Source organism: Malaclemys terrapin, chromosome 15 (assembly GCF_027887155.1).
Source record: "Malaclemys terrapin pileata isolate rMalTer1 chromosome 15, rMalTer1.hap1, whole genome shotgun sequence".
NCBI lineage: Eukaryota > Metazoa > Chordata > Testudines > Emydidae > Malaclemys > Malaclemys terrapin.
Genome location: NC_071519.1, coordinates 28,752,000 through 28,890,332, shown reverse-complemented (window position 1 = coordinate 28,890,332; position 138,333 = coordinate 28,752,000). Strand labels below are relative to the sequence as shown.

The 138,333-nt window shown below is 55.9% G+C and overlaps 5 protein-coding genes and 1 long non-coding RNA gene across 14 annotated transcripts in view; 2 read left to right on the top strand and 4 right to left on the bottom strand.

Moving 5' to 3' along the window:
* RNF26 (ring finger protein 26) overlaps positions 1–1,964 on the top strand; it is a 6,076-nt gene extending 4,112 nt beyond the window's left edge. The window contains exon 2 of the mRNA XM_054005505.1: positions 1–1,964. This exon is cut by the window's left edge and continues 3,465 nt beyond it. The gene's annotated coding sequence lies outside the window, so the exon portion shown is untranslated.
* Positions 1,965–16,860: 14,896 nt separating this feature from the next.
* On the bottom strand, positions 16,861–22,527 carry C1QTNF5 (C1q and TNF related 5). Its single transcript, XM_054005729.1, has 3 exons — positions 22,373–22,527; positions 18,774–19,003; positions 16,861–18,409 (listed from the first exon to the last, which is right to left on the bottom strand). The coding sequence occupies exons 2-3, from the start codon at positions 18,994–18,996 to the stop codon at positions 17,892–17,894; spliced, it is 741 nt and encodes a 246-aa protein (XP_053861704.1). The 5' UTR covers positions 18,997–19,003; positions 22,373–22,527; the 3' UTR covers positions 16,861–17,891.
* A 136-nt stretch (positions 22,528–22,663) lies between these two features.
* Positions 22,664–33,329, top strand: LOC128823455 (uncharacterized). The gene is made up of 4 exons (XR_008441740.1): positions 22,664–22,764; positions 23,428–23,733; positions 24,502–24,773; positions 32,984–33,329. It is a non-coding gene; the product is annotated as an uncharacterized LOC128823455 (long non-coding RNA).
* On the bottom strand, positions 27,290–40,550 carry MFRP (membrane frizzled-related protein). Of its 3 annotated transcripts, XM_054005727.1 has the most exons (13): positions 40,253–40,550; positions 39,070–39,190; positions 38,376–38,516; positions 37,784–37,933; positions 37,092–37,326; positions 35,159–35,289; positions 34,610–34,735; positions 33,897–33,973; positions 32,631–32,779; positions 31,858–31,988; positions 29,146–29,280; positions 28,692–28,819; positions 27,290–28,458 (listed from the first exon to the last, which is right to left on the bottom strand). In XM_054005727.1, exons 1-13 carry the CDS (start codon positions 40,397–40,399, stop codon positions 28,234–28,236), a joined length of 1,896 nt encoding a protein of 631 aa, XP_053861702.1. In that variant the 5' UTR covers positions 40,400–40,550; the 3' UTR covers positions 27,290–28,233. The 3 variants fall into 3 exon arrangements, with proteins under 3 accessions (XP_053861702.1, XP_053861701.1, XP_053861703.1); XM_054005726.1 differs by having other exon boundaries at positions 28,367–28,819; XM_054005728.1 differs by lacking the exon at positions 37,784–37,933 and having other exon boundaries at positions 28,367–28,819.
* Positions 40,551–44,415: 3,865 nt separating this feature from the next.
* Positions 44,416–116,245, bottom strand: USP2 (ubiquitin specific peptidase 2). 7 transcript variants are annotated; one of them, XM_054005690.1, is made up of 16 exons: positions 116,160–116,245; positions 112,967–113,065; positions 112,608–112,695; positions 110,189–110,269; positions 102,653–103,434; positions 82,676–82,726; positions 72,375–72,498; positions 52,260–52,371; positions 52,061–52,171; positions 51,090–51,154; positions 50,729–50,832; positions 50,560–50,640; positions 50,069–50,147; positions 49,702–49,809; positions 48,612–48,732; positions 44,416–46,190 (listed from the first exon to the last, which is right to left on the bottom strand). In XM_054005690.1, exons 5-16 carry the CDS (start codon positions 103,391–103,393, stop codon positions 46,103–46,105), a joined length of 1,785 nt encoding a protein of 594 aa, XP_053861665.1. In that variant the 5' UTR covers positions 103,394–103,434; positions 110,189–110,269; positions 112,608–112,695; positions 112,967–113,065; positions 116,160–116,245; the 3' UTR covers positions 44,416–46,102. The 7 variants fall into 7 exon arrangements, with proteins under 7 accessions (XP_053861665.1, XP_053861666.1, XP_053861669.1 ...); XM_054005691.1 differs by lacking the exon at positions 112,608–112,695; XM_054005694.1 differs by lacking the exons at positions 110,189–110,269; positions 112,608–112,695.
* An 850-nt stretch (positions 116,246–117,095) lies between these two features.
* Positions 117,096–127,281, bottom strand: THY1 (Thy-1 cell surface antigen). Its single transcript, XM_054005426.1, has 4 exons — positions 127,174–127,281; positions 122,165–122,253; positions 120,966–121,301; positions 117,096–119,716 (listed from the first exon to the last, which is right to left on the bottom strand). The coding sequence occupies exons 2-4, from the start codon at positions 122,199–122,201 to the stop codon at positions 119,604–119,606; spliced, it is 486 nt and encodes a 161-aa protein (XP_053861401.1). The 5' UTR covers positions 122,202–122,253; positions 127,174–127,281; the 3' UTR covers positions 117,096–119,603.
* Positions 127,282–138,333: the final 11,052 nt, after the last annotated feature.

Here is a 138,333-nt window from a genome sequence, read left to right as displayed (position 1 = left end):
GGATGCTTGAGATGGGTTATAAGAGTGCCAGAATCAATTTAATCGTCAGTGCTTAAATTGGAAAGAGCCCCTGGACCACAAGACAAGAGGCTGAGGGATGTTTTTGTTCTCTCTCAAGCTAATAAATAATTGATAGTTGGTCTAACCCCAAATGAAGCCCTGTATTAAGGCCAGAGAGCACTTGGGGAGGATCGAATGAGTTTGTTTACACTGCAGAATTCTACTATGTCATAACGAGATGTGGGCTAGTCGGTGTGAATGTAACTGAATAGTTATAAGTACTTCGTGGGATGGTATTACAGCCTCAGGGTGAAATGCTGGCTGTACTGATGGCAATGGGAAAATTGACTTCTTTAGGTGCAGGATTTACCCCTGTTCTCTCTAAGGCATTAGTATATGGGGCAGTCCCTGCATGGAGGCCAGAACCAAACAGTTCTACCAAGGATAGGGCACAGCACGCCACACAACAGCCTGCAGGAAACCACCCATATTTGTGTGCTTAATGGTCTTGGGGAGGCTGATCCAGGCATTGGCGGAGAGTTGCCATGTTTCGGGCTGGAGCGTCACCTGGCAGACAAGCGTGAAGGGTGAGATGCAGAACCTGCGAGGTTAAGCTTCTAACCTCGAAAGCTGCAAGGGAGCAGTGCTGCTAGTGGGCCACTGAGACATAAAATGACACCGCTTTCACTTTCTGATCGATTAAAAAAAGAATCATAGACAAGCATTTGAATGGCTGCTGTGTGATGCTGCTGGCAAGGGGATGAAAATATATCCTTCTCCGCCCCTTCTGAGCACCTTACACTTGAAATCTAGGGTGGCAAAAGCAAGATGTCATCGAATCAAGTTCTGCCCTCACTTGTAACCCACGCAGCCAGCGGTACAATGTGGGCCCTGCCTTTTCTGACCCACAGCCAGGCTTGCAGTCCTTGTGTTTACAATCTTTTACTTTGCTATTTAAAAAAAAAAGGTTTCCCTCTTTCCCCAGCTGCAGTCTGTTTCAAATGTTGCTTTCCTCTCTGTCTGGCCAGTCCCTTTCATTTTCCACCTCGCCTGCATTTGCAAACACTGCTGGGGGATGTTGAAATCCGAACGGAGAATTGTTTATTTTCTGTGAATTCCCCTGGAAACGCTCTGATTGATTTGTAGAGTTTGTATAAACCCCCGCAATCACCACAAGAGTGTCTCGAAGTGCAGCAGAATGGTGGCTGCGGGGCTGGGCCAAAGCTCTCTCCCAGCGGTCCATTTGTTCTGTCCCTTCAGAAAGTGCTCCAGTGCCTTAGTGCTGACTGGCTGGGGCGGGGGGAGACCATACCAAATAAAAAGAAGGGAGAAGTAACTGCATCGCTAAAAGCCCAAGTAAATTTTATTCATGCCACAAGTGCATGGGCACAATCTAATACAATAGCACGGGTCAGCTGGTATAAATGGGCAGAGAGCTACGCCCATTTCAGCCTGAGGAGGATCTGGCCGAGGAGGCTTCTTAGGCTCTTGGGGAGGTGCAGCGTCCGTAACTGTGCGTAACGCTTTCCACCTGCCCCAGCACAGATGAGGCTATTCCACTTCTTCCTAACCAGCCGCCTTGGACGCTGGAGGCAGCCAGAGGCCTGCGCAGCGAACCCGGCCCCCTTTGTAAAGTTAGCCAGACCCTCCCGATTTGTGCCTATGTAAAAAGCTGGCTCCCTCACTGCTGCTTTCTGGCTTCGGGGGTTTATTTTGAGCGATTGTTTTTCTAATGCAGTCCCCGGAGGGCGAGAGTTTTGTATCAGGCTTTCTGGGGGACTTCTCTTCCCCGAGCTCACTGCCGCTTCCCTTCCTACCCAATCTTTTTTGATGTTTTAAAAGTCAGTCTCTTTGCCTTTTTAGGGGCTGTTATTTGCTGTCCAGAAAAGCCGTGTGTTTTAAGATTAACTCTTTGCACTACGAACCTGACTCTGCACATTAAAGTCTCCTTTGCAAAAACCAAACTGCCCACGGCCCCGTTCTTGAGAGTGCTCCAATTGGGGGAGGGCCGCCTCCCCACGGGGATACTGGTGTTGAACTTCATTTCCGCTCATCTCTGGCCCACTGGAAAAGGGGGAAAGCCCTGCAGCCAGAAATCCCAAGCTTTAATCAGCAGGGAACCTGTAGCTTTAGCAGGAGAGTTCTGAGCAGAAACGACAAAGGTGAAGAACAGGTGGGGGTAGGCAGAGAGGTGGCTGGGAGAAGCGTGTTCTGGTCGTGCACACAACCAGAGAGGGTGAGGAGGGGACACTCCAGGGGTGTGTTCAGGCCCTAGGCGGATCTGGGGATGGTGTGTCAAGGGTGTGCTTGGGTGTAACACACAGTTAACCTTTAACTGGGGAAGCTTTGGCTACTAGCATGCACAAATGCAGCCACTGCTGTCGTTTACGTTAGTGCCCCCCTGCGCTGTCCTTCCCCCCGCTTCCCGGTTGTGTGAAACAAAAGGAGCAGGCAATAAAAACCGGCCAAGTTCTCGGTCAATGTCCCTGCCCTCCAGCTTCTTTCAGAGCTATGTTCCCTCACTCACTGGTCTCTGTTATTTCTATATATGTTCTTGCAAACAGAGATCAGGCCTTGGGCAGCGGGGAGAACCCAGCCAACAGGAAAGCTTCAGCATTTACAAGTCAGCTGGGTTTTGAGTTATGCTGTACGGAAGGGAACAAAAAAAAAAAAATCGGAAATTAATTAATTGTTTTCCCAGCAGGAAAAAGCTTTCCCCTCACCCTCTTATAATAATAATAATTAATAATATAATAAAATAGTGGCTAGATTTTGCTCTAGCTTTCCAAAGAGAAATCTCCCTTTGAGCTCAGCCCAACATGGAAAAGTTCAAGCCCCACAGAAGGCTTTGCAGAAATTTCTGAGCATGCGGAGACATGTGGCTCGGCACAGACTTCACCTTATCTGATACTCTGGGCGGCCTTGGACAAGGTGCTTCCCTTCTCAGTGACTCAGCTTTTCCAGCTGTGAAATGGGGATGATGATCCAGACCTACTCTCCAAGGGTGGATGGGAGGCTAATTTATTCATGTCTGCAAAATGTGACACTCCAGGGTATGTCTAGAAGACACTATAAGTGGAGAGAGAGAAGACTCAGAAAGGAGGATGTTTCACTTATTATGTGTCTAGGTAACATTTCCTTGTGACAATATGGAAGCCATAACTATCCGGCTTCCTATCAATTATGCTTTGAGGTCTATGAAAGTGGCTGTTGGATGTGTTATCCTTCATGTCCTGTCCTGAGTTGTTGGACAGATATGCACGGGTAAGCACCCACTGCTTTTCAACCCAGAGGTGGCTGCATTTCACTAGTGGGTGAACTATTCTTGCATATAGTTTGGAGCCACGAAATGGGAAGGAGTTCTGGCTTCCAGTTCCCTGATCTAAACGCTTGACAACCCCAATCCCAGAGTAAGGAACGTAAGCCAGGAGCCCTAATGCTCAGCCTCCCCCACTCTAACCAATAGAAAACACCCCCGCCCAAAGCCAGGACTAGAACCAAGGAGTCCTGGCTCTCAGTGCCCGGTCTAGCCACTACAAAGGTCTGTGTTCCTTTGGGAGATGGATGTCTCTACTGCCGCCTCATCTGTCTGCAGCCCTTGTGTGGGCTAACTCCCACCCCCACCTCTCGGCACTTACGCAGCACTTCCTAACTCTGAATATTAGCTAACTTATCCCCCACCCTCTTCTTCGCTGGGGAAACTGAGGCATTGCAAGGTTAAGCCCCGCATTTTCCAGGGTGCCCACCATTAGTCCAACACACCTGATTTCCAGAGAGTGCCTAATGAATTCAGGTAGAACTGCAAGGTGTGGAGGTGCTCAGCACTTCTGCAAATTAGGCACCCCAAAATAGAGACCCCCACATTTAGCCCTGAGCCTAAAGGGCTTGCCCAAGGCTAATCCACAGCAGAGCAGGGATTACAGCGGCTTGGTGAGGGTCTGGTTTTCTGTGCAGATGCTATCAGTACTGACCTCCCGAGCCAGCCTAAGGCTTGTTGGACCTTGCTGGAACCTGGCGGGGCTCTCTCTACCCACCCACCCTGCAGCGGCTGCTGGCCTAGCAGAGGGAAGTTATTTTTTGGCTAATATTCCTGTAGCCCATTAAGACTCGTTATTACAAGCAGCAGAGAGCTGGATTTGGAAGGCCGGCTCTTCCCCTGGGACCCATCGGGCCTGTGGTTTGACTTACTCCCTGGCTGTTACAGCAGGCAATTAACAGAAAAATGCAACTGTACATTCCCCGCCGCCCTGCTCCCAGCAAGTCCAGGCAGATCGTGGGGTTATTGATACCTGCACTCAACGTTTTCCTGTAATAACTCACCCATTAAGTGGCAGCTCCTGGACTCGCTGTTCAGGCTGCTGTGAAAAATGTACCTTCCAGCCGGCTTCGTGTTAGCACAGGGCTAGTGAAATATTCATGGGCCGAGAGCTGGAACGCAGACCAGCCGAGGGGTGGGAAAGTGACCCTGCACTGTGATCCCTCAGCGCAAACAACGGTCCTGGTTTGAGCAAATACCAGGCAGCTCTCCTGTGCCCCTTTGGGACAGCGAGACCTAGGCTAGCCTGGGGGATTTGTCCCAGTTCTAGCCACCATTGCAAACCCCGGCATGGGCAGGCAAAGCTGCTATAGACTGCGATTTGCAGTGGTGCCGCTTAGCCCGGTTCCAATCATGCCTGAGCCTCCCTGGTGCAAATCCGGACTTTGTCTGTCTGCACTGCGTGTTTCCCTGCTGGAGCTGTACAAGAGCCTGGACTCTCCTGGAGAAGGCCTTGGTCTGGTGGCACGTGGGGGAGATCTGTTTACACCCTCAGGTCAGATTGCCATCCTACTCCAGCCAGGGCATGGGTTAGGGTTTAAGCGTCAGGCTTCACCGTCCCCACCCTGGAACAACAGCTGGGTTCTTCGTCCAGTGGAGGGGGAGGAATCGAATTCCAGGTAGCCTTGGGGAGTGTTTGGGTGGAACCCTTAACAATCCAGGCTCTGTGCAGGGGTTCACCAGCACGTGGCATTTATGGTAGGAGTTGGGGGCCTTGGCTAAAATCCACCCCCCTGCACTGTTTTGACGTGCACTGGCCACGGTGCAACTCCCCAGAGGCGGTTGCATTTCAGCAGGGCGTTGATGCCTACATGCATAGCTCGAAGACAAATGGGGCAGATTTGCAGGCAAGATGCCATTAATTCCTCCCAAAGGGCTTCCAAGCCTCTGGCACACTCCTGCACCTGGAGGTGGATCCAGAGCGGCCTGGAGACTCCTCTCGTCCTCTGGCCTGGCAGCTTCAGCCCCGCCAGGCTGTGGGGTCCCGAGCAGCCAGTGCTGGCTCTGTGGCTCAGAGGGAAGATGAAGCAGAAGGACGGGAGATGAGTTGAGAGGGGAGATGCCCTCCTGACTGGAACACAGGTGGAAGTTTGAGGCTGGGGAGCCGGACGCCTCAGCTGAGACCTGATGAGGCGGCGTTGAGGTACTAAGCAGGGGACTGGGTTGCTCCTTGGGATCAGGCTTGGGTCGCTGGCCCATCCCTGGCCCCAGTGGAGGGCCCCATGCAGGGACTGAGTTTGTCTGGTGTCAATCCAGCTTCTGGCTTGCACGTCACAGAACCGCCAACTGCTGGCACCAGCGGTCTCAGAAGGGCCAAGGAGTGACTGGGCTGGTCATGCAGCCTCTGCCACCGGGGCTTGGTCACAGGTCCCAAGGAGGGGATAGTAGCCACATCGATCGGCGGGATTACAGGCAAACTCTGCCTGGATGAGCCAGAGCTCATCTGGCTCCTATTCCCTGGACAGTAGCCCCTCTCTCTAGCAGCTGCTGCCTTGTGTGGGCAAGATGCCAGGGGGTCTAATCATGGCCCCAGCTTGAATGAGATGGTGATTTCCATGCTCCAGAGACAGCAGCAGTGTGGGGAGGACAGACAGATCCACCTGCTCTCACCCTCCTGCTGCCTTTCTCCACAAGGCAGGTTGTCTCGTGCCCAGCAGGGAGGCTGGCTAACGATGCTATGGGCAGCAGATGACAAATGGCAGCTGGACCACCGGGGACCTTTGCAGTGGTGGGCTTGAGGCAGGGAATGAGGCGGAGCAGGAATGTAGTTGTGTGCATGGAAGCTCTTTGATGGCACCGTCTGGCATCCCGGACAAGGCTTCTTCAGCTGTTGATGGGTCAGAACAGTGAGCCCAGGTCCAGCCTCCTTCAGCTCGGGACGTGGGAATCCAGATCTTACATCTGGCTCTGGCAAATGGCCTCATTGCTGCAAATAGCAAAACTAAACCCTTAGATGCAAACTTTGGGGTGTCCAGAATCCGGATCCAGCGCCTGCAGCTAAGGCCCATGTCTGCTTGGGGCTGTGAAGGGAGCTGCTGCTTTTCCACAGCGATGGGACCCAGGGCGGCTGCAAGTTGCCTGTTTTGAGGCGAGCTCTGAGCAGCTGAACCTCTAGGACAGGGGTCCCAACCTCGGGGTCTCAGGCAGATGTCAAGGGGTCACGGCCACCCGCCCCTCCCCATATTGCTAAGGGGAAGGGGGATTTCCAGTGAGTGGGGAAGGAAGTTTGGGGGGTCCCAGCATGGAAAAGATTGAGTACCACTGCTCCAGGGGCTTCCCCACCCTTCCTGTTTGCCCACCCTCATCCCCCCACCCCGCCAGGAAGCGAGGTTCCCTCCCCCTACATCATCCTCTGCAGCCCCCCCCCCCCCCAGCCCAACACAGCAGCTGAGCTCTGCTGCAAAAGAGGCTTGTCCATCTCCAAGAGCAAGCAGCTCCTGCCATCGATCCGTGGATCCATTTAGCCCCCCAGGCAGCTCCGCTTACGGAAACAGATCAGACCCAGGCAGACAGAAGTCGTAAGTCCCCTGCTGTCCTCAGGCTGCTTCCAGGAAGGAGGTGCTGCTGCCAGAGCATTCGGATACCCGGGGCTCTGGCTAACCAGCCCCAGCCTAGCTTCTAGGGGACCCAGGGCTCTGCAGTGAGCACCCAGCAGCCTCCTAACACTCTGCAACCATCCCCCATCCCAGCACCAACTATTGCGCTGCAGCCACAGGGCCGGTGGGAGAGAGGTGTGGACACCCGTGCTGGGGCACCTCTGTGGGCAGCACCCATAGAATCATAGAATCATAGAATATCAGAGTTGGAAGGCACCTCAAGAGGTCATCTAGTCCAACCCCCTGCTCAAAGCAGGACCAATTCCCAGCTAAATCATCCCAGCCAAGGCTTTGTCAAGCCGGGCCTTAAAAACCTCCAAGGAAGGAGACTCCACCACCTCCCTAGGTAACGCATTCCAGTGTTTCACCACCCTCCTAGTGAAATAGTTTTTCCTGATATCCAACCTGGACCTCCCCCACCGCAACTTGAGACCATTGCTCCTTGTTCTGTCATCTGCCACCACTGAGAACAGCCGAGCTCCATCCTCTTTGGAACCCCCCTTCAGGTAGTTGAAGGCTGCTATCAAATCCCCCCTCATTCTTCTCTTCTGGAGACTAAACAATCCCAGTTCTCTCAGCCTCTCCTCATAAGTCATGTGCTCCAGACCCCTAATCATTTTTGTTGCCCTCCGCTGGACTCTTTCCAATTTTTCCACATCCTTCTTGTAGTGTGGGGCCCAAAACTGGACACAGTATTCCAGATGAGGCCTCACCAATGTCGAATAAAGGGGAACGATCACGTTCCTCGATCTGCTGGCAATGCCCCTACTTATACAGCCCAAAATGCCGTTAGCCTTCTTGGCAACAAGAGCACACTGTTGACTCATATCCAGCTTCTCGTCCACTGTGACCCCTAGGTCCTTTTCAGCAGAACTGCTACCTAGCCATTCGGTCCCTAGTCTGTAGCAGTGCATGGGATTCTTCCGTCCTAAGTGCAGGACTCTGCACTTGTCCTTGTTGAACCTCATCAGGTTTTTTTCTGCCCAATCCTCTAATTTGTCTAGGTCCCTCTGTATCCGATCCCTACCCTCTAGTGTATCTACCACGCCTCCTAGTTTAGTGTCATCTGCAAACTTGCTGAGAGTGCAGTCCACACCATCCTCCAGATCATTAATAAAGATATTAAACAAAACCGGCCCCAGGACCGACCCTTGGGGCACTCCACTTGAAACCGGCTGCCAACTAGACATGGAGCCATTGATCACTACCCGTTGAGCCCGACGATCTAGCCAGCTTTCTATCCACCTTACAGTCCATTCATCCAGCCCATACTTCTTTAACTTGGTGGCAAGAATACTGTGGGAGACAGTATCAAAAGCTTTGCTAAAGTCAAGAAATAACACATCCACTGCTTTCCCCTCATCCACAGAGCCAGTTATCTCATCATAGAAGGCAATTAGGTTAGTCAGGCACGACTTCCCCTTCGTGAATCCATGCTGACTGTTCCTGATCATTTTCCTTTCCTCTAAATGTTTCATAATTGATTCCTTGAGGACCTGCTCCATAATTTTTCCAGGGACTGAGGTGAGGCTGACTGGCCTGTAGTTCCCCAGATCCTCCTTCTTCCCTTTTTTAAAGATGGGCACTACATTAGCCTTTTTCCAGTCATCTGGGACCTCCCCCGATCGCCATGAGTTTTCAAAAATAATGGCTAATGGCTCTGCAATCTCACCCGCCAACTCCTTTAGCACCCTCGGATGCAGCGCATCCGGCCCCATGGACTTGTGCACGTCCAGTTTTTCTAAATAGTCCCGAACCACTTCTTTCTCCACAGAGGGCTGGTCACCTTCTCCCCATGCTGTACTGCCCAGTGCAGCAATCTGGGAGCTGACCTTGTGCGTGAAGACAGAGGCAAAAAAATCATTGAGTACATTAGCTTTTTCCACATCCTCGGTCACTAGGTTGCCTCCCTCGTTCAGTAAGGGGCCCACACTTTCCTTGATTTTCTTCTTGTTGCTAACATACCTGAAGAAACCCTTCTTGTTACTCTTAACATCTCTTGCTAACTGCAACTCCAAGTGTGATTTGGCCTTCCTGATTTCACTCCTGCATGCCTGAGCAATATTTTTATACTCCTCCCTGGTCATTTGTCCAATCTTCCACTTCTTATAAGCCTCTTTTTTGCATTTAAGATCAGCAAGGATTTCACTGTTTAGCCAAGCTGGTCGCCTGCCATATTTACTATTCTTTCTACACATCGGGATGGTTTGTTCCTGCAACCTCAATAAGGATTCTTTAAAATACAGCCAGCTCTCCTGGACCCCTTTGCCCTTCATGTTATTCTCCCAGGGGATCCTGCCCATCTGTTCCCTGAGGGAATCAAAGTCTGCTTTTCTGAAGTCCAGGGTCCATATTCTGCTGCTCTCCTTTCTTCCTTGTGTCAGGATCCTGAACTCGACCATCTCATGGTCACTGCCTCCCAGGTTCCCATCCACTTTTGCTTCCCCTACTAGTTCTTCCCTGTTTGTGAGCAGCAGGTCAAGAAAAGCTTTGCCCCTAGTTGGTTCCTCCAGCACTTGCATCAGGAAATTGTCCCCTACGCTTTCCAAAAATTTCCTGGATTGCCATTGCTCGTCACATCTGGTACATACTCGCTCTTCTGTAGCACCCACCACCCTAGGCTCTCAAGGCACTGTGCATTAATCCGTCGAGTCCAGAGTGCCCCTTCCCTTCTCCTGCAGAGCATTATCCCCATTTTACACATGGGGAAACCGAGGCAGAGAGCAGTTAAGGCCAAGGTCGCATGGTGAGTCAGTGGGAGAACTGGGAATAGATCCCAGGAGTCCTGAACCTTAATCTCCAGCTCTAACCACTAGACCCCACTCTCTGCCAGAGCCAGGCCTCCCAGTGTCCACTCCACCCGCGATAACTACTAGACTGCCCTCCACCGCAATGACTTATGTCAGACACATCCATTGGGAGGAGTCCATGGCCCTTGGGAGCACTGAAAGCTCTGGGTTAGGGAGGGTACCTGGCTGCTTGCTCTGGGGGACCAGGAGCATCTTAAATGAACATGAAACTCAGAGCGGGTGAGCCCAAGGCTGGGGGGAGCTGTGAAATCTCATAGCCCATAGACTCTTGGATCTCTGGTTAGAGATCTCCCCAGTTGGTGCGTGACTCCCTCCCACGAAGGCAATTGGGGCTGAAGAGCTAGCCCTGGGGTCCAGCCTGGATTTTCAAGCATGGTCACTGATGGTGGGTGCCCACCAAGAGAGCCTAGAGCGGCTGGGCTCCCTTCTGTCAGCGGGAGCTGCAGGGCCCAGCTCTCGCTCAAGATCAGGCCCAGGGCATCTCAGCCTGGGCCCCCATCCGGAGGCAGCTGGAGACAGCCGCCACTTTGGCAGGTGCCTGCCATGCATGGCGACTAATTAGCCAGGGCAGCCCCAGGCAAGGCCTCTCCCAGGGGACCCAAGGGGCGCTCCATGCTGGGGTGGGCTCACCCGCTAGCGGGACGGGTGCCCGCTGAGGGGAATATCGGGCTAGAATTCCTTCAGCCATGTCTCTGGGGCCCCTCTTCGGGCTGGGCCTAGGAGACCAGCTGCAATCCCTAGCTCCTGAGCTTCCGGGCCAGGAGTCCACAGCTTCCCAGCCCCTCGCACAGGCCTTGATTGGAAGGAACCCCTCTGCTCGTTCGTGCCAGCCACAGCCCAGCGCGGGAGGAGACGCACCCCTGGGGAGAGAGGGGAGGTCCGTCTCCCTGGCCTGCTCAGTCCTTGGCCCCCTCCTGACTCAGGCCCAGTTAGCACCTGTGGTTCAACGGCTGCTAGGAACTGGACTGAGACCTGGCCAGCTCATTCCACAGGGGAGAACTTGGAGGAGAACGGTTCCCAGCCAGGCCTGGCCTCTGGCTCATTTCACACCAGCAGCCAGACGGAGCGGCTCCAGGCCCTTTTGCGGGGAGCAGCCGCTGAAGCCAGACTTGTTCTCACTAATGCAGTGAGCCCTTGGTCCTGCTCCCAGGGCCCCATTGCTGAGGCCTCTGCAGCAGCAGAGCTGCTCTGGTCCTGCGTTCCCTTTCTGGGGGCTTTGGTCAGGGGCAGCCCAGGGGTCCAATGTGGGACCCCCAAGACCTGCCATGCAGCCCACCAGCCCGTACCCACAGGTGTCGGCTGCAGGGACTCTAACAAGCAGCAATTTCTAGGTCTCAGGACAGACACGAGCCAAATGGAACCCTGAGTGACACCCGTTGCTGTAAGATCCTATGCAGCCCACGGGCCTGTGATGGGGTATCTACTCCACACAAGGCCTGGCCACGTGGGCCAGTTACCAGCCCAGGCTGCACCAAGGAGCAGAGCAGGGATTAATTAGGGACGAGGCTCAGCTGGATAGGAATGGGAGGGGCCTGTATAAAGCCCAGGATCTTGCTTGCACAAGGGGGCTGTAGTCTCTCAAGGTGAGGGAAGGGCTGGCTAGTTATGGTTTAGAGCTGTCCAGACCCTGGCTGCTTGTTGTAGAGTCTCTGGGCTGTTTCAGTGTAGAGGGCTGGGCTGGGTTCCCTGGCCTGCCACTGGGTGGTGGTGCTGTTAAGGGTCAGTGAAAGAGAAAACTGCCCAGGATGGTGGGTCCTGAGACACTTTGAGAACATGCCCCTCCTGGCAGGGGAAACTACAGTGACCTGGGAAGGGGCAAGCCATGAAGCGGGAGCAGTCGAGTCCTGAGAGCCAGACCCAGAGAAGTGATGGAGTGCCCCTGCTGGAAGGGGTTTTGACCCACAGAGTGCATCTGCAGATGTGGCCAGAAGGAGGCGCTCTGGCGGTGAGTCGAGCAGCCTGTGACAGGGCACCTACCAAGTCCTAACACAGCCCCCAGTCAGGTGCAGGTGGCCCTATTCTCTCTTGCTGTGGGTTGAGGTAGAAACCTGCTCCAAAGGGGTCTCTGGTCACCTAGCAGGAGATACTGTGCTCCCCAGCCAAGCCCCACAGCCTAGGCCTAACCTTCAGCTTAATCCGCAAACCCCTCTGGGACTCAGCTGGGTGGTAGGAAGGGGCTGTTCAGCCCATGGCAGCCCCCACTACGGGGCATCTGACAGGTCCCCAGAGAGAGCTCTCCCCCCTGGGATGGCTCCAGGCATGGCCCCCATTGCAGACAGAGGTGATCTGCCAGCTAGCATAGCAGAGGGATACAGACCCCTGGCGTTCATAGCTGGGATGGGGAAGGGAGAGATACCATTCCCTCCAGCGTCTCCTGCTGGGGGGCCCTGGGGGTGGAACAGCAGAGCGTTCCCCTATGGGCAATGCCCCAACGCCATTTCCTCCAGCGCCTCCTGCTGGGGGGCCCTGGGACTGCAGCGCTAGGAGCTCCCCAGCACTCGCTGGCAGGGTTCCCGCCAACCCTTTGGGGCGGTGTGTGCTGGCCTGGGGCCCTGGGGAGGATCAGGGGGAGGTAGGAGGAGCCCATACCCTGGATAATGATCTGAGCCCCTCTCCTCACAGGCAGCAGCCCTGGCTCCTTGCCCCACATCTCCTTGTCCTGCTTCCTAGCTCCCATCTGGGCAGGTAACCAGTGGAGGGGTGGCTTATTTACCTTGGGCTAATATTTCCTTGAGGTGTGTTCTGCCTCTTGGCTCATCACAGCCAGGGACTCTGGGAGGCTAAGAGGTGAGGCCAGTAGGGTGACCAGACAGCAAGTGTGAAAAATCGGGACAGGGGTGGGGGGGGAATAGAAGCCTATATAAGAAAAAGACCCCAAGATCGCGACTGTCCCTATAAAATCAGGACATCTGGTCACCCTAGAGGCCAGGGAGTACACCGTAAGGCTGGCCCCATAGGGGACCCTGGCCCAGGAGTGGGGGCTGCAGAACAGACCAGGCAGGGTGCAGAATATGGCTTTTCTGGTTAAGAGGTTAGGGAAAGGAGGGGGGATATAGGAGTCTTAGGGGTGGAGATAGAACCCAGCAGTCCTGGCTCACAGTCACCGCTCTCAGCACTAGCCCATGCTCCTTCCCAGACCCAGGGTATGCTCCCAGGCTGCTTTCAGAGCCTGCAGCTCAGGGGTGTGGGGGTGGTGCAGGGCATGGGCCATCTGTCTATGCCCACAGCCTCAGGACCTGCCTGTCCAGTGCTGGGTGTGGAGCAGCTGCCTCCTGTCACAGCTGACCAACACCCACCATGCCTAGCTTCTACCCTCAGCAGGGAGGCAGTGAGGAACAGGTCAGGTTTGGGGCTGCTCCCTGGCTTGAGAGCAGGGCCTCTGAGCTGGACCCCTGGGATATCCTATGTTCTCCCTGTCTCTTTCCCTCCTGGGCTGCCATGTACCGCCACCCTGCTGCCTTCTTCCCACTCCCAGATCTCCTGCTATGAGCCCCCCACCTCAGCCCTCGTCCCTGCAGACCGGCTCCTCAGCTCACCCCCCAGCTTTCTGGGCCTCTCCAGGGGGTCCTGCTCCTAGTCCCCAGACCACCTGGAAACCTCCTGCTCCTGGATGCGCTCATGGGAGGAGAGGGGTGCCCTCTTGTGGAGCGCTGAGGCCATCACTGAGCGCAGCAGGGCGTAGCATGGGAGATGCACCAATCAGATGTTGTTAGCATTCCCCCAATTCATCCTTATTCTCTAACTCCCCTCAACCATCCCCAAAATGTACCTCAACCCCACACAATGGCAGCAGAGCTGGGACCAGGAGTCTGAGTTCTAGCTTTCTCCTGCTCCAACCACCTTCCACTCCCAAAGTTGGGAGAGAACCCAGGAGTCCTGCCTCCCAGTGCCCCACCTCTAATCACTGACACCCTTTGACTCCTTCCCATGGTTGGGGATAGAACCCAGGAGTCCGGTCCCCCACTCGTTCTATCCACTTGGCCACACTCCCTTGCTACGTCCCCCTTCCCAGATCATGCTGTCAACTCCCCACATTAGCAATTTCTCTCCTGCCCCGCAACACTGCTCCCCTCCCTGTTCTGTGAACCTGGCTCGTTCCTGAGCCCGACTGGCTTCTTGGGAATGTCTTTTAAAAGACCGAGTCAAGCTCTGCTTTTACACGCCGGGGGGCATGAAGCATTCAGTCTGGCACCTGGGCGCTGCACACAGACTGCTGGGCGCTGTCCCCTGCAGTGTTTTAATAACAACCATATGTTGGCGCTCTCTAGATCTCCCACCCAGGCACGGCTTAGCTTGGCAGATCATCTAATGAGCCCACCACCTGAGCAGAGCAGGCAGGCGAGAGGGGGATGAAATGCATTGCCTCTTCCCATGCTCTGCTCCCTGTCTGGGCAGCCCTGATTCTCAGGCCTGTGACACACATGAGCTCAGGCTGGATGATCACAGCTGTCCTCTTGGGGAGATCTGTGATACTGCTCCCCCCTGGGAGCTCCCAGGGCCCAGACTCATTTGCTGTCCCCCTTCTGGGCTCTCACAATGGGAAGCAGTCCCCAGCTGGGTGCAATCCAGTGGAGTTTGGAAAAGTAGCACCAGGGCTCTCTTGGACAGAAGCGCAGCGGGCTCTTCCTTCCCTTGCTAAAAATAGGGACCTTTTCCTAAGCCAGGTCACAACATTCACACTGGAAATCTGCAGGGGGAGAGAGGGAAGGGAAGTGAGAAAGTGCTGTCTCAGCAACTCCTGCCCCCAGGGAGGCAATGAGGGGAACCAGGCGTCACTCTCCGGGGGAGCTCTGGAGTTCAGAGAGCGAGGGCACTGTTCCAGCTCTGGATCTCAACACACCTCCCAACTCCACTAATTCTCATGGCAGGTCGCTGAAGAGGGTGAGCCCCATTGGGCAGAAGGGAAACTGAGGCACAGAGCTGCAAAACGACATGCCCCAAATGAGTCAATATCAGAACTGGGACTAGAACCGGGAGTCCCGACTTCCACACCTGCAGGTTGCTCCGAGAGGCTCGCAAGGCGCTGGCTGATGTGCCCTGTTGCTGTGCAGAATGTGGGGAGTGCTGTGCCCTGGCAGCGGGGCTGGTACTGAACAGAAGCAGGAGCTAGTTAGTGGTGGGTTAATCTGCCCAGCTCTGCTGAATTGATGCTTTGCACGAGAACCCTTCCAATGTGGGGAGCTGGTGCCCCCTAGGGGAGAGAGGGCTCTGTGCATCTGCCCAAAACTGCAGTTTGGGATTGGGGGGTGGGGAGTCAGCAAAGCACAAGGGCATGGCCTTGCCAGCTTGGGTGCAAGCAGGGACAGCCCTTGCCCACAGGAGCAGGCAGCGTCGACAGAAGCGTCTGTAAATGGGGCTTGCTGCATGCGTCCCTCTGTCAAAGGCCAGGAGGCAGCCAGTCTAGTGGTTAGAGCAGGGAGGCGGGGAGTCAACTCCTGGGTTCTGTGCCCAGCTCTCGCACTAACTCACTGTGCAGTCTTGGGCAAGTCACTTCCACTCCCTGTGCCTCAGTTTCCATCTATAAAACATCACTGAAGAGGACTGGCATCTGCTGGCGCTCAGGCTGCTGGCGAGGAGATCAGACCATGGGCTGCCTCTCTCTCTCTGTCCCTGTTAGCAAAGACCGGTCATGGGGGAGACACTTTTCCCCTCACGCCATCCTTGTACCAGAATGCCACCCTCCTGGAGAGCTCCAAAGGCTGGCTTCTTCCCCCCTTCCCAGGGTAGAGCGGGCAGCTGGAACAGAACATGCACATTCCCTCCAGGCACTTCCTGGCTCTTCTCCTGCCTTAGCGCAACTCCCCTGCCCGTGGCTGCTTCCCAGTGGAGAAAGGATCCAATCCAAGATGGCAAAAAGGCCTGTTTATAGAATGAGACCCCTTCTATGGACAGCACCATCCTACTTTGGGGGGCAGGGGGAAGGGCTTCTACATCTATAGAGGTGGCCCTATGAGCAGATGGGCATGGGGACTGTAGCTGGTTAGAGATACATTGGCCTTCTGGGCTGGGTCCATGTTTCTTTTCTGTACCCAAGCCCCCAGCACGTAGGACAGGGGGATAGCGTGGGCTGTGAGCCATAGGGCTGCTTTGTCCCTAGATCCCAGACAGGGCTGGGGCTGGAGCCCTCAGCTATCATCTTAGTGTAGAGAAGATCTTGCCTTGGCCCTGCACACGGGTGCCAGCCCGTGGGGAGAAAGGGGATGGATGTTGTCAGCGTGCACGCTGAGCGTAGGGCAGGGGTGTGTGCCTTGGTACTGCGCCTCCCCCAAGCCAAGCATGCGGGTCTTGGAGGTGACTCTTCCCCCCTCAAGGAGCTGGGGTCCACAGCAGCTCGCGGTGCTAGAAATACATTCCACGGGTGACTCCAGCCGCAAAACCAGGGGGGACTGAGAGTAGTCTTCTGCACTCTGTAACTGTCCTCCGGGGGCGAGTCCCAGGTATCTGCTATTGGAGAGAGGGAGGACAGCTTGGCTCACTGCTGTGTGTGTGAAAGGAGAATTGCCAAGCAGCACTAACTGGAGCTCCTGGGCTGACCCAGTGGAGGCAGGGACCTGGTGCTGCTCACGTGACTATAGAACCAGGGGAAAGGGAACAGTGCTATGAAGTGTAAAGGTGTCTCCTTCCACCCTATGGTACCACGTGACACACAAACAGGCCCTGCTATGTAGCTGCATGGAGCTGACACACTCCAACATGCCCTAACACACAGAGAAGAGACTACACATGCTAACACGTCCTGACATGCAGAAAAGAGCTGACATGCTAACACCCTAACATACCTAGAAGAGAAGACATATGAATAGGCCCTGACACACATACAAGGAAAGACACAAAAAAGCTGACACATGCTAATGCCCTGATGTGCGTACAGGAGCCAACGCAGGCTAACATGCACTGACATGCATGCAAGAGAAGATCCTAACACACCTAGTCCTGCATACAAGAGAAAACACAACACTCAGACGTGCATCTGTGAGCTGATAATACAGATACGCCCTGGTGAGCATACAGATGATGCACACAAACATGCCCTGACAGGCATACAACATGCTAACATGCTTTGATGGATGTACAAGAACCCAAACATATGATCATGCCCCGACACGTGTTCCAGAGCAGACACGCTAATAGGCTGACGAACAGTTAAGAGCCCATTTATTGAGGGTTCACAGGGAGGTCATATACACTGTGAGAGCGACATCTGGGTGGCATGAAAGCAGGCTGGTCCCTGCACCTAGCACAGATGAGGTTGGGTGGCTGAGCCGGCAAAACTACCGCCTGTCAACCAAGCCCCTGCTCCACGTCCCAGCCGCGGCCCTATGCAGGGTGCGCTCGGAGCAGGTCTAGCAGGTACTGGAGTCAGGCCACATGTGGTGTCTGCTTGTCAAATGGCAGCACACAGTGGGAGCAGGGTCCAGCCTGTTGTAACTGGGTCCGCCTGGAGCCCCCACATTGGCTTCAATGGGGTTTCTCTGTATCCCCGTGGGTATAAGTGGGAAGAAGATCCGGCGAGATCCTCAGCTGGCGTATAGCTCCATAGAGGAGCGATGTGATTTACAGCAGCTGAGGGTCTTGGCTGTGCATCAGAAGCCCCCGAAGAGCCCTGTTTATGCTCAGCGCAGGGAGGGCACTGCGGCAGGCTTCCCCAGCACAGCCCCGGCAACATGCCAGGCATTCAGTCCCCACGGCCCACCCAGCCCTTGGCTTCTCTGCTGAAATAGGGGGCGAGTGAGCCTCACAGACACCGGGGGGTCTGTGCCGCGGATGCTGCCCAGTCCCGCTGGGATGCAGCGCTCACACCTCAGGAATATGCGTCTCCATCGCACAGACAGCGAGTGCCTCAGGGAGCCAGGAGACCGGCTGGGCTGAGACCTCCCAAACTTCATGCACCAATGATAATAAGAATACTTAGCTCTTATGCAGTACTAACTAATGAATCCTCACAGAGTCCCACTCTGGGGTAGGGAAGCATCATTATCCCCACTGTACGCAGTTGTGGGAAGCGTCAATGGCGAAGAACCCAGGAGTCCTGGCTCCCAGGACCATGCTTAGGCCACTGGACCCGGATGCCTCTTGGGGATCCCTCCCCAGGGGACGTGACGGGGTTTGGGCTGTGCGTCGAGGGGACGGCACTCCTCGGTCGCTCCCCCGCCCCCGGCAGCTCGGGTCTCAGGCGAAGACGGCGGAGTTCTGCCAGTAGGTGTACACCAGGAAGCCAGTGAAGGTGCTGTCTGTCTTGATGCTGGAGTAGAAGCCGATGTAGTCGCCCACCCCGACTTGAACCCACACTTCGTCCTCAGGCTCCAGGCGCACCAGGGCGCCGCCCGACAGCGAGGTGGGCTTGGGCCAGTTGCCGTAGAACTGGAAGAAGGAGGCCACCGAATGGCCGTTCTTCATGATGTCAAACTGCAGGCTGGCACGGTACACGGTGGCGTGGACGGCGAAGTAATAGACGCCGGGGATCTCGCAGGTGAACTTGCCCGTGTCCGCGTCATAGTGGCCCTGTTCGTTGATCAGCACCACGTCAAAGCGGATGGGCTGGTCCGCCAGGGGCGGGCTGCGCGACTCCGAGCGCTTGGCGGTGAAGGCTGAGCGGGGAGCCACCGCGCACTCCCCCTGCACCCCCTTCTCCCCATTCAGACCGTTCATGCCGGGGCTGCCGCTGTCCCCGCGGGGACCTGGGACTCCTGAGGGGGAGGAGAGAGAACATCACAGGGGCAGGAGAGATGCCCTGTGCACCGGAGCCACTAATAACCAGCCAGCCCATTCATCTCTGGATCTAATTCATGATACACCCATCCCCATGGGATCTGTGCCCCTGGCTGCATGTCATGGATCCCAAACAGAGCAGATAGGACCTACTCCCCAGCTCACATCAACTCCATGCTATCTAATTTATTTCCCCTTGAAGGAAGAACATGGAGACCCAGGTGCTTAGCCCCTTTGGATCTATCTGGCTGGCTGGTTAACCCAACTGGCCCCGTGCGGGTCTGCCATTGGATCCTCCTTCACTGGGAGCTGGTGCATTCTCCAGCAGGGAGGTCTCCTTACCAGGTTGCCCGATCTCTCCCTTCTCTCCCTGTGTCCCGGCTGCTCCGTCCCGGCCGTCGCGTCCATCTCTGCCTGGAAGACCCTGGCTTCCGTGGATGCCGGGTGTGCCTGGGATTCCGGGCTGCCCAGAGCACAGGCTCGGGATCTTGTTGTCCTCGATCTGGATGGAACTGGCGATCAGCCCAAGGAAGAGGAAGAGGAGCTGCTTCATCTCAGCTGCCATGGAGGGGCTGGGAGGAGAGTGAACCGTTATGTCTCTAGCGGGCTGAGAGGTGGAGGCCCTGGCTTGACAGCTCTGATTAGGGTGTGTGGGCTGTACGTTCCCCTCATTCCACAGCAACGCTCCGACTGAGGTTGGGTACCAGAGACGCTGGACACCGGACTTGATGGACCAGCGGTCCAGCCCAGAAAGGTAGGAGGTATGGGATACTGCCTGGGTAGGCCACGAGCCTGGTCAGTCCAGTCCAATCTGCCCCTCACCAGGGTATCTGAGAACCATGGCACGACAGGAGGGAGGACAATGGGCTAGATCGGCCAGGTGCGTGTGTTGGGCTGGAAAGGGTGTGTGTGTGTGAGTTGTGTGTATAGTGTGCTGTGAGCTGTGTGGTGGGTATGTGCATGGTTGGTTGTGAGCTGGATTGAGGGGTGTGTATGTGGTGAGTTGTAGGCTGTGAGCTGTGTGGAGGGCGTCATGGGTTGTGAGCCATGGGTGATTCTGAGCTCTGTGTGTTATGGGTTGTGAGCTGTGGGGTGTGTTGGTGGTTGTGAGCTGCGTGTGGAGGGCATGTCGCGGGTTGTGAGCTGTGTGGAGGGCATCATGGGTTGTGAGTTGTGGGGTGTGTGGTTGTGAGCTGTATGTGTTATGGGTTGTGAGCTGTGGGGTGTGTGAGTGGTTGTAAGCTGTGTGTCATGGGTTGTGAGGTGTGGAGTGTGTGGGGGATTGTGAGCTGTGTGGGGTTGTGAGCTGTGGGCTGTGTGGGTGGTTGTGGGCTGTGTGTCGTGTTGTGAGCGTGGGGTGTGTGGGTGGTTGTGGGCTTTGTGTCATGGGTTGTGAGGTGTGGGGTGGTAGGGGGATTGGGAGCTGTGTGTGTCACGGGTTGTGAGCTGTGGGGAGTGTATGTGGGTGTGGGCTCTGTGTGCGTGGTTGTGGGGTTTGTGGGTGGTTGTGGGCTGTGTGTGTCACGGGTTGTAAACTGTGGGCTGTGTGTGGGTGGTTGTGGGCTGTGTGTGTCCTGGGTTGTGGTGTGTGTGGGTGGTTGTGGGCTGTGTCGTGGGTTGTGAGCGTGGGCTGTGTGTGGGTGGTTGTGGGCTGTGTGTCATGGGTTGTGGGCAGTGGGGGTGGTTGTGGGCTGTGGGTGGGTGGGTATGGGGTGTATGGGTGGTTGTGGGCTGTGTGTGTCCTGGGTTGTGAGCTGTGGGGTGTGTGGGTGGTTGTGGGCTGTGTGTGTCCTGGGTTGTAAGCGTGGGGTGTGTGGGTGGTTGTAGGCTGTGGGGTGGGTGGGTGGTTGTGGGTTGTGTGTCCTGGGTTGTGAGTGTGGGGTGTGTGGGTGGTCGTGGGCTGTGTGTCCTGGGTTGTGAGCGTGGGGTGTATGGGTGGTTGTGGGCTGTGGGGTGGTTGTGGGGGTGGTTGTGGGCTGTGTGTCCTGGGTTGTGAGCTGTGGGTGGGTGGGTGATTGCGAGCTGTGGGGTGGGTGGGTGGTTGTGGGCTGTGTGTCCTGGGTTGTGAGCATGGGGTGTGTGGGTGGTTGTGGGCTGTGTGTGTCCTGGGTTGTGAGCGTGGGGGGGGTGGGTGGGTGGTTGTGGGCTGTGTGTCCTGGGTTGTGAGCTGAGGGTGGGTGGGTGATTGCGAGCTGTGGGGTGTGTGGGTGATTGTGGGCTGTGTGTCCTGGGTTGTGAGCGTGGGGTGTGTGGGTGATTGTGGGCTGTGTGTGTCCTGGGTTGTGAGTGTGGGGTGTGTGGGTGGTTGTCGGCTGTGAGGTGGGTGGGTGGTTGTGGGCTGTGTGTCCTGGGTTGTGAGCGTGGGGTGTGTGGGTGGTTGTGGGCTGTGGGGTGGGTGGGTGGTTGTGGGCTGTGTCCTGGGTTGTGAGCTGAGGGTGGGTGGGTGATTGCGAGCTGTGGGGTGTGTGGGTGGTTGTGGGCTGTGTGTCCTGGGTTGTGAGCGTGGGGTGTGTGGGTGGTTGTGGGCTGTGTGTGTCCTGGGTTGTGAGTGTGGGGTGTGTGGGTGGTTGTCGGCTGTGGGGTGGGTGATTGTGGGTTGTGGTCAAGGATCCTGTCTCTATTTTCTTGCCCTCTAGGGCAGGGGATTCTCAACCTTTTTCTTTCTGAGCCCCTCCCGCCCCCCAACATGCTATAAAAACTCCCCAGCCCAGCTGTGCCGCCGCAACTGGTTTTCTGCATATAAAACCAGGGCCGGCGTTAGGGGGCAGCAAGCAGGGAATTTGCCTGGGGCCCCACACCACAGCGGGCCCCACAAAGCTAAGTTGTTCAGGCTTCAACTTCAGCCTCAGGTGTCAGAGCTCAGGGCGCCAGGGCTCCAGTGAGTCTAACACTGACCCTGCTTGTCAGCCCCTCTGGACTCCTGCTCTAGGGGTCCTTTTGCCCCGCACCCTCCACTCTGCGCTCGTTCCCCAAGGGGGCTCCTGCTGTGCTGACGGTGACTCCCATGCTCCTAACTCTCCCTTCACACGGGGCGCGAGGCCAGGACCCTTCCAGACATGCCAAACCCACGGAAAAAAACAACGCAGAAATTGGGCTTGATTTTGGCTTAATTGGCTTGTGAGTCGCTTGTTGGCTAGTTTTTGGCTTGTAGCTTGTTTGGCTTGTAGCTTGTTGCTTCTGTTTTTTTATGGGCTCTCGGCAAGCAGGGGCAAGGAGGGGAGAGAGTCAGGGGTGCACCACGGGCCCACCACAGTCCCAGACTCACGCCGGGGGGATCTAGCCACATGGAGTGTTGGGGTTCTTGGTTTGGCCTTGTTTTGAAACAGGATTAGCTTGATTTTTGGCTTATTGTGAAAGTCAGGGTGCTTATTTACCATGTGAAAGTTGGCACCTGTGGACCCTTCCCGGCTCCAGGGCGAGTTACCCAGGGGCTGCAGCACCACACTCAGAGGCAGGGTAGCACCTCTCCCCGCCCCCCTGAGGCTGTGGAGTGTGGGGACACCCTCCCGGCTTCTGCAGCATTACCGTCTTCCCAGCGGGGCCAGAACCCAGCCCTTCCCCCTGCCTGCAAGGCTAGTATTCCCCCCCGCTCTCCCAAGCAGGGCTGCTATCCAACTCTCTTCAGCATTGGCCTCCCCTGCATTGCCCCACACAGGCCTCGCCCCAGCCTGGCTCAGAGCGCCCAGATGAGCGGGGATCCATTGGGGAGCGGAAGGAGAGCAGGTCTCTCTCCTTCCGGACTCCTGCAGGCCACTTTCTCCAAATAAAAGGGAATGAAGAAAAACAGAGCCTGCTGCTGGAATGTGTCATGACTGGAGCTGGGACTCAGCCGAGCTCCCGGGCCTGGCTGAGTTGCTAAGGGAAATCCCATGGCCCGTCTGGCCCCATAGCTACACCGCCAACTTTGTTAGGAGCAGCTGGAGCTGGTTAGCTTTACTTACTGTGTATCCCGGCTCTCTTGCTGCGCCTGCTTTGCGTCCCCTTGTCCTGTGAGCTCTTCCTGGCCACTTCAGCTCTGAGGAAAGGCTGTCTCTCTGCCCCCCCTTCCCCTCCTTGTGTCTCTCCTCCCAAACTCCAAAGGAAATCAGTGACTTTCAGAGCCAAGAGCTACAAGAGGAGGGGGGAAATATCCCAGTGTCGGAAATGCTGTAACCAGTGGGAGGAGGGCGGGAGAGAGAACCACAGACCTGACTAGAAAAACTCCTTGACTTAACACATCACCCTACCGGAGCCGCCAAGGGAAAGAGGCAGAGAAAGAAAAGCAGCGAGGGGAATGGCAGAACAGGGAAGGACAGGAAAAGTGAGAGGAGGTGGCTTGCATCCTCTAGATCATGTAAGTAGCCATGAATGTGTCAGCTCCCCCATTCTGGAAGCACCAGGCCAGTCTTTGTGCTGTGGGGAGTGCTGCCAGGCCAGAGACGGGTTGGCTCATTTTTGTGGTGATTTCTCTGGACGGAGCGGAGCCCCAGTGACAGGGCTGGGGAAGGAGGGGGAATGCAAGGCAAGCCGAAAACTGGCCTCTTGGAGGGGAGCAGTGGGGTGTTTGGGCCAGGCGGGTGTTTTGTGGAAGGTCTTGGAGGAGGAGAGGCTGTGGGTGGGGCAGGTGGGAGCGAAGAGCAAAGGGCGTGAGGAATCCTGCAATTCAGTCCTGCTTAGGGGCGTCATGAGACACGAACTAAACCACACACCCACGGACGGCACACGCTCAGCACGCCGATTGTTACTGTCCACGTCACACATGCGAGCAGCAAAGCCCACATGGCATGCACGAACGCCACCCACGGACACACCTCTAATGCCACGGACCACACGCACAGACCCACTAACGCTGAGCACGGGTGCACGCACGTCAGCACAACACACAAACGTGGAGTGCACACACGCACGGGGGGTGGGAGGGGTCACACCCTTGCTGGCACAACACACAAACACTGTCCTCTACTAATGTGAAACACCGACCTGTTACTTGGCCTGGGCTCACATTTCTCTCTTTCAGCTCCCCAGGTCGCTGCAGGTTTCTCCTTGGAGCCGGACAGACAGCAGCATCACGAAGACCCCAGCAAGGTCCCTGATCGCTTCCACGGGCTGGGCTCCCCAGCTCCAGAGTATGCTGAGTTCTGGGAGCTGGGGCTGAGTTGTCAGCAGGACTCGGTGCAGCTGACCCGTGTGTGCCCACAATCCCAGGGAATAGGCCACGGCCAGCTTTGCAGACGGCTACAGAAACGCCATGGAGGAAACCACCAGTACGGGTGTGAGTGGAGGTCTCTCCCCCATCGCTGGAGCACGGGACACGGTGCCTGAGGTGGGCCTTTGAAACTCTTATTTAACTCATTTCAGCCTCTCGCCCCAGCTCTGCCTGGCATGGGGATGGGGGAGAGGTGCTCCAGCCAAGGAGAATTCCCTGGAGAAGGAGCCAGTCAGAGAGCTGATAGCCAGGCAAAGACCTGTGTGCCCAATGAGTTTGTGGAGCTTCCCATGGGAGAGGTGTCCCCATCACTGAAAAGCCCGTCTCACCACTGGCAGAAATTAACAACAGCGATAATCTATCCTGCTCTAGTGCTTTCAGCCATACACTGATCCTCACAACCCTCCTGGGAGGCAGGTCAGTCTCAGCATCCTTATTTTACAGATTGGGGAAACTGAGGCAGGGGACAGTCATGTGACTTGTGCAGACAGTCTGCAGCAGAGCTGGGAGTAGACCCCTGAAGTCCAGAGTCCTGCTCTAACTGCTCGGTCACACTGCCTCCTTTTGACAATTGTCCCAAAGGCTATGAACTGAATGGGCCACTCTCAGAGCTAGAGGCAGACCCTCCAGGTAAAGAAAACACACAATGGCTGAAACAGTCCATCTACCTGATTTCCTGACACCAGTAACAATTCCTCCACTGCCCCCCAAAGGCAATACAGTGAAGAATTCTCTCTCCCCCTCCTGCTGACATGTGCAGCAGGTTTTACTCTGGTGGGCTTGTTTTTTACAAAAAGCGGCTTAAATATTTTGAGAGTTGCGGATTGCAGAGGTTTGGGCCTTGTTTCCTCTGGAGGTTGCTTACTTGGGCTTTTTTTGCAATAGGTGACTTCAACACAAAGTTCGAGTTTAAATGTGGTGTCGGTGATTGAGCAGCGTCAGAATTTGAGAATCCTCCTGTCCCCACTCCTGTTCAATTAAGAAAACACACCCAAATTCATGAACTTTGTGGCCCACTCCTTGACACATCCTATGTGCCAATTTTTTGTCCCACACCAGGATATGCTCCAACGGTTCAACACGGGAATGTACCACACTGAGGCAACAGAGACCAAGGAGGATGGAAAGAGGGAGAATGACCTTTTTAAAGAATGGAAGTACACACACACGTATTATTTTAATAGTTTTCATGTGTAACTTGTATGCAACAAAACTAGAACTACAAAAATTGGAATTTGGATTACCCCCCACCCCCTCCCGTCCTCCCTCTGAAACGGCCTGGGCTTGTTTGGAAAGGCAGTGCTGTTTTTCTTTCCTCGGGAGACTTGGCAACAAGGTGTTATTGCAATGTGCAAAGGCAGCATGAGGTAGTGAGCTGCACAGGGGGCGCGGTCACGTCTCAGTGCCGGGGGTTCCTGGGAGCTGTGCACTAGCGAAGGGGACATGGTCACGTCTCAGTGCCAGGGGTTCCCGGGAGCTGTGCACTAGCGGGAGGGGGCGTGGGGAGGAGGACGTAGTCACGTTTCGGTGCCAGGGGTTCCTGGAAGCTGTGCTCTAGTGAAGAGGATACGGTCACGTCTCCGTGCCAGGGGTTTCTGGGAGCTGTGCACTAGCGAAGGGGACACGGTCACGTCTTGGCGCCAGGGGTTCCTGGGAGCTGTGATTAGCAGGGGGGACGTGGTCATGTCTCAGCGCCAGGGGTTGCTGGGGGGGATGGGATGCAGTCAAGTCTAGGTGCCAAGCGTTCCTGGGTGCTGTGCTGTAGTGTGTGTGTGTGGGGGGACGCAGTCACGTCTCAGTGCCAGGGGTTCCTGGGAGCTGTGCACTAGCGAAGGGGACACGGTCACGTTTCAGTGCCAGGGGTTCCTGGGAGCTGTGCATTAGCAGGGGGGACATGGTCACGTCTCGGCGCCAGGGGTTGCTGGGGGGGATGGGATGCGCTCAAGTCTAGGTGCCAAGCGTTCCTGGGTGCTGTGATGTAGTGTGTGTGTGTGTGTGGGGGGGGGGATACAGTCACATCTCAGTGCCAGGGGTTCCCGGGAGCTGTGCACTAGAGAAGGGGACACGGTCACGTTTTGGTGCCAGGGGTTCCTGGGAGCTGTGCACTAGAGAAGGGGACACGGTCACGTTTCAGTGCCAGGGGTTCCCGGGAGCTGTGCACTAGCGGAGGGAAGGGCGCAGTCACGTTTCAGTGCCAGGGGTTCCTGGGAGCTGTGCACTAGCGGAGGGGACACGGTCACGTCTCAGAGCCAGGGGTTCCCAGGAGCTGTGCACTAGCGGAGGGAAGCCCTGCTCTGAGCCTATGCTGAGATAGCCCCTCTGTGCCCTTCCCAGCAGAGGCCCCAGGCAAGGTGGGGGGCAGTGCCAGCGTTCTGGATCACCGGGGTGGTGTTCAGCCAGCTGCACTGGTCTGTGGATCCTCCCGGTGGATGGGAAAACAGGATGTTGTCTTTGGTCAGGAGAAGCTTGTTTGTGGCTTTAAGGCACAGCCAACCTGAGTGGAGTGGTCAGGAGTCAGGCCAGGATTCCTAACCCAGCCGGCAGCTCCAGCTACGGCCCTTCCCCTGCTCCAGAGCAGAATCCACCTTCCCCTTCCTCAGGAGTGGAACCCCTTCCACCCTCTCCCCCGTTCCTCCCGCCCTCTCCCGCTTGGGGAGGGGTTCAGTATTTACACCTGGGGTTCAGTATTTACACCTCCCCCCTTGCTCTGGGTGAGATGATCCCAGGCCAGTGCAGAGCCAGGAACCTCTCCCACCCCCACTCCCCGAAATGGAAGGGGTTCGGATAACAAAGGGGCCTAGATCTTCTCCTTGGCTTTTGATCCCCCCCGCAACTTGTTTTAGGGTCAGAGCCCTACAATTACAACACTATGAAATTTCAGATTTAAATAGCGGGAAAAATCATGACATTTATGATTTTTAAAATCCTATGACCGGGAAATTGCCTAAAATGGATCGTGAATTTGGTAGGGCCCTAGCTATGAGCCATGTCTGCTTCAGAGAGACGAGGGCTCCTGCTCTCACTCCCAGCTCCTTGCCCAGGGACCCCTTAGGTCTCAGTTCCCAGTGACCCCTTCCAGTGATCCCACCCAGCCCAAGCATATTCCAGTGCTTAGAGCTGGGGATTCAGACATGGGCTTCCTGGGTTCTGATCCTGGCCTTGCCCCTGACCTGCAGGCAAATAATTTCCCCTCTCTGTGCCTCAATTTCCCCAGCGCTGACATGGGGGTAATATTGACCTGCCCCCCCAGGCGGGTGTGAGGCCAAATTATTCTTTGAAAGGTTGCAGTTGCAAAATGCCGCAGCTGTTTATTAGACACCCAGAGTCGTGCCAAAGGCCTTGGAGCCCGCTCTGCTGCTCTGGCCAGCACCCCAGGTGCAGGCTTCCCCAGGCACTGCCAGCCAAGTCAAGTGGAGCACAGTGCACTGGGCCTTGCCTTACCCACAGGTCTGCGCGGTGAGATCATTAACTCTTTACTCTGGGCACAAGTGGCATTCGAGTAAGGTGGAAAGACAGCTGTCCGGTGCCAGGACTGGGCTAGGGAACTGAAGCATGCCAATGGGTGCTATGCCTTAAGCTGCTGTGGCATTGGGGAAGCAGCCGGATGAGATGTCAAGTTAGGGGCGTGGGCACCGGAAGGTCTGTGGAATGAAGCGTGATGCTGGGGTAGGTGCCATTTCTTAAGGTGTTTTTTGTCATTCATCTACCTAGATACTTCCATACTCCCTCCCCCCCATCACAACAGGGCCCCATGGAGCTATGCTTTTATCCTCACAATCCCCTGGTTGTATTGTTTCCATTTTTCAGATGGGGAAACTGAGTCAAAGAAGGATTTATTTTTTTCTTTTCCCCCAGTCATGCAGGGAGGCTATTGCAGAGCTGAGAACTGACCTCGGCTCTCCTGAGTCCCATGCCCAGTCCAAAAGCAGCCTTTCCCCCTTTGACAGCGCTGGGCCTTGCCGTGTGCCGAGCACGAGGCGGACGATGGGCAATGGCCGCTCAGCCAGGCCCAGGTGTGTGCTCTGCTGGGACTGGGGACATTAGGACAAAGAGGGCCGCCCCTGGGCTCCTTATGTCAGAGGTGCAGGTACCATTCTTGGGTCAGCTGGGAGGGAGCTGTCACCTTGCTGCAGGAAGTAGACTGGGGTGGGGGGAGTAGAGAGTCGCCTCCCCCTGTGCTCCGACGGGGTGTATCGGAGGATGTGGTGGGTGAGAAAAAGGCACAAGCCGGCTGACGCTTTAGCCCCACTGCAGGACTGGGGAGATGGGGCCAGGCGTTGCCGAAGTGCAGTGGCTATGCAGTGTGGGGACCCCAACAGCCAGTCAGTCGCCTTCCAGGCACTTAGGGCCACCCCTGGTGGCTCCCTTAGGGGACTGTTATGGGGGATACCAAGGGGAGTTATAGGGCAGCAGGCTCCCAGACTCAGGGTGGGTGGTTTCTTCTCCAGCACCTTTATTTGGGGCTCCTGGGCCTGTGTCCTGAGGTCCCCGAAGGGAAACACATAGGAAGGGGAGGGCATAGCTGAGAGAAGGATTCGAGTCCCCACTCGCCCCAAAGTCAGCAGGTTGCGGGGAGAGCCAGCCGCACCCCTCTGCTTGTCGGGCCCCACCGCCCCCTCACGGCTTGAAGCACTCCACAGGGTCGTTGGAGTCGGGGAGGACGTTGCAGTTGATGGGCCAGAGGATGCTGAGGAGGCTGAGGGCCTGCTGGCAGCGCTGCTCCGCCGTCAGGCACACGGAGCGGCAGGGCTGCAGGACGCCCCCGTCCGGCGTGCACTTGGGCACGAAGAGGCTGCAGATCAGCAGGCGCAGGTGCTGGTAGCAGGAGAGCTCCATCAGGGTCTGCGGGGAGAGAGGGAGGCAGTGAGCACCACAAGGCCTGGGGCACCGATGTTGGGGGCTGGCTTCCCCATTTGTGGGTGCATTTCCCCTGGATACCCTATGCCCCCTCCTTCCACCCAAAGCCAATTCTCCACCCAGTCTGCTCGCTTCCCACTGGGTTTCCTTCCCACCCAGCTGACAAATCCCAAGCTGGGCAGCGCAGTCTCCCCCACGGCCTCCTGTGCTGGGCTCACCTTGTAGTCTCGGAGCATGGTGGCCGCCCCCTGCTGGTCTGGGATGGTCAGCCAGATGTTGGGGAAGGAGGTGGTGTTGTAGCTGAGGCCCAAGCACATCTCCACTTGGATCTGCTGGCAGGAGGACTCTGCAGGGGGGAGGGCAGGTGATACAGGTGGCAGCTGTATCTGAGCTGGGGGGATGCACTGCCACTGGCCAGGCCTTGCAAAGAACGTTTGCAGAGCCCATGGGCTCCAAAATCTGGATCCCAGCCCGGCAGGTGCCTCAGAGTTGGTGTACTGTCACGTCGGTGTGTATGGACAGATGTTCACTGGGTGCAGGGCTGAGACCTACCAAACTCATTCCACTTGTGACCTGAACCGCCTGAGGGAAACTGGTGGATTGAGTCTCCCCACCCCATAAGCCAAGTGTTGGTCATTGCAGGAGCTGGGTTGAGCTAGGGGTTTCACTCACCAAAGGAGGGGGGTGAGACACTCGTGCAGTTGAATTCATCGCTCCCATCCGGGCAGTCGTGCCAGCCATCACACACCGACTCCCGCGCCTGACATTCCCCGTTGCTGCAGGAGAACTCCGAGGGGCTGCATGTTTCTTGGCGGATGAGCGAGAAAGATGTCGGAATGAGCAGGTACTTGGCTGAGTACAGCGATGGGGCCTACATGCGATGGGCTGCGGCGTAACTATAATCGCCGTGGTGACCCTGCACTTGCAGAGCCAACCGGGGACACACGAGCAGTCAGCGACTGTAATTACAATGGGAAGCAGTGCCCAACTCCAGTGTAACCATGGTCACTGGATCACAGACCCAACTGGACAGCGCTATCATATGGTGACTATAGCGAGTGTCCACATGCCAGGATAGCTACTGTGGTATCAATTCACCACTTCCCATACAGACAAGCCTGTACAACAGCACTGCTTCACCGGAGAAATGCACCGAAGAGGAGCCAAGGTCCCCTGGGAAGTACCTTGGAAAGAGGAAGCGGGGGAAAGGCAGACCTGGAGGGTGGTGGAGTGGACTCTCCTGATGGTCACTGCTAAGATTTCATAGAATCATAGAATCATAGAATATCAGAGTTGGAAGGGACCTCAAGAGGTCATCTAGTCCAACCCCCTGCTCAAAGCCGGACCAATTCCCAGCTAAATCATCCCAGCTAGGGCTTTGTCAAGCCGGGCCTTAAAAACCTCCAAGGAAGGAGACTCCACCACCTCCCTAGGTAACGCATTCCAGTGTTTCACCACCCTCCTAGTGAAATAGTTTTTCCTGATATCCAACCTGGACCTCCCCCACTGCAACTTGAGACCATTGCTCCTTGTTCTGTCATCTGCCACCACTGAGAACAGCCGAGCTCCATCCTCTTTGGAACCCCCCTTCAGGTAGTTGAAGGCTGCTATCAAATCCCCCCTCATTCTTCTCTTCTGGAGACTAAACAATCCCAGTTCTCTCAGCCTCTCCTCATAAGTCATGTGCTCCAGACCCCTAATCATTTTTGTTGCCCTCCGCTGGACTCTTTCCAATTTTTCCACATCCTTCTTGTAGTGTGGGGCCCAAAACTGGACACAGTATTCCAGATGAGGCCTCACCAATGTCGAATAAAGGGGAACGATCACGTTCCTCGATCTGCTGGCAATGCCCCTACTTATACAGCCCAAAATGCCGTTAGCCTTCTTGGCAACAAGAGCACACTGTTGACTCATATCCAGCTTCTCGTCCACTGTGACCCCTAGGTCCTTTTCAGCAGAACTGCTACCTAGCCATTCGGTCCCTAGTCTGTAGCAGTGCATGGGATTCTTCCGTCCTAAGTGCAGGACTCTGCACTTGTCCTTGTTGAACCTCATCAGGTTTTTTTCTGCCCAATCCTCTAATTTGTCTAGGTCCCTCTGTATCCGATCCCTACCCTCTAGTGTATCTACCACGCCTCCTAGTTTAGTGTCATCTGCAAACTTGCTGAGAGTGCAGTCCACACCATCCTCCAGATCATTAATAAAGATATTAAACAAAACCGGCCCCAGGACCGACCCTTGGGGCACTCCACCTGAAACCGGCTGCCAACTAGACATGGAGCCATTGATCACTACCCGTTGAGCCCGACGATCTAGCCAGCTTTCTATCCACCTTACAGTCCATTCATCCAGCCCATACTTCTTTAACTTGGTGGCAAGAATACTGTGGGAGACAGTATCAAAAGCTTTGCTAAAGTCAAGAAATAACACATCCACTGCTTTCCCCTCATCCACAGAGCCAGTTATCTCATCATAGAAGGCAATTAGGTTAGTCAGGCACGACTTCCCCTTCGTGAATCCATGCTGACTGTTCCTGATCACTTTCCTCTCCTCTAAATGTTTCATAATTGATTCCTTGAGGACCTGCTCCATGATTTTTCCAGGGACTGAGGTGAGGCTGACTGGCCTGTAGTTCCCAGGATCCTCCTTCTTCCCTTTTTTAAAGATGGGCACTACATTAGCCTTTTTCCAGTCATCTGGGACCTCCCCCGATCGCCATGAGTTTTCAAAAATAATGGCTAATGGCTCTGCAATCTCACCCGCCAACTCCTTTAGCACCCTCGGATGCAGCGCATCCGGCCCCATGGACTTGTGCACGTCCAGTTTTTCTAAATAGTCCCGAACCACTTCTTTCTCCACAGAGGGTTGGCCACCTTCTCCCCATGCTGTACTGCCCAGTGCAGCAATCTGGGAGCTGACCTTGTGCGTGAAGAGCCCTGGGCCCTGCTGCTTTCTGTTTACCCCAGTGATTCCCCGGGGGTGGGGTTAGGGAGGCGATCCCATTGTTCTCCCTTGGTAACTGCAATCAGCTACTTACTGGGCAGCAACAGGGAAATGACAGGGTGTCAGGCCATTCCCTTGGTAAACACCCCAAGGCTGTTCCCCCTCCTAGAGCAAAACTACCCTGTGATCAGCCTAGCTGAGAAGGTCTCTGGCCCCTTCCCCCGGACAATCCCACAGCTGGGGAGGCAGAGCAATGGGTGAGACCCTTGGATGCCCAGCTCCGTGCCAGCGATGAACCCGCTGCTGAGCAGCACCCTGGTAGAGAGTGCACATGGGTCTGCTCGGCACCGGGACATGCCGCTCAGAGACGGGTGACCCTGCCACCCAGTTGGAGAAAGAGCCAGGCAGCAGGGAGGGGGGGTTTCAGACCCAGGGACCTACTTTCCGTGGCGTTCCGGGCACGGTAGGTGGCAAAGAACCCGTCCTCCGCCACGCCCTCATCTGCCATGAACAGGACGGTCATGACGTGTCGTGAGGAGGTCAGGACGGGCGGCAGTTGGGAGCCACAGAACCTGCCGGGAGAGGAAATGTGATGGGAGTGAGGGGGCTGAGGAGTGGGGAAGAAAGACCGTGGCGGGGGGGGGGAGTGGAAGGGGGAGCGAGATGGAGAAAAAGGGGCGAGTGAGACAGAGAGGGAAAAGAAGAGAGGAGCAGAGATGGGGATGAGGATGGATGGTGTGTGGGAAGTTGTGGCCATGCCAAATGCCGCTGGAGACTTTTGCCCCCTCCCTGTGCAGCCCATCTTCTTGCTGTGTGCAGAATATTGGCTAGTACCGTGGGAGGGCATTGTTGCCTAGTGGATAGAGCACTGGATTGGCAGTTAGGAGCCCTGGGTGCCTTTTCCCAGCTGTGCCACCAGCCTGCCTTGGGCAAGTCACTTCCCTGCTGTGTGAAATGGAGAGGGTAAGACCGACCTGCTTCGTACAGCGCCTGGAGATGTATGGCTGACGAGAGGCAGTTAGTGCTGGGTCTGGGAGGGGCAGGACCTGGGTCTCTCCAGTGCTGAGGAGGAGGGCATTCAGTCGGGTAGGAGAGAGGTGCCCCCCGCCCCCCAGGAGGTGGCTCTGCAAGGCAGCCCTGCTCAGGCAATTCTGCCCCCCCCCCCCATTCCCTCAATATCCTGCGGCAGACTGCTGAACTGCGGGCGCCTGTACCTGCCCAGGAGGCTGGGGGCGTCCGTGCCTGCACTGTCGTGCACCTCCACAAAGTCGAAGGTGCAGTCCTCCTGCGACTCCAGGCTGAAGTTGTGGAATTGCAGATCGATCACATGGCCCACGGGCACGGTGATCTGCCAGAGACAGAGCTGGAAGAGACCGATGCCAATGAGCCTGCGCCAGACATCCCTGCCCCTGTCTAGATGGGGAACTGCCAGCCGGGCACAGACCGGGTGGGATGGCGTGGGAATTATTTCATGATATTTTGTATGAAGCGTGTGTGCGTGCCTCAGTTTCCCCTATGTGGTGTATGGTTAAGTAGGTGGTGGGAAAAGGTTGTTTCCTCTTTGCAGAGACCCCGAGATCTGGGAATGTCTGACGCCTCGCTGCCTGGAGTCCCAGAAGACAACAGCCACTCCAACTGGATGGACATTGGGCACCTAGCAACTAACGACCATGGATGCCAGCAGGGTGTGACCAGCAGGGGAACAAGGACAAAGGATGGAGGCGGGGCCGGGTGGGGTTGCTAAATGGAGGGCTGCTGGAAGTGGCGGAGACACTCCTGGACTGGGATTAAAGAGGGGTCGGAGGGCTCTGGGCCGGATGCAGATGCTCTATGCTGTAACTTTCTGTTCCCTGTGTTAACCAAGACTGTCTACGCTGTGTTCCAGACATCTAATAAACCCTGTTGCTGTTACAGTTCTGGCTGAGTCACTGCAGTATAAGAAAGGCGGGAGCGGGGAATGCATGGATCCCTTTGGGTGCACACGTCTCCCGCAGGTGGACTCGCTGCAGGAAGCTCACGGCGGGAAGCAGGGGTGCTGAAGGCTCTGAGGTTCAGTCCCTGGAGGCGGGAAAGCCAAGTGGCTCCCCTAGTGAAAGAGTGTGACCCTAAGGGGGCTGGCACACTGAAGCGCTCCTCCCAGGGACTGTTCCAGAGCCACACGAGAACACCGGACCTGATCCGTGACACCCTGCTCACCTCTGGATGGGGGAGCTGCCAGGGTGATCCAGACTGGGGCATTTCTGGCTCTCCCTGGTGTTCCGGACACAATGGGGGGCCCCATTCCTCTGGGGCTTGGACAGCACAGGGCCAATCTGACCCACTCCACCTCCCCCACCCTCCCTAGCCCTGGTTCTCCTTTGGCGCCAACAGCTGCATGGTGGAGGTTGACCCTTGTCCTCTTGTGCCAGCTGGGCCACATGACACCCCTCCCCGTAGCCTCCACTGCTTAGCACTCTTGCTGCCCCAAGCTCCTCCCTCACCTGCTGATGTGGGTACGGCTGCGGGTGGCTGGGGGTGGAGAACTGCCCCTCCAAGCTGGTCAATGACCCACCGCATTCTGGAACGAGAGAGACACCATGGGGCTGGATCTCTGCTCTTACCCGGCTGTGACTGGTGCATGCTGGTTGTTCTGCCTCCAGCCCTGTGACCCCTGGGCTCTCCCCATCCCCCCCCCACCCCGCCCGGCCTGCCCCCCGCTGTCTGACTCAGTCCTGGCTCCCTGCACCCTGCAGCACCCGGGCAAGAACATTTGAGCCTGTCCCAGCTGAGGGATTTGCTCGGGCCCCACGTAGTCTGTTAGAAATCCCCCCACCCCACTCAGCCCCCAACGCATGGACTTTTCCTCCCATGGCTCTGCCCATGCCCCTCAGTCCTGACCCACAACATCCCCTGTTTTTCCAGTCCTGGACCCCACCCACTTCTGCCAATGCCCCTCAACCATTACAGGCACCATCCCCCTGCTGTCCCAGGCCTGGGCTCCCACACTTCACTAGTGCCCTGTAAGCCTGTCCTGCCTGCCAGCTCTGCCAATGTCCCTGAGTCCTGACCCCCAACACCCCATTGCAACTCCAGTACAGGGCCCCATCCAGCTCTGCTGCTGCCCCTCACTCTGCCCTGCTAGCCCAGGCCTGGCCCCCCATGGCCCAGCCCCTGCGCTGCCGAGCCGTGTCGGAGGCCACCCGGCTGCCCGTACCTTTGTGTCTCGAGCTGCAGTTGGCTTCGTCGGTCTTGTCTGTGCAGTCGTGGAAGCCGTCACAGACAAGGCCCAGGCGGAGGCAGAGCCCCTGGTCGCAGAAAAACTCGTCCCAGGCACAGCTCTCTAGGACAGACAGATGGACGAGGAAGAGGCGTGGCTGCTGAAAGCAGGAGCCCGTGGCTGGGCGAGGGCCTATGAACCTGGCAATGCCCCTTTGTCAGCAGCTCCCTGCCCAGGGCCAGGGCCCCATCTCCTGTGGGTTCACAGTTCTGAAGGCCAGAAGGGACTGCTCTGATCAGCTGTATAACAGAGCCCCCCTGCCCCCTCAAGGCCGAGGCCCTATTCAAAGTGGGACCCCTCTCCGCCCCAGCCCCTGTGCCCATCTGCATCCCATTTTGTGCAAACCGAGTAAGAGACTCGGTGACCCGCACTTGAAGCTGCCCACAGGTGCCCAGGGCTTGGGGGTGGTCCTGCATCAGAGGGCCCCTGCTGCCCTGGGAGGGTGAAGCCCCGGGGGGTAGGGTGGTTGTGTGGAGCTGCACTCACTGTCGCTGGGCAGGATGGCGCGGTAGTGGGCGGTGAACCCCAGGGCACCCACACTGTTGTCCGAGACGAAGGTGACGCGCAGCCGGTTGGAGTTGGTGTTGATTGTCGGGGGCGCCACGTCCCCACAAAACCTGCAGAGAGCAGCAAGTGTGTGCAACCGGTGCCCCCTGCCCCAGAGACCCTGGCAAGTGGGGCGGGGAGCAGAAGCAGGCACCTTCCCATTAACCCCTTGGGCCCACGTGGCTGGGACGGCCTGGATCCCGTGGTGTGGGGGAGGCTGGATCTGCCAGGGTGCCCTCGGGGCAGCAGCAGAGCACAGGACAGCCCCGCTGGGCTCCCTCCACTCCGTTCCTGCTGCGCTGCTCTAGGGGGAGAGACCCGCAGGCCCAGGGCAGGGGGCGCTTTCGGATTCATGGGCATGTCAGTGCTGGCTGGAGGCAGGAAGGGTGGATAAGCTTCTCTCTCCCAGCTCGGTCAGTGCCCCTCAATCCTGACCCAGAACCCCCTGCCATACCAGCCCTGGGATGCCCTGTGCCCCCCAGCTCTGCCAGTGCCCCTCAATCCTGACCCAGAACCCCCTGCCATACCACCCATGGGACACCCTGTGCCCCCCAGCTCTGCCAGTGCCCCTCAATCCTGACCCAGAACCCCCTGCCATACCAGCCCTGGGATGCCCTGTGCCCCCCAGCTCTGCCAGTGCCCCTCAATCCTGACCCAGAACCCCCTGCCATACCACCCATGGGACACCCTGTGCCCCCCAGCTCTGCCAGTGCCCCTCAATCCTGACTCACAGCCCCCTGCCATGCCAGCCCTGGGACATCCTGTGCTGCCCCCCAGCTCTGCCAGTACCCCTCAGTCCTGATCCATAGACCCATGCCATACCAGCCCTGGGTCACCCTGTACCCCCACAGCTCTGCCAGTGCCCCTCAATCCTGACCCACAGCCTCCTGTGCTGGGCTCCTGTGATGGCATGTACAAAGTCTGCACTGGATATGAAGGGGTTAAGCTCTGGGCCTAGGTGGAGGCACCTGCAAAGCCTGCCCAGCTGGAGGGAAGGTATAAAAGGGAGACAGAGGGGATGGGGCAGATCCCTAGGCTGGAAAAATGCTACCCATATAGCCCTGACCAAGGCTGCAAAGCAGAGACTGGAGAGACCCAGCGAGCAGGTCAGAAACTTTGTGGTTCTTTAACTTCCTCTGGGGACAGGGAATGTGGGTAGGAAGTGACCTGGGGGGTGGCTACTTAGCACCCCAAGGTGCAGAGCCTGGCTGCCCACCATTGGGCCCTGTATGGGAGCCTGGGGAAAAGGGTGGGCCTGGGGTCCCCCACCCACTCCAAAAGATGGCACCCACAGGAGCCCTCTCCTTGGGGGAGAATCCAACTGGGGGAGCCCCTGACTGGCCAAGGGCCCAGAGCCCAAGTCCCCGAAACCAAGGGGAAAGCCCTGAAGTCTCTGGGTGCTGGAAGACTTCTCTGTGACTGGTGTCTCTTTCTTTGGGGACCCCCTGGAAGGAGTGGCTTGGCTTGTATGACCCAGCGGGGGGGGGGTGAACCACAGAAAAGGGACCCCCCCCCCCAAGACAAAATTGTAACTGACCAAGGGATGTTGGGGAGGGAGACAACCTGCTGCAGCCCTACTTGAGTGCCAGGCAGCCCTGGTGGTGAGTGTGTCTCTTTTCTCCCACTCGCCCCCCGCTCTACCAACACACCTCCCCCTGGACCTTCTGCAGGCCTAGCTAGACCTGGGCCTGGCCTGAGCAGAGGTGGCTGCTTGCTTTGGCAAGCTGCCCACCCTGGCAGATGGGAATCCAGGGCCCTCTGCAATTGGCAAACCCGTGGCCCAAAGTCTGAGGATCTGGTGGCTGATCTGAGCCTGGATGGGTGGGGATAGTGGGGGTCTGTGATTCACCCAGCCTGGCAGTGGGGTCCCTACCTGGATGTCCCTCCCCAAGGGGAGCCGCTGGCCGCCCCCAGCTCCTCGTACAGCTCCACCCGGTCGAAGAGGCACCACCTCGTGCCTTCCAGGCTGAGCGACTCAATCTTCAGCTGGATGGCCAGCCCGTCCTCCACCTGGATGCGCCAGATGCACAGGGTGTTGGGTGGGTAGGGGGCAGGGTACCTGGGGGAGCTGAGGGAGCCCTCGGGGCCCTGCAGGGTTCCCCCACAGGCTGCACAGGGAGACAAGACACATTGGAGAGGGAAGGTTCAGTAGGTTGAGTTAAGAAGGGGTTCTCTTCCCATATCACCCAGGAGGGAGGAAAGCTGTGGGGTGGAGTGGAGGGGGCCCTCTCTGTGCCCCCAGCCCAGGGGTGGGGGGAAGCTGTGGGAGGTGGGTGGGGCTCCTCTCTGTGCCCCTAGCCCTGGGGCTCAATGCTTACCCTGGTCAGGGATGGGGATCCCCTCTGCTCCTAGCTGCCCTCCCCACTGCTCTGCCTTACTGGGATTAACATGGGGCTAGTCAGGAAGGTGAGGAGGGGGGCTGTGAATGTGGCTCCCTGTGCTCCCCCCCGTACAATGGGGTCTCTGTTTGGGGTCTGATGCCCTCCTACACTCAGTAGGGTTGGGGGTAGATCTCTGGGTCCCCTGGCCTGGGGAGAGGCTCTGTGCTTGGCCCCAGGTACTCACAGGGTTCTGGTGTAGTGGCTGGGGGTGGCTCTCTTGGTGGCTCGGTGGCCATGGGCTCGGCTGTGCCAGCAGGTGCTGTGGTGGTGGGGTCGTTGTGGTGGGCGGATGCAGTCGCAGAGGAAGGGCCGGCCGGGCGTGAGGACTGCAGCTCTGCTTCCACAGGGAGAGCCAGGAGTGGGAGTCAGGTAGTGGAATGGGGGTGTCTGGGCAGGGAGCTGGGAGACTCATGCGGGGATCAGATGCTTGGGGGGAGTCCCAGGCTGCAGCTGTCCCCTCTGTTTGGCACCCCAGATCTTGCCAACCCACCCATCCGCATGGGGGGGCTCGGAGCTAGGTGTTTGGGGGCTGGGGGGGGGCGTCTATTCCCACCACCCCAACCTCAGTGGATTTCAGGCTGTCAGTGATTCCAGCTGGAGGGCGGACCGGGTGGGGCCAGGGTCTTGATGGGGTAGCAGGAGCTAACCCTTACTCCAGCCCCCCGTGTGTGCTCCCAGCCCCGAACCCTGGCGCTTTGCTGGTGTGTAAGGCTGGAGCTGGGTCGTGCTGCGCCCCCCCCCCCCCACGCCCCAGCTGCCCCTGCCCAGGTACTCACGGGAGATGATGATCCCCAGCAGCAAGGCGAGGAGCAGCAAGAGCAAGGCGCTCATCAGCGCTACGCACAGCCAGGAGAAGGTGCAGTCGGGCCTGTGTTTCCTGCCCGCCCTGCTCCAGAGCGGCTGGCCTGCGGGGGGAGCTGGGTGCACAGCGAGGGGTCACTGGTGAGCATGGCTGCGGGGAGCCCCCCTCCTTCCCAGAGCCCTGCGGGAGGGGTCTGTGGGGCACCCAGCCCTGCCAGTGCTCAGGGCAGGGGGACAGGACTGGAAGAACTGGGGAAGGGACCCTGTGGGGTACGCATGGCTCTGGGTCTGAGCACAGGAACCCTGCAGCTAAGGGAGCAATGCTTCCCTCCCTCCAGTGTCTTGGGATACCCAATATCCAGTGGGCGCTGTGCTGGGTGGGACCTGTGGGTCACTGCTCACCCTCTGGTGCCTGTGGGTTTACAAAGTGCAGCTGGAGGGCACAGGACCAGCTCCTTGGGGTACAGAGAGTACAGGGTGCCCCAGCTTGAAGGCACTGGTGTGACGGTGGCGGCACCCTGCCGGTCAGTACGGTACGCATGACCCCCTTGGAGGACCCCAAGGTCTGCTGGGCCCATCTCCCCTGGGCAGAGGGGGCTCCCCTGCCTCTCCTCCCTGCTCCCCCTCAGGGGCTGCCCACTGGTGCTAGGGCCTCCAGGGTGCTGGTACCGAGGCCATTCCAGGGGGATCCAGCGCTGGTCCCGTTCTCCCCCTCTGTCTGGTGTGGGGTGGGGGGTGCGCAGCCAGCCCCCTCGCTCTCGGGCTCGAAGATGGGATTGCAAAACTCCGTCTGCAAGACACAGAGCAGGTGGCCAAGGGGCTGGTGTGCCCATGGTGGGGCACATGGGACAGAAGTGCAGTATGGGGCTGCAGGGAGGTGAACAGTGCTTTGTGGTGGCTGTGGGGGGGAACATGGGGCATGCTGGGAGTCTGTGCCCTGCTGGGGTGTGCGTGAGGGGGCCAGCCCTGGGTGCTGGGAACAGGCGCACATGGCAGGAGGGGTCAGTGCTGGGGAGCTGAAACAGGAGGCATGGTGGGAGGGGGATGTGATGGGGTGTCCTCCCCCCCCCACACACACAAGGTAAAGCATGTTAAATTAGTTCAATTAACCTCATGGGCTGCCCTAGGAGGAGAGCCAGGGCTCAGTAAAGCTGAGTGGAAGATGACTTTCAGGTGGGGTGGTCTAAAGGGATGAAGCTGAGAGCAGAAGGGGCTGCTGGGGAAGCAGTTGCTCCCTGGGGGAGGGAGTTTGGGTAGTAAATCAGGGGTGGGGAGTGCATAGGAAGGAGTCCAGGGCAATAGTGCTGGGGCCTCAGAGCAAGCAGACAGTGGCTGCTGGGCATGGCGCTCCAGGGCTGGAACCTGGGGTAGTGGGCAGGCCTGGCTCCCTTCCCTGCTGCTGGGAAAGTGGGACAGGGCCTGGCTGTGGTGCAGAAGGACTGTCTGGAATGGCATTGGGACAGTGGATCCAGGAGGGGCGGACAGTACAGTGACCTGGCTGAGTCCCAGAGGAAGCAGCAGGAGCCCTGGAGAGCGAGGTGGGATGCAGCGTGAGCAGCTGTTGGATGGGGGGAGCGTCAGACCTGAAAGGAGAGACCCCAAGCAGGTGCCTCAATGGTGAGTGGATCCCATGATGGGGGTCAGTGCCAGGGCTTGGGGGAGGGGACTGAGGGTGCCTAGTATTGAGGGTGAGCTGGGGGAACACATGGCACTGAGGGGTCCAGGTTTGGGAGATGACTGCCAGGCCCCAGGGGCAGGATGTGGCACCAGCAGTGGGAGCTCTGGGCCAAGCGGGTTCACTGCTAAGACCCCATGTAGCTCCCTCCCCAGTGGCACCTGCCGCCGCCTGTACCTTACTCTGCTCCAGCCTGTTGGGGCACAGCGTGATTTCAGTGAAGTCCTTCATCGCTGGGGGTGATTCCTGGCAGGATCTGGCTAGAATTGCTCCCCCGATGCATTCCCTGCCCTCTGGATCTGGTGGGCCCTGGCCCCCTTCCATGGCCCCTCTGCCATGGGCATGGCCGCTCCTAATCACTGCGACAGCGCAAAGCTGCTTCCAAGGGCCGTGACTGGGGTTCGATCCTTCACCAGGAACATCCCCAGCCCTGGGAGTCTAACCAAGGAAGCTCAGCTCTGGGTGAGCTCAGCCCGCCTGCTGCGGGGACTGTAAATGTCCAGGCTGGCCGCTTTGGCTGGTACCAAGCTTTGGAAGCCAAGGAATGGCTGTCCTGGGCTCCAGGGGGAGGGGGCTGGGAAAGCAGCTTGGGAGTGAGAATTTTAAAAGCATTAAAAAAACCAGCCCAAGCACCAACCCCTCCTCCCCCTTAATCCAACTCAGCTGAGGATGCTGAGGTCAAGTCCCCTGGCATGGCAAACAGGCGTCTTAAAGGGACAGCACCGTTGAGCTGCCTTGGTTGGACTGGTGCTCCCCAGGAGCTGAGGACCCTAGTGGCTCATGCAGCCAGATCTGGGGTGTACAGAGGGGTCCCCCATGAAGTGGGTGAGATGACCTGCCTTGCTTCCCCTGCACTGTGTAGTGGTGCTGAGGGTTGGTAAGCGGCTGTCGTGTTCCACCCCAGAAGTGGCTACATTGTGGTATTAGTGGTGGTGGTGGAAAGCACCCCTGTATTCACCCCTTACATGCCATTGCACTAAATAGGTCATGTGAGGGATCATTTGAAAACTAATAACTTAATGCAAAGTTATGAAATCCCCCTGTACAATGGGACATGTTCAAAAGGCCACAGCCCTGCCTAGGCAAAGGTGTTAAAGTGGTCTGTCCTGAAGAAGGGAATGTGTTTACTTGTGTGAAAATTGAGGGCAGCAGGGTCCTCAAAACAGCAGGGGGAGGAGATGGCAGGAAACAGACGAATTTCCCCTTCTTTTTGGCTGAACTGTAAGGAGCATGAGGCCTTTGCCCACCAGACTCCATGTTGCCTTCCTCACAGCTTGCAGGAACTTTGCTTTGAGGGGTAACCTTTAGCAGGACCCACTCCTAAGGTTCCCTGGCCTATAAAAGGGCAGAGAACCCCAAGCGATCTCTTTTGCCTAAGAAGACCAAGGCACCTGCACCTTTGTTTCTGGGAGGGAGCCTGACCCAGGAAAGGGACAGTCCCCATCTTGCTGGAAGGCTGGGGGTGAGACCATCTCAAACAAAGTTTTGAACCAAAACTTGCTAGACGGTTAGACTTGCAGATGTATGTTCACTCGTTTTTGCTTGTAGCTAATTTCACCTCTTACACTCGAATTCACTTAATCCTACCTCTTTGTTTTGTGGTTAATCAAAAACAATCCAGTGCTGTTTGTAAACCAAACTGTTTGTTTAATGCCACTTAAAGCAACAAACTGAATGTTGACTCTTTACAGGGGCAATAAACATGAAGATCCGAACTGTCCAGGAGAGGGCTGGGCAGGGCAGAACACACGTCTTTGGGGGAAGCTGGGACTGGGAGTGTGGTGGGGTCATCCTGAGAGTAGTAACCAAGGCCGCTGAAAGCCAGTGTTGCTGGACCAGGTTGCAGCTATGAACGGGCACTTGTGGTGTGACTAGGAGTCTGGCTGGGAGTGGCAAATTGGGAGCTACAGCAGCAAAGCTGTGAGGCACTCGGGGTTACAGGGCAAGTGGTGATCCAACCCCTCACTGGTCTGGACTGCACCCCAGAATGGGACAGTAAGGTAGGCTTATCATGTAGTACCTTCCTTAGGAGCATCTCCGAGCCCCTATCTTACATTGCTCTATGAAGCCCCTGCCATCCTTGAGATGTAGAGAGCAGGGTCTATGGAGTTTTCTGTCATTTTATTTAGCCAATGTGTGCCTCAGTTTCCCCTTTATTTTGCATGGTTACTGGGGTTGGGGGAGACTGTTGTCTCAGGGCAGGCTAAGAGACATAAGCATGGTTGACGTCTAGCTGTCAGAACCTGAATGGGTCCTTAAAGGACTGGCGGAGGCTGATCCCCTATCGATGGAGAATCTGAGAGGACAATGGCAAACCCCGTCACCAGGACATGGACACCTAGCAACCAATGCCCCAGAGGGAGATGGATTTCCCCACATCTCTGCAGGGAAGCTGAGCAGAATCCGCCAGCTCGAGAACCAAGGACTGAGAAGGTGTGAAGGAGGGGGAATAAAAGTCTGCTGGAAGGCCTCTGGGTGCTCACCAGGGATCTGAGGAAAGAGATGACAGCGCTTGGAAAAGGGGCTTCACTGCAGCTTGGCTGGGCTCTGGGCTAACCTGAAGGACCTTGGAGACTGCTAACCTAAGGAGTTGCTGTGCTGTGTTTCCGTTGACTAATAAACCTACTGTTTTGACAATGCTACTTGAGTCCTTGCAAAGGCGGGGTGAGGGGTCTCCAAGTCTATCCAGGAACATCTCCCAATTGGACTTGCTGTGAAGCAGGAGTGCTGGTGCCCCAGAGATTCAGTTGGAGGAGGGGATGAGGCTGCATAGCCTATGCTCTGCAGGAAAAGTGAGACCCCTTGGGGGTATGTCCCCTGAAGGGTTCTCCCTAGAGACTGTTCCAAAGCAGGGGGGTGGAGCACAGATCCTGTGGAGCTGTCAGTAGGTCAGTGCTATTATCCCTGCCTTGCAGAGGGGAAACTGACGCACATAAGGAAGTGTTAGCCCCTGTAAGAACCAAGATAGAGGGTTTTTTTTTGTTGCCCCCCCTCCCCTGATGCTGCAGTTAGGAGCAGAACTCTCCTAGGAAACCAATGGCTCCAAAGGCACTTTTGAAAATGGGACATTGGCTCCCAAGTCACTTGTGTACTTCTGAAAATGATTTTCCTAGTGGCCATCACTGGGGCATCTGTGCACCTGCTTTGCCCAAGGTAATGCAGCCAGTTGGTGGCCAAGCCAGTAGAACCCAGCAGTCTCAGATCCTAGCCCTCCTTGGTTGCACTGGCATTAGTCGGTGGGAATTCAAGTCGGCCTCTTTTTATACTTGTCAATGATGGGTGCTGCCTGGAACCCAGCTGCAGGGTCAAGTGGACCTGGGGCCTTTTCCCATGGTCTTGAGTCCCTCCCAAGACATGATCCTGGCCCTCACGCTGCTTGTTTGCACCCCTGGACAGAGGCCCCCTTAGGGGCTCATGTGTGGTGCACCTATGAGATCCCCAGCAATGGCCCCACCTGTAGCCTGTCTCTTGCTCCTTCCAGGGGTGAGGGAAGGTGTCCAGGCCTCAGCCTGTCCCCTGCACCTGCTTGCTGTGGTGGCAGTTCCTGTCTATAAAGCTACCATAGCCCCTAAACTAAGGGCATTACTGATGCCACCAGTGTCCCATGGGCCTGCATGGAGGGGGGCTGGAGCTGGGTGTGGGGTGAGCTAATTCCCCTGGCTGTGTTTACAGTTGGCTGGGTTGGGTGCAGCGTTTCCCTAGTGCCTGGCGCCAGGGCCCAGCCAGTCACATTCCTGCAGCCCCTCAAGGCGAAGCTGTTTCTCAGTTACTAAGCAGTGGAGAAAAGGCTCATTGTTCAGGAGCTTTGGGGAGAGCTGAGCTGAAGGGGGAGTGTCCAGTACTTAGGGCTCCCAAGCCTGGGGCCTGTTAATGGGTGGTGAGGGGGAGGGAGGCCACAGCGAAGGGCTTTGCCATGGGCCTGGCTCTCTGCTTCTCTAGCCAGCCCTGGGTCTCTTCTGCAGTGGCCAGGGGTGTCCTAGCTCCCACTCTGTTTCATGCTGCCCAAGCAGGGCCCAGGGGGGCTGCAGGAGAAACTTGCTGTCTGCATTAGGCCCAGCTTGGTGTAGGCCCCGCTGTCCTGCTCCGGTAGGCAGTGGGAGTCTTATAAGCCTTCTGGGCAGCCAAGAGCTGTGCCTCTGCCCAGAGCGTGGCTCTATGTAGCCCCCTGCGAGCAGTGAGTAGCCAGCCGTGGCAGGAGCCCCCTAGCTGGCTGGGCGAACCTGGCCCTGCAGCAGGTTTCCTCAGCTCATACCTTGGAGCTGCAGCGTTAGTGTGGGACGAAGGCGGCCTGTCCTGCGGCGTTAGTCAGGGGCACACACAGCAAGGCAAAGCGCTGGGGGTGGTGGTCAAGCTCAAATTTATTCCTGTACAAGTGGCCCTTGTACTCGACTCTTCTGCTCCCCCCGCATCTTGCTTACACAGTAAACAAGCAATAACCAAACCAGCAACACTGCGCTGCTCAGCCTCCCCCAGCTGCAGGCTGAGCTGCTCCCCTAGCCACAGAGCCTGATCCGTCCCCTGCAGCAGGGGCTCCCAGCCCCAGCCATGTTGAAAGGGGCACTGGCTGAGCAGCTGGGAAATGTCCCTTTCAATCTTACTGTCAGTCCTCTTAGAGCTGTTCCTGGGGCAGGGGGCAAGGGGGGGGGGGGTGAGGGGAGCAGGGCCTCTGCAAAGAGGCTGGGATACTCCTGTAGTGCTGTGCCAAGAACAGGCAAGTGGCACCACTCAATGTGCCAGTGGGGGTATCTCCGAGCGGGCCTGGGGTCTGGTGGGGATTTCCCCACCTGCAGCCAGATGCTCTGAATGTGGCTGGGAGGAAGAGAATAAATTAGAGAAAAGATTAAAAAGGCTATTGAGATTCCTGGGCCAGTCCAGGGCAAGGCCAGTGAGACTGGCTTCATGCCTCTCTGGGAGGGAGAGGCTGCTGCTCACCATCCCCAGGTGCTCACAGCCCCCACAAAAAAGCTGGTTCCCAGAAAGCTGCAGGCCCCTATGGCATAGGCTGGGCATGCCACAGAGGATTATGGGAACATTAGTTCAGCTCATATGCCCCTCCCTGCTCCCAAAACGATTTAAGGCACGGTTGTATAGCAGGCTGGTAAACCCACCCAAAGCGAGTCTCTTCCCCCATCCCCGCTGCTCCTAGCAAGGAGGGCCCCTAGAAAACCGGCGTGGGCACTGTGGACTGAGAAAAGTCAATTACAAATGAACTCAAGAATGTCCCCCAAAGCGCTGAGAGGTAGAACAGTCACTCTGGGACCTGTCCTGGGCTCTGTGTGCACCGCCGGGCGTCATCCATGCAAACCCGGTCATAGCCTGGCCAGGGAGTTTCAAATCAATAATTCGCTGCCACGTCTGCTCCACAGGCAGAGCCACCAGTCAAGCTGCCACGGGCTACTGGAGAAGGGCGGTGGGCTATTAGTCTGGTTCGGAGGAGCAGGCCCTGGCAGCAGGGTGGGGCCGAGCCAGAGAGCAGGTGCGGTGTTTCCATAGTGCAATTCCAGGCGGGGTTCCCCAGCAGCAGGCTCCAAATGGTGTGGTTACACCAGGACGAGACGGAGGCACTCCTGGGTCCCCAAACCCCACTCGTCTCTGCCCCAGGGTGGGGAAGGGGTGGTTGCTTGGAGTTAACGGGACAGGCAGGCTCCTGCGCCCCATGGCATTTATTACACACCAAAGAAAAGAGCAAAACAAGCTAAGAATCCAACCCCTGCCCCTAACAACAGGAATCGTCCGAGCTGTCCAGCCCCCTCTGTGCTGGCATCCTCTCCGCTGTCTGTGCCGTCGATTGGCCTTGGGCTCTGCTTGTCTTCAGCCTCAGCCACAATGGACCCCCGCGCAGGAGAAACCTATCTCCCGGCCAGGGCACCGGCCCCGTTTTAGGGGTGGTTTCTCTTGCATCTTCTGTTGTTTTTAAAAAAAGAACTGACTAATAGAAATCCCCACCACAGTCGTGGCTGTCCTGGGTCTCCCCGTCTCGGCGTGGCTGTGCCAGACTCCTGGGGGGCCGAGCGGGGGGGGCAGGAGCTACATGCGGGAAGACGGGCTGGCCAGCTCGTAGAAGAGCAGGTAGGCGTCGCTGCTGCGCACGTGGCTGGAGGACATCGGGGTGACGCTGCAGGGAGAGAGCGACGGTCACAGCACAGGAAGGGAAGCGTGGACACAGGAGCCGGGGGGGTGTAGAGGAGGAGCCCCCCTAACACCCCACATCCACAGATCTCCCCCTGCTACACCCAGAGCCTGTACAGCCCCCAGTTACCTCAATCCACAGATCTCCCCACACAACACCCAGAGCTGGTGCAGCCCCCAGTCACCCCACATCCACAGATCTCACCCCACAACACCCAGAGCCCATGCAGCCCCCAGTCACCCCACATCCACAGATCTCCCCCCACAACACCTAGATCTGTGCAGCCCCCAGTCATCCCACATCCACAGATCTCCCCCTACAACACCCAGAGCCTGTGCAGCCCCCAGTCACCTCAATCCACAGAGCTACCCCCACAACACCCAGAGCCTGTGCAGCCCCCAGTCACCCCACATCTACAGCTCTCCCCCAAAACCCATTGCCGATGCAGCCCCCAGTCACCCCACTGTGATGTTGCACTCCATATGATTTTATGCTAATGAGTGTGAATATAATGTAACTGGAATATGCTTAATGGAAAAGGTCTCTTGTAAGGTATCATTACAAAACTTATAATCTACTGAGTGTGTTCATCCTATTTGTATGAATGTATCATTCTTGTATCTGAAACTAGGATTATAAAAATATAACGATGAGGTCCTATTGTAGTTATGCAAAGTGTGGGCCATTAATGGTGGTTTAGAATCTTGATGGCTGCCATCAACTAGGACAATTGACTGTAGATGGCTCTGTTTACTTGCAAGGCTTCCTGTGAGTCAGGCCAGGAAGAATGGAGGCTGGGGTCTCATGGGACATGTGACCATGTCACCTGGTACTGGAATCCATCTTAACCCTGGTGCTTTTCCATTTAGAAGGAGGGATGGGGACCCAGAGAGACAAAAGATTCCCACCTTGTGCCAAAGCTATATAAGGGGGTGCAACCACAACAAAGGGGGCTGCAATCATGAGAAATCCCCTAGTTAGGGGAAAGGATTGGTCCGTGAAAGCAGCTTATTGGAACATCTCTGAGGGTGAGGTTTCATCTCTAATCAGTTTCTTACTGTATTAGGCTTAGACTTGCATGTTTTGCTTTATTTTGCTTGGTAACTTACTTTATTGTCTGTTATTACTTGGAACCACTTAAATCCTACCTGTTATACTTAATAAAATCACTTTTGTTTATTAATGAACCCAGAGTAAGCCATTAATTCCTGGGGGAGCAAACAGCTGTGCATACCTCTCTATCAGTGTTATAGAGGGTGGACAATTTATGAGTTTACCCTGTATAAGCTTTATACAGAGTAAAACGGATTTATCTGGGGTTTGGATCCCATTGGGAACTGGGTATCTGGGTGCTAGAGACAGGAGCACTTCGTAAGATGTTTTCAGTTAAGTCTGCAGCTTTTGGGGGACGTGGTTCAGACCTGGGTCTGTGTTTGCAGCAGGCAACGTGCCTGGCTCAACAAGACAGGGTACGTCCTAAGCTGCCAGGGAAAACAGGCTCAGAGGTAGTCTCAGCACATCAGGTGGCAGTCCCAAGGGGGTCTCTGTGACCAAACCCATCACAGTGGTGTAGTCGAGTAGCATCTGTGCACAGACGATTGCTTTGAAATGCTGGTAGTGATTTTAAGTGAGGTTTAAGTGTGCTGGCTGGAGAACAGACCAAGTGGTTACCGGTTTGTTATTTTCCGTTTGCTTATTTTGGGTAAGGGAAAAAGGGATCGAAAAGTAAGCAAAATAAGTAAGAGTGAAAATCAGAAGAAGCTAGAACTGCACAAGTTGCAAATTGCCCAGAAAGGCTGAACGCTGGGCGCTGGGAAAACAGGCTCAGAGGTAGTCTCAGCACATCAGGTGGCAGTTCCATGGAGGTCCCTGTGACCGAATCCATGACACCCAAATCTACAGATCTCCCCTCACAGCACTCATTGCCCATGCAGCCCCTGGTCACCCTACATCCACATAGCTATCCCCACAACTCTCCTAGCCTGTGCAGCCCCTAGTCACCCTACATCCACATAGCTACCCCCACAACTCTCCTAGCCTGTGCAGCCCCCAGTCACCCCACATCTACAGAGCTACCCCCACAACACCTATAGCCCGTGCAGTCCCCAGTCACCCCACATCTACAGAGGTATCCCCACAACTCTCCTAGTCTGTGTAGTCCCCAGTCACCCCACATCTACAGAGCTACCCCCACAACTCTCCTAGCCTGTGCAGCCCCCAGGCACCCTCCATCTACAGAGCTCCCCGCAGAACACCCATTGACTGTGCAGCCCCCAGGCACCTCAATCCACAGAGCTGTCCCCCACATCAGCCCACAATACCCATCCACCTCCCCACACGCCCATACAGACCCCATGCCACATGGGCAGTGGGATGGGTGCCTGGGATGCCAAGTGCCAGCCTTACCGGGAGTCGTTGAAAGTGTGCCACTCGCCAGACACGGGGTTCTTGCAGTAGGCTGTGTAGTGCCCTCCCATGGTGGTCCCGGAGTGATTGGAGACGGCATACAGGTTGTAAACGGCATGGTCTGCAGGGGTGGGGCACAGCAAACCCAGCAATTAGCGAGGGCAGGGTCCAGCGCACCCATCTGGACCCCTGCTGCTAGAATCCCTGCCGGGCAGGTAATGGGCCCTTGGGATCCCACTAGCAAGGTAGAAAGAGCAAGACCCCAAGGACTGAGCAGGAGACTGGGAGGGAGCCAGGACTCCTGGGTTCTATTCTCAGCTTGGGGAAGGAGTGCGGTCTTGAGTGAGCAGGTGAGTGGGGGGCCAGGACTCCGCAGTTCCATTCTTAGTTCTGCCATTGGCTTAGTATGTGGCTTTGTGTGTGTCACTGCCTTGCCCTGTGCCTCAGTTTCCCCACCTGAAATACAAGGCTAATGATACGGACCTGTCCCTCGGGGGCTGGGGAATTCATCCATCACTGCCTGGTTCCCTCGAGGGTGTGGGGTAGAGGGGTGCAGCAAGGCACAGAGCATGCTGTGCAGCCTCTGCTGGGGCAGGACACAGTCCTGGGGGGACAGAATGTACCCACGCCCTGTCTGTGGGATGAGTGCACGGGCAACCAAGGACATGCAGCTAGTGGGGGCAGCTCCCTTGGGGTGGCTGATCAGCCGCCAAGCTCCCTGTGCCAGAGCCTGATTCGAGGTGGCTGCAGCATAGGGAAGGGTGCAGGCTGAAGAGGGGCAGCCTGGATGGAGGAGAGGTGGCTATGGGGAAGTCTGCTTTGCTGGCAGGCTGCAACCTATTTTCTTGACCTTGGTAAGTGAAGAATAAATCCATGCAGGGGGGAAGGGTCACGGCTGGGTGTGTGTCCGATCAAGGGACAGGCACGGCAGTGTGGCACTCTGGTTAGCGACAGGGGTGCTCTGTGACACGCCTCTGATGGCCAGCGGGATGCTGTGAGGGACGCTGCCCCAGCCCTGTCCCGTCAGTTACGGGCATGTTGTCTCCCTGTGCCAACGCACCCAGCCCCCGCCTTGACCCAGGGCACTCACTGCAGCTCTGTGCGGCAAACTCCCGCAGGTCCAGGTCCTTCAGCTGGAAGCTGATGAAGGTGGTGAGCTTGCTGGTTCGTATCCTGGCCTCGGAGAAGCGCTTCAGATCTGGGGGGCGGAGTCAAGGAAAGGGGGCTGGGCCAGGACAGATGGCTGGGAGGAGATGAGCACAGAGCCCTTTGCCCTTTTGGGGATGGGTCCCGGGCTCCCTCTGGTATGTCCCACTCAGCAGAAGCTGGATCTGCTAGTGCCTGGGGGTGGGGGGGTTACTCCCACCCATAGCCCTTTGCCCCAAGACCCCCCCGCCCCATGCTGCCCAGGTGCTAGAATCTCTGCTGCAGGGAGCTCCGGGGAGCCTGATGGATACGAAGCACCAGGATCTTTGGGAACCTCTGGATGCTGAACTTCTTTGTGCACCTCGTCCTGGTTTTGCAGCGGCAGCACGTCTGGGGGAGACAAACCAGGGTTAGAGGGGGATCCTGATAGCGTCACCGGGGGGCTGAACCCAGGAGCCCTGGGCCGGATCCGAGGGTGCCACCCGCAGGGGAACTTCAGCAAATAGGCCCACCCTCTAGCAGAAATGGGGCCCAGCTCAAGCAGGTCCAAGCCTGTCCCTGAGCCAAGATGGGCGTCCACCTTAAGGGCAGGCGGCCTCGTTCCCATGGGGCTGGGATGCGGGACAACTGCTACAGCAAAACTGTGATGTGGGCAAATGGCCCAGAGCCATAGCGTGACGATCTCTGTACCACATCTCCTGGTCCCTAAACAGCAGCCTGCCTGTCCGTCCGTCCAGCCCTCCCTCCATCCCTGCCCATCCCTCCCTTCCTCCCACCGATTGCCCACCCATCCCTCCCTCACCGGCTTCTCGTCTCCATCCAGCACGTCCTCCTTGGTGAAGAGCCGCATGCAGTCCAACAGGGTCACCTCGCTGTAGCTCTTCTGCGGAGAGCAAAGAGCAGGGGTCAGAGCACGCCCAGGCCGGTGGGGTGGGGGGAAGCTGAGCAGCAGGTGGGGGCGCGGGCGTTACCTTAGCGATGGGCAGGGACAGATCCCAGAAGGGGTCGAAGGCCGTGGAGCAGTAGCCGCACTCGCTGCAGGTCAGGGAGCTCTTCAGCTGCCCGACGAAGAGATCTGGGGAGGGGTGGGGACGAGAGGGGGTGAGAGACGCCCAAGGCGCTGCATGGCCCAGCCCTCGCCCGGCAGGGCTCTGCCCATCACAGCAATGTGTCTTCTACTGATCTATCCATTTGTGTGCTGGATGTATGGGGTCTCCTGGACCCAGCTCTCTGAGCTGGCTGCCTGCCCTCCAATTCCCCCACCCGCCTCCACTTCAGTCCCTGGGCCTTGCTACCCTTCCATCCACTCCCTCCCCGTACCCAGGCACTCACCCCCGATCCGGCTATCCTCCCTCTCCTGGTATTTCCGCCACATCTGCCTCCCTTTTTCATCATCGCTGCAGGGGACAGAGAAGAGACAGAGCGCGTGAGAGACGCCCGCCAGGGCCAGCGTCCCACCAAGCCCTGAGCTGCTTTGCAGTCTGCAGGCAGAAGCGTGCCGATTAGGAGGGAGCTGCAGGGAGCATGCTCTGCCCCCTTTACGGTCGCTGGTGCAGGACTGATGCTTCTCTGGTTCTGAATTCCACTACCGCGCCAGTGGGCCATGCCGAGGGCCTTCGGGCTTTGCATTTAGTCCACTTGAATTTCAACACCATTGGAGCACTTGATGGCTCGCGAATTGAGTGAGTGAAGAGACCAGACCGTAACCCCATGTGTCAAGCCTGGGGACTCCATACATTTGGGATCTGTGGAGTGCTAATTCCAGGGCTAGCAACGCTAAACTCCACAGACATCACAGCAGGCAGCGTGCAGAACGCTGGGCTGTTACAAGGGCTGCCGGCTGCTGACTCACCCAAGCTTAGAATGCATGGGAAGAAGGGATCCCCTCACATTAGCAGGGCTTTCTTTTTCTTTTTTTTTGGGGAGGGGACACGACAGTTACCCCCCCAAGTTTGGGATCTGCTGGTGATTTTCCTTCCCTGGGGCTCATTTATTAGGCCCCAATCTCCCCTCTGTACCCACAACCCCCGTCTCCCCCAGACCCCATCACATTTGGGTTCTTGTGTCCTGGGCGTTTGCTGCCAATTTGGTCCAGCCTCCGCCAATCTGAACTTGCTCAGAATCCCCCCAACGAGAGAGCTGGCCAAGGCAGGCGCCCCGGGATGGAACATCCCTGGGAACCCTTCCAGGGTTCCAGGCTGGGCTTGGGCCAGCCGGCAGGGAGCAGTGCCCCTGGCGATGATGGATGGGTGCTGCTCTGCAGGGGCAGCTCCATAGGGCACCGCGCGAGAGGCACCACTTACGGCAGGTGGTCCAGGTTGTCCTGGTTAGATCTGGGCCTCACTAGCACCCGGTTCACCTCGCTGTGCAGCCCATCGAGGAGGAAGCGCAGGAATTCCTGAGCGTCCTGCTGGCTGGAGTGGACAAAGGGAAGGGTGAGAAACCGCTCCCTGGGCAACACAAGTCGTCCCAACCCCCGCCCCGTCTCGCCTAGAGCCTTACTTGTAGCCAACAAAGCGGGGCGCGTATCTCTGGATCTGGGTCTTGAATTCCGAGGGGCTCACCGCTTCATTGGGGGACGAGGTCCAGAGCAGCTGGATTAGCTTGGCGAACTCTGCCGAGAGAGAGCGGGAACGAGGGTTACCCGGGGCTCGCCGCTCGCTCCGGCCCAATCCCCCAGGCCCCTGGGGGCGTGTTCAGAACCGTAGCCCCGTCTACTGGCGGCTCTCCTCCGACTGGGGACTGTGCAGCGTCTTACTCCGCCAATCTGCTCCCAGCGCATATTCCTGGCCACAGCTGCTAAGCAGAGGAGCAGCGGGAAGTCTGGTCTGCTCTGCCTGTGAGCCTCCACCTCCACCTCGGGTATCGGCGGCAGAGCTGGCAAACCCTGGAGGAGGCGGCGTCAGCCAGACAGATTTAAAAAGGGGTCTTATGAATGAGTTAGGGTAGCCCATCAGCTAGAAGCATTTTGTTGCCACATGTTAGGCACGCATCTGGTGATCATCAGCAGGGTGTTTGTAGCTGCTGGGAGTGGTGCAGTTATTCTATAGCACGTCATGTTGAAATGTTAACGGCCGTCCAACCTGAAAAAATCATAAAAGCACCAAAGAGGCCACAACTTGGAGAAACACAGTCTATTTTTTACCAAAATTGGCAGAAAGCTTCTACATGCAATTGCCTATGAACTATGTACTCAAAATAGTGCTGTTGTGGAAAGTTTGGGGAATATTTAGCCCCTGGTGATATATTTTATGCATTTTCCTGTACTTGTCTTCCTTGGGTTAAAGCAGAAGTCTGTAGTCGCACGACAGTATGAGTTTGTTTGTACCATGTAATACATCAACAGATCTGTCATTATTTGTAGAATGGACTGAATGGAGGAGTTTTTCTGTCTGCTATTTTACATTTTATGAATATTGGCTATTGTGCAATGATTCCTGCACTGGCAACTGATGTTAATACAGCGTACACCAGGATGAAATATTTTCAGGATAAGTTCCACTCTCTGGGCCAAGACTGGACTTATGTCGTGCATGACGAAGCAATCTACTGCAAAGCAGAGTTGATTAAATGGAGGAATCGAACCGAATTTGACAGTGACCCCTTTGAGATGGGAGGCGTGCATCGTACAGTGAATTTCCTGGGTGACATAGGCAGTGTGATACAGGAAAGTGGGTTTGAAGACATCCTTGTGGAAGCCAAGTATTACTTGACTGCACATTTTAAGTTATTTGCAGTGGTGTGTTTTTCCCAGGATATCTGAGAGACAGGGCAGATGAGGTAATATCTTTTATTATTGGACCATGGTAAAAGAAACAAGCTTTCGAACACCAAGAAAATTCTGTTCAATCAAAGGTATTACTTCACCCGCCTTGTCTCTGCACCTTTTAAGGCAGCTGTAACATCTATGACAAGGCCGATGTGTGGAATGCAGCCTCAGCAAGGATCTCTACAAAGAAGCAACCACAAAGGGCCTGGCTACAGATGAAACTGCTGTCCAAGATCTTATAAAACTTGTGACCGAAAGTATGACGAAACCTTTACGCACTGAACCTGGAACAAGCCCAGACCCTAGGCAGCCACTTGTGAACATTCCAATGTCTACTGTGGCGCCACCTGAAATTGCAGAAAGTTTGTATGATCACAGAGAATGGCACACAAGAAATGAAGCCGTTTGTAACCAGGAGGCTGCAAAGGGGTGAGGGAGACGTCTTCGATCCCATAAAAAGTCACAATCTCAAATCATTTGGTAATCTCAACAAAACAACTGATCCAAAGAAGAAGCAGACAGCACAAGCAATAACTACCGATCGTCAGATATTCAGCAAGCTGATAGTTATTGTCCAGTCCAGAGATGTTACTATCCAGAGTTTGATGACTGGTACCTGTCCCATTTCCCTTCTTCAATCTGGATGGTTCTCTAAGAAAGACCCAAAAGAGCGACAGCAAGAGCTGGAGAAAAATCTGTCAGTGGGTGAGCTACTTTAGCTATGGTTGATCTCATGATGCTTCTGCAGATGGTATGCACTGATATTGCCAAGGGCAAAACTTTTGGGGAGCTGTCTGATCAGCTGCTGAACATTATCCGTGCACTAAAATGTCAGTACTCTGCTGTTGTTGCTAACAGTTGTGCAAATGAAAAATCAGTCAAATCTGGTGAGAGAGCCCACTGGGGAACATGGAGACCGGGGAAATGAGAGAGCCCACAGGTAAGTGGGGAACATGGAGACCGGGGAAATGAGTCGGAAACAAGAGGGAGTGTGGGCTATATTGGCAGAGAGAAAGGAGAGTCAGGAAAAAACTGGGAGGAAAGATCAAACCAGTATCTTAGATGCCTATATACAAATGCGAGAAGTATGGGGAATAAGCAGGAAGAACTGGAAGTGCTAATAAATAAATACAACTATGACATTGTTGGCATCACTGAAACTTGGTGGGATAATACACATGATTGGAATGTTGGTGTGGATGGGTACAGCTTGCTCAGGAAGGATAGACAGGGGGAAAAGGGAGGAGGTGTTGCCTTATATATTAAAAATGTACACACTTGGACAGAGGTAGAGATGGACATAGGAGACGGAAGTGTTGAGAGTCTCTGGGTTAGGCTTAAAGGGGCAAAAAACAAGGGAGATGTCATGCTAGGCGTCTACTACAGGCCACCTAACCAGGTGGAAGAGGTGGATGAGGCTTTTTTCAAGCAACTAACAAAATCATCCAAAGCCCAAGACTTGGTGGTGATGGGGGACTTCAACTATCCGGATATATGTTGGGAAAATAACACAGCGGGGAACAGACTATCCAACAAATTCTTGGACTGCATTGGAGACAACTTTTTATTTCAGAAGGTTGAAAAAGCTACTAGGGGGGAAGCTGTTCTAGACTTGATTTTAACAAATAGGGAGGAACTCGTTGAGAATGTGAAAGTAGAAGGCAGCCTGGGTGAAAGTGATCATGAAATCATAGACTTTGCAATTCTAAGGAAGGGTAGAAGGGAGAACAGCAAAATAGAGACAATGGATTTCAGGAAGGCAGATTTTGGGAAGCTCAGAGAGCTGATAGGTAAGGTCCCATGGGAATCAAGACTGAGGGGAAAAACAACTGAGGAGAGTTGGCAGTTTTTCAAAGGGACACTATTAAGGGCCCAAAAGCAAGCTATTCCGCTGGTTAGGAAAGATAGAAAATGTGGCAAAAGACCACCTTGGCTTAACCACGAGATCTTGCACGATCTAAAAAATAAAAAGGAGTCATATAAAAAATGGAAACTAGGACAGATTACAAAGGATGAATATAGGCAAACAACACAGGAATGCAGGGGCAAGATTAGAAAGGCAAAGGCACAAAATGAGCTCAAACTAGCTACGGGAATAAAAGGAAACAAGAAGACTTTTTATCAATACATTAGAAGCAAGAGGAAGACCAAAGACAGGGTAGGCCCACTGCTTAGTGAAGAGGGAGAAACAGTAACAGGAAACTTGGAAATGGCAGAGATGCTTAATGACTTCTTTGTTTCGGTCTTCACCGAGAAGTCTGAAGGAATGCCTAACATAGTGAATGCTAATGGGAAGGGGGTAGGTTTAGCGGATAAAATAAAAAAAGAACAAGTTAAAAATCACTTAGAAAAGTTAGATGCCTGCAAGTCACCCGGGCCTGATGAAATGCATCCTAGAATACTCAAGGAGCTAATAGAGGAGGTATCTGAGCCTCTAGCTATTATCTTTGGAAAGTCATGGGAGACGGGAGAGATTCCAGAAGACTGGAAAAGGGCAAATATAGTGCCCATCTATAAAAAGGGAACTAAAAACAACCCAGGTAACTACAGACCAGTTAGTTTAACTTCTGTGCCAGGGAAGATAATGGAGCAAGTAATTAAGGAAATCATCTGCCAACACTTGGAAGGTGGTAAGGTGATAGGGAATAGCCAGCATGGATTTGTGAAGAACAAATCATGTCAAACCAATCTGATAGCTTTCTTTGATAGGATAACGAGCCTTGTGGATAAGGGTGAAGCGGTGGATGTGGTATACCTAGACTTTAGTAAGGCATTTGATACGGTCTCGCATGATATTCTTATCGATAAACTAGGCAAATACAAATTAGATGGGGCTACTATAAGGTGGGTGCATAACTGGCTGGATAATCGTACTCAGAGAGTTGTTATTAATGGTTCCCAATCCTGCTGGAAAGGCGTAACGAGTGGGGTACCGCAGGGGTCTGTTTTGGGACCGGCTCTGTTCAATATCTTCATCAACGACTTAGATATTGGCATAGAAAGTACGCTTATTAAGTTTGCGGATGATACCAAACTGGGAGGGATTGCAACTACTTTGGAGGACAGGGTCATAATTCAAAATGATCTGGACAAATTGGAGAAATGGTCTGAGTTAAACAGGATGAAGTTTAACAAAGACAAATGCAAAGTGCTCCACTTAGGAAGGAAAAATCAATTTCACACATACAGAATGGGAAAAGACTGTCTAGGAAGGAGTACGGCAGAAAGGGATCTAGGGGTTATAGTGGACCACAAGCTAAATATGAGTCAACAGTGTGATGCTGTTGCAAACAAAGCAAACATGATTCTGGGATGCATTAACAGGTGTGTTGTGAGCAAGACACGAGAAGTCATTCTTCCGCTCTACTCTGCTCTGGTTAGGCCTCAGCTGGAGTATTGTGTCCAGTTCTGGGCGCCGCATTTTAAAAAAGATGTGGAGAAACTGGAAAGGGTCCAAAGAAGAGCAACAAGAATGATTAAAGGTCTTGAGAACATGACCTATGAAGGAAGGCTGAAAGAATTGGGTTTGTTTAGTTTGGAAAAGAGAAGACTGAGAGGGGACATGATAGCAGTTTTCAGGTATATAAAAGGGTGTCATAAGGAGGAGGGAGAGAACTTGTTCACCTTAGCCTCTAAGGATAGAACCAGAAACAATGGGTTTAAACTGCAGCAAGGGAGGTCTAGATTGGACATTAGGAAAAAGTTCCTAACTGTCAGGGTGGTTAAACACTGGAACAAATTGCCTAGGGAGGTTGTGGAATCTCCGTCTCTGGAGATATTTAAGGGTAGGTTAGATAAATGTCTACTAGGGATGGTCTAGGCAGTATTTGGTCCTGCCATGCGGGCAGGGGACTGGACTCGATGACCTCTCGAGGTCCCTTCCAGTCCTAGAATCTATGAATCTATGAATCTATGAATAAACTGACCAAAGGCAAGAAGTTTGGAACCCCACTGTGTTAACCCCATTCCCAAAGCAACACTTGGAGATGATATCGAATTCAAAGAATAAATCTAACATTGCAAACTTTCTCCACAGTGACTGGATCATGAAGTGTGAATAGAGATAGTCGCTTGGTCGTGAAGTATACCTTGCTGGTGGCTTTCACGACATCGCACGAGCATTGACAGGCAACCATCCTGCAATGACAGACCTCGGGGTAGATCACGAGGAAGCAGATTCATGCATGTTCTTGCATGTTGCTCAAGCAAAGCAAACACTCGGAGTAAACAGAGTGCTAACGTGGAGCTTGAACTCAGACGGTGCATCTGTGTGTCCAAGAGATAGAATTCATCTACCCCAAGAATAGAGCAATTTCAAAACTGGTGTTGGCCCAAAGAAGAGATTCATTCCCATGCGCAGAGAGGCTTTGGAGCTGGGAATGGACACGTGTCTTATGTTGCCAAACATTCATGCTGTCAGTGGATGTGACTCTACTTCAGCTTTCAGTGGCATGGGAAAAAGAGCTGGCTGACGACAGCAGCTAAGCTGGAGAGAGAAGAGAAATCAAAGAGGTCTTTTGTCCCCTTTAAGGTTCCACAGTATTTCATCTGCCGTTGATGGGCCTTCTCTGTTGGGCAGGACATAACACCTTCTGCACACCAGCATTTCACACTACCTCATGTCTTTCTCCTCTTTGGTGATTTACAGTTACCGAGGATTGCAATGCAAACACTTACATATTACCTTGTACCAGGGCGTGCGGCTATTATAAACGAGATTAATGCATGCAGCAATTTACAAACATTTTATAAAATCTAAGCACATTCTTACACTTCTAATGCCTGTTTTAACAATATTAACACACAGGTGAATCAGATGGGTTCCAGCCAGGTATTTGTCAGTGTTCAGGTGAGTCCTAGGGACCTTGGCATAAGCTGGCACCTGGTCTCACAGTGTCTATTCTGCATTGCCTACCCAGATCTCAGGGCTTGCGGCATTCACAAAGCATGCCCATTCTCACCTCCGTTGGTCTTAGTGATGTCTGTTGTATGAATGCCAGAGCATGCCCACTGTCCGCAATCCCTCTTCTCAGGACTACAGGCCCATGGCATACCTGTTCTCAGCTCCCTTACAGCCACAGTGCTGTCTGCCTGTAATATGGACCAAGTATACCCTGTCTCAGCTCCCCTCTGTCTCAGCACTGTGGACCAGACCCACAAAGGGGTATAGATGTGGCAATCTCACCGTTGCCCTGGCTTCTATATGCCCAGAAAATCATTCGAACAACAATGGGATTCCCAGTGCCTGAGATAGGTGCTTGGCCTCTGTCTTGGAGGAAGGGGCAGAGACAGGTACCAAAGAATGGGATACATAAAAACAATAAGGACAGGCACAGAACTGCCTAAGCTAGCCACTGGGAGATGCCGAGAAGAGAGGTGGTGCTAAGCCCTGACCCTTTTAGGCAGTTTGGGACCTAGATACACTTGCAATCTGTAGCCAGGAACCCCTCCTGGAGTAAGGTGACTTAGGTGCATGAACCATTTTGAGTGAGATTGATATGTACCTACCTAAGACCCCAGAAAACAAACATGATCAGAGGGAGAAGGAGGCACAGGCCTTCTGTGTAGCATTTAGTACAATGAGGATCCTCATTGGGCTGTGGGAGACCCTGCTGCAAACCCCCCCGTGCCTGTGCTAAGAAGAGATTTGGACAGGTGGCAAATGCAGCCCTGGTGGGTGTTCCCTGGGCTTTGAGTACTGTGCTGGGGGGGTGGTTGCCCTCTTGTCGGAGGAAGCTGTTCCACTTTAATTAAATGGTATTTGGGCCTCACACTGGCACAGTACCTGCCATAGGCTGATGGTCATGCTATGTCCCTGGGGTGTGGGAGATGTGGGTTTGAATCTCACCTGGTGTATGTCCCCTGACTTTTCTGTAACAGCGAGGGGGTGGCTTGCTTCCTTCTTGCCTGTTGAAGCTGTTCCACTTTAGTTAAATGTGCTCTGGGCCAGCCTCACAGCAACCCTCACTCTCTTGTCCAGTGGTTAGGATACTCGCCTGGGTTGTGGGAGATCCTGGTTCAAATCCCCCAGCTGCTTGTTCGGCAGGGATTTGCACAGGGATTTCCTGCCTCCTAGGCGACCGTCCTTTAAGGTGGGCCATCCTTGTCCGAACCCCCTCTCTTTCTCAAGAGGCCATTGTCTTCTTGGGCCGGAGAGGGGATTCGGACAGGGATCGCTCACCAGTGACTCTCCCCAGGAGGTGGCGGCCCCCAGTTCACACCCCTCAAAAGAGCAGGGGAGTGCCCTGGGGTCTGCCACAACCTGGGCGTGTATCCTGATCATGGTGGACAAGAGAGAGAGGGGGTTTTACTGCTCAGCAGCAAAGCCCCTTTAATTAAAAGAGCAAGAGGCCCTGTGACAGGCCTCTTGCTCAGCTAGGAGGGGTCTCCTCTCACACCCCAGAGGCCCTCCTGTCCCACAGAGTGGGGAGTTGAACCAGGGTCACTCACAATCCAAGCGAGCACCCTAACCCCTGTACCATAGAGGGACTTGTGAGCTTACCTTGCTCCGGTTAATATATAGTTAAAGTGGAAGGCTTGAGCAGTAAGAGATTGAGACGCCCATCCCATCCCAGGGAAGGATTTGAACCAGCACCGCTTTACTGCTTGGGTAAGTAGCCAGACCACAGGACTACAGCGGGAATCACACACTGTGCCTGGCCCAATTCTCATGTAATATTGACTGAATGTGTCCTACCTTCAACAGAAAGGACTGAGGGAGACCCCACAGCCCACTACCTCCTAGCCAGGGACTTAGGCCATTCGGTTGAGAGGTAGGCCATCAACTTCAAATCCCTTCTCAGGGAGCATAAAGGGGATTTGAACCCACACCTGCCAGTCTTTAGAGGAAAGCATCCAAACCACTGGACCACAGAGGGACTCACAGTGGTGGTGTGGCCCAGTGACTATTTAATTACCTAATGACATTGGCCCATCTTCAATAGGAAACACTGAGGGAGCCAGCACATTGGAATACCTCCTAGCCCAGCACTTAGAGAATTCACTTGCCAGGTAAGAGATCAAGGTTCAAATCCCGTTTCAGCCAGCATAAAGGGGATTTGAACCCCAACCTCCCACAGGCTGGGTACGCACCCCAACCACTAGACCACACAGGGCTGCTTGCTAACCTTGCAACCCAATGAATATGTAACAAAAGTGGAACAACTGCAGCAGAAAAATTGGACGTGGCCATTGCCAGGCCCCAATGAGAACCCCTCTCAGTCCAGCAGCTGCATGTTCATTCACCTTGGCGGCAGGAGATGGCTCTTCAAGTCCCTTCTCAGCAAGCTGAGGAAGGAGTTGAACCTGCATCATCCACATGCTGGGTAAGTACCCAAGCCACTGGACTAGAGAGGGATTCGTGGAGCAGGCCTGGCCAGTTACTACTGAATGAACATGGCACAGCCTCGACAAGCTACAACGAGCGAGCCTCCTCAGGCTGGCCTTTACTTCAGGATCGGGGCTCACGCTTGAGAGAATGCAGAGCCCTCCTCAACTCCCTGCTCATCAGGCGGGGAGAAGGAAATTGACCCAGCGTCTTCCCCTCCCCACCTCTGCTTGCCGGCCACGGCCAGGAACCCCTCAGGTGACTTAGGTGCCTAACCCACTCGTGTGAGATGGTTAGGGACCTGCCGAACGCCCCGCAAAACAGCCCAGGGAGAAGGAGGCAGAGGCCTCGCGTGTAACTTTTAACCTCGTGGTTAGGGGCCTCGCCTGTGATGGGGGTCGGGGGCTGCTTCAGGTTCAGCTGGGAAAGGAGACAGTTAAGGTTGGCTCTGATAGAGATTTAGACAATCATGACTTGGCTGTAGAACGTGACTCAGGACGTGTTATTTACCCCTTCACGCAACGCAAGAACCAGGGGTCACCCGCTGGCATTAGTAGGCGGCAGGTTTAACCCAAACCAAAGGCAGTACGTCGCCTCGCAAGGCACAGTCAGCCCGTGGAACCCGTCGCCAATTGACGTGGGGCGGGCCAAAACTGTAAGTGGGTTTGAAAAAAGCATGAGAAAGTGCGTGGTGAACGGGTCCATCAGTAGCCGTTAGCCAAGACCGTCAGAGAGGCAGCCCCGCGCTCGGGGCGTCCTTAGCCCGCTGACTGCCGGCTGCTGGGAGGGGCCGACGGGACGGATCGCTTGATAATTGGCCTCTTCTGTGCGTTGCCTTTGAAGCAGCCGGCGTTGGCCGCTGTGGGAAGACAGGACAGTGGGCTAGCTGGGCCATTGGTCTGATGCAATCTGCCCGTTCCCGTTCTTAACTCTCCCCTCCGCCTGATGGACGCGAGGGATTTGCAAAGGGCTCACCTACCACCCGGCTGAGTGCCCTAATCATTGGGCCCTGGGCTACAGTGATGGGAGCGCCCTCAGTTGAAGCTGTTACACTTTAATTAATGGCCCCTGGCCGCAATTAACGCTGTGGCTCCCTCTCTGATCCCGTGGTTAGGCTTCACAGAGGGACTGTGAGGATGGCGCGTTCAAATCCCCTTTCTCCCAGGTGGGCGGGGGGGTTTGAAGAGGGCTCTCCTACATCCTGTCTATGTTCTGTGGTTCCGCGGCTCTAGCGATTGTGGTCTTGTGGTCCCTTCTTCTTGCTCGTGAAGCTGTTCAACTTTAATGAAGTATTATTTGGGTCAGAAAGCCCAGCACCTTCCTGTGTAGTCTAGTGAGTAGAGTACAGGGCTAGCTTGTGGCCGCTGTGGGTTCAAATCCTCTCTTTGCCTGTTGCAAGGGCCTCAGCAGCAGTTCTGGGGTGGACAGGCCCCTTGCTTTTTGCCCGTAGAAGGTGTTCCACGTTAATTAACTATAGTTTGGGCAAAGTCATAGGCATTATTCCTTCCCTGGTCCAGTGGTTGGGCTGTGTGTGTAGGATGTGTGTGCTGTGGGTTCAATTCCCCCTGCTAATGCTAAAAAGGCCTTGAGGTGGGGCCATAAGGCAGGCCTGGTGTGTGTTCCCTGCTTTTTCAGGTACTGCCCTGGGAGAGCAGCTACCCTCTCGCTTGTGGAAGCTGTTCCACTTTAATTAAAGGGTTGCTCGAGCAGAGGTTGCCAGGCTTCCCTCTGTAGGCTGATGGTTAGACTGCGTGCTTGGGGTGCGGGGAGGTGTGAGTTCAAATCTCTCCTGGCACTTGCGTGCTCATCTTTCCGGGGTAGCAGCAGGGGTGCCTATCTTCTTGCCTGTCCAAGCTGTTTCACTTTAATTAAATGGTATTTGGGCCTCACTCTGCTATCGTGCCCTCTGTAGGCTGATGGTCATGCTATGTGCCTGGGGTGCCAGAAATGTGGGTTTGAATCTCGCTTGGGGGCATGTCCCCTGACCTTTCCCTAATGGTGAGGGAATGGCCTGCTTCCTTCTTGCCTGTTGAAGCTGTTCCACTTTAGTTAAATGTGCTCTGGGCCAGCCTCACGGCAACCCTCACTCTCTTGTCCAGTGGTTAGGATACTCGCCTGGGTTGTGGGAGATCCTGGTTCAAATCCCCCAGCTGCTTGTTCGGCAGGGATTTGCACAGGGATTTCCTGCCTCCTAGGCGACCGTCCTTTAGGGTGGGCCATCCTTGTCCGAACCCCCTCTCTTTCTCAAGAGGCCATTGTCTTCTTGGGCCGGAGAGGGGATTCGGACAGGGATCGCTCACCAGTGACTCTCCCCAGGAGGTGGCGGCCCCCAGTTCACACCCCTCAAAAGAGCAGGGGAGTGCCCTGGGGTCTGCCACAACCTGGGCGTGTATCCTGATCATGGTGGACAAGAGAGAGAGGGGGTTTTACTGCTCAGCAGCAAAGCCCCTTTAATTAAAAGAGCAAGAGGCCCTGTGACAGGCCTCTTGCTGAGCTAGGAGGGGTCTCCTCTTACACCCCAGAGGCCCTCCTGTCCCACAGAGCAGGGAGTTGAACCAGGGTCACTCACAATCCAAGCAAGCACCCTAACCCCCGTACCATAGAGGGACTTGTGAGCTTACTTTGCTCCGGTTAATATATAGTTAAAGTGGAAGGCTTGAGTGGTAAGAGATTGAGACGCCCATCCCATCCCAGGGAAGGATTTGAACCAGCACCTCTTTGCTGTTTGGGTAAGTAGCCAGACCACAGGACTACAGCGGGAATCACACACAGCGCCTGGCCCAATTCTCATGTAATATTTACTGAATGTGTCCTACCTTCAACAGAAATCACTGAGGGAGACCCCACAGCCCACTACCTCCTAGCCAGGGACTTAGGCCATTCGCTTGAGAGGTAGGCTATAAACTTCAAATCCCTTCTCAGGGAGCATAAAGGGGATTTGAACCCACCCCTGTCCCCGTCTAGGAGGGAAGCATTTAAACCACTGGACCACAGAGGGACTCACGGGGGTGGTGGGGCCCAGTGACTGTTTAATTACCTAATGACATTGGCCCACCTTCAATAGGAAACACTAAGGGAGCTAGCACATTGGAATACCTCCTAGCCCAGCACTTAGAGCATTCACTTGCCAGGTAAGAGATCAAGGTTCAAATCCCGTCTCAGCCAGCATAAAGGGGATTTGAACCCCAACCTCCCACAGGCTGGGTACGCACCCCAACCACTAGACCACACAGGGCTGCTTGCTAAGCTTGCGACCCAATGAATATGTAACAAAAGTGGAACAACTGCAGCAGAAAAATTGGACGTGGCCATTGCCAGGCCCCAATGAGAACCTCTCTCAGTCCAGCAGCTGCATGTTCATTCACCTTGGCGGCAGGAGATGGCTCTTCAAGTCCCTTCTCAGCAAGCTGAGAAAGGAGTTGAACCTGCATCATCCACATGCTGGGTAAGTACCCAAGCCACTGGACTACAGAGGGATTCATGGAGCAGACCTGGCCAGTTACTACTGAATGAACGTGGCACAGCCTCGACAAGCTACAACGAGCGAGCCTCCTCAGGCTGGCCTTTACTTCAGTATCGGGCTCACGCTTGAGAGAATGCAGAGCCCTCCTCAACTCCCTGCTCATCAGGCGGGGAGAAGGAAATTGACCCAGCGTCTTCCCCTCCCCACCTCTGCTTGCCGGCCACGGCCAGGAACCCCTCAGGTGACTTAGGTGCCTAACCCACTCGTGTGAGATGGTTAGGGACCTGTCGAACGCCCCGCAAAACAGCCCAGGGAGAAGGAGGCAGAGGCCTCGCGTGTAACTTTTAACCTCGTGGTTAGGGGCCTCGCCTGTGATGGGGCTCGGGGGCTGCTTCAGGTTCAGCTGGGAAAGGAGACAGTTACGGTTGGCTCTGATAGAGATCTAGACAATCATGACTTGGCTGTAGAACATGACTCAGGACGTGTTATTTACCCCTTCACGCAACGCAAGAACCAGGGGTCACCCGCTGGCATTAGTAGGCGGCAGGTTTAACCCAAACCAAAGGCAGTACGTCGCCTCGCAAGGCACAGTCAGCCCGTGGAACCCGTCGCCAATTGACGTGGGGCGGGCCAAAACTGTAAGTGGGTTTGAAAAAAGCATGAGAAAGTGCGTGGTGAACGGGTCCATCAGTAGCCGTTAGCCAAGACCGTCAGAGAGGCAGCCCCGCGCTCGGGGCGTCCTTAGCCCGCTGACTGCCGGCTGCTGGGAGGGGCCGACGGGACGGATCGCTTGATAATTGGCCTCTTCTGTGCGTTGCCTTTGAAGCAGCCGGCGTTGGCCGCTGTGGGAAGACAGGACAGTGGGCTAGCTGGGCCATTGGTCTGATGCAATCTGCCCGTTCCCGTTCTTAACTCTCCCCTCCGCCTGATGGACGCGAGGGATTTGCAAAGGGCTCACCTACCACCCGGCTGAGTGCCCTAATCATTGGGCCCTGGGCTACAGTGATGGGAGCGCCCTCAGTTGAAGCTGTTACACTTTAATTAATGGCCCCTGGCCGCAATTAACGCTGTGGCTCCCTCTCTGATCCCGTGGTTAGGCTTCACAGAGGGACTGTGAGGATGGCGCGTTCAAATCCCCTTTCTCCCAGGTGGGCGGGGGGGTTTGAAGAGGGCTCTCCTACATCCTGTCTATGTTCTGTGGTTCCGCGGCTCTAGCGATTGTGGTCTTGTGGTCCCTTCTTCTTGCTCGTGAAGCTGTTCAACTTTAATGAAGTATTATTTGGGTCAGAAAGCCCAGCACCTTCCTGTGTAGTCTAGTGAGTAGAGTACAGGGCTAGCTTGTGGCCGCTGTGGGTTCAAATCCTCTCTTTGCCTGTTGCAAGGGCCTCAGCAGCAGTTCTGGGGTGGACAGGCCCCTTGCTTTTTGCCCGTAGAAGGTGTTCCACGTTAATTAACTATAGTTTGGGCAAAGTCATAGGCATTATTCCTTCCCTGGTCCAGTGGTTGGGCTGTGTGTGTAGGATGTGTGTGCTGTGGGTTCAATTCCCCCTGCTAATGCTAAAAAGGCCTTGAGGTGGGGCCATAAGGCAGGCCTGGTGTGTGTTCCCTGCTTTTTCAGGTACTGCCCTGGGAGAGCAGCTACCCTCTCGCTTGTGGAAGCTGTTCCACTTTAATTAAAGGGTTGCTCGAGCAGAGGCTGCCAGGCTTCCCTCTGTAGGCTGATGGTTAGACTGCGTGCTTGGGGTGCGGGGAGGTGTGAGTTCAAATCTCTCCTGGCACTTGCGTGCTCATCTTTCCGGGGTAGCAGCAGGGGTGCCTATCTTCTTGCCTGTCCAAGCTGTTTCACTTTAATTAAATGGTATTTGGGCCTCACTCTGCTATAGTACCCTGTGTAGGCTGATGGTCATGCTATGTGCCTGGAGTGCCAGAAATGTGCGTTTGAATCTCGCTTGGGGGCATGTCCCCTGACCTTTCCCTAATGGTGAGGGAATGGCCTGCTTCCTTCTTGCCTGTTGAAGCTGTTCCACTTTAGTTAAATGTGCTCTGGGCCGGCCTCACGGCAACCCTCACTCTCTTGTCCAGTGGTTAGGATACTCGCCTGGGTTGTGGGAGATCCTGGTTCAAATCCCCCAGCTGCTTGTTCGGCAGGGATTTGCACAGGGATTTCCTGCCTCCTAGGCGACCGTCCTTTAGGGTGGGCCATCCTTGTCCGAACCCCCTCTCTTTCTCAAGAGGCCATTGTCTTCTTGGGCCGGAGAGGGGATTCGGACAGGGATCGCTCACCAGTGACTCTCCCCAGGAGGTGGCGGCCCCCAGTTCACACCCCTCAAAAGAGCAGGGGAGTGCCCTGGGGTCTGCCACAACCTGGGCGTGTATCCTGATCATGGTGGACAAGAGAGAGAGGGGGTTTTACTGCTCAGCAGCAAAGCCCCTTTAATTAAAAGAGCAAGAGGCCCTGTGACAGGCCTCTTGCTGAGCTAGGAGGGGTCTCCTCTTACACCCCAGAGGCCCTCCTGTCCCACAGAGCAGGGAGTTGAACCAGGGTCACTCACAATCCAAGCGAGCACCCTAACCCCCGTACCATAGAGGGACTTGTGAGCTTACCTTGCTCCGGTTAATATATAGTTAAAGTGGAAGGCTTGAGTGGTAAGAGATTGAGACGCCCATCCCATCCCAGGGAAGGATTTGAACCAGCACCTCTTTGCTGTTTGGGTAAGTAGCCAGACCACAGGACTACAGCGGGAATCACACACAGTGCCTGGCCCAATTCTCATGTAATATTGACTGAATGTGTCCTACCTTCAACAGAAAGCACTGAGGGAGACCCCACAGCCCACTACCTCCTAGCCAGGGACTTAGGCCATTCGCTTGAGAGGTAGGCCATAAACTTCAAATCCCTTCTCAGGGAGCATAAAGGGGATTTGAACCCACCCCTGTCCCCGTCTAGGAGGGAAGCATTTAAACCACTGGACCACAGAGGGACTCACGGGGGTGGTGGGGCCCAGTGAGTGTTTAATTACCTAATGACATTGGCCCACCTTCAATAGGAAACACTAAGGGAGCCAGCACATTGGAATACCTCCTAGCCCAGCACTTAGAGCATTCACTTGCCAGGTAAGAGATCAAGGTTCAAATCCCGTCTCAGCCAGCATAAAGGGGATTTGAACCCCAACCTCCCACAGGCTGGGTACGCACCCCAACCACTAGACCACACAGGGCTGCTTGCTAACCTTACAACCCAATGAATATGTAACAAAAGTGGAACAACTGCAGCAGAAAAATTGGACGTGGCCATTGCCAGGCCCCAATGAGAACCCCTCTCAGTCCAGCAGCTGCATGTTCATTCACCTTGGCGGCAGGAGATGGCTCTTCAAGTCCCTTCTCAGCAAGCTGAGAAAGGAGTTGAACCTGCATCATCCACATGCTGGGTAAGTACCCAAGCCACTGGACTAGAGAGGGATTCATGGAGCAGGCCTGGCCAGTTACTAGGGAATGAACGTGGCACAGCCTCGACAAGCTACAACGAGCGAGCCTCCTCAGGCTGGCCTTTACTTCAGTATCGGGCTCACGCTTGAGAGAATGCAGAGCCCTCCTCAACTCCCTGCTCATCAGGCGGGGAGAAGGAAATTGACCCAGCGTCTTCCCCTCCCCACCTCTGCTTGCCGGCCACGGCCAGGAACCCCTCAGGTGACTTAGGTGCCTAACCCACTTCGTGTGAGATGGTTAGGGACCTGTCGAACGCCCCGCAAAACAGCCCAGGGAGAAGGAGGCAGAGGCCGCCCGTGTAACTTTTAACCTCGTGGTTAGGGGCCTCGCCTTTGATGGGGGTCGGGGGCTGCTTCAGGTTCAGCTGGGAAAGGAGACAGTTACGGTTGGCTCTGATAGAGATCTAGACAATCATGACTTGGCTGTAGAACATGACTCAGGACGTGTTATTTACCCCTTCACGCAACGCAAGAACCAGGGGTCACCCGCTGGCATTAGTAGGCGGCAGGTTTAACCCAAACCAAAGGCAGTACGTCGCCTCGCAAGGCACAGTCAGCCCGTGGAACCCGTCGCCAATTGACGTGGGGCGGGCCAAAACTGTAAGTGGGTTTGAAAAAAGCATGAGAAAGTGCGTGGTGAACGGGTCCATCAGTAGCCGTTAGCCAAGACCGTCAGAGAGGCAGCCCCGCGCTCGGGGCGTCCTTAGCCCGCTGACTGCCAGCTGCTGGGAGGGGCCGACGGGACGGATCGCTTGATAATTGGCCTCTTCTGTGCGTTGCCTTTGAAGCAGCCGGCGTTGGCCGCTGTGGGAAGACAGGACAGTGGGCTAGCTGGGCCATTGGTCTGATGCAATCTGCCCGTTCCCGTTCTTAACTCTCCCCTCCGCCTGATGGACGCGAGGGATTTGCAAAGGGCTCACCTACCACCCGGCTGAGTGCCCTAATCATTGGGCCCTGGGCTACAGTGATGGGAGCGCCCTCAGTTGAAGCTGTTACACTTTAATTAATGGCCCCTGGCCGCAATTAACGCTGTGGCTCCCTCTCTGATCCCGTGGTTAGGCTTCACAGAGGGACTGTGAGGATGGCGCGTTCAAATCCCCTTTCTCCCAGGTGGGCGGGGGGGTTTGAAGAGGGCTCTCCTACATCCTGTCTATGTTCTGTGGTTCCGCGGCTCTAGCGATGGGGGTCTCGTGGTCCCTTCTTCTTGCTCGTGAAGCTGTTCAACTTTAATGAAGTATTATTTGGGTCAGAAAGCCAAGCACCTTCCTGTGTAGTCTAGTGAGTAGAGTACAGGGCTAGCTTGTGGCCGCTGTGGGTTCAAATCCTCTCTTTGCCTGTTGCAAGGGCCTCAGCAGCGGTTCTAGGGTGGATAGGCCCCCTTGCTTTTTGCCCGTAGAAGGTGTTCCACGTTAATTAACTATAGTTTGGGCAAAGACATAAGCATTATTCCTTCCCTGGTCCAGTGGTTGGGCTGTGTGTGTAGGATGTGTGTGCTGTGAGTTCAATTCCCCCTGCTAATGCTAAAAAGGCCTTGAGGTGGGGCCATAAGGCAGGCCTGGTGAGTGTTCCCTGCTTTTTCAGGTACTGTCCTGGGGGAGCAGCTACCCTCTTGCTTGTGGAAGCTGTTCCACTTTAATTAAAGGGTTGCTCGAGCAGAGGCTGCCATGCTTCCCTCTATAGGCTGATGGTTAGACTACGTGCTTGGGGTGCGGGGAGGTGTGAGTTCAAATCTCTCCTGGCACTTGCGTGCTCATCTTTCCGGGGTAGCAGCAGGGGTGCCTATCTTCTTGCCTGTCCAAGCTGTTTCACTTTAATTAAATGGTATTTGGGCCTCACTCTGCTATCGTGCCCTCTGTAGGCTGATGGTCATGCTATGTGCCTGGGGTGCCAGAAATGTGGGTTTGAATCTCGCCTGGGGCATGTCCCCTGACCTTTCCCTAATGGTGAGGGAATGGCCTGCTTCCTTCTTGCCTGTTGAAGCTGTTCCACTTTAGTTAAATGTGCTCTGGGCCGGCCTCACGGCAACCCTCACTCTCTTGTCCAGTGGTTAGGATACTCGCCTGGGTTGTGGGAGATCCTGGTTCAAATCCCCCAGCTGCTTGTTCGGCAGGGATTTGCACAGGGATTTCCTGCCTCCTAGGCGACCGTCCTTTAGGGTGGGCCATCCTTGTCCGAACCCCCTCTCTTTCTCAAGAGGCCATTGTCTTCTTGGGCCGGAGAGGGGATTCGGACAGGGATCGCTCACCAGTGACTCTCCCCAGGAGGTGGCGGCCCCCAGTTCACACCCCTCAAAAGAGCAGGGGAGTGCCCTGGGGTCTGCCACAACCTGGGCGTGTATCCTGATCATGGTGGACAAGAGAGAGAGGGGGTTTTACTGCTCAGCAGCAAAGCCCCTTTAATTAAAAGAGCAAGAGGCCCTGTGACAGGCCTCTTGCTGAGCTAGGAGGGGGTCTCCTCTCACACCCCACAGGCCCTCCTGTCCCACAGAGCAGGGAGTTGAACCAGGGTCACTCGCAATCTAAGCGAGCACCCTAACCCCCATACCATAGAGGGACATGAGAGCTTACCTTGCTCCGGTTAATATATAGTTAAAGTGGAAGGTTTGAGCAGTAAGAGATTGAGACACCCATCCCATCCCAGGGAAGGATTTGAACCAGCACCTCTTCGCTGCTTGGGTAAGTACCCAGACCACAGGACTACAGCAGGAATCACACACAGCGCCTGGCCCAATTCTCATGTAATATTTACTGAATGTGTCCTACCTTCAACAGAAAGCACTGAGGGAGACCCCACAGCCCACTACCTCCTAGCCAGGCACTTAGGCCATTCGCTTGAGAGGTAGGCCATAAACTTCAAATCCCTTCTCAGGGAGCATAAAGGGGATTTGAACCCACACCTGCCACGTTCTACAAGAAAGCATACAAACCACTGGACCACAGAGGGACCCATGCTAACTCCTCGCCAGGCACTTTGACCTTTCAGTTGAGAGGTATGTCATACAAATTTTTTAGAGGCGGCACCTGGTGTCTCACGGGTATCTTCACTGTGCTGTAGTACAAGCAAGCATCTCTGGATAATGTGGGCTATGGGTTGTTTGCTAAGAAGAACAAAACAAGTGAGAAACTACCACCAACAGTGGCCTCCTTCAGGCAGCACCTGAAACTTGCAAATTATCAGCTCACATGGAATCATGAAACAAGTTCGGTATCTTCAAGTGTCCCCTGTTACCCCTGGATGGATGACAGACTGCATAGGACAGCTCATCCCTACCATGGTGACGCTGCTGCCTGCTCCAGAAGCCACCCTTCCCTTTGTGTAGTGTAGCTGGGAGAGCGCCTGTGGAATGAGGAGATGCGACCACCGCAGAGAAGATTTGCTGCGTTCCCATGCATGCAGCTGTGACAGGGACGAGTGTAGCAGCAGATTATCTAACAGACACTCTCGGGGCGGGGGAGCAGAAATATTTCAACTATCTGCATACTATTGAGACTATGTTTGTGAGTAAATATAGCTCGAAGGGGTGCTGCATTAGCTAGCCATTCGTTAGCAGTAGGGGTTACATTGAGAGCACATGGCTACACTTTGTTAATCACACAATATAGTCAGACAAGACATCCCACAACCCTTCTGCTAAGAGTCATTACTGTTCTATAAGGCATTCACATGGATTGTCATTGTATTCAGTGATAGTAAGAAGATAACTATAGTTGTATCTGTGTGTTTTAGAGGTATGTCTCCAGTTGAGCAGACAACATGAAAACTGTGTTTTATATTGAGAGATTAGAGGTTTTGTTATCTGTGTAACTTATAAAAATAGCACACAGAAAACGGTTTCCCCAATCAGTCCATTCTACAGATAATGACAAATATTTTGACGTATTACATGGTACAAACAAACTCATACTGTCACGTGACTACAGCCTTTTGCTTTAACTTCAGGCAAACAAGTACAGGGAAATGTGTAAAATATATCACCTGGGACTAAATATGTCCCATACTTTCCAAAACACTGCTATTTTAAGTGCATAGAAGTTTTCTGACAATTTTGGACAAAATTAGCCTGTTTCTTTGCGTTATGGCCATTTTTGTGATTTTTCCACATTGGATGCCTAGGAACCTTTAAAGATCATGTGATACAGAAAAATAACACCACTTCCAGCATCTACAAACATCCTGCTGATGACCATCAGATATGTGACTAACATGTGGTAGCAACCAATTTTTTCTAGTTGATGGGTTTACCCCTTAGTGTCTCCAAATGGGTTCGGGCAGGTAGACTAGTGATGGTGAGGCAAAGGGGTCACCGAGGGCAGGGGCTGGCAGGAGATGTGAGAAGAAAAGAGCCAGCATGACTCTCGCATCCTAGTGAGAGTTTTGCAGGAAAATCTTCTTGACACGGAGCCAGAGGGCCAAGACGCTGGGAGCCCCGTTTAGACAGGGTCACTCGCCGGAGGGGAGCTGTATTGAAAGGCCAAGCTGTGGGCCCCGGCTCAGCCCACAATCTGCCAAAGGGATGGGCCAGGTGGAGCACTGGGATCTCCCAGCCCCGCTGCAGGCATCTGGCTCCCCTTACCTGCCATTAGTGCGGTGTGCATACGACTGTTGCTGTTGAGGTCCCGCACGTACTGGTTCTGCAAGCAGTAGTCCCGGAGCTCCTTCGTGTTGCTCAGACACTGCAGGATCGAGTTCATGAAACACTGCGGGGGAGGCAGAAGAGAAACCATGGCAACAGGAGACAGGACAATTCCAGCTGTGGGTGAGATCCCTGGGAAAGGGGCCCTGGTGCCAGGGGTGCTGGGAAAGCCCACCTCAATCTGGTGTTTCAGGCCACATCACTGGAGGGCACTGGAGAGAAGGATCATCTCATCTAATCTGTGTCTCTAGAGCAGGGGATCTCAGGCTTCTTCAGATGGGGGAGAATGCCCATTAGAACAGAAACATCTGGGGATCCCCCCTCAAAGAGTGGGGTTGTAACTCTGCCAGACCTGCCTGCAGCCCCCAGGCTGAGAACCCAGGCAGTCTGTGCCATGCAAACCGGGGAGTTTGGGAGGGAGTTTGTTGGAGGGAGAAAGAATAAAATCAGCACGGTCTGGAAAGGCCTTGTGGCTAATACCAACACTGCTCCTGGCACCTCCCTCTCACCTGCGTCCAGACAGAGAACCCGACCAAGGACGCTTCTACCTAGGCCCTGGTGTGGATCTGCAGAGACTGTGGCCTGCATTTCCCAGTCATAGAAAGCTGGGGGGGACCATCCTGTGTGAGAGGTGTCCCTTGGTAAAATCTCTCAGGAAGCAGATGGGAGAGCTACTGGAGGAGGTGGCAAGGCTGAGAAGCATCGGTGAAACAGGAAGAATTCACTGAAAACGTGCACATGGAGACCCCCCCAGGCGGAGGAAGCAATCCAGCTGCAGGGAACTGCAATAGCACCGCGGAGGGAGGAGGAAACAGCTCCGGAACAGCGGGACAGCTGGCTGCTAGCTAGTTCTGGCAGTGTTCCACCCCTGCTCCCAACCCACTGTCCATAGAGATCAAAAACCAATATGCTACCCTGGTAACGAGGGTTGAGGAATCTCCCCCAAAGGTGGTGGAGGAGGAGAAGCCATGACCCCGAGCAGATCAGCAGTGACCACAGGGCTCTAGCAGTGAGGGTGAAGGAGCTGGGGGTGCAGGCAGTGTTCTCATCAATCCTTCCAGTCAAGGGTAGGGGCCCGGGCACAGATAGACATGTCCTGGAGGTGAATGCACGGCTGCACAGTCATAGTGTCACCAGGAAGGCTTCAGCTTCCTCTACCATAGGATGCTTGTAGCAGGGCAGTCACCCCGCTCCGGTTTAGAAGGGGTTAAAAGCCAGCCATTGGGGAGGGCTGAGAATCAATAAGAAAAGGCTGGGAGGCAGCCAATCAGGGCTAGGCTGTGCCCTATAAAAGAGCTGCAGGGCTAGACAGCAGTCAGTCCTTCTGTAGCTCTAGAGAGTGTTGGACCTAGCTACCTGAAAGATCAAAGGGTACCTTAGACAGAGCAGGTTGAGCTGGGGAGCTCAGGCCTGGTGACCTCCCAGGCTGAGGTCTGACAGGAAGGCCTAGGAAGGAACTGGGGCTGCAGGGAAAGGCAGCAGGTCCAACTGCCTTGCCAATGATGAGTGGCCATCACAGACAGCAGTTTGCCTCTGGTGAGAAGGGACTAGATGATGACTGGTAGTAGACACTGAGGCAAGGTGAGTATAGGGGATTGGGGTTCCCTTGGGAGGGGAGACCCAGAGAGTAGGGGCACTGCTGTGGGCAGCACCCCAAGGGAAAGGGGCATCAGGGTCCAGGAGGGACATGGTGGGGGCCTGAGGCAGGAGGGACACTGGCCAGCAGGAGGTGTTCCAGGGCTGAAAAGGCGATTCCTGAGGTAACCAGCAGGAGGTGCTATGCTGGTGAGTACTCAATCTGTTACAATGCTGTTCTGAGAAGGACTGCTGAGTAGAGATGGGGTCCATTTTACAAAGAAGGGGAGTAGTATTTTTGGATCCAGACCCTCAACCTAGTGAGGGGGACAGGAGACAAAAGCCCCCAGGCAAGTCCAAAACACGGAGACTGGGGTGAAGGGTCAGAATTGGGGAAGAACATGGGCAATCACAGCAGGGACAAAAGATGAGAGGGACTATAGAGGGGAAATCAAATGAACCTCTTAGCTGTCTGTATGATAAGGAAAGCAAGGAGAATAAACTGGAAGAACTAGAAATGCTAATGAATTATAACATCTATGATAGAATAGGTGTCATGAACTAGGGTGGAAAATTCATGACTGGAATATTGGTATAGAAGGGTACAGCTTGTGAAGGAATGACCGGCAGGGGAAAAAGGGAGGTGGTTTTGCCTTGTGTAGCAAAGATATCTACATTTGCCTGAGGTTGAGATAGAAGTGGGAGGCAGACCTGTCTCTGGGTAAGGATAAAAGGGGTAAAAAACAAGGGTGATGTCATGACTGGGGTCTATTATAGACCACCTAACAAGGAAGAATAGGTACATGAGGCCTTTCTAAAAGAAACTAACAATCATCCAAAGCACAGGAGTTGGTGGTGATGGGGGACTTCAACTACCCAGACACCTGCTGGGAAAATGAAACAGCAGGGCACAGATTATGCACCAGGTTCTTGGAATGCATTGGAGTTAACTTTTTATTGCAGAAAGTGATTTGATTTTGTCTAACAGGGAGGAGCCAGCTGAGAATTTCCAAGTGGAAGGCAGCTTGGGTGAAAGTGAGCATGAAATGATAGTTCATGATTCTAAGGCAGGGGTGGGCAAACTTTTTGGCCTGAGGGTGACATATGGGTGGGGAAATTGCTTGCAGGACCATGAATGTAGGGCTGGGGCAGGGGGTTGGGGTGAGGGAGGGGGTGCAGTGTGCAGGAAGGGGCTCAGGGCAAGGGATTGGGATGGGGGTGTGTGGGGTGTACAAGGGGGTTCAGGGAAGGGGGTGGGGTGCACAGTGCAGGAGGGGGCTCAGGGCAGTGGTGCATGGAGGGGTGTAGGATGGGGCTCAGGGTAGAGGGTTGGGGTGTGGCAGGGGGGCTCAGGCCAGGGGGTTGGGGGTGCAGAGTGCAGGAGGGGGCTCAGGAGGGATGTGGCAGGGAGCTGGGGTGAAGGGGGTGCAGCAGGGGGTTGGGGTGCAGGCAGGGTGTAGAACTGATGAATGAAATTGTTTAATTGTTCACTTTATTAATAAAGTGCCAGCTTTAGTAAGCCTGGCACTACAGGCAAAAGATTGTAAACTTTCAATTAACCACAAACTCTGAAGGAAATAGGAGTTTAGGTTTGGATAGTCTAAATTGCTCGTCCAGGAGTTATAAATTGCTCTTTTAGGAATTAGGGGTTATAGTGATTGATATTTATCAATTTGGTTTTGTGTTGTGGTTGGTGGTTGCTCACAATTGTTGAAAAATGTTTAAGAAAACACCATCTAAAGAGATCCTTAAAAAAAAACAAAAAAAAAAACAGGCAATATTGCCTCTTGTACAAAACCCCCCACACCTTTTAAACACCTCTTGCAAAAATTCGGACACAGCCCTTGGTCTGACCAAGTGTAAACTAAACCCCCCACTCCAATGGAAAAGGGAAAAAAAGGGAAGCAGCTGCAGTTTAGCTTCTATGGATAACCTGTAATGAGGTATTCCTTCAATTGGCTACATGTAAAAATGAAAACAAAACTGCACCAAGATCTACAAGCCTCTGCTGCAAAAGCAGAAAAATGAAAATGTCTGTCCATTAGTACAGTACCCAAACCCAGTTAGATGCCCTTAAGGATGCGGTGTACAGAGTTAAAACAGAACTCAAATCTTACAGCAGCATACAAAAGAAAAAGGGGGAAAAAAATGGAAAGAAATATTTGCCAATAAACAAATTGCAGCAGTAACATCAGGAGAAGGGACACTGGAGACCCCAGAACAGGCGGACTTTTGGGACCCCTCTGGATATTGGGAAGGGGATATTTGGGTAAATTCCTTCTCCCAGGGCCAAAATGCCATTACAACAGTGCCTGCTTCTGCCTCAGACCTCCAACCCATGGCAAAGTGGCTGGGGATTTTAAAACAATTTTTGTTCTAGATGAAGTGTTAAGTTACTTTTAGTGGGGAAAAGGAATAATTTAACCCACAAGAAATGCACAATTTAATAAACATTTGTGCAGCCCTAAATAGTGGATACTGTGGCAGAGACTGAGCAGGGTCTGCCATGGTGGGAACACTGTGCTAATTTGTTTCTAAGCGTCTATCTTTCAGGCTCTGAACCAGAACATCAGGAGAGCTGGTACCAGCTGAAGAGTTATAAAATACCATGGTTATAGTGTTGTGACAAAGTCTGTGTTGCATGTTCTGTGTCTGTCCCTGGTGGGTGTCCTGTGCTAACACTGGGTCCAGATAAACAGGAAAATACTACACTAAACAGGGTAAATGCTTTTTCCTCTGTTTCCCCCATCTCCAACCAAATTATCAATCCCATCCACCTCTATGCAAAAGACTTTGGTCCCCAATGCATCAGGTTTATTTTTTGTTAGGTTCTCTAATCATTTTTGTTGGTTTTGTTACTGATACTTTTGTATTGTTCCACACTTTCCTCTATGCACTCTGGTTCTACTTCCCCAAGCCCTGAAGGGTAGTTCATGGGCCCCCATAATCTGTAAGACCTTGGCCTGTGATTGTAGGGCCCCATCTTTCAGGTCCCCAGAGACCTCTTGAGAACAACTGTTAAGAATAGGAGATTCTGCAACATTTTAGCAACTGAATGTTAAAGTACACATCAACTTAACGTTGCATGACATCTGTGGTACTCTTACAAAATCTTTTTTGTTGTGTTTGCTTAAGGAAGTCCTGACCTCAGTGACTTCTTATTTGATGACTATTGCAGCATCAAACTTGGGCCTCATTTTGTTTGTCAATGTATCCAATTATTGTAATAGTGATGGTTTTATTGTACTCACAATTGATTGTTTGCATTTGTTTGTTATATCTGGTGTTTAGTTAATTGTAATGGTTTTAGTCACCTGGTTAACTGTTTAGTTTGTCTGCAACAAATCACCTGTGCCCTACAATAACTACTGTAATAGATCAAGGGGCAGAGTGTTGTAGGAGCAGCCCACCTGGTCAGCGGTTCTAAATATAATTTTTCATCCCATCATTGTCATTATTAGTAATCCCAACTGTTATGTTGGTTCTAATGCTCTGCATGTGCTGCTGGATAAAACAGATGCATTCTAAATTGAAACCACAGGCTCACATTGTTCCACAATATATAGCCTTAAAACAATTACATAAAGTGTGACCCATTCAAGACCCTTGGATTGAAGGGTCAAAAGGGGGACAATGTAGAACTGATGAATGAAATGTTTTTTAATTGTTCACTTTATTAATGTAACTTCATAAGTAAAGTTTTATGAAAACATTCATTCATAAAACCAGTTACCCCAATAACTGGCTAATTGACAATTAAGATGCTTGTTAAGAGCCATAGCTGTTCAGCCAGTTGCCCTTGTAAGTTTCACTGTCAATCCAATTCCTGCTTAAATCACTGAGACTTGCACTGTTTCAGTATTGTAACTTCTGCTCCTTGTTTCCCATTCACTACACTTGCCTACATTGTAACGTCTGTTTGCTGTTTGCCATATTGTAATTCAAACCCCATTTTAAAACACTTACTCCATTTTGTAAGGGCTTGCTGCAACCTTCATTTTTGCAAAACCCTGCTGTAATCTTATTCATCTAGTTTGATGTGTGAATGAGCTATGTATAGGTAATGGATTCAACCTCCAATGCCAGCCTGTCCTGATGAAATAGAGTTCAAACACCAACGGCTGAAGATGCAGACAACAGCCCTAACAAAGTAAGAGTCCACCCTAAAAAGAAAAGAACACAGGTACCACAGAAGGAAGATCAAAGCCAGGTCCGAGGCTGACAGTCCCATCCCCAATTGATGGGTGATCAAACACACCGAACCCAGAAGCAGTGTGACACAGCAAGACCTATAGACTCTGGATTCAAACTAAACCCTACAAAAAGGATGGGTGAGATGGAAGACTTTGGAGGGGAACTTTCTGCTGCCAACATGGGAGGGCAGACCCAACCTTTCCCTGTGCCTGGCTTTCCTGGCCAGTGAGCCGCCACAAGCTACGAACCCAAGCTGCAAAATCAAGCCACGGACTCAACCTATTTTCAGGACTGGTAACTATACAGCAGCTGCAGAATGTCTGATAGGGATGTAGGTGGGTATTGGGTATTAGTTATTGGTCATAATAAATATGGCATTTTTGTCTTGCCCCCTGAAACAATCCTTTGTAGTTTTGTCTGCATAATAAGGGGGCTCAGGGGGTTGGGGTGCAGGAGGGTTTTGGGCTCTGGCCTGGCACCGCTTACCTGGAGCAGCTCTGGGGTGGCAGCAGCACTCAGTGAGGCTAAGGCAGGCTCCCTGACCCCACGCTGCTCCAGGAAGCAGCTGGCACCATGTCCCTGGGGGGGATGGGGCGGGAGAGGCAGAGGACTCAGTCCGCTGCCCTTGCATGTGGGTACCTCTCCCATGGGCTGCAGTTTCCCATTCCCAGCCAATGGGAGCTTCTGGGGAAGGTACCTACAGGCAAGGGCAGCGCACAGATCTCTCTGCCCCTGCTCCCCCAGGGGCTGCAGGGACATGGTGTGGACCGCTTCTGGGAGCAGAACTGCCTCCGTGGCACCACGGAGGTGGCAATCCTGTGGGCTGGATCCAGCTCACGGGCTGTAGTTTACCCACCCCTGTTCTAAGGAATGGTAGGAGTAAAAACAGCAGAATAAAGACAATTGACTTCAAGAAGGCAGATTTCACCAAACTTGGAGAATTGGTGGGTAAGATCCCATGGGAAGAAAGTCTAAGGGGAAAGAGTTTAGCAGAGTTGGCAGTTTATTAAAGAGACATTATTAAGGGCACAAGCGCAGCCTATCCCCATGCATAGGAAGTATAGCAAGAGACCACCCTGGCTTAACCAGGAGATCTTCTGACAAACTCAAAAAAGCATCATCCAGAAAGTGCAAACTAGGTCAAATTATGAAGGAGGAATATAAAAACACAAAGCAGTAGGGACAATTAGAAAACCAAGACACAAATGGAGATTAAACTAGCTAGGGACATAGAAGGTAACAAGAAAACATATTACAAATTCACTACAGCAGTGGCTTTACACGAAGATTTCCAAAGGGGTCTGCACCTCCTTTCAAATCCTTTTAGGGATCTGTGGTTGAAACCCACTGCATTACAAGCATGAGGAAGACCAAGGAATGGGTAGGCCCATTACTCAGCAAGGAGGGAAAGGCAATAACAGTAAACACAGCCATGGCCGAAATGTTAAATGCCCTTTTGTTTCAGTTTTTCATCAAAGTGGTTAGAGAGACCAACTAACATAGTGAACATCACTGTACATGCAGTAGGATCTGAGGCTAAAATAGGGTAAGAACTAGTTAAGAAGTACTTAAACAAGTTGGTGTGTGGGGGTTTTTTTGGGGGCAGGTAGGCAATCCTAATGAAATACATCCTAGAATACTTGAAGTGATATCTGAGCCATTAGCAATTATCTTTGAGATCTCATGGAGGACAGGAAAGATCCCAGAAGACTGGAAGATAATCAATGTAGTACCTATTTGAAAAAAAGGGGTGGGGGGAGGACAACTCAGGGAATTAGAGACCACTCATCTTAAATTCGGTATACCTCTACCCCGATATAACGCTGTCCTCAGGAGCCAAAAAATTTTACTGCATTATAGGTGAAATCTCATTATATCAAACTTGCTTTGATCTGCCACAGTGCATGGCACAGCCCTGTTCCCCACCCCCAGACCACTGCTTTACCACATTCTATCCAAATTTGTTATATTGGGTTAGAGGTGTACTTGTAAAGATAACGGAGCAAATAGGTACAAATTGATTCTTTGATTACCTCGAAGAGAAGGTAATGGTCAACATAAATTTGTTAAGAACAAATCATGTCAATCAACTACTATCCTTTGACAGGGTAACAAGCATTGTGGATGTGGGGAAACAGGATGTGTGATAAATCTTGACTTCCGTAAGGCTTTTGATACTGTCTCACATGAGCTTCTTATAAACAAACTAAGGAAATAGAGCCCAGATGAACCTGCTATAAGGTAGGTGCACAACAGTTGGATAACAATACTCAGACTAGTTATCAGTGGGTCATAGTCAAGCTAGAAGGGCATATTGAGCAGGGCTCAGTGCGGGGTCCAGTTCTAAACAATATCTTCATAAATGATTTGGAAAATGGCATAGAGAGTACACTTATAAAGTCTGCAGTTGATACTATGTTGGGAGGGGTTGCAAGCCCTTTGGAGGACAGGATTCAAATTCAAAATGATCTGGACAAACTGGAGAAATGGTCTGAAATAAATAGGATGAAATTCAATAAAGACAAATGCAAAGTACTACATTTAGGAAGGAATAATCAATAGCACAAATACAGCCTGGAAAGGAGTACTGCAGAAAAGGAACTAGGGATTATTGTGGATCCCAAACTAAATATGAGTGAATGGTGTAACACTGTTGCAAAGACAAGCAAACATAATTCTGGGATCTATTAGTAGGAGAGTTTGTAAACAAGACACAGGGAAATAATTCTTCCGCTCCACTCAGCACTGTTAAGGCCTCAGCTGGAGTACTGTGTCCAATTCTAGGTACCACATTTCAGGAAAGGTGCAGACAAAATTGGAGAAAGTCCAGAGGAGAGCAACAAAAATGATTAAATGTCTAGAAAAGTTGACCTACCAGGAAAGATTGAAAAAAATTGAGTTTGTTTAGTCTGGAGAAGAGAAGACTGAGGGGAGAGATAAGTACATAAAAAATTGTTATAAAGAGGAGGGTAATGACTTGTTCTCCTTACTCATTAAGGACAGGACAAGAAGCAATGGGCTTAAATTGCAGCAAGGGAGATTTAAGGGCGGTTAAGCACTGGAACAAATTACCTAGGGAGGTTATGAAGAGCAGGTTACATACACCTGTGAGGGATGATAATACTTAGTTCTGCCTCAGCACAGGGGAATGGACTGGATGACCTATCAAGGTCCCTTCCAATTCTACATGTCCATGGTTTCTATGTGCAGGGCATCTCAGCATCACTCAGTGGCCGGCTCCAATCCAAACTGGGCCAGCGGGGACAGAAAGCTGCTCCCATCGGATAGTGGCTAGGTTGTCTGGGATTGGTGGGGTGAGTTCCCCCTGAATGGAGGGTGTCCACCTGCCAACACCTTCCTGCACCTGTTGGCAGTCTCAGCAGAGGGCCCTGCTGCCCTGGTACTGAAGAGCATCAGATAGGCAAGCGACAGACCCCCGGCCCGACTCAGGGGTAGGATGTGGGAAGTCAGGGTGCCCATCGGCCCGTGGTGAGTGCTACTTGTACAGCGGAGAACTTACAGCGAGCTCTCTCTCTGTAAGAAAAACATGACTGAATGCTGAGGCTGGGGGATGGGGCAGGGCCCTTTCACGCAGGTGGGGCCCCGTCACCACCTCTAAAGCCAATTAAATGGGGCTGAGAGCCAGGCACACCCAGTGCCACAGCTGGGCAAGCAGCGTGGGGCGGCTTTACTATTGGCCCCAGCCCAAATTAATGATGCTGCTCCTGGCACCTGCTGATGAGCTACAGGGGAAGGAAGTTTCCAAACAGGCCCTTTCCCCTGGGGTTAACGCCTCCCCAGCGAGGAGAAGGGAAAGCCCTGAGAGCAGGCACTGGGGTGCTCAGCCGCTTGGGGCTGTTAGTCCATTGGGGCGGGTGCTAGGGATCCCTGGGGGTAGGTACTGGGGAACTCCAGGCTCTCAGCTCGTGGGTGGGGGACTGCCTGCTGTCGCTTGGGGTTCCTCTTTCTATGGGTGTGTGATGCGGAAGTGAGGGGCTGGCCCAGCGCTGGGGGAAGCTGCTCGGCGATGCTGCTGCCGTCGGAAGCGGTTACAGAAGAGCTGTGCGGTGGGTGGGGCGGGCTGGGGAACCGCTGGCAGAGCCAGGAAGGGAGTTCCTAGCATTAGCACAGTCTTTCCTGAGCAGGAACTGAGAAGGCCCTCTGCGGATCAGGGGCATGAGTCAGGGTGGTGGGTGGGGCTGGGCGCCAGCCCCTTGGGTAATGCACATCGGGGAAGGGCGGCAGTGGCTTGGTGTGGGTGGGGGACAGGGACTGGGTGCAGGAGCCTGACAAACCAGTCCAGCGGTCAGGGCTCCCTAGCGGTGCAACAGCCACATCGGGGGCCATGTCTCCAGGGTGACCCCAGCGAGCGTGTGGGGATGGGGTATGGCGTGAGGGGACCCTTGCCCTGGGAGGGGACCCTTGCCCTGGGAGGGAACCCAGCAGAGAGATGCTGCGGGGAAGGGACTCACCGTATTTCCAAGGTTACGGAGGCCGGTCAGACCCTGTACCGTCTTGGAGTTCTGCAAAGAAAGAGCACCGGGGGCAGATCAATGGCGGCTCTCAGGCAGTCAGTCTAAAACCCCTGGCAGACACAGTGGAGAGCAGTGACTGGAGAGCTGGGGGGCCATGCCCTCTTGCCCCTCTGCCTGTCTGAGCATCCATGTGACGATCTAGGCTAGGAGTAAACCAACAGGCAGCTTTCTACAGATGCTCATTGACTCCTGCATCTCCACAGCCTCCACAGGGCACAGGCCAGTGTCACTATGTCCATGTTACAGATGGGGAAACTGAGGCACCAGGCAGGGCAGACACCTGGCCAAGGCCACATGGCCAAGCAGAACAGGGAAGGAGACCCAGGAATCTGGACTTCTTGTTCTTCGCTCAGGGTACACCTCCCATTTAAAACAATACTTCAAAGACCACCTCCTGCTGAGTCTGGGGAGCATTCCTAGCACCCACACTTCCACCCTCGAGGTGGGACTTTAGCCCTCATGGCAGCATGACCTGGGCCCTTCCTCCCAGTGGTCATTAGGGATCCAAGTGCCAGAACACCCCAGGGGACCACGTGGGTATAGGAGCTTGGCTGAATGAGCAGTGTCCCCCTCTAGTGGTTGGTGAACATACAGGGTAACAGCCTACTACTGCTACCTCCTAGTGGAGTTTCTCCTTCAACTTGAGTGGCAGAGGCCTGTGCGTTTGGACCTACGTTCATTCCCAGCTCACAGTAGGGCGAGGGGTCGTTACATGAAGAGCTGAGGATGTTAACTGCTCCAATGGCCACACAGAGACCTCAGGAGAAACACTCCAGCCTGCAGCGGGGTGAGCCATGGAAGGTAGAGCATCCGCCCTCCCCTTAAAAGCACTGCCCGTGCCACTGTTCACCCCCATGCACACGCAGACTGCTATGGCTGGCGGAGATGGGTCAGAACCGGAACTATCCCCCCACCTCCACCCTGGGCTCGGGGGGCTCAGACTAAATGGGACCTGACTTAGCTCCTCAGAGGAGCATGGCCAAGCTGAGCTCAGCAGCTTCTCCTGAGCTCTCAGAGCCTTCCCCTTCCTCCAGTCCTTGGGAACCAGGAGGGGACGGGGCCTGTGAGAGGAACAGTCCTGCCCTGCCCCCAGCCTGGCGCTGCCTTGGCGAGGGGCGGGGACAGGCTGGTGAGGGGCGGGGGAACTCGGGCTTTCTCCCTGGAGCTCATTAATTCAGGATTCCTCAGACTCTTGCTGCGAGGGCACAGTCCAGAGATTCCTTCAGACATAAAGCCTGGCCCTGGGCTCAAAGTCCCGGGCAGTCTTTTATCTCTCGCCTGTCTTCTCCCTCCCCCTTGGCACCAAGAGCTCCGGGGAGCAGAGTTCTGTATGCCAGAGGCGAAGGCAATCCCCACACAGCTGATCTCTGGCCCCTGGATTTCCAATTGAGTGGATCCTTGGAGACCAGGATGGGGGTGGCTGGAACACACGGCCGTCCAAAGAGATCCCCTCACTAGTGAGGAAGGATGGCCCAGTGGTTAGAAACACAGATTCCCAGCTCTGCCTCAAACTACTGGTGTGACCTTGAGCAGGTCCCTGGGAGTGTGTCCGCACTGTGGCGGGAGGGAACCCCCGCGGCTCGGGTGTGCCCGAACTGTGGCAGGGAGCAGGCCCCCCAGCCCGGTGTGTCAGCACTGCAGCAGGGAGTGAGAGAGTTTAAAGGGGATTCCTTGGTCCTGCCGGGCTGTTGCTGAAGGACCAGTGAGTGCAGTGGGACTGAGAGAAGCCCAAGGGAAGGAACTTAAATAGCAACCAGCCTGAGCCATCGCCTTTCTTATTGGTTAACAGCTCTGTCATTCTGTGAGACCCAACGGGAAGCATGCCCCTGTTCCAGCCTGAAAGCGGAAAGTAACAGCGGTCGGGGGGAGGGTTGTTTGGGGTCCCAGCCTGCTGACCCCCTGCAGTGTAGCCGGATGAGGGGATGGGAAGCCAGGACTCCGGGGAATCTGTTGCTGAGCCATAACCCCACTGGGACTGACACCATAAGCGCGTAGGAGACAAACTCATTGTGCGGCTCAGCAGCAGTGCAGCCGGCACGGACAGAGGGCGGCCATGCCCAGAGAGCCCTGGGCAGGGGTTGGGGGGATGCCCATTGCCTGTAATACTGAACTAGGATGTGAAAGCAGCTTTCTGTCACTATTTTCACCCACCCAGCCTGAACTGGGTGCCCAGTTCAGGCAGCCGGAAAAGCCCCACTCAGCATGAAACGCTCCATCTGGGAGAGCCTCAGGCAACTAGACCTTTGGAACTCCATCTATCTAGCTCAGGGATAGGCAACCTATGGCACGGGTGCCGAAGGCAGCACGCGAGCTGATTTTCAGTGGCACTCACACTGCCCGGGTCCTGGCCACCCGTCCAGGGGGCTCTGCATTTTAATTTAATTTTAAACGAAGCTTCTTAAACATTTTAAAAACCTTATTTACTTTACATACAACACTAGTTTAGTTATATATTATAGACTTCTAGAAAGAGCCCTTCTAAAAACATTAAAATGTATGAATGGCAGGCGAAACCTTAAATCAGAATGAATAAATGAAGACTCGGCACACCGCTTCTGAAAGGTTGCCAACCCCTGATCTAGCTAAAGTACACTCACCGAACTGCAAGCCAGCTTGGTTCAGCACGGCAGCCGACTCTGCCAGTCTCCCTGCCGCCCAGAGCGACAGCACTGTGAGCTTCCTCACAGCAGTGCCCCGACACTGCCAGCCAGAGTGACAGCGCTGTGATGTGCCTCACAGCAGTGCCCCGACACTGCCAGCCAGAGTGACAGCGCTGTGGTGTGCCTGACAGCAGTGCCCTGACACTGCCAGTCAGAGTGACGTGCTGTGAGCTTCCACACAACAGTGCCCCGACACTGCCAGCCAGAGTGACAGCGCTGTGATGTGCCTCACAGCAGTGCCCTGACACTGCCAGTCAGAGTGACAGCGCTGTGGTGTGCCTCACAGCAGTGCCCTGACTATCAGCTAGGAAAGGCAATGTGAGCTTGCTCCAACTAGTAGGTCTCCAATGGCAAGGGCTCCCTTCCAACAATACCCTGTCACTGCCAGCTAGGACAGCCGGAGCCGGGAGGCATCTCATGCAAAGCGCAGAGACAAGTGACAGACCCCAGCAGCTGGGCAAGTTAAAACTGACACGCATCCTGGCCATGTTACCAGAAAGAACAAGAGAGCAGGGACAGGCAGAGAAATGGGTGGTGCTGGGACCAGGAGCACAAACCCATGGGAGCAGAGAACTATGGGATCGAACAGATGACGCAGACACATGGAGGGGAAAGGACTTGGCCAAGGCCACAGAGAGTCAGTGGCAGAACTGGGGATAGAACCCAGGAGTCCTGATTCCCTGCACTGCGCTCTAAGTGCTAGATACCACTCCATCTTGGGGCAGAGGCTAGAATCAGGAGCCCGGACTCCCATCCCTGTGCTCTCACCACTAGCCCAGCCTACCCCGGCGGGCAGGAGGAGGCGTGCTGGAAGCCCAGGGGTGTGAGGTGTCGGAAGGGTGGGCTGTAGCTCTCCAGATGCTAGCAGCATGCAGTGCCCAGGAGATTACCCCCCACCCCAAGTGTGGCTTAATGTCAGTGACATTACCCCCCGAAGCAGCGAGAGGAAGGGGAAGGGGAGGGCGCTGTGCCAGCAGCTCTAAAATAGCAGCGGCTGGTGTGTGTGTGGGAGGCCCCAGCAACAGCCCAAAATAACCCAGCTACAATTACACATGCTGCTTAGTGACAGCGCGGGCGTCACAGCCCGAGTTCCCATAGGGAGCAGGGCCAGGTCATCCATGCCCAGGCCCTGCCCACTGCCCTGCAGGCCCTGCCCTGCTCACAACCAGGGCGACTGGGCAGGTGACGGTGGACCCTAATCTGATCCTCCTGAGCAAAGAGTCCCCCTGCCAGGGCTCCGGGAGCTGGGCCTGGCTGCCCCACATCAGTGCCCTGTCACTGCCAGCTGTGGGGCTGCAGTGATGTAAGCCTCCCCACAGCAGTACCCTGCCGGTCCCAGACACTCCTCACCCTGGCTCCGACCCTCTCTGCACACTTTAACCATCTCTCTTTCGGGACGATTCCTGCTCTGGCCCCGAAGCTCCCAGCAGAGCCAAGCAGCCCCTCGCGATTAGGCCTCAGGGATGGGCTGTCTAGTGAAGACACTGCTACAGCTGGGGAAGCGAGGAATCTCCAGGTCTGGGCTCACCCCTGCCTCCCACTCTGTCCCCGGTGGATTGGGCTGGCTGGTTGTGCCCTCTCTCCCACCGCTGTGAGTGAGCCGAAGGTGGGTCAACAGCCCCCTGGGTAGCATGATAAAGGGGGACAAGCCCCAGGGCAGGATCCTCCTGGGGCCCTGCCCGAGGTCTGCTGTGGGGCTACCGTGCAGGGAAGCACCAACAGGCGCGTCTTGCTACTTCAGAACCAAATGCTGAGAAATCGGCACAGCCGATCTAACTCGCACCGGAATCAGCTGCAGAAGACAGGCCAGGACATTGCCTGACATCCGTACACAGCTCTGCACAGGTAGTCCCCGTACCCTGCGAGCTTCCCCTCAGCAGTGCCCTGACTCAGTGGGAGCTGGGCACCTTGTGCAGAGCCCAGAAAGCAGTGACTGATCTGGCAGATGGTTATGGAAAAACTGACAAGTGGCCTCCTGGATTATCATATAGGAGAGAGGAGTGGGAGGGGCAGCGAAGAGGTGAGGGGGGATGAGCGAAGGGAGCGAGGCATGCATGCTGGCTGCCTCGGGTCATTGTAACACTGCAGGAATTCGGCTGGGTCTGTGCCCTTATCAAAAGGGACTGATGCAAGTGGCAGGGATGGGGGATCTCCCATCCTACAGCCACCAGGACCATATAAGCCCGTAGGTGGAGCAGCGGGGCCTGGACGTGTGCCCTGGGGAGGAGCTCAGGGGGTGACAGCCAAGGGGGGAGCACAGACGGAGCTGATTTATCAGCTAGAGTCTGGGCTGCTGGAAGGGCCCCCTGCCTAGTTGGGCCTCTCCCCACAGTCCCCTGAGGCCCCACTTTCCCCCCATCAAGGTGCATTCCCCATAAAGCCCCTCCTGGCTCCTACTACGGACCATCCCCAGGGGCTGCCCAGGAATTTGTCTCCCTGAAATCACGTGGGCTGGCTTTGGCCAGCTTCCTCTCCCCTGGCTCTGCCCCTCAGCACAGGGGCTGGTGAGGCGGGCCGTGGGTAGCAGAGGAGGGCGAGATGCAGAGGACAAGGAGGGAATGACCAGCCGAGAAGACTGGAAGGACAGGGCGAGGGCAGCAGGCTGCAGCTCTGGTTGGGGTAGCATAGGGCTGGTTCTCTCCGGCTCTCCAACTCTCCTTTGGGGCCCTGACATACGCCCAGCTTCCCCACGAGGTTCCCCGGCCGCATGGGCTGGAACTTGCTCCTCTAGTGCAGACTCAGGAACCAAGAGCGCCCTGGGAGGCCAGTGCTGCTCCCCGGCCACGGGCAGGGAGCTTGCCCCCGGCAAGCAGCACTCGCACTGGGCCGGGAGTAGCCGGTAGCCTCTCCCACAGCCAGTGCTCTGGCCCCGCTCCCCACAGTGCCTCCTGCTGGGGAAAGGCCAGGTCCGGAGTAGCTGGGAGCTCCCCCCACAGCCCACGCTCCTGCCCACTCTGTATTGGGAGACAGACCACGGATGGAGCTGGAGCAGCTGATGTCCGTGTGCTGTCAGAGGGCAGCTTGGTGGCAATCAGCCGTTCCCCTGGAGTCCTGACCTGTGGCCCCCTTGGGCAGAGGCCTGATAATGGTGGAGAGTTATTGTACAGCATGCTCGCCTCCCCCACGATTTGATGCTGGTTAATCCCCCTCCCCAGCCCTGGACTTTATTTAGGACATGGGCATGGCCCGGATGGGTGAAATCGAACTGAGGAGCACGGACAGCACAGGCAGAACACAAGATGTCCCCGCGCAGGGTTCGCTGGACTGGAGAGATCAGCCAGGACTGGCTCCCCTCTCTTGGCTGCGGGACGCTCCCCCCACCCTCACCCCCGGCCTCTTTAGCCCCCCGGGTTTCCCTGCTGGAGCAGAATATGAGGTGCAGCGGCACCAGCAGCACACAGGGAGCCACATCAGGGCAGGCGACTCTTACATAAGCTCCTGCAGCCTCACGCCCCCTTTGCTCTCCATTCATCCCATCTAACAAAGGAATGAGCCTGCCCGGAGCCTCGGGTGCTGCGGCTCCTGCCCAGAGGGGCCCCCGGGGCGCCCAGCGGGACTCCTCACAGAACGGGCCAACAGCCCTGCTTACACTTCACCTGGGGCCAATATGGCCCAGGATTCTGCTTGTACGAAAGGGGACACTGAGGCACAAGGAAGGGGGAAGAGACTTAGCCAGGATCACACAGTGAGTCAGAGGTGGGAAAAGAACCCAGGAGTCTGGACTCCCACTTCCTCCCTGCCCTGGCCACTAGACCCCGCTCCCATCCCAGAGCCAGGGACAGAACCCAGGAGTCCTGACTCCCAGTTCCTCCTGGCACTAGCCATTAGACAATACTTCCTCTCCCAACCAAAGCCAGAGGAAACTGACAAAATTCTTTTCTGATCCACTGACTAGCTAGCCTGCAGCCGTCACAAACCCACAAGGGGGCTGATGTCCCAGCGCAATAGACCCTCATCCCCCTGACAGCACCCCGCTCCGGGTCAGTCCTGAGCAGGGGCAGGTCTGGAGAGTGCAAGGGCAGTTACAGGCGCATTAGCATTCAAGGAAGGTCTGAGCCCTTTGGGATCAGCCGCAGGTGCACAGTGGTTCTCCTCCCAGGCTACCTGTTGGCATCACAGATAAGACCGAGAGGGGCAGCCCTGTTGGACGTGACAGCCCTGCTCTTTGCCAAGTTAGGCGAGTATCCCCACCCAGTTATGGGGTAGGGGGAGGCTGGGACACAGAGCACAGCAAGTCTGGGGCTGAGCCGGGAAAAGAACCCAGGAGTCCTGGCAGGCGCTTGCTGATCTCACTACTAATCCACCCTGCCTCTCACCCGCACAACAGACCTGGCAAGGGCAGCCCACAGAGCCTAGGCTCTGGGTGGCAGACCCAGCACTGCCAGCACACCAAATGGGGGCGGGTGCAGGAGGGGGCGCCCTGACCCCGACAGCATTTAACACCATGCCAAGCAGGGGCATTGCCGGGAGCCGGGGAGCCTTCCCCATCCCCTGCCAAAGCTAAGTCGCAGGGCAGTGCCCGTGGGGGACGCAGGCCACCCCCCCAAGACAGGGCAACACGGGACAGGGGTTCTCTCTACCTTGGTCCTGTTGAGAAGGAGCCCCACGAAGGTGGAGACCACCAGGGATCCCGGCATGGAGGTCCTGCCGGGGCGCAGCTCCTTGTGCAAGCCGGGGAAAGCGGGGGGCTCCTCGGGCATGGTGACGGTGTAGGAATTCCGCATGCTGCCCGGCTCCCGGAGTCAGAGCCCGGGCATTGGGCGGGGGGCTGCGTACTGACGGGGGGAGGCAGCTTCGGGGAGATCCCCGGTGTCCTGGACGTGGAAAGTTTGTGCTGCAGCCAGGGGCGCTCCCTACCCCGCCGGCTTGGGCACGGATCCGCACTGCCAGGGCCAGGAACCTGCCCTGCGCCCCCTGCCCTGCGCCCCCAGCGCTGCGCTCCCCTCTCCGGCTCCCGGCTGCTTGCAAACTCCGCCGGCTGCCTGGCTCTCCACCCCGGCCCGGCCCCGCGCTCGCTCGGCTCCGCCTGGCCCCCGCCGCTCCGTGCAAGCCGAGCTGCTGACGGCACCTGGAGGGCTCTGACATCAAGACGGGGGAGGTGCATAGCGCTCGCTCCGGCGGCCCACGCCGCCACAGGACGGGAAGGGGTAGCCGAGGGGGGCACGCGTGGGGCGGCTCTGCAGGGCAACGCACAGCGTCATAGCAACCCCGGGGGGATTGGGGCCCACGCGTGCCGGGCTGCAGCCCTGTCAGGCCACGGCGGATGGACTGTGAAACTGCTACAAGCGGCGGAAAAGGTGGCTCCTTGTCTGTCTGTCTGTAGCTCCTCTCTCCTGTTTTAGCCTTTGCTCGGAAGCTCTCCAGAGCAGGGACTGTCTTTTTGTTCTGTGCTTGTACAGCGCGGAGCACAAGGGGCCACAAGTGGAGCTCCCCTCAGATAAAGACACAATGACCTGGTTTAAACCAGCGGCTTTCAGCCTTTCCAGACTAGGGGACCCCTTTCAGGAGTCTGATTTGTCTTGTGTCTCCCCAAGTTACACCTCACTTAAAAACTACTTGCTTACAAACTTAGACATGAAAATACAAAAGTGTCACAGCACGCTAGTACTGGAAAATTGCGTATGTTTTCATTTTTACTATGTAATTACAAAATAAATCAACTGGAATATAAATATTATACTTACATTTCAGTGGATAGTACACAGGGCAGCATAAACAAGTCGTTCTCTATATGAAATTTTAGTTTGTACTGACTCTTCTAGAACTTTTTCTGTAGCCTGTTGTAAAACTAGGCAAATATCTAGATGAGTTGATGTACCCTCTGCAAGACCTCTGAGAACCTTTAGGGGTACAGGTACCCCTGGTTGAGAACCACTGGTTTAAACTCTGACAATTACATAGACTAACGCCGGACTTAGAGCAATTTTGCCAGCGTTAGGAAATACAGAGTTTGCTGACACGGGAAAGTGGCCCTGATATAACTTAAAGTGTGACTTTAAACCATTTAGTTAAACTGGTGCCAAGGGCCATGTGGATCTTATTAGGATTTAACAGAGGCTTAGTGCAGTTTAGTTTACGTCCGTTAGGAACGGGCTGAAGTGAACCCCAAAGAAACCCCTCTTCTATTGGGCACTCAGCTTTTTGCACTCGTTTAACTAGACAGGTTGAAAAGCTGATTCGGGCTAGTCTGGTGCAACTTTTCCATGTAGAGGAGTCTTACAAGGAGCAAGTTAAAGTGACAGAACGGATATAAGAGTGTCCACACAGAGGTTTATCATTGGATTGAACTGAATTGCTATTTCTCAGGACATTTTGTACATTTTTTGGCCTCAATATTTTTTTTTTGTAATTATTTTCTAATTTTCTCTTTTTCTCCCTGCACTAGTAGGAAACAAACCCCAACCCGAAGACTCCTGCTATTGTGAGTCCCTTTTTAATGGTCATTGAACCTGTGATTCAGAAATAAAACTGTAATATTGCCTCCAGCATGTTCCTGTACCGCTGTCCTCTGCTGGATTCAATCAGAACTGCACAGCAGTGTGCCATAGGGCCAATACTGCTTATAGTGAATGGGGATTCTCCTTCGGCTCAGAAAGATGGGCCTGAGCTAGCGGGAGGAACTGGCTTCCATCTTGGCTTCTAGTGTGCACTTCCAACTGGCCACAAATTTGCTGCACTTAGCGCTTGGGCAACACTGGGCTCAATCCTGAAGCCGTTATTCAAGCAAAACTCCTGCAGGCCCAGCTGGGAGCTCTGGCTAAGCAAAAACAAGAGGTACAAGCTCTCATCTGAGCTGTGTATAAGGAGCCTATGACTATGGTATCCCACGAGAGCCGACTGTGAGGCAGGTAAATATTATTAGCCCCAGTTCAAATCTGGGGAAACCGAGGCACGGAGCGGAACAGTGGCTTGCCTGAGTTTCTGCAGCGAAGGCAGCAGCAGAGCTGGGCAGAGAACCCAGGTGTCCTGACTCCGGGGGCAGGATCAGGCAACACAGCTCTCTCCATCACAGAAATACAGTTCTGTGTCAGTCTGTTAACTGACTGGCTGCCAGGCTGGTGGTCTGATAGATAGCACAAGGGGCTGCAGGGACATAAGAGTGCCATGTATCAGGTGTCTTTACCTTCTGCTCTGGGTAAATTTCCATTATTAGCCTCAGCATGTTTTCCCCCTGGGTATTTGGAAGAACAGACTGACAGCTTCTGCCCAGCACAAACTGGCTTCCAAGCCTCCAGCTGACACTCCAAGCAGCGCGGCTCACGTGAGCGGCCCAGGTCCAGCACGCAGGCCGTCCTCCTAATAACCACACTGGGTGAAGCACAGAAGCCACCCCCCTCCAATCACCCCACTCCGGGAGTCAGGGACAGGAGAGGCCCTGGACGGTTGTTATTTTAATGCTAATTGCTCCAAAACCAAGATAGCCTCCCCCAGCCCCAGAGTGAGGCTTCTGCAGAGATATTCCGAGGGAGCTAACTATAGGTTGGAGGGTGAGAGGAGGACACTATTTCTGGCAGCTTTAAAAATACTCAAGGCAGCGCCTTAGATTTTCTCATCAAAGTGTGACAGTCATTTCATTTAACACTGTGTGTATATATACACACACACACACACACACACACACACACACACACACACACACACACACACAGAGTATACTGTACACAGGCACATACGCAACGTGGACACAAATGCCTACCCGCACTCCCAACTCACAGCTTACATTGTATTCACACACACACACACACACACAATGCATACGCAACGGCCTGCACTCTGTACCCCCTGTATGTAGGCTTGGCAGAGTTCAATTCTTTTTACATCATTTCAGTGGTACTGTCAGTTTCTTTTTAAACTTTTACAATGTTGTACCTGTTTCCATTGTCAAAGTTGCGGGAAGTTATGGGGAGGGGAACAATAAGTATTGTATGACAGTTGACGCTGGGTTTCAAAAAATCTGTCCATTTCAATTACTACAGATTGAAATGTATTTTCATCGGTTTGTGTGTGTGTGGAGAAATCAATGTTTACCAACAAAAATCTAATCCTTCCAAGCTTAAATATACTGTGTACACCCCCCCACACATGTACACATGCAGTGTACACACATTCACACGCACAGTATATAGACACACACACTATATACACACAAACTGACTACACAGGAAGCAGGGCCGGCTCCAAGGTTTTTGCCGCCCCAAGCAGCCGCCCCTCCCCTCGCAAAACAAAAAACAAACAAAAAAGCCGCGATCGGCGGCACTTCGGCAGGACGTCCTTCGCTCCGAGCAGGAGTGAGGGACCCACTACCAGCTGAATTGCCGCTGAAGAGCCGGAGGTGCCGCCCCTGTCTGGTGTGGCTGCCCCAAGCACCTGCTTGGTAAGCTGGTGCCTGGAGCCGGCCCTGACAGGAAGACCCACACAAACAAAAGTGTATACTGTATGTGTGTGTGTACACACACACACACACACACAAAACCAGGTCAAACCCAACCATGCAACCTGAAGCCAGGCTCCTAAGGATTCCTGTGACAGAGGGTCCACCCTAGCAGGACTGTGTGTGCAGCGTGATAGCAAAGCTGGAGCACACCCACACTAATACAGACTGGCAGATCACGCACTAGACATGGAAAACGGGAGACGGCGCAAAGCCAGAGGACAGCGACCGTGCAACCAACGAGCCAAGGGTGAGATCCGAAGAGAGGGGCTGCATGGCTGGGGGAGGCTGCGTGGCGGAGTGGCCTGTCACCTGCTCAGGTGAGCACAGAGCGGGGGACGAATCCCAGACCCCCCGAGATGGCCGGTGCAGGGAGCCCAGTCAGTGGAAGCTCTATTCACTCCCCAGGCCGCTGGTTCACCCTCAAATTCCCTGGCGATGTTCCCATGAGGGCATCAGGGTGTGTGTGTGTGGGGAAGGGACGGCAGATACTCTCCAAGCAGCCCCAGAAAGCAGGGGGCATGCGTGCCCCAGCTTTGCCCTCCAGGCCACGCTCGGGTGCTCAGCCAGTTGGCTCTTGGCCACCCAAGTGTTTTCTCTGCCCTCCCAAGGGCAGAGGATTTGCCTGGTAGTGCCAAGCCCGCCCTCCCCTCTGGCCAGCTCAGGCCTCCCAGTCTAGATGCTCTTGCCTCTGGTGTGTTACGCAGGCCCGGAGAGCCCTGACCCCCCAAGTCGGGCCGGAGTCACGCAACGGCGCTCTGGGAACCATTCCGGGCAGGTGGTGCCCAGGGGCCAGGCTACTCCAGCTCAGCAGGTCCCACAGCATGACAGGGGTCATTATGGGATGGAGCACCTGGGGGTGACCCTCCTGGCCCCAACTCACACCCTGCAAACTCCCGTTGCCAGGCAACTTCCTACTCTGCCAGCAGCTCTGCAATGAGCCATCAGCTGCAGGGACAGCCCAAGGCCAGAACCAGGGGGCAACACCCACCCCCTTCCCCTCAGCTTGGGGCCGGTTCCCCTCCAGACCCAGGTCCGAATGGACCCGTCTCCCATCCCAGCAATGCAAAGAACAAGTCAGGAAAGAGACACCACAAACCTGGCTCAGGGGCTGGGGAATAGGACATGTACCCTTTCCCCTCTAGCGGGCACCGAGTCCAATCTGGTTACAGGTGGGGAGGACTGGCTGGCTTGGGCGGGTGAGGCACGGGATACGGGACCCTTCCCCTCCAGGACACTGGTTCCAGTCTGGCCCCAGGTCAGTCGCGGATGAAAGTTGTTACTCACTGCAGGGGACAACCTGTGCCGAGCAGAGCAGCCACTGGACCCCATGGTTTCATGCTGCCCCATCCCCCCAGCCCCCGGGGGGTACACGAGGGCTTGCCATGTCCCTCGCTGCCAGTGGGGTAACAGGAGCTAGGGTCATAACCACACAGCTGTGGTGGAATCCGGAGAGAGGCCCCTGCGAGTCAGCTGACGACAGGCTTCCCAGAAGCCGGGTTATTGATAGAACGCAGCAGGGCTCTGTGTGATCCCAGAGGGGAGCAGAACCCACACCCCCAGGAGCTGTCACAGAGGGCAAGGCGGGGCAGGCACCATGCTGAACCCATCGTCCCCACTGTCCCAGGGCTTGGTGCAGCTCCCCAGCAGTGACCTTCCCGGCAGAGGATGCCAAGAGCCAGCTAGCAGTAAAAGGCCAATGGGTTCAGGCACTGGCTGCAGGCCAGTCCCAGGAGCTGGTTGGGACGGAAGCGTGAGTGGCTGGCGGCAATTTTATGGGTGGCTGCAGCCACCGGATACTCAGTTCACCCGATGTTCTGGGCAGTTAATGGGGCCGCACAAGTCCGGGAGCTCTACCAACACAGCTGGGAAGCAAAGGGTGCCCTGCCAACCCGCCCCCTCCGGGGGAGTTCACTGACTGCCTTGCCCTTTCGCCCAAGACTCCCAGAGCACCGAAAGGACGTTCGTTCAAGAAGCTTCACAGCTGGGGTCAGATTGTTGTCCCCAGTGGCAAGGTAAACTGAGGCACAGAGCACTGCAATCACATGGTGAAGGGCAGCAATCAAGACTAGAACTCCGGAGTCCAGACTGCTTTACCACTAGAGAACGCTCCTTTCCAGAAACAAGAACAAGATCTGGAAGCCCTGACTCCCATTCCTCCTGCTCTAGCCATTAGACACTACTCCCCTTCCATCGCCAGGAACTCCCAGATTCTTGCTCCAATAACTCCTGTGATCTTGCTTTCCACCACCCAACAACCTAAGTGGCCCAGGCCGAGTTGAGGGGGAAACGGTTCGGGGACCGGATAGCCAAGGGAGCTCAGCTTCAAAGACGCAACGGCTCCAAAGTGACCGCAAGTAACCGGCATGACCCACGCCTCCTGGTTAATGGAGCAGAACCGATCGGAGACCTGGATCAGCGGCCTCTCCTACCCCTCTCCAAAAGCCGCTTCCGGCGCTTTGTGTTTGTGGTTTAATTATTTTTTATGATTTTGCTTCTGGGCTCGGAAAAAAAAATAAGACTGGAAAACAGCAGAGAACATTCAACTGCCAGTGAGGACCATAACTTCCAGCCAGGACAGCTGCCCCCACACTGCACCTCCTGATTCCCCCCCACCCCGATTAGTACCATCAACACTGCCATCATGCCTACGCCCCCAAACCTAGAACTGGGCACAACTTTTGATTAAAACTTTTTTGGGTGAAAAATGCAGATTTGGGTCGACCTAAACAGTCCACAACTTTGTGTCGATTTCAGGATGTTGTTGCCATGAAAAAAAAAAAAAAAAAAAAAAAGTGAAAAAAAATTTCCAAAAAAGCCAGAGTGTTTTGACTTTTCGATTCAAAACAACCTTCACTTTTTTTTAGTATATTAAAAATGGGGGGAGAGGGGGAAATAAAGCCCAACATCAAAATTAAAAAAAAAAAAAGGTTTTTGATTCATGGAAAATTTCATTTTCGATTCAACTTGAAACGATTTCCCCCTGGTTTTTCAGATTTGCCGGTGAACGGAAAAATCCATTGCTCATACAGCTCTAACCGAAACCCTGCCGCGCTAGGAGAGGCTCTGACACATCGCCGGAGGTGGGCCAGGGTCCGGGCTAAGGTCACCATTAAGAACATACTAGGTGTTTTGTTAGAACACAGTAAACACTAAGGCACTGCCTGGGAAAAGCCAATTGGGATCACAGAGGGGGAGAAAAGACAGACTTCTCCTGCCCACCATGCCTGTGTCTATGAAAAAGCCGAGCTGCCTGCGGGGAACGTAACCCCATTCCAGGCCCCAGGGAGGAGGTGGGAACGGCCTACCTGCAGAGCGCAGCGAATGGGGAATCTCACTGTCTGCAGAGGACAACTGATGGGGGGCCTGCAGGGGACCCAGTCAGGCCTCTGAACCCCCCTCCCAGTAAATGATCCCCCACAGGGAGGGGAGAGGCCCCCACGGCTGCCGGATTGTGTGTCACACCACATGGACGGTGGTGGCAGGCGTGAGGCCTGATGGCTAACGAGATCGGGATGGCAGGGTCCCGAGAGACAGGTAGGTAAGTGCCACATGTAATCCGTACCCCGTGGTTTGGAGTCAAATCCCATCATTGCAAGGAGGGGAACCCAGAGCCCTACGCTGCCCATGCGTTTCTGTTGGGGAAGCAGAGGGACTGGCATTGCCAGAGCCCGGGAACCTAGCACAGCCTACTGAGCCAGGAGTTCAGACTTCCCTGCCCTCTGTTCTAGCCATCAGAGCAGGTGGCTGCAGCCGGGCGGACACCCCAATGCTGCTGTGTGTGAGATGTGTTTGGAATGGTGGTGGTGGCGGCGGGGGGATGACACCTAATACTCCTCCCCCCACCAGCCATGAGTGTAATGGGAGCTACAGAGCTGCCGGGGAGAGGGAGAGCTGGGTGCGTGCGGTGACAGATCAGACAGACACTGCTCCCGACTCTCTGCTACCTTGTCTTGTCACTGCCACCTGTTCTAGACCTGCTCTGCACAAACCCACCCTGCCCTGGCAGCACCGAAGCCCCCGCGCGCCAGTATCAGCGATTACATGGAGCCGGTAGACCCAGACCCAAGTGCTCTGCAAAGCATCCAGCCCCAGCAGCATCCGCGCTCCCCCACCCCCCCGGCAGACAGACCGTGTGCGGCCATGTGTTGGAGCCTGCAGGGAGGAGACTAGAGCCTGGCGTCAGGATTTGCCTTCCCTGCAAATTGGCCAGCGGCTCCTCCCCGCGATGGTCATGTCCGGCTGCACCCCCTCCCGTCCTGCCCCATAGCTGAGGCCAGGAGTTCTGAACTGCTCCCAGCTACAGGGGGGTGGGGGACATGGTACAGGAGAGGATAAATAATCGGCTTTTATGCTCCCAAGGGCCTCACAGGTGATAAACGCAAGGATCCCTCACCTACTGCTGAATGCAGCTGTCTCTGGGGTGGAGCATAGAGGGAGGACGTGTAGGATTTTGGCTGAGAATCACAGGGCAAACCTGTGGCTCTCTCACAAAGCTGCACCGTGGCATCTTTAACGCAAGGAGCAAGGCTTTGACGTGCTGGCCCCCGAGTCCTGCACAGGGAGGGGGCTTTGTGTGATTTCCTGGGGAGGAGAAGGGCCAAGCTGGCCCTGCCAGGGTTCGCCCCTGTGGTTCCAGGGAAGCCGTCCCCTCTGGGAGAAAGGCAGTAAGAGAGAGGGCGAGAGCTGAAACGAGAGAGAAAGTAATGGTGGGAAAGTCTCAGACAGAGACAGGAGGATTAAGGAGGGGTTAAGCCTGTTATGTAAGGTTCTGCCTGGCAGGGACCTGCCAGCGAGGGGTGGAGAGAACCTGCCCCAGCTCCGCTCCCCGAGCCAGGCTCCTTCACATGGCAAGACGGGGTCAGCTGGGGAGAAGAAGGAAGAAGCTGGAGCAGGGTCTGTGCATGCCAGGGAACTGCACAGATCAGGGCAAGCAGCCCACGGGCCCAGCCCCTTGCCCTCTAGCGAGGCTTAGCCTCAGCCCGAGGCAGGGAAAGGGCTGATCCCAGCTGAGCACAGTGCCAGTGGGCAACGCCGCAGGGGAGACTGACCCCGGCGAGCTGCAGCCCTGCGCACTGGCGTGTGAGCTAGTGTCAGTGTGGGGGGCAGGGCTGTACACCCGCTGCTTATGCGCGTGTTTCAGCCAGTGCCCGCGGTGCAATGCCTGGACGAAAGAAACCAACAGCCTGAAAACCCTCCTCCTGCCGCTCAGGGGTAGACCGCCAGGCAGAAAAAGGTGAGTCCCCCCAGACCCCTGACCGCTCTCGTCCACTTCCAAGCCTCCAGCACGGGGGCAGGACAGCACGGACCTGGGTTTGCATCTGCGCAGGGCAACGGCCTGCCTGACCGGGGATGTATTGGGGGGCAGCTGGAGGCCCTCCAGAGGAGACAATTCCTGGCTACAGCTGGGCATTTTCAGGCAGCTTCCCCAGTCCTGCCTCCCATGGATCAACCCCAGAGGCCAGACACTCTCGTACTCAGCCATGATCTGAAGCATATGGCTGCCCCATCCCTTGGTGTAAGACAAGGCCTTTGGGTGGGGGAACGAGCAGACGTCCCAGCACATAAAGGCAGGCACTGAGCCATCCGGCTGAAGACTCACCCACCAGGACTCTGAAACCTGACCCCTTGGCTCTGCAGCCCCACGGATGGACGGAGGGGCCCTGTGCTTGCCTGACTCCTGCCTTGGCCATACCGCAGCCAGTTCCTTCCTGGTTGGTTGGGGAGGAAGGGCAGAGAGGGATAGAAAAAGTGACCAAGGGGCTGAGACGAGATCTTGGAATGAAATCCAAGTGGAAAATTACCAGCCTGGTCCGATGCGCTCACACGATGGGCTGTGGGCGTGGGAGGCTCAGCCCTGGGCTGGGGCTTTGGGGACACGATGTCTCTGATCTGTACCCAGGGTATGAAATGCTCCACTGCCCGCTTCACAGGTCACCAGAAACCAGCAGCCAGGGAAACGCCACCGAAGGCTGCTGCACCCTCCCTGGCTAAAAAGCCCCTTGCCGAATGGTGCCACTGAACGGATCCATTGTCCCATGCAGCCCAGGGCATCCAGCCGAGGCATCTCAGCAGAGAGGAAAGGGACTGGATGTTCCCAGTGACGGTCATGTGGAAACAGGCCCGTGGAGAGAAATTTGGGTCTTCGGTACATCGTGTTTGCTTCCTATTTCACTTAATTTATATGGATGTTACAAATGTTCCGGGGCACCCCTGAGCTTGGGGACCCAGTACAACTGTCCATCCATTCTCCCTCTCATCAGCCCTGCATGGGAACCCTGTTGTCCAGCCCAGGTGCCCAGCCCCGAGGCCCCTGGGATAAGTAGGGCACAGGGGTGCGGTTGGGTTCTGGGAACAGGACCGTGTCCCCATCGCGTATGGTACAGTAAGTGACACACACTGAACCAGCAGCCCCAGATGGGCGTCTCCAGCTGCAAGCGCTGCCCGGTCCGGGTGATGTCACCGGAGCGCCTTTCGCCAGCGGGGCTGATGTGGGTCATTCGTGACAGCAAAGATTGTGCCGGGGGTGGGAGGGAGGGTAGAGGCAGCAGGTGCAGGTGTGGTGCAAATATCTCACATGCAGTCCTGCCCGGCAGCATCCCCTGCTACGCCAGCCCTTGGCATCCCACGCACAGCTCTGCCAATGCCCCTCCCGCCTGACCTGCCCTCTCCCCAGCCTGCTGGGACCACCGCTCCAGAGCCGGCAGTCTAGGCAGTGTCCCATGCACCCAGAAACTGGCAGCACAGACCCGCTACGGGCGGGATGATTAAGGGGTTGTTGCGATGGCACAAGGATGCAGCGTCAGGGGAGCTGATGCCCCCCCTGGCAGCAGCAGGAGGGGATGGGTTTGACCCCCTAGCTGTCACAGGGCAACCACAGGGCGAGGATGTCTGGGAAACAGGACTCCTGAGAAAACCCAGCCCTGCACAGCCTAGGCCAGAGGGGGAGGCTTGGATTGCCCCTAATTAGGTTGCTGTGTCCATCTCGCGTTCTCTCCCAGGCTCCAATCCCCAGAGCTTACATAACAGTTATACTTGTTTAATGTCAGCTTTGGCGCACACACACACACACACACACACACACACACACAGAGGCAGCTGAGAAGCAGCTCAGGGCACACCTAGAAATCTCTGTCTCGGGAGTACATCACAGCAAGAACCCAGTGTCCCCTCTCTGCCCTGCCTCTTCCCAGGGATCTGTGCACGGGGAGGGCGAGCGAACCAAACGTGTGCACACAGGCATGGGGTGTGTGTGTGTATGTGCACGACAGTGGAAGCTTACGTACATGCGAGCGTGTATGTTTGCATGCACAGTTTTGTGCTCTTGCTTGTGTGTCGGCATGAGCATGTGCACGCACGTGCATTCATGTATGTTCACGAGTGCGTGCGCATTCACGTGTAGGTGCGTGCACGTCAACCTGCCTAACACAAGCACTCAGCAGGGCACGGGGAATCGGGCTCAGTGGAGGATCCGATGGATTCTCTCCATTCCGTTAGCAGACCCTAAGGCACCAGGGTCTGCCAGAAACTAGCCATCCTGGCCAGGGTCTGGGCCGTCTGCGCACACAAGTTTCATGCAGGAAGCAGGTGCCCTATCACAGATCACAGTTGCCCCAAGCAGTCTCTGTGCCCTGGGATGGAGCCCACAGACCTTGGGTCCCACCCCGGAGCCATGGGCTGAGTCCTTCCCGTGGGTGATGAGAACCAGATCAAAGGATTGAAGGGGGTGGGGGCATTGCTGTCAAGGCACCTCCCCCACCCGTCTTCCCCCCTGGGTGCAAACCCCTCCTCACTTTGAGTGAGCAAGAGATGCTATGAGCAGACCCCAGCCCGAGTCCTCACTGGGATGAATCAATCTTGCCCATTCCCTCTACTACTGGAGGGGACAAGACAAACGAGGGGGCGTCAAGTGGTTTAAAGCCCAAAGGCACCGCAAATCCAGCCCACCCCTCTCCCGAGAGAATGTGAATCTGGGAGGTGCAGCTTGGGATCAGGGACTCCCCACGCTGCCCCCCATAGACAGGGGAGCCCCGTCTCTATGCACTGCCCATTCAGTCCTTAGCCTCACTGCCCAGACTGACAGTAAGGGGGCCGGGCAGTGCCAGCAGTGAGGTGGTTTCAGTGATAGGAACTCGACAGAGCTGCTGACCTCACCGCACACGGGGGTATTTGTGCAATGTCCTTGCACCATTTGATACCAATCACCTAGCTCTTTTCTAGCACGTTCATCAGCAGATCTCAACGCACTTTACCACTGGGGTCGGGATCATTCTTCCCAAGGCACGGGGAGGTTAAAGTGACTTGCCCAAGGTCTCCGAGCAGGCCAGCGGCACAACCCCAGCGTTCTACCCACCAAGCCACACCACCCACCTGAGCCACGGCCGGCTGGAGAACGCAGTTCGCAGAGACGCAGTGTGGATCAGCCATGGGCAGGAGGACGTTTTGTTCCAGCCCCATCAGCGAGTCCAGCCTGGCTCACACCCAGTCCGCTGCATGACTATGGGGTTGTATCACCCCGAGTTGCCACCCCATAGCTATGGGCTGAGCTGGGAGTGGGGCATGCACAGCATTTGGCTCCAGGTGTGGCTTCTCCCCAGAATCTGTGGGGCTCAGGTTTGGGGAGGGGGACACCTCTGAAGCTTGGATCAGGGGGTGGATTTGGTTCAGACTGTTCTATTCCCAACACCTCACCTGTTCTTCCACCTGTGCCCCACGGGCAGCCACTCTCCTCCCTGTCCCTGCTCCCCATCAGCAGCCCTGCGAGGTTACTCGCCCTCACCCCCAAACACACGAGATCCCCCGCGCCGAGCCGGCAGCACCTACCGAGGGGTCCCTGGCTGGAGAGTCCGTCCGGCTCTCGCTCCTCTCCCATGGCTGGCTGGGGCAGCGGCTGCTGGGCCGGAACATAGAGGTGATCACTTCTTGGGTGGGACTGCGGGGGTAGCCGGGGGTACGGCTGCCCTTCCTGCTGCAGGACTCCAGGTACTCCTTGACGTACTCGGAGCGGCTGGCGGCCTGATACAGGCTCTGCAGGGCGCAGAGCTCCTGGCGGTTGCGGGCAAGGAGCGGGGTGCGGGTGGGTGAGTCCAGGCGGTAGGGTTCGGAGGCGTGCAGCCCGGCGAACTCCCGTGCCAGGTCCGAGTGGCTGCTGGACTTCTTGCGGCTGAGCGTGGACGGTGTCGCCATGTAGCTGGTGGGGCTGATGGATGTACTGGTGTAGGCGTAGCATGCTCCCCCGCTCAGGCCCCCGCTGCCCAGAGGCCTGGCTAGTGTATGGCCATAGCCGGGGCTCAGCCTGATGCCAGACTCTGGGCGCAGCGCCAGCCGGCCCGCGTCGTAGCTACTGGTCGGGGAGGCGCCCGAAGTCCGCAGCCGGCTGGAGGCCAGATAGCTGCTGGGGGGGCTTGGCTTGAAGCTGACCCTGTCCTTGTCCGGGTACGAGGAGGCGAAGCTGGAGCCGTAGGAGGAGTAGGAGCCGTAGCTGGTGGGGGATTTACTGTAGGAGGCGACGGGGTAGCGGGAGGTGTCTCCATAGCGCTTCAGCGGGGAGGAGAGCTGGGACATCCTGGAGACTGGGGCTCCGGGGGCACCGCCGGTGGCATTGACTGCAAAGCAAGAACACAGAGGGCACCTTGAGTTCCTGCCCCAATGGGCACCCACCCCAACATGCTGCACACAGCCTGACCCAGGCTTGGAAGCTGGGGGGCTGGACTCCCTGTCCTGGCGACAGACAGGGGCTAGAGACCTGGGATCTCTCCCCGGCCTTATTGAGAAAAGGCTGGAGACACCCTTACGAGCCAGCATTCAGGGCAGGAGACCCCTCTTATGGGAGCATGGAGATGACTTGGCCAACGTAGCTGTGGGAAACTAAGAATCTGTGCACGAGTGAGACAAACATCCCTCTCCAACTGCCCGGGAGAGAACCCCCCGAGCCGGGCACCGGAGGGGCTGGGATGTGCGGGGGCAGAGCTCCGCACAGCTGGTTGGAACCCTGTGCTGGATATGGCCAAATCCCACGCACAGCAGCTCGGGCGCACTCCATGGCAGCGGGACCTGGCTGCGTGAAGCCACGTCCATCAGGCGCCCCGTATCCTGAGGGCTGGCAGGGGTAGGAGAATGGGGCAGGCTCAGGCGTGGCACAGCTGGGTTCTAGAGGGGGTTATGGCGGGTGGGATGGGAGGGGGGATGCACTTGTGTGGGGCAGACAGCAGAGAGGGGCCAATAGGGGGGTGGGATCCAAGAGAACCCCAGCCAATCCAAACCCAGCCCCCTTCCTAAGTCCGCAGTGCTAGTGTGGCACAGGCTCCCGGGATCCAGTTCCTATTCAGGGCAGGCGCTCAGCACAGAGGGCGAGCGGAGCAGACTGAGCCACGCAATCCCCACAAACATGAAACCTGCTGACCCCACGGCAGGGAAGGAACCACCTTTCTATGGGGCTGCATTTTAGACCCACTTTGCGCTGGGGCCAACGGAGACCCAGCGTGCAGGGCAGGGTCACCCATTCAGAGGATGATGAGCTAGGTGACTTAATAATGCCCCAGGTCCTTTATGCAATGCTGCAGCAGGTCAGTGAGTGTGTGTGTGCGTGCACACACCTATCTGCGTGTCACTGTGTGTATGGAATTCCTTCCTGACCCCATTCAACAGTCCACTTAAGCCTTGGAGCATGAGAGTGGCTGACAGATTTATGGCTTCTCATGTTATCATTATCCCAGGACAGTCCAACCTCCTGCACTCCCCTCTCCAGTATAGTCACAACACTTGACTCGGTAATCTCTGAGGCTTAGAGCTCATTTAATTCACTGCTCCCAATCAGGTTCAAATCCAGCCTGGCGGGGTGGTGACTGAGAGCTGGTCCCAGCTGACAGCCATTCGGTGGCCACATGGGAAATGAGTTTGTCAGGTCTCAGTCCAGTTCCCAGGGGACATAACGCACCACCAGAAATGCTGCTAACTGACCCTTCGTGGGCGGACTCAGCGGAGAAACCAAGGACTGAATGGGTCGTGAACCCCCACCCCATTCCCAGCCCATCCCTAGCTCTGAGGTTCCCCCCAGAATCTGTCACCGAAACCCCACTATATCTGGAGAGATGGTGAGGAAATTCCTGGGATGCATGGCTGCACCCCCTCCCCAATCCCGGAGCACTCACCCTGTCCCCTCCACCCACGCGGGGGAGGAGGGGACGGAGAGGGGGCAAGGATCTCACACATGCTGGGAATGCTCTGTCCTCTCAATTAGACAGAAAGCCAGCGACCACTTGCCACAGGGGGTGCTGCAGAGATGCAAGCGAGCGGCAGGGACAGATGGCAGCAGAGAGCAGGAGCCTAAACAGAACAGGATTCTCTGCGGGATTGTTTACAGCAGCACCGCACAAGGCAGAGGGGCCTGCTTCTGCCCAGAGGCCCCTGGTGAGCAGAGATCAGGGAAGGAGAGGTCACGCTGTGCTCTTCTCCCTAGAAAGTTTAGGGAGCAGGGAGAGATTTTCCCAGCACCTACAACTCAAAGTGTTTTCTGGGTAACAGTAATGATAGTGTCTTGCTTTACTGAGCTGAGATTATTCAAAGATGCTTCTAACACACAAGGCTTGGATCTGAATCTCTCCCAAAGTTGAGGGAGGTTTGGGGCGTCAGGCACGCCTCTAATGTTATCACCCTCCCGCAGATAGGGAAACTGAGGCACGCAGAAGGGCAGGGACTCGGTCATCTGATGGGTGGGACGCTGGCCGCGACCTCCTCCTGGGGCAAAGACTCGTACACCAAAGCTCCCGGAGCCCTGGGAAGATGAAAGGGTGTCATACACCCGCCAAGAGTCATTACGGCTAGCCTGGCAGAGAGATGAGGGGCAGCCCACAATCCATGCCGCCTGCCCTCCCTCTCCATGGCACCTGTGCCCACTGGTTTCACAACTGGGGTGTGTGCGGGGGGTGGAGGGGAGTTACCGCAAGGAAGAGTGTGTTCTCCTCCCTGTCCCATGGAGAAGCAGGACAGGTGTGGCTGGGATCTTCGTGAATGGAAAGGGATAAGGGAGAGAGAGCTGGGGGAGAGAGAAAAGAGCAGGGAGGAAGAAGAAAGTGCGGGAGGGTGAGCCCGTTCCCCAGCGCGAGGACTTGCGGGCGGGAGCCACTCAGCCCAGGCTCTTTGCTCTGCTGCATCTGACCCCGCTGAGAGCTAGCTGCTCCCATCAATAATTCAGCACCACGCACAAACTCCAGGCTGGAGCCAGTCCCCCTGCCCCCGCACCCCAGCCTGAGTGAGCCAATGGGATGCCCGGCCTGAGCGGGTTTTCATGGGGGATAATTTCATCAGCTCAGACCCCCACCGCCACCACCAGGCCTGCCCGGGGCATTGGTATTCCAGGGGCAGAGTCCTGGAGCTGCCAGCTCCACTCTCCAGCAGCTGTGACACGCAGCCGAGCTGGCTGGAGATGCCATCCCCGTCTGAGTGGCCAGAGGCCTGCAGGAGAGCAGTCGGACGGGCGTGCTGAGCTGGGGGGATGGCTGGAGAGCTCAGAGCCAGGCGGTGACGGCCAAGCCCCAGCTGCTGCAGCAGCTCCATGGACTAGGCAGCTCTCAGGGGCGGGACGTTTTTGCCACCGTGGGAGCCAAGGGGTCTAGTTAGGACTGTGCATTAGCATCATGGGAAGCTCAGTGTGCAGCCCTCCTTGGGACGGCGGGGGGCTGCACCTCCAGGGGGCATCAAGCACCAGCCGGGGCTGCCCTGTCCCAAGGGTCTGGCCAGCTAGGCTCATCTCTGGCCTCAGCGTCGTGCTCCATCCAGAAGCCAGCAGAGAGCAAAGAGGAGCTCGGATCAGTCCTGAGCAGAGAGTCTCCACTGGGCCGGCATGCCTGGCGCAGACGCCGTCCCAGGGCTAGTCCAGGGGAACTGGGCCCAGATAGTGCAGGGTCCCATGGAAGGGCAAGGACTGGGTCCCCCTCCTCCCATGGCTCCCCAAGCACTGCACAGACACTAGTCCCATTCTACGCATGATGAAACGCAGGGAAATGACTTGCCCACGGCCACCCAACGAATCAGGAATAGAACCCAGGAGTCCTGAGTCCCAGTGCCCAAAAGCACACTGTACACCACGGTCAGATGGGAACAGGCCGTGAATGCCACACATGCCAGGGGCTCTCTCCCCAGGGCACCCTCTGGGCCTGCCCACGTTCACCCCACCAGCTACCCAGAGTTATAAACAGGATCCCAGCAGGACATGAACGGCCAGTCCTAGAAGCCGAGGAACTTACAACTACCGGCGAGGAAGGGGCCCCGGGGCCCAGGCTGGAGTATGGCCAGCACAAGACACCCCTTCACAAGCCCACCAGTGGCACTCGGGCCCCTCCAGAGGAGACACCCACAACAAACACCATTCAAGCCTTGGGTAAAAGTCCTGCCTAGCTCAGCCGATCAGCTTCAGCCCCTAGACAAGCTGGGGCTGCCTCGGAAACGGGCCCTAACCGGGAGGGAACTTTGCTCCTGGCACGGATCCACTGGGTCAGAAAGCAGCTGGCACAGTGCCGGGGGGGACGTTACACCAGATGGGGCTCTGCCTGGTCCCCAATCGGCTCCAGGGATTTACCTGGTGACTGGGGAGCAGAGGGAACTCCGGGATGTCTCCTCCAGCCCCGTTGCTCCCTCCCTTCACTTGTTTTCCTTCACTTGCAGGACAGCAGCTCACATGGCTGAGAGTCTCCGGTCACCAGGGAAACCACCCTGATTCAAAGCCCTTTCAAGGCGGGCTCTCCACGCACCTGGACGTGCTCCAACCTGGAGCGCTTGTGGCGGGTGACAAGCACAGACATGCTGCCCTCTGCTCGGCCACAGGGCACGGCCTGGGGGATGTGGTCCACACCCCTCGTAAGCCCCAAGCTTGTGCAGCACCTCGTCTCAGGGATCTCAAAGCACTTTGCAAAGCCATTCATTTGCGGTGCTTCCCCGTGCCCGGGAAAGGAGTAAGCTGCTCTCACGCCCCTGGCACGGGCAGCCGAGGCTCAGGGAAGTGAGGTCACATAGCAAGTCACTGACGAAGCAGAGACGAGAGCTTAGGAGACTCTAACCACTACAGCACACTCCCTCTCGGAGGCAGAAGTAGAACCCACAAGTCCGGACGCCCAACTCCGCGTTCTCACCACTAGACAGCACTCCCCCACTCAGAGCCAGAAACAGTACCCAGGAGTCCCAACTCTGTGCCCTCTGCTCTAACCACCAGGCCCCACTGCCTCCCACATAGAGCGACATGAAAGACCTCCTTGTCTCTCGAGCCAAACCACTCGTGGGAGAGAAACTCCCCCAACTTTCTGCACCGAAACCCCCAACCTCGCCCAGCAGATGCCTCCGTCCTTCCCAAGCCTGCTCAGTTGGCTAGGTCATGCCCCGAGCAGGTGCTGCAGAGAGGCCTCGGGAAGCCACGCTCCATTTAAGGCAGCCAGCACAAGCTCAGCCCTCACGACCGTGCGTCCCTACACCCAGCGGTATAGGGGAGCACAGTCTCTCTCACCTGGCCTGGTCCCAAGGGGCTGGGCCATCCTGTTGGGAATGGAGACGGTCTCAAGCTTCAAAATTCAGCTCCAGATTCCGAGCTCCCTCAAATTCTGGGGTGTCTGGGTCCCCTGGGGTTTATGGTTCACCCCTTCCGCAGCATTTGGGTCCCTGCCTAGGAATCAGCACTAGTCAGTCCCTAACCCTGCATCCCAGGCAGCGAGAGATTCAGCCCCGGAGGCCCCATTTCCAAGTGCACACTCACCCTACCCCACTGCACCCCCCACAAGGCAGGGGTTCGGTCGAACAGAGCTGCACCCTTCAGCCCCACCGCCACTGATAATATGCACTCCGGATTTTCCACTGGCAGCCGAGTGAAACTGAGCTGGGGGTGAAATTGGAGTCAGCTGGAGGGAACGTTACAGATCCACAGGGAGATGAGCCGTTTCACCTGCTGGGTTAGCCTCGTTCAGGCGCTCGGTTGGTCCCGGGCTCAGCAACGCCCCAGGGAGCTGCCAGTCACCAGTGAGATGAGTTTCCCAGCCTCAGCCCATGCAGCGATGGAGCACAGACCAGTAGCACCCCACAGTCAGCCCCTACACACAGATCTGCGGCAGGCCAGTCTGGCACACGGAACCACTCCCGATCCAGTCCAGAACCAGTCCCACTTGTGGAAACACTTCACCTCCGATCCGGGAATTTACCTGAGATCTTCATCCCCATAGTATATTCTCTGGGGGATCTAGCTGCTCCAACCCAGAACCTTTGGTCAGCTGTGAAGCCCCATCCAGCTGCACTGGCCCTCTGGCAAGGTTGCCAGCTCTCTTGGCGACCTGCTTTTTCCATGCAGTCGTCATCCCAGAGTAAGCGGGAAACTATTTACGAGCAAAAGCAAGCCCAAGTGCACAAACCTGTTGGGCAAGGAGGCTTCAAGGTGAATAATCCCCCTGCAGGCAAATACTCCAGTGAGACGCCTGGCTCTTCCCTGCCAGAGCTCAGCCCTTTTTACCATGAGCAGGAGGCCAGATAGATGGGCTGGGCTTCCTAGCTGAAGCCTTCATCTGCATAGTGGAGATTTTGCTTCGAGGAACGCAGCATGGCTACAAAGATGCCATCTGCACCTGACAGAGGGGCACCAACATAGGGCACAAGGCTTTGGTACCATCTAAATGCCGTGAGAACCCAGCATAGACCCCCCTGCTCCCTGGCCATGCCATGGGAGCCCAGCGTGAAGCCGGCTCCGATTTTGCAGTGCTGAATCCGGAACAGACTCCTCAGTGCACCACAGCAATAGGTGCTGGCACAGATCCGTGCATGCCAGGGACTGTCTGGCCCTGGCCTAAGCCTGCATCATTCGCTCTTCCCCACTGCGCCCATATCTCTGACCTCCATTTCCGCGTCTTCGAAAGCACCCTTCATGCCAGAGGCCATGCCAAGCTCTCACCTCAGTGCCCCTCTGCCCAAGCCAATGGAAGTGCATAGGGATAAACGAGGGGCCGGATTTACCGCTTTGGAATGCCACGGTCACTTCCCTCGCCCTTAAAAAGCAGCCACCTCTGGGGCGGAACACAGCAGCTGATCTACAACAGCGAAACTGCTTTTAGAAAGAACACAATATGCCTTTGAAATGAAAGGGGGTAGGGGCCGTGAGAGTATGGGGCTGTGTGGAGATGGATTTAGTGGGGGCCAGGATGGGTTATTCTCCAAGGACACGGGCTAACACACCTCAAGACTTGCCAAATGTGCCAGAAGATCTTAGATCAGAGCGGGCAGCACCCCAAGGTTACGCCTCATGGGAAAGTTTTCTGTGTGCAGGAAAGAAAGTCCTGCCCCATAGGACCTGTTCTACCCACCCTACCCCAAGAGGGTCCCCCAGCTGCTTACCGTCTAGGACTGCCACCTCTACAAGAACTGCCTTCCCTGTGGGATTCACAGGGCCATGTCACACCATCCTGGGGCCCAGGGCTGCAAGAGACAAGCCGAGCACACCATGAGAGCCGGGAGAGGAGAGCCGAGGTGCGAGAAACTGTCTGGCCGAGCGGCACTCTCCCCAGTGGCAGCGCTGCCTTTGCACGCACAGCACCTCTCGTCCTCAGCGGACACAGATGACTCAGCCATGCACCGCCCCCGCAAGGCAGGGACACCCCATCATTAGCCCCATTGCGCAGCTAGGGAAGTGGAGGCACAGAAAGATGAAGTGTCTGGGCTAAGCTCACGGGGTGAGTCAGTGGCAGGGCTGGGACAAAGAACCCAGGAGTCCTGGCTTCACAAGTACCGCTTCCACCACCCTGCTCCCTCTCGGGTCTATGTTAAAGCTAGGGGACGCTAGAGAGCCCGGGCACAGCTCCACTCAGTACAGGCAGCTACTGCCTCCTTCCATCGCCCCATTGCCCCCTTTTCCCCCTTACCTTCCATTGTCTCCACATGGGGCAAGGACATGTGGGATGGGGGGGGGGGGGGGCTGCGTGACTCCTCCCCTGCCGCAGGAAAGCTTCTCTAGGTACCATGCACAATGCAGACGACAGTCCCTTCCATGAGGACTTTGTCCAGGCCAGGGAGACCCTGTCTGGACACCAGCCAGCTGCGGCCGGGTCAGTCAGACTGGGAGCTAGAGAGCCAGAGAACCGCAGGGGCTGCCTGTGTCCTGCAGCCGAAGCCCCTTCATACTATTGTCATTACATCAGAGCATCCAGCAAGGGAGCTTTCCTAAGCCCTGTCCAGGAGAGCTCAGGTCAGCCCCAGGCTGTTCCTCCACCCAGGCTGTGGGCTGAACTCCCCCTGGGAGTCCTGTGACCCCAGCCCCTGGCCTGTAGGGGCCTGGAGACTACTTTCTGGGGCAGAGGAATGGGGGAGCCGAATGCTGGCCTCTCCTTGGAGCTGCGGCCAGGAGCAGAGCCGGCCAGCTGGGCCTGACACAGAGGTGACCCTGCAGTCTTTGCAAACCTGCAGCACTGGAATGCAGCAGCCAGAGGGAAAACAAATACCCACAGCAGCTCATCCCAGAGGAGCCGCAGGGCAGGCCCCCAGAGAGGCATCGCCTGGGCCAAATGTCTGCACGAACCTTGGAGACTGTGCTCCCCCCTCAGAGGGGCCTCCCCCAGGCAGGTTGAGGAGCATCAGTAGCTCGCTGCAGGCCAGCTTTCCTTTTGGGGTGAGTTGTTTAGTGCCTGGAGGGGGTCAGGAAGGAGCAGGGAGCCCCCCAGACCGAGCCAGGGGCATGTTATGCCAACAATTCCTCCAGCTGGTTTGATTTGCCCATTCTAAGGTGGCCCAAAACCTTCTCCCAAGATCAGCAAGAGAGTTGCCAAGGGGATGCAGTTTGTCAACAGATAAGAAAACACACTTAAACCCTCCCCTGCTCCCTGCCAACAGCCCAAGCCCAGCCCTCTGCCCGCAGGGCTCCAGGGGGAATGACAGTGACACCAACAGGCTGCAAATGATTTTGGTAGTGGGGCAAGTGACACCCCTGGACTCCGGTCAGCCACAGAACAGGGATGAGGTGGGTAGCAACGGGGCAGGCTTCCTACCTATGCCCCTCTGACCTGCCCTAGAAATAGGTGCAAGAGGCCAGCTCAGTTCCATGCTCTGTCCTGTCTCTCTGGCCCCCACCACTCATGGCAGGGTCTAAGCACCTCACAATCTTCACTGCATTTATCCTCACCACATCCCTAGTGGGGGAGGGGGGGCAGGAAGTGCTGTTATCCCCAATGTAGAGATAACAACAATACCCAGCTCTTGTCAGCTGTAGCTCTCAAAGCGCTTTACAAAGGCGGTCAGTATCATTATCCCCATTTAACTGACGGGCAAACTGAGGCAGCAGCAGGTGAAGTGATTTACCCAAGGTCACCCAGCAGCAGAGCTGGGATTAGACCCCAGGTCTCCTGAGTCCCGGTCCAGTGCACTACCCTACCCATGAGGCAACACTGCTGAGTAAATGACTTGTCCAGAGTGACCCAGGAAGTATATGGCAGAGCAGGGAACTGAATCTGGGTCTCCCAAGTGCTAGGCTAAAGCCCTAACCACTGACCACCCTTCCTCTGTTGTAGATGCTAATTAACATCCGTTGCAATGGTGGCTGTCAGCACAAGGACTTGCCCACTGAGAATGAGGCAGAGACCCACCAACACTCTTCACGTGTGCCACCTAACAGCTGGTAGTTGGTGCTAACTCTGGCGACCTGAGCTGCTGACAACCTACCTACCCCGCAACATCACCCTAGCACCCAGCAACCCGGTAAAATCCAAGTTATGAAGCCCCCGGCGCAGCCTCGGTTAAAAGTGGCGGAATGACGGAAGAGAAAAACCTGCTGGCGAAGAGCTCCCTGGACAGCTGATGGGAGCAAACAAGAACATGAGCGGAGTCAATTATTCGCCCACCACGTGCTTCGAGATCTACGGAGGAAGAGCTCAGTATTATCACCACCGGCCGGACGCTTGGTTGAATGACAAAGATCAAGACTTTAGTTGCAGCTGGTGTAGCTAAAGGAAAATGACCAGATTGGCGATGTGAACAGAACATGGCCAGAAAGGCTGATCCCAGCCCCAGGTCCCCAGATCTTAGCTTCCATACAACGGAGGCACTTTGCTAAGTCCTCCCTGAAGTTTCTCAGCTTGTATTTTACCCTCCCTCCCGGGACCCTCTAAGCCCGTCCTCCATACGCACCTGCGTGTGGGGCAGCAAGGCTGAAGGGTAGCGGCTTGTCATGGGGTGACGCCTTGGCTGCTCGGATGGGGTCACCTCGGTGTCCACAAGGCACTTGCCCTTCGACAGAAGCAAAGAAGAAAAAGGGATTGAAAATAAACAGCGGCGACTAACCTGTTAGCAGCTGTCCAGGCCGTCTCAGAGCCAGGCTTCTCCAGTGGGCATGGGGGGTGGGGGTGGGGGGGAATCTGGGTGAAATGGCCGGAGGGGCAGAGCCTAAGGGCTGGGGCTGTGTAATCCACTGCAGAAATTCTCGGCTCAGGTTACCGGCAAGATAAATATAGTGTCTTATCTGACCTCACAGGGAGCTGGAGGCCTCCTCTCACATTCCAGCATTGGGGAGGCTTAAAGGGGCAGCCCACAGAGCGCAGCCAGAGGGGTTCTCATGTGTCATGGAGGCAGGGCCCAGCCAGAAGAGGGGTGCTACAGGGAGGGGGGGAAAAGGGTGGCGTTCTGGGGCAATGGGAGAAGTAGAGGCTTTGAGGGTAGGAAAAAGGGAGGTTTGGGAGATGAAGAGAAATGGTGGTAAGGGGTCTAAAGGGAAAACGGGTTCTGGAGTGGGGGAAGGGAAGGGGGGTCAGGTGTGAGGGAGAACCACAGAAGGGGGTTCTCGGAGAAGGGAAGAGGGGGCTGGGCTGTTACAGGGGGAGAGAGGGGCTGGGGCCAGGGGAGGGGAGATAGGATTCCTGGAGAGAAGAGGGAATGGCAGGCAGGGCCAGCTCCAGGCACCAGCCGACTAAGCACGTGCTTGGGGCGGCACCTTGGGGCGGGGCGGCGCTCTGGTTTTTATTTAATTTTTTTGTGGTTCGGCGGCGCGGCGCTCGGGGGGACGGGGCTTTGGGCGGGGCGGCGCACGGAGGGGGGGCAGGGACTTCGGGCAGCGCGGCGCGGCGCTTGGAGGGGGGTGGGGGCTTCAGACAGCACAGCGCTGGGGGCGGGGGGGTTGGCAGGGCGGCGCTCTTCTTTTTTGCCTGGGGAGGCAAAAAAGTTAGAGCCGGCCCTGATGGCAGGCAGCTGCCCACAAGGGTCCGGGGCACCCCAGGGATGCTGCTTGCTGGCCTCCAGCCCAGCCCCCACCTGGCGGGAGGAGAAGCAGCATCCTCCCAAGGGAAGCAGTGGACTTCTCTCCCTGGGGAGCGAGGAGAGGACATAGGCGGGACAGATCTCAGCCACGGTCCCTACTGCACACCTGGCAGGCGCTCTCATACCACGGTGCTGAGTGTGGTACAGGAACCGACACAGAACAGATGCTTGGTGGAGACGGTTAGGAGAAGCCTGGACAATGCACAACCCTACGCTGATTTCGAGGGGCAGGGGGTCTGCATGGCACCTATGGGTGGTTCCGGGATTCTCTGACCAGCTATGAGAGCTTCACCCCCTGGCCATTAGTGATGGGAGCTGTCTCCGCCCCTTTCAACTTGCGCTGCTCGGCAGCGGCGGGACAGCCCACCTGGGGGATGGAGATGGGGCCAAGGAAGCCTTTTGCAAGGTAGGCCATTCACCCCTTCTGCCCCTGGAGGACTCTTCAGGGTGAGGGATACAGGGGCTCCACGGACACAGAGTGACAGAAGAGCTGGGAAGGTGCCTTACAGGAAGATCCAGGATTAAATTCACTCTGGTGTAACTCCACCCTAAATCAGTTCCATGCGTGAATTGGGTCCAGCTGAGTCTACTCCAGAGCATTGGAAGGCAATGACTCAGTCCCCACCTCTTATGAGTAACTAGGCAGGACGCAATTAAGCCACCACTTCCCTCCCTTCCCTGCTCATCGGTATGTTACAGCCCAGGCATGGCTGTGGGAAAACTCTTGGGCCAGTTTTATCCCCGCTGTAACCTCAGGGAGGTCAATGGGATGATGCCAGGGATCTATTTGGTGCTACTACACCTAGTGCTTTATCCCAGCCTGAGCCAGCCTCCAGCAGCAGCCAATACCGGAGCCGGAGCCTTCATTGCGAAATCCTGGAGCGAGGTGGGTACCTGAAGGGCCTCACTCCTTGAGATGGACCCCGTCCCCCCATCTTCGGGTTACTGCTGAGGCCATTTTCAAAGCAGCTCCACCCTGAGCAGGGGAAACGTATTCCTCCTCCCAGTGCGTCCAGCCAGCAGGATGGCCCCACTCTCCCACAGCCTGGGGTAGGAAGCTGGAGGATGTGGGTCCAGCCCTCCCAGCAACACATCTTCCTGCGGCCACAGGGAGCATTTGCATGGTACACACACACACGCAGGCAGAGGGCGTGCTGGCATGGTACAAGTGCTCACATGCACACCCAGGAGGCGAGGCACAAGTGCACACACACAGGAGGGATGCAGGCATGGCTCCCGCATACACAGATCACAGGTGGCGCTGATCTTGGGTCGGGAGGAATGAAGCAGACCAGGTACATGCTCCCAGTCCTCCCCAGCCCAGGCAGGCACTGCCTTATTGTGTGTTTTGGCGGGGGAAGCAGCCCTGGCACATTCTCCCAACTCCCACCCAAGCCTGTGGGAAGAGGGACAGGTAGGGGACACACCCCTACCACTGAAATGACTCTGGCAAGGGGGTGAGTGGGGGAAAAGAGACATTTTCTCAGCTAGGCCCAAGCCCCACACCCTCCACTTATACAGAGGGGGTTGGCACGACCCACAAGGTGCTGGGCCTGCCCAGGTGGTTTTCAGGGGATGGGGGGTCATTCACACAGCCAGAACACTGGTGGGAAATAGAGGGCATTGCCCCATTGCCTGGGGGGCAGGGAACTCCTACAGCCACAGAGTCTTATTCTGCCCAGGGGTCATATGGACCCCACATCCCCCCCAGATGGGGCTGGCACCGTCCAGGGGGGCCCGGCACCCCCCAGATGGGGCTGGCACCGCCCAGGGGGGCCCGGCACCCCCTAGGTCCCCCCAGGCGGGGCTGGCACGGGCACCCCCTAGGTCCCCCCAGATGGGGCTGGCACCGCCCAGGGGGGCCGGGCACCCCCTAGGTCCCCCCAGGCGGGGCTGGCACTGCCCGGGGGGCCGGGCACCCCCTAGGTCCCCCCAGGCGGGGCTGGCACTGCCCGGGGGGCCGGACACCCCCTAGGTCCCCCCAGGCGGGGCTGGCACTGCCCGGGGGGCCGGACACCCCCTGCGCACCCGCAGCCCCGGGGGGCTGGCCGGGCGCGCCTCCCGCACTCACCAGGCTCTCGGGGAGGATGAGCCGGAGCCGGCCGCTTCCGTGGAGCACCTGGGGGCCCGGCCGAGCCTGATGTCACAATCCGGGCGCAGCTGACGCGGGGCGGGGAGGCGGCTGCTGCCGGGCGGCGTCCCGCGCCCAACTCGCCCCGCGCCCCAGGGCAGCGCGCACGTGGGGCCGGGCCGGGACCGGGACCGGGAGCCGCTGGGGGACCGTCAGCCCCGGGTGCTCCCTGTCCGCCGGGTCTCCCTCCATGGGTCTGGGGAGACGAGTGTGGGGCACGGTAGATCGGGCCCTGGGTGCTGCTCCCTAGAGGCTGGGGGGAGATCCCAACCCCTGGAGCGCCGGTCCTCCCACGGGGCAGGGGGGAGGGCTGGATCCCAGCCCTTGGGTGCTGCCCCTATAGGCCAGGGGAGACAGGACGGACGGAGATCCCAGCCCCTGGGTGCTGCTCTGGGTCCCCCTATAGGCAGGGGCTAGCCCCAGCGCCTGCAGCATGTGTGTGTGTGGGGGGGGTCACCCCGGGGGACCCCCTGTGCGGGTCTACCAGCCCCAGCCCTCTGGCTCTAGGGCCCAGGTGGGGCTGGCAGCGGGAGCTGGAAGGGGTCCAATTCTGGAGCTTCCAGCCTGAGAAGAAACAGCCCTGGGAGCAAAGCTGGCCCCAGCCGCCTCTTCCTCGCTTTCCAGGCAGGGCGGGCACCGCTCCCCTTCGTCCCCCCTGCTACTTGGAGCATGTCGGGCCGGCAGGGCTAGCCCTGGGAGCCGCGCTGGTTATAGAGCCAGCTGGCGCGAGAGGGGACTATCTTGCAGCAGTATAGACGCTAGGACACACAGCTAAGCAGTTCAGCTTGTCTCCACTAGAGGGCAGGCTGCCCCTTAGACAAGCAAATTCAAAGCCCTTGAATCCAGTGTTGGAATAAAGAGGCAGGTGGCTGCGAATCCAACACACAACCGAGGGATTTATTGTGCAGACAGGCTCTTTTGTTGTTCTTGTTTTCCCCCCTTGAACAGCATTTCTCGTACACCAAGCTGTGGAAACACTACAAATGTTCACGAAACAAGACTAGGACACGTCGGTGTGGGTTGGCTGGGTCTGACCCTCCCCCTCCCTCCGTTGCATTCACCATCAGGCCAGGGCTGGCTGGTGGGAGATGTACACGGAGAGATACCTGAGCAGTACAGCAGAGAGATACCTGGGCATTGTACAGCGAACAAGCAGGGCGCGGGGCATCACGGAAGAAAGCAGCTCCCCTAGCCAGCCACCAGGGCTCTTGGCACTGCAGTTGTCTCAAGCTCAGCACACACAATCAGAGAGGGGGGGGGGCACATTACAATTAGCTGAGGCCTGCACACCGCCCCCCCCCCCCCGTCACTATTAACCCTTCCAGCTCCACCAGGTCTTGCCCTGGTCAGTTCCCATGCATGTGATCTTGGGTTCCCATTGCCTCACCTGCATGGCAGCGGGCTGAGTGGGACCTCTGCTCCCCCGTGCCGCAGAGGCTGTTTTTGCCCACCCCTGGGTGAGATGCCTTTGGTGCTCAGGAGAGAGCTATGTAATACCCTCCACCATCTAGCCTGCCCCTGCTAGGTAGGTGGGCTCAGGAGTTTCTTCCCTGGTAAGTCCTGTGGCATTTGATCCCCAGCTTGCTGGGGGACGGGTAGGCCTTGCCCAGACCCCGTCTCGAGCTGGGGACGCTCTCTAAGCTTGGGGTCATTTTGTGGTTTGGGATGCCTTCGCTCCCCCTACGGCTAACCAGTGTCCACAGGAAACACCTGCCTAGGCCCTTTAGGCTCCTAATGAGAGGGAAGGTTGTGCTAAGGAACAGGCCCGCACCGGAGTCTGTTAACCTGCAAGGGAGGAAGGCTGCAGCCTTCTCCCCACCCCCCCACTAGCACGACTCGGGAGCGGGACTGGGCTGAAGGAGGACAAGGAGCGGAGCCATGTGGGCTGGTCTCGCTAGTGCCTGGAGTCAAACCTAAAGGGTGGCATGCAGGGATGAGAGCCTGTGGCTTGGCGTCAGCCCCAGCAGGAGACAGCCATGTGTGTTAATGGGGGTATGTCACAGAGCAGCTTCCACTGGTGCCAGAGGAGTGGGAGGTGGCAGCTGCCTAGGCCCCCATCCCTATCGCTGTATCTCCTCTCTCCCCAAGGACAGTGGCTTCTTCTCTGGGACCGAGCTGTCCCCCCCCCCCCCATTTGTTTCTTCACACACACACACACACCCCTTGCAAGCTGGGGTGAAAGGAAGATGCAAGTGCTATCTGTGTCTCCGCCCAGGGGACCACTGCCTGGAGATCATGCAGTGAGGCATGCTGGCCCCAGCTCAGCAAGGGGTCTCCCTTCACAGCTAACCCCTAGTCTCCACGGAGCAGGATTAGTCAATGCCCAAGGAGCTCTAGGCCTTGGCACACTGACTAGTTTAAAGGGCTGCTGCCTCAGTTCCTTAGTTCAGGATTAATTTAAAAAACAACCAACTCCTATAGCAACTGCCATCCTCTGATCTTACGGTGAGGGCTTAAGCCCAGCGGAGCATGGATGAGTGATGGGCAAGTGTCCTTAGGACAGAGGTGCATCTGCAGCCCTGCATAAAACCTTCCACACCCCTTGCTGTTTCAGTGCTGAGGCCCCCTCCATCTGCCTATCCCTGCACCACAAACTTGAGACCTTCAGCACCCCTTGCTGTCTCTGTATTAAAGTGTCCTTGTTGCTCACACCCCCAAGACTGATCTGTTTCAATGCTGGCCCTTTCCTATGCAGGTGAAGCAGTCATACCAATGATCATGGCTTTGTGCAATACGGAAGTGATGGCTGCTAAGAACAGGCTGAGAGCCCACCAAATTCATCTCACCAGGCAGGATTCAAACCCAGCTCCCCAGAGGTGAAAAGCTAGTGCACCCTACTCTATCCCCTTTGCCTGACATTGCCTAGGTCAGGACAAGCCTTTACACTGGGCAACCTTGTGTTGCTGAGCGAGCATCTGTTCTCCAGGCTGGGGTGGTAGCCAGGACTTCCCAGTTGGTCCCCTAACTCTTTGATCCTCTCTCTTTTACCAGAGTTGGGTCTGGGGCCCCTGTCTTTCCCTCCTTGAAAGACAAAAAACGGGGACAAGACAAGCTGCTCCCTCGAGGCTATAGATCCCCCTGCCACCGGGACAAACAAACAAACAGAACGTGCTATGGAAGAAGCTGCACCATCTAGCAGAGCGCGAGGGAATGCTGCCATGCGTTGGGTCCTTTAATACTGCTTAATACACCCACCCCAGCCCCCAGCGTGTTTCGGACGTGTGGTGTGAGGGCAGGGGGGGCGGGCTCGGTAGATATACAGCTATATAGAGAGATATACACAGAGAGAGATTTCCTTGGTTTCAAATCGTTCATGGTCTTCTCTTGCAAAGGGCCACGTTGGGGCGGCGGGGCTCGGCTGGGCGGTTCGGTCGCTCCTTCCCTTCACAGGGACACGAAGTCCACAGCTTGCAGGAGCGGCAGGGACAGGAGCAGGAGCAGCAACCAGGAAGTGTTCTGAATCAAGAGGCTGATGCCAGCACATTTCTCCAGCTTGTCTGCCAGGGCAGGGGGAGAGGAAAAGAGAGACGAGGCACAAATGAGATCCCCGGGGAAAGAGGAATGACGGGGCGCTGGGAGCCGGGACACCTGGGTTCTCTTTCTGGCTCTGCCACGAACCAGCTGCATGACCTTGGGCAAGTCACTTCCCCTCCATGGGCCTCTATTTCCCCTCCCACTGTGTCTTGTCTAGCGAGACTGCGAGTTCTTTGGGGCAAGGGAGCGCTTCCCACTCTGTCTTCTCCGCGCCTGGCACAAGTGGGGCTCTGATCTCGACTGGGGCCTCTAGGTCCTACTGCAATACAAACAATAACCATCAAGTCAGGGCTCCATCCACTCCCGTGTCCTCTCTCTGACAATGGCCAGCACTAACTGCTTCAAAAGCGGGTGAAAGAAACCCCTAGGGGACAACTAGGCAAGATCCTGCCCATAGGGAAGTACCTTCCTGACCCCAGGCCATGAGAGGTGGGGTGCAAGGTGCTTTGTGGCACTCTGGGGTGGGAAAAGGCCTCTCCCCAGCAGAAAGCCTACAGACACTATGTTCCAGATGGACAGTCTTGGAGGCTGGTGTCCCTTCCCTACAGAACAGTCACAGGGTGGGCAGAGGTCGGGCTCTTCCCCTTATGCTACCTTGCTGATCTGTCCTGGGTCGGATATGTTCTGGGTCCCCAGGAAGGAGTGCTGGCCCCCTTTAGTCCTTGGTTTCTGCTGAGCCAGGGTATCAAAGGGGCCACTTCATACCAACTATGATGGGTTCTTTGGGGTGACATTAGCAACTGTCCACTGAGATGCATCAATCTCAGCCCACGCGTGGGCTGCCAAGCAGCCAGAGATAGTTCTACGGATCTGGGCTCGGTTCTGATCGGGACCATTCTCCAGCGCAGAGCTGGCTCTAGGATTTGCAGGGCCCAGTGGGAAGCTGGGTGGGTGGGTGCCTCCGAGAGATGCCTGCAAAAGGCACAAGGCACTGGAGGGCGAGAGGGGTTTGGCTCCAGGCAAGGATGTGTGTGGGGGGAGCAGTGACTCCGTTGCTGGCCCTGCCCTGGCTGCATTAGGTTGGAAAGCATTAGCATACATGCCTTTATCTCAGAAAAGCATTGGGCACAGGGCTTAAATGGGCAGAGGGCATCAGGTGGGCCTGTGAGAATCAGTGTCCCTTGGGCCATCAAAAACAGAGCCCTGAAGGGGGGCACACAGGGGTAGGTCAGCGAGAAGCCCAGGGGTGCTAGGGTCCCCTCCCCTGCCCACCTTTGATGACGGTGATGTTCCTTATCTGGTTGCCGGTGTAGTCACCGGTGATCTTCAGCTCGCAGATGTAGATGCCCTCGTCTGCGGTGGTGAAGTCGAACAGCTGCAGGCACGCCAGGTCCTTGGACAGGGTGATGTTGGATCGGGTCTTGAGGCTGTTCTCAGGGACGTTCAGGTTGCTCTGGATCACCCGCTTCCTGTTTTCCTTGAGCACGCTGAAATCGTACGTCAGGAAGTTGCTGGTCTTGTTTTCGTAGCGGCAGTCCACGCGCAGGTTCTGACCCAGCAAGCAGGCGCTCAGCTCCTTGATCTTCTGGCAATGGGCAACCTGCAGCACTGGGACAGGCCAACAGGGTCAGGCGGGGGAGCGAGGGGGGGAATGGCGAAGGCAGGAGCACCCCTATGGCTGCCCCTTGCTCCAGTGCGTGCAGCAGTGAATCCACATGCTAGGGAGACACGTCGCAGTTTCTGGCTAAACCACACGCGCACAGGGCTGGAGAAGCCAAGACTTCCTGCTCGCAAAATGAGGGCTCAACCACCTGAGCTAGTGGAGACTCTCTGTTCGCCTGCAGCAATAGTTTGGCTTTTAACCGTTGGGGTTGTGCTGTTAGCGAGTGATCTCTCTCCCCAAACCAAGCCAGTGCATTCCACTGTGGGGTCACTGCGAAGCAGGAGAGATGATAACATCCCTGCACCCCACAATGTCCCTGGACCCACAGTCTATCCAGTCACCTCCTCCCCACACCCCAGCCTGCAAATCGCCTGCCACTCCAGCACAGAGGAAATGAGAACGGGGGGAGGGGGCAGGGTCAAGACCAGTGTCTGCTGTACCCTCATAGGGCCCTTTGTTACGGGGAAGGCTGCATTTTAGGTCCCTTACTCCAAAGCACATCCATTCAATGGGGCCCAGCTGCCCTGGGGCTGAAACCCAGCATGGCAGCCCATGTGTTATGAAATCATACTATCCACTGGGTGCACCTTGGCATAGACAAAGCCTGCTTGTTGGTCCCTGTGTAGCTAGCTGCATCAATCTAGCTCTCCCCCACCTCGTTTTGTGCCTGGCCCCCCCATGCGAGGATGCGGTGGGCCTCGCTTTCTCTGGAGTGAAGCATTACAGCTTATGTCTGGTCTCTCCAGCCAGCGCCACTTATGGAGAATGGCCACTAGGTGACAGCATAATTGCACCACGGGGCCCCTACCTGTCAGGATGACAGCGATGCTGATGGTGGGATTCATCTTTCTGCCCTCTGTGCTGGGGCTGTCAGCGGTGGAGAACGGCGAGGGGGGCCTGAGCAGGAGGAGAACATGCTGGTTACTGACCCGACCAGGATCTGTGCGACCCTACGTACACACCTACAGGCAGGCGCGTGACCACACCCGGGCATGCCCATAAATGCACACAGAGGCACCTGGGCACACGTGAGCACACACAGACAGGTATCTGTGCGTGTGCACACCCAAGGCACATCAACACGGACACATGCAGCGAGTGGTACTTGGGACCAGAGCCGAAGCCCACTACAGCAAGTGGAAAGACTCCCGTGGGCTTTGGCTCAGGTCTTACGTGACCACACACTCACCTGAGCGCGGAGATGGGCGCGTGCGCTCGTACGCAACGTGCCAGTGAATGCACACGAGCAGAGAAAGGCAGACGCACCCCCCCCAGTGAGCAGCACGCGCAGCCCCTTATGTTTGTTTATAGGTGCTCTCTCGCATTCGGATCTCACTTATACAGGGCCCATCACCATGGTATCTGTGCACCCACCAAGGAGAAATGTGGGCTGTGATTCTTCAAAAGAGTGGGAGAGGAGTGAGGTGCCCAACTCATATCAAATTTCAGCTCCTAAGTCCCTTAGGCTCCTTGGGAAACACCACCCATGGTGCTCATCACCATGGCATCTGAGCCCCCTGTGACACGCATTAAAGCAGGTCACACAAATGCATGTGCCTGCAGGCAGATGTGTGTGTGCACCGCCACCTCCCCAGCACGCCCAGCTCCAGAGCTCTCATGCCTGGCCCATGGCCCTTGCACTAGCACGCTCTGTGCCGGGGGCACATTTACAACACCTGCGAGTTCCCACACGGTCCCCAGATGAAAAGGGAGGGGGGCTGAGCTGCAGCGTCAGGCAGCTCAAGCCCACTTAATTCCTCTCTTTGACCTGACTCCCCTCCACACCCCCAAGCTCAGACACGTGGCCTGGCCCCTTGCAGCAGGCTGGGTTGGTGGGAGTGAGCAAGGATGACTCATAGCCATGCAGCCCGAGAAAGGGGCCAAGAACACAGCTGAGCAGAGGGGGGAGGGGGGAGGCAGCCAGACAGGGAGCTTCTACCTGTGTGGATTACAGTGCTTTTTGGACCCACTTTGACTAGGAAGGGAGCAGCGCTGCAGCAACTGGGAATGAAAAATTCCCTGTGTCTGGCAGGGTCCCTCTGGCTTCCTTGCAGCGTGTGCAATGGGAGGGAGCTGACATTTTGGCTTGTGCAATCCTCAGAGCCTAAAATCGTGGGAGGGCCAAGTGACTGCACGCAGGTCTTGGGAGCCAGATGGTCCAGCTCCCTTTGGGGGGTTGGGAGAGAAAGGGGAGCCAGAGAGAGAGTCACCTTCGCCAAGTTAGCAGGGGCTGGGGTGGGAAAGACGTGCGTATCCATGTGCACGCAAAGGCGTGCATTGGGAAGGTGTGTTCGCACACGAGAAAAAAGGGCTGGGCACAACTGCCCGATAAGATGAGTGTGCGCCTGTGGCAGGAATGGAGCCGTCTGTTTGCCGAGCAGAAGAGGGCACTGTAGAGTCTGGGGGCAGAGTTAGAGACATTCTGCGCCTACACCAGCCTGAGGGGCTGCCGAGGGGACACTGAGTTTGGACAGGTCTAGATCCCCATCAGCAGGATGATCCTTTTTCACAAGAGCAGCAGCAGGGGCATGCACAAGGGGGAAGGCAATCAAGGGCACCCCCCCCCCAAATAACCATCGGGGGCACAGAACTCCTCCAGCCCCGGGAGCTCCTTTCACTCTGTGGCTGCAGAGAGGAGAGTGAGCTCCTGCAGGAGCTGGGGCCGGGAGTGGAAGGGAGGGAGGGAGGGAAGAGTGAGCTCCTGCTGTGAGGGGGGCACATGATGTGCATGCCCCAGAGCAGCAGCAAGGAAATGATTAATACCAGACTGATTAATTCACCCTGAGTGCTATGTGGAATGCGCAACTATATATATTTTCTTCCGCCCAGCGAGAACGGCCCCATCTGTGCAGCGTTTGCAGAAAAGGGCTGCTTGCAAAGTACAGCTTCCAAAGGGCAGGGACCACTCGAGTCTCATTTGTTCCCCAGGACATTGGTCCTTCTGACGCCTTTGACTTTCCGCTGCCCCTACGCCTGCGATCGACTCTGCTTACCCATGGCAACTCCCAGAGGTCTCCTGACCCACCCTAGGCACCAAATCCTACTCCCTCTCCAAGCGCAAATGAATCCTAGGGGTGAGGGTGGATCAGCGCCTAAACAGGGGCACAGATTGGCTCGGAACGGCCGCGTTTGGGCTCCTAACCGTCCCTGCTCCTCTCTTAGGCTATTGTCTTCAATGCAGCGATTTCTCTGTTTAGCCTAGCTCCAGGGAGAGGCGCCACTTTGCCGCACAGAGCAGCCGTGTGAGCAGCTGCTGCGTCGGCCAAACTCTAATTAGAAGCAGATTCTCCCTTGCATGGGGACGGGACTCAAGCTGCGGATAACGTTGGCGTCAGCGCTGCAGCGAAGACAAGCCTCTAGCCTCACCCATCTGTTCCAGACCCCTCTGCACAGGGGCGGATTAGGGGTTTGTGGGGCCCTGAGCCAGAGCAAGTGGGGGTCCCTCCCCACCCCTTCCACCTGCCGGCTGGGGAGCAAGGGGTGGCCCTGCCCCGCCCACCGCTCCTGCTAGAGACGGGGCGCAGGGGCTTGTCTGTCAGGTCCACAGCCCTCCACTTTCCACTGCAGCAGTGTTACAGGAGGAGCTGCAAAGAGAGCGAGAGGCTGAGAGGAGGGGAGGGGGATGTGAAGGGAGCGTGTCTGGGCTGTGGTGGAGGCCGGCAGCCCTAGAACTGTGTGTGTGGCAGAGGTGGGGAGAAGAGGGCTGTTTGCCGGTGGGAGGAGAGAGTGACAGAAAAGGGATGAGTGCAAAGGGTGTGGCTGTGTGTGCTTGCAGAGGGCTGTGTATGCAGGCTGCTCTTGCCCGCTTCCCATGTTGGTTTGAGTAAGGCCCAAGCTAAAGATGTGTGTGTGTGTAGGGGGGTCCATTCACAGATACCCTCCCCCGTTCAGGAAACATGCAATGTTCCTTGATTTAAAAACCAGACAACTCCCCCCACCCCTCCTCATTTAGAACTGAAAAAATATAAACATTCTCCTTATTCCTTCCTCCAGCAGCCATATCCTGAGCTGTGCAGCAAGGTCCCTCTGCTTCCCCTGAAAACATCCCCCCACGCCAATGATCCCAGCCCCAGGGACTCCATAGCGAGGGGCGTGGTGACCACAGATGCTCCTACGGCATCGCCATCTGTCATCAGCGGTTCTCAAGGTGTTCTACTGAGGGGCACAGGTATCACCTGCCCCATTACACAGAGAGGGGATGTAACCACCAAGGTTACATGGCCAGTCAGCAGCCAGGCCAGGAACAGAACCCAGGAATCCTGGCTCCCGAGTCCCAGTGCCCTCCTAACCACTAGCCATTCCCTCCCAGAGCTGGGAAAAGAACCCAGGAGTTCTAGCTGCTAGTGCCCCCGCTCTAACCTCAGCCACCACCCTGATGGGCATGATAATAGAAACTGCTGACTCCAGCCCTATCCACACCCACCTGACCCATCCTGAGCCCCTCATACCTCCCTAGGGAGACAGGCTGGGCTGGGTGCTGACAGCCCACGGGCTGTAGCGGGGAGCACAGAGCTCAGATCCCGGCAGGTCAAAACCAATTTCCAATGTCAGTGAAATCTCTCCATGGGGACTAGCCTTATTAGGCAACCCCCCTGCCCAGCAACTGGCCTCTGCTCACCAAAATATTGACCCCCCCGTCACCCCTGGGCAGCCTGAACTGAACCCCAGTGGCAGAGAGCCTGCATAGCCCCGGAGGACCTGCCATGGGGAGTGTGTAGGGATGGCCACCGGGTTCGCTGAGCAGACGATCCCCGGGACCTCGAGGGCAAAAGTGTCTTGCAAGTTGAATGTAATTTGTTCTCCGTCCTCCCCCCGCTCCCCATGGCTGTCCCGCTCCCGGGGGGTTCTACCCCCCACCCCCAGGTGAGTGTGCTGCTGATTTACAGGACCTGGTTTATTTTTATTTCTGTTCCAGGGTTTTCAGCGCCCTCCCCCAGGCTGTGTTTTCTGGGATCCAGTCTGCTCTTGTCTCATCAGGCGTGGGAGCAGAGATGAGTCACCGGGGGAGGGGGAGTGGAGGTGGAGAGAGAAGAAGGGATGGGGGAGGAGGAAGGCAGCAGGGGTGGGCTGAGAGATGCAGGCAGGCAGGGGGCAGAGAGGCGAGGAAGGGGTTCCCTGTCTCATCACGAGCCTGCTCCCAAGCGCCGATCTGCAGCCAGACCATCCATCCTCTCCCGCCCCCCCAGCCCAGTCCCACAGCTGGCCACTGCCCCCAACCCCACCCCGCTGGGTCACCCTCTATCTCCCCCCTTCTACCAACGCCCCCGGCGCCACTGCGCCATTCCGCAGCGCAGCCTGCAGCGCCGGGCTTTGCACTGGGGCTTGGCCAGAGCGCCTCACTGCAGTCCTGGGGGCTCTGGCAGCATCAGCAGCGCTGCATCGGCAGGTGGGGTCCCCGCAGCACCGCAGTGAGAGCTCGCAGGGCTGCTGCGGAGCTGGGGGGGGGGGGGCATCCCTGCAATTATTAACCCCGCCCCGAGGCTGCCCCGGCTCCAGTCTCTCTGCTCCCCGCGGGAGCTGGGGGAAAAGGCGAAGGAACCCGGTGCTCTGGGCCATACACTTCCCCCATCTCCAGCCGGCTGGAGAGAGGGTGAGGCGGGCCGGGCAGGGAAAAGCTGGCGAGCAAGACAATCAGACGAGCAGGGCTGTGCCTCTGCAGAGCATCCAGCCCCCCCGTCCCAATTCCCCGGCTCTCCATCACCGCCCCCAGCCGCCTGCACCTCTGGGCTGCGGCACTGGCTCGCCCCCTGCCCGGCTCAGACCCCGGGCTGCGTCCCCCGCTCCGGGCTAGGGACCCTAGCGGCCCCGCATCCTCACCTGTCCGGGCGCTGCGCTCCGTCTCCGCCCGCCGACCGACTGCTGCTGCTGCTGCTCCTTCTCCTCCTGCGCGGCTCTGCTCTGGGGCGCGCTGCGCCTGCAGTTTGGGGAAGGGAGGCGCCGGCGCCCCCGCGAATCAGGAGCGGGGCTGCCAGCCCAGCCCCACCCCCTGCAAGCCCCTGCAGTGGAGACAGCCCTGCCCTCTGCAGTCCGGCTGCTTCCCAAGGCCTGTTGTCAGCGCCTGGCAGGCGCACAGCCTGGGCGGGTGTGTATGTGTGTGTGTGTGGAGCAGGCAGGCAGGCCCCTGGCTGGGGGACAGGTGCAGAGAAAAGAGCCCTTCCCCCAGGGGGCTCTCAGCATTTGAGCCCATCTGCCCAGTAGCCCCGGCACTGCCAAGATGCCAAGAGGGCTTTAATGTTGCCCGCTGCACCCAGCGTGGTGATTGCAGTGTGCCGGGGGGGGGGTTAGGGACATGGCAGCCCACGCTGCTACCTTCCAGGGGGGAGGTCTCGGGGCACCCCCTGACGCTCCCCGCGTTCCACCCCCCTGTGCAACAAGGGCCCCCACTGCCAGAGTCTCTTTCGTGCAAGCAGCCTCCTTCTGGCATCGGGGGGTGGAAGGTGGGGCACTCAGGATCAGGGCCCAAACCCATCACGGCTGGACGGGTTGAAGACCCTGCGCCCTAGGCCTGGAAGCAGAAGCGAACAAGGCAGGGGAACCATGGCACAAACCACCTCCTAAGCTGGCCCCACCCTATGGGACACAACTTAGAGCAGCAGCGGCTAACTGCAGAGCTGAGGCTGACGTCCCCGTGCTCTCTGGCCCAGGCACCTGCTGTTGGATAGGATGGACTGCTCCATCCCGGCGCCCGCACCTGGGCTGTGGAAACCTCACAAAAGGGAGGGGTGAGGCGACCTTCGTGACTGGAGTCCCGCTGCCTTGCACCTTGAGTTGTCAATTTCTGCTGTGCACGGGGAGCCTCAGACCCTCCCCGCACGTGAAGGCTGGGGGAGGGGGGAGGCCAAGGGGCTGGTGTTTGACAGGTGGCAATGAGGGACAAACCGTAAGGCATGGGTCATGCAGCACCCGGCCGTGTTCGCTGCAGACCCAGATCAGGCAGGGCAACAGCTAGCACCTCTTGTCATTTTGCCACATCCCCCTCTTAACGCCCCCCCTGCCACCCACCCACACCCACGACCACACAGACTTGTGTGTGAAGCCCCACCTCCCATTTCAGGTTTGGCCCCATTTTTGGAAATGGGTGGTTCCCTTAGAGGTGACATTTCCCCGGTTTCCATGGGAATGTTGCTGTTCCCTGGCGCAAAAATGTCAACAGCATGGAAGTCATCTCACTTCACTCCCACAGGCGGGCTGCTCTTAAGGGAAAAGAGAGGCCTCTTTTCACTCCCACATCGCTCTGGGCCCAGACTCCCTGCTGGGCTGTTTGCACAAAGTGCAAAAGCAGCTGCACCCCCTGAGGACCTGGCTAGCTGACACCTCCCTCCTGCATCGAGGAGTGCTTAGGTGATGCAGGGCTTCTGTGGCATTAGCAAGTAGCGACTGGAATAAAATAGACTAGCCCGGAGACTGCTCTACTTGACAGGGGCTGGACTGGTAGCTGGATGGCCCCAGAGCTGGGGATGCAAGGAGGACGTGAAGGTGACAAAGACTTTGCCTCCGTCACAGACATCATTGACTCAGCCACGCTTGCAGCAGCACCGGTGCAGCCCCTCGTGTACACAGGCAAGCGGCAGTTTGCACCAATGGAGCATGCTCTAACGTGACGATCAAAACACCTTTGCACTGAGCTGGCCGGGCCCCTGGGCTTGAGCAGAATCTGGTGAAACACCCCAAGCTCCTGGCAAAGCCGAAGCAAAGGCCAACAAGCTCGCAGACCCCAGGAGTTCAGATGCCACTGTGAATATTGCACCTTGGCCTTGTGCCTGGGCAGCAACCGTATTCTTAGGCAGCGCAAATGCCTCAATATCTGACCTGCCCCCAAAGGGTCCCCTGGACAAGCAGCTGAACAGGTCTGTGCTGTGAAAGTTGATACAGAGGTCACATTCTGCTCTAGCAAAGGCCATTCCCCTGGCGCCATCCTAGCACTGAGGTTTTGCTAGCTGGCTGGGCAGCAGGATTTTTGCTAGATCTACAGAATCTTACCCACAGCTGCGCTCTCACAAGGCAGCCCGGTTTCCTATAGGTGGGGTGGGGGCTGGCGACAGCACAGCTGTGAAACAGGAGAGGGGACACAAGATGTTGTTGGACTCTCTATCCCTGGAGAGGAGTCTGAAATGCAAACCTCGGAGGACAGCCAAAGCTCTCCCTGCTGGGCAGAGCGGCTGGGGGCCCAGCGCTGTGTGAAAGACACACATCAGAATGCAAACGCAGCACATACCACACAGCTACACGGTGCTGTATAACACCTGGTGACACTTTTCAGGGTTACCCGAGGGGTCTGGGGTGCAGGGCTGGTGCTACCATTAAGGCGAACTAGGCGGTTGCCTAGGGCGGCAAGATTTGGGGGAGCCAAAAAGCGGTGCCCCCAATTCCCCCCCCCGCAGCAGCTCCCCACCCCCCCAGCCTGGGGAGCCATGCAGCAGCTCCCCACCCTAGCTCACCTCTGCTCCGCCTCCTCCCCAGCACACCGCCCCCGCTCTAATTCTCCTCCTCTCCCAGGCTTGCGGCGCCAAACAGCTGATTGGCGCCACAAGCCTGGGAGGCGGGAGAAGAGAGCAGCAATGGCGTGCTTGGCGAGGGGGCGTAGCAGAGGTGAGCTGGGGTAGGGAGCTGCCACACGGCTCCCCGGGTTGGGGGCATGGGGAGCTGCCACGGTGGGGGTGTGCCTCAGGGTCGGGGGGAGCTGCCGCAGGGCTCCCCACCCCAGCTCACCTCTGCTACGCCCCCTCCCCGAGCACACCGTTGCTGCTCCACTTCTCCCGCCTCCCAGGCTTGCGGCGCCAATTAGCTGTTTGGTGCTGCAAGCCCGGGAGGGAGAGAAGCAGAGCGGGCTGGTGTGCTCAGGGAGGGGGCGTAGCAGAGGTGAGCTGGGGCGGGGAGCTGCCGCACGGCTCCCCGGGCCGGGGAGCTGCCACGGGGGGGGGGGGGGGGGGAGCTGCCACAGGGCTGGGGGGGGGGCGCAAGGTGGAAGTTTCACTTAGGGTGCGAAACTTCCTTGCACCAGCCCTGCTGGTGTGAATCAGGACCACCTGCTCACAGGAAGAGGGGCACTGTCTGTGCCCACCTGGGGAAACCACTGGTGCTGTGCCCTGGGCTCCACCAGCCCCGCTCTCTCCCAAGGCAAGCTACCAATTTACGCCCCACTTTGTTACACTCCAGTGGCCCGACCCTTGTCTTCTGGACACCCGCAGGGTACAGTGAGCTACCGCCCCCAGGGAAGCAGTACCCCCCACTTCACTGGTTTCACCTCAGTCCAACGCGCTCTTTAGCACAAGGCACTCAGACATGTCTATGGTAAAACCAAACTGAAGTTTATTTCACAGTGTGTCAGCTAGAGATTCAAATACAAGCAAGTGTAAGGGTTTGGAAACACAAGGTTACAAATAAAAATATCCAAAGTGCAATCTATAGTACTTATTAGTGAGTTATCTTCCCATCTACTAAGGTATTTCTCACCCAATGGTCAATCCTTGCAGTGCTTGTCCAGGGGCCATCCACCTTTCATGAGCACTCCTGCTGCCAGCGTCTCCTCCATAATGAATAACATCCTCTGCCCTATCTTCTTCCTTTGTACAGTTACAGACTACTGTCTCCCAGCCCAGGGGATCCCCTATTCTCTTGGGGGTCTTTTGTCCTTGTAAAGGCTCAAGTTTGCACCTGGTCCAGCCACTAAACCCAAGAGGTGGGCTGGCTCGACAGATGTTGATTGTTTGGAACACAGCATCCCACTTCACATAGCTCTGGAATTGTTTCCCTGTATGAGCATTGTCCTGGTTATTGGCAGAGACCACACGTGACCCCCGTTGGTGAATACTGAGAAGATGGTTGGGCACAGGGAACACACCTGCCTGGGCATGTCCATGTCACACAAATCCAGAACTGATTTCACACATAGCAACATGCAGAGAGAAAAACAACACTGTGTAAACACACATCAACACAATAGACAGACACTACATGCACATTATTGTAAGCCACCAACGCAAAAACCCACAATTCCGCACACAAACAGCAGTATATAACAAACACACCGAGCAGCACAACACACAGCAATGCTAATATACGCATGCTATGGCAAAGAGAGATGAAAAGCACTCGGTGACTTATAGCCAGGAGTGAGTGTGCAGTTTCTGGGCAGCGTTGTCTGTTTTTAATCAGTGCCTTTCCTTCCCATGTGTTTTGCAGCCATTTGGACATTAAGCGCTTGCAGAAGTTTATAGGCTGGTGTCTTTACTGCAGATCAGAAGCTGGCTCCCTTCCATACATCAGAGAGCAGCAGCCACCCCGGCCCTCCTGGACACACTTGATGAAGAAGGTAGGACTGCTTGTTAGAGTGAGCAGATACATCGCAATCACTGGCCCCTCCAAGCTGCTCTGTGGAGGTGGCACATCTCCTGGGAGGAGAGAGGGCAGAAGGTGCGCTCAGCAGTTGTCCCTTCTCCCCAGCCAGCAAAGGAATCGCATGGTCCAGGCTAGCCCAAGACAGCTGGGCAGATGTGAAGCCTTAGAGGTGAGGATAGAATGGGGGGAGATCAGGTCACCATGAAGGGGCTGGCAAGGGAGGAATATCCCCCAGACACCAGGCAAAGGAGAATGACACAAAGGAAAAGCAGAGAGCTGGTGCAGCCTTCCCCCTCCAGAAGTCTGCTGGAGTGATACCCAAGGCGAGAATGCACTCAGAATGTGACAGACCTACAGACAGAGGTGGCCCAGACAGACCTACAGATAGAGGGGTAGGCAGGGCGGCACAGACAGATCTACAGACAGGGGGTAGGCAGGGTGGCAGACAGACAGACATTCCAGGAGACTAGGTCAGCTTGAATGCCCCAAAGCCCTTGCCCACTTTCACATCTCCATCCTGCTCAGAGGAAAAAGCCCCTCCCTTGTAGCCTGCTTGAATTCACCTGTCAGGGTGAAAGCCGTCCCAGTGTGGCTCGGCCATGCTGGTAACACAGAGGGCTCAGCGTCTCTGGGACCCCGCTGGTGCTATGGTTGCCCCAGAGATAGGCCTTGGGGTCTTTGCCCTCAATCCAGAGAGGCCCCTGCTGTCCCCTCGCCCCTGATGGGGAGCGTCTGGGTGGAAGGTCAGACTGCTCCGTACAAGGCTGCTGCGAGAAGGGCTGGCTATCCCAGGAGCTCCGGGTGCAAGGGAAGGAACCAGGTGCTGTCCCCACTCCTGACAGTGACAGGGAGACATCCTGGTGCAGTTTAATGACTCTCTGCACCTCAGAGGGACGTAGCTGCCTCAGTGATCTCCATGCCCCGCTCTGTGCTCAGGTTGCCCCAGCAGCAGGCCTGTGACTACATATCCCACCAGCCCCCATGGCCCGGAGAGGAACAGAAAAGAAAGGGAGCAAATGCAGCGGGAGAGCCCCTTCTTGTGGGGCAGGCAGGCAGGTGGAGGGGGGGGGGGGATCCTGTGGAGCCCTGCTGAGAATCCACCACCCCATGTGCCTGTTATGATGGATAGAAAAGAGTCCACCCCAGCCCCATGAATCACAGCGCGCTGGTGCATTGTGGGGCTCACTCACAAACACAGCAGCCGAGTGCCAAGCCGCTCCCACAATCAGACAGAGTTGCCAGGCATGGGCTGGGAACATGCCAGCAGGATGCAGCGCAACCCAGCCCAGCGGTTCTGCACCCGCCAGCCCTGGGTGGGGGATTGGCTGCAGCAGCCAGTTCCAGGTGTGGGGGGACACACTCAGCCGGTGAGCTCCTGGCCGACGGTTTGAACCCAGGCCAGGGCGGGTGCTGGCTGCTCCGTTGCAGATGCATCCTAGCCCAGGGACAGAAGGGAAGCAGTTTGCACCTCCCCCATTCAGTGGCTCTGGGGATTGGTGCAGTCCCCGGTGTGGCCCAGGGCAGCTCAAACTGTGGCTCTAGATCAATGCCCCCCCATGGGCATTCACAAGAGTGCACAATCTTGGGCCGCAAGAACGTCCTGGCCAGTTGTCCCCTCCCTCTTTGGCCCTAATCTGTGCTCTGCATCCAAGGCTGCTGAGTCTTCTCTGTACCTGGGCGTAGGCGGGTTCCCTGTGCCAGGGAAATGTCCCTGGGAGGCCTGTGTGCCGGGCAACAGAGACCCTGCTGGACAGATGCCCCCATCCCAACACTCCTTCCCATGCCCCCATGCTGGCAGGTTCAGCAGAGAGGCGGGTGAACAAGCAGGCTGTGGAGTCCGACCTCCCTCGCAGCCCTTCTATGTCCCACTGGAGGTATGTAGGGGGTGGGGCGGAGAGCTCACCCTGCCCATGGGAGACCTGCTCTGTGGACAGAAGAATTCGCGTGCGGGGACTCCCTGTTGGGCTCTTTTCCCACAGTCGATTCCCTGGAGATAAACTCAAAGCACGAGCATGAAGCAGCCCTGAGACCCCGCGCCCCAGCCCCCGGGGAGCCTCCCTCCCAGCACGGCTCCCACGGTGGCCAGGAGAAGAGCAGCGTGGCTGCATTGCAGTGCTGCGGGAAATGGAGGGCTCAGGCATTGCCCCGTGAGTTGGGGCTCTGGAGCAAGGAGCCAGGCCTGTCCAAGCCACGGCTTTTGCTTCTGCTTCTTCCCTAAGCCAGCTGCCCGCTTTGCTCCCCGCACTGCTCCCTCCTCCTGCTGCACCCCGTGCCCGCCCTGAGCTGCTGCACTCAGCCGGCCCACCTATCGGGCACTTTAATGAAGCTCAAGCTAATGGAAACCCTTGGCATCCTCTCTGCTCAGCGTGTAGCCATTACCCACCACAGCCTTCCCGTCACAGGCAACCAAGTAGTTACCGGACCAAGGTGCCGAATTCTGCAGGGACAGAGCAAAGAGGCCGCTGTGAGCAGGAGGCAATGGAGCCAGAGATTGCGGCTCATACCCTGGCTGATTAAAATCCCCATCCCCCTCTCAGCACTGCAGCCTCCTCCCCCAGTTCCTGGGCTCTCCGTGGGAGTCTCCCTTGGCCCCCAGAGCAGCGACGGGTGGGGTTCAGATGTGCTGGGTTTCTGTATTCCGTGTGCAGTGCTAGGCTGCATCCAGGAGCCATCTGCCCATCGAAAACAAAGCTGCCTAGCTATGGGGAAGCCATGCCCTCAACTGGGAATACAAGAACCGGCCAGGAGAACGGCTGGGCCCTATAGACACTGTACAGACCTCGGCCCACAGTCTGCATTGAAATGCAGTCCCTTGGCATTGCAGCACCCTTCCCCCTGGTTCTCGCTCCAATTCTTCCAGATTTTCAGCATGTTTCTTGCAGGACACATCGAATTTAAAACCAGTGAAAGGTGCCAGCGCTGGGGGCCGCATCGTGCATTCCCGGCTCCCCCTCACGTCAGCATGCCCCCATCCTGCCCTGGAGGGACCAGTGCTCAGCCTGAACTCCCTTCTCCACCTCCAGGGCCCACTCAGTCCTTGGCCTTTCTGCTCACGCTGCCAGTGAGCGGAGCCCCGGGTTGTGCCCACTGTGAGGTAGAAGCCTAAGGCCAGATTTGGACCTTGCGTGCCGGTAATCACCATTGAAACCAATGGGACAGATGCACGGCTGGTGTAAGGGGCATAGCCATGCTGATTTTCACCAGCCCGATGGAGTGAGCAGGGTCAGAATTGAGCTCCTGCTGCCTTTGGGGGGCTCTAAGTGGGGGCGTCTGGCAGAGGTGCCCAGCACAGCTTGCATCCTTCTGTTTCCAGCGCATGCCAGCCTGGCTCTCATGCCTCTTGATTGGAACCATGAATAATGCAGGCGACGTGAAATGGAAACGGCCTGGCTTGATTCCTTTGCGCCCAGCCCGACGGGCCTTCAGGAAAGGAGACGGTTGATGAGCATTGTTTATTCACGAAGAACCTAGCAGCACCCATCCTCGTTAACATGTGCAGTTCCGGTTCCTGCAACCATTTGGGCTGGGCTGGAAAGAGAGGGAGAACCTGAGAGATGCTCGCCTGACCTCTGGGAATGTGGGGTGGGTGGGTTTGGGGCACGCACTGCTGTCGGCTAGGACACGACAGCTGAGCAGGTTTTGTTGCCCTGTGGTCGTGCTGGCCTGTAACCATCTCACTTCAAAGGAAACAGAGCTAGGAAGACTGTTGGGTCTCTCACCTGCATGAAGACTATCAGTTCCCACTGGCAATGGGACTCTTTCTTGCTTTGTGCTGTGCTATGCTGCCACGTTCCACCCCAGAGCTGGCTGCATCTCGATGCTGGGGAGAGAGCCACAGAAACCAAAGATTATAAACATTTGCTGAGTAACCCTCCCAGCACAAGGGCAGGAGGAGCTAGGCAGGCTGGGGATAATGCAGAGGGAGTGGACGAGGGAGAGTAGAGGACGAGGACCGGACAGACAGGAGGAAAGAGAGGAATGGCAGGGGATGAATGGCAGAGTTCATGGTGTACTCTCACTTGAGCGGCACTGGAAGGGCCCCATGCTGAGCTGCAGTCATTGGAGCACACACAGTGGTTCCCTTTAGAAGCCAGACAGCTGCTCCTCACATTTGGGTTTGCATCATCACCACCTCCCGGGTTTGCTCATCTCCTCGATTGTGAGCCGGGACAATGGCAGCATTTAACTGGAGAGAGTGATTCCTCCTGTTCCGTGCCCTCCACTTGGCCAGTCACCCGCCCACGCCTTGGCTCAGTCCCCTGACGCCTACCTCATGAGAGGCAGCCTGGGCCTCCCCTCCCAACCCCCTCGCTCTGCCCCACGGATGTCCCCTCCTCACAAGGGCACATTGGGCTGTGCTGGGAGAGAGAGGGATATTCCTTCCCGCCCTATGCAACAATCGGCATGCCCTGAAGCATGAGATCTGATTACCTGGATAGTCTAGAGCACCGCAGAGGTTAGTGAACATAATTACTTGTAGCCCGAACAATTATTACACTTAAAAGATTCTGTATTCAGATGCAACATGCACTTGTCACAGCAAAAAGGTTCTTTTTTTAGGCCGTTACTTCAAGCTAATTGAGGAGATGAAATGGGGTGAAACACACCCAGAAACTCTATTTAATACAGACAGGATCAAAAGCCATGCCAATTAGAATAGGATAAGCACACTGTAGTGGTTTCCTGAATCGTTCATACTTACCATCTTGCACTATGCATCCTTACAACTTATGGAGACCGTTGGCAGGAGGGATGGAAGGGAAAGTCAGTGGAGCCCATCAGAAAGGAGGTCCTGATTCAGTTTACACCATCTGGGAGACCAGACGAACACAAAGAAATGGGAACCATATTTGATTCTTTACCTTGATTATAGTAGTTGGGATCCCCCCCGCCCTCTTTCCACTCGACTTCCCAAGAACTCAGCTTGACTCCAGACTGTCACTCAGGGTATCTTTATTTGACATCCAGCAACGCTGCGATGGGTTGATCAGACTCAAACGCAGCGGGGTGGATGCAAGGTACATCACAGCTCCAAAGAAACCCAGAAACCCTCTTCCTTTATGTACATTTACACACCTCATTGCATTTACTAGCCATCGCATCGTACGTTTTAGCAGGGGTGGCCAACCTGCAGTTCCGGGGCCACATGCAGCTCTTCAGAAGTTAATATGCGGCTCCTTGTACAGGCATCAACTCCGGGGCTGGAGCTACAGGCGCCAACTTTCCAATGTGCCGGGGGGGGGGGGGGGGGTGTTAATTCTCCATCCCCTCCTCTCTATTTTCGTAACTGATTGTCTCCCTTGTTATCTAGTTCCTACCCTATGTTATCTAGTTCCAACCATTCCCTGGGTGGTTTCTTCTTAGAGCTGCCTCAGATGTTGTCTTTCGAGTCTACTGACCTAGTTACGTATTTTGTTTAGCACAAAAGTCCAGTTTCCAACCTGCTGATTCATTGGCCTCCCTAATCCTGTCGTCCAAAGGATGAGGCCTCCCCTCCATGTGTTAATGACTCACATCAGGCCAGGCCTCAGCTACAAAAAGGCCAGTCGTTGATCCGAAAGGCCATATATGGCTCAGGTTTCCATGATTAAGCATCAAGCGCTGGTATTCATGATTTACATCACTTCTTTCTTAACCGTTCCTATACTGTACGTAAACACAGCCTAACTGCATAGATACGGCATAGCAATCTCATTCCAAAAGGCCCTCCCGAGGCCCTGCTTTGCAGAATCCTGCAGTGTACTCTCCCTGTTTGTCTCTCAAATGAAAGTGCAAAATAGCCGACCTGTGGTTATCGCCTTAGGCCGGCGCTGCTCAGCTAAATCCCAGCCTTTAGCCTAACTACGCCCACAAAGCCTTCACCGAATAGAACAGGCCCTTAACCATCGCAAGCTGAATAACCCTTTGACTTGTGTTGGCCTGTATGTGGCCAGGACCGGGCGGTGTGAGTGCCACTGAAAATCAGCTCGCGTGCTGCCTTCGGCACGCATGCCATATGTTGCCTACCCCTGGTCTAGGCCCTAAGGGAGTCTTTCAAAGTGATTCCCGGTCAGGTTTTCCCACCCACTGTGGTTTGCTCCTATAGGAAGAAGCACTACTTGTTAGACAGGACAGCTGGCCTTGTGGCTAAGGAGTAGGACTCCAGAAACCTGGGTTCAACCCCCAGCTCTGCCACAGATCCCCTCTGTGACCTTGTCAAGTCACATAATCCATTTGGGCATCAGTTTCCCCATCTATAAAATGGAAAGCATCCTTCCCTACCTGCACCTCTTCTTGTCTATTTGGAATATATGCATCCCAGGGCAGGGACTGTCTTTTACCATGTGTTTGTACAGCACCTGGTACAGTTAGGCCCTGATCGTGGATCGGTATTTCTAAATGGCACCATAATATAGTGTGGAGGAAAAAGTTTGCTAGGGCCTAAACTTTAGTTGGCTCGGGCCTGGACTTTGGTTCAAACCTGAACATTAGTTAAAGTTTTTTTTCTCTTACTTAATTGGCCTCTCAGAGTTGGTAAGACAACTCCCACCTGTTCATGCTCTCTGTATGTGTGTATATATATCTCCTCAATATATGTTCCATTCTATATGCATCCGAAGAAGTGGGCTGTAGTCCACGAAAGCTTATGCTCTAATAAAT

Excerpts from the sequence above, each read along its gene's own strand:
- C1QTNF5 (XM_054005729.1), bottom strand. The coding sequence starts at position 18,996 with ATGGCAGCTGAGATGAAGCAGCTCCTCTTCCTCTTCCTTGGGCTGATC. Across the intron at positions 18,410-18,773 it reads GGGAGAGATCGGGCAACCTG|GAGTCCCAGGTCCCCGCGGG; the intron begins GTAAGGAGACCT and ends CCTCCCCCTCAG.
- MFRP (XM_054005726.1), bottom strand. The coding sequence starts at position 40,399 with ATGGAAGGGGGCCAGGGCCCACCAGATCCAGAGGGCAGGGAATGCATC. Across the intron at positions 39,191-40,252 it reads ACAGGCTGGAGCAGAGTAAG|ACGGAGTTTTGCAATCCCAT; the intron begins GTACAGGCGGCG and ends TGTGTCTTGCAG. Across the intron at positions 31,989-32,630 it reads GCCCCCAGCCTCCTGGGCAG|GTTCTGTGGCTCCCAACTGC; the intron begins GTACAGGCGCCC and ends CTCTCCCGGCAG.
- USP2 (XM_054005690.1), bottom strand. The coding sequence starts at position 103,393 with ATGTCCCAGCTCTCCTCCCCGCTGAAGCGCTATGGAGACACCTCCCGC. Across the intron at positions 52,172-52,259 it reads CCCCGCTTTGTTGGCTACAA|CCAGCAGGACGCTCAGGAAT; the intron begins GTAAGGCTCTAG and ends TGTCCACTCCAG. Across the intron at positions 46,191-48,611 it reads CACACTTTCAACGACTCCCG|CGTCACCCCGATGTCCTCCA; the intron begins GTAAGGCTGGCA and ends CTCTCCCTGCAG.
- THY1 (XM_054005426.1), bottom strand. The coding sequence starts at position 122,201 with ATGAATCCCACCATCAGCATCGCTGTCATCCTGACAG. Across the intron at positions 121,302-122,164 it reads CATCGCTGTCATCCTGACAG|TGCTGCAGGTTGCCCATTGC; the intron begins GTAGGGGCCCCG and ends GGCCTGTCCCAG. Across the intron at positions 119,717-120,965 it reads GAACATCACCGTCATCAAAG|ACAAGCTGGAGAAATGTGCT; the intron begins GTGGGCAGGGGA and ends CTGCCCTGGCAG.